The following is a 121,896-nucleotide window of genomic DNA, read 5'->3' as shown; positions in this document are numbered from 1 at the left end:
TGAGGTAAAGTATGTTTAATCTCATACCAGTAATTTCCTATTCCTTAGACCACATTCCCACTGAGGTTAAGGCTTTGGCAGCAGCAAAATGTAATAACCATAAAGTGACCATATGGCTTTAAATAAAGCACAGTAGGAAAAAGAAAGTCCTAGTTGTGGCTTAACATTATGGAAGCAGGAAAGGTAAAAAAAAATGAAAATTGCACATATTTGTAAAAGTTAATTTATCTAACCACTTGTCTTAATATGAGTTCTCACAAAAGCAAATATTGTGTCAAGGACCTACTTATGGGTGATTTACCTGGGGGATGACCAGAGGATGCACAAGTCAGAGCAACAGAAGACAAGGGGTGGAGGCAATGAGAAATGTGTTAATGAACAGGTTACTGAGTGGACAACTAAGTTTATTTCCACTAAAGACCCATTTGAATAAATTATAGAATTAGCTTTATAACATCCCATTGAGAAATTGTCAATTTCAATTAATTGTCAATTAATTTATATCCTCTTAGCAGCATACTGGGAACATTAAAACTGAAGCACATCTAAACTGTCCAGTAAGTAGGCTGATCAATCTTCAACAGTGCTACAGCAAGTCCTTAGCTGAAAATAAGAAAATATAGTTCATGAGGTAGGAACTGGCAGTGTGCCATAATTGTCCATTGCAGCTGTAAACAAACTCAAGGGGAACAAGGACAGATGGAATAGAGTGTCTCTTACAGTCCAGGTCCTGATCAGAATTATTAGTAACCTGTAGGAAAACCATTCTGAGACTCTTGCACTTCATGGTGTCAAGAGAACCACCCTTCTGGTCTATATTCCCTTCATCCTGACCAGTCCTTCAACTGACTGTGTGGCTTGCCTGGTGAAGTGACCCAGACTTGCATTGCCCAAAGGTCTGAGCACTTTTATTGTATCCTAGGGTTAATGAGTATATTAGTAACTCATTTACTTATCACCAAGCATGAAAACTTAAAATATGCAGAGGGAATTCTCTGAGCTCCAAACTCTTAGTTTCCCAGCTTATGGAGCAGCAACTCTATCTCGTTATGAAAATCAGGGAAATTACTCCCATCTTTGCTTATCTACTGCTATAAAGAACCCAAAATGACCAGGGAATGGATATACCTTATTGGTCTGTTGTACATCTACATCATCCAATGACTTGAAAATAGTGATAGTACCTAGTCATTATAGCCAATTCTGATTGCATATCCACAGGTCAGTGTTTATTCTCTCCTATATTCTAGAACTTGTTTTTGAAATGGTGTAAAGACCTCTCCTTGCTCCAAATCCCTAAGGGAATATACTTGGACTCTCCGAATGAAATGTGCTAGAGGACCCACACAGAAATCTTATCTATTACAAAGTATCTCTGCACCATTTAATTGTTAGATGATGGCCGATGCTTTAGCGTAACATGTATCACAGCCTAGATCTGTTGCAAAACCCTCTAATGTTATGAGTCCCACTTTAAACTCTCAGCCTTCTAAGCTATCCAACATATTAGTTGCAGCAGTATTCTCAAGGGATCAGCTCCAAAATCTGGAGGCATTTACCAAGTGCTGTATCTCTTTTTTAATGAGATAATTACTATTGCATTATTAATGGGTTCAATCTATTGTCCTTTACCTCACAAGGGATATCCTAGAGTACTCTAGATTAATATTTATCAGAAGGTTGCCTATGGACTCTTGGAAGTCTTTGATATCCCTTTAGGGGACACTGAGATAAAAATGATGTCATAATGTTACTAGGATATTATTTTTAATAAGAAATTAATTTTTATTGGTGTTCAATTTGCCAACATACAGAATAACACCCAGTGCTCATCCCATCAAGTGCCCCCCTCAGTGCCCATCACCCATTCACCCCTACCCCCCACCCTTCACCCCTTCCACCACGCCTAGTTCATTTCCCAGAGTTAGGAGTCTTCCATGTTCTGTCTCCCTTTCTTATATTTCCTACCCATTTCTTCTCCCTTCCCTTCTATTCCCTTTCACTACTATTTATATTCCCCAAATGAATGAGACCATATAATGTTTGTCTTTCTCCGATTGACTTATTTCATTCAGCATAATACTCTCCAGTTGCATCCACGTTGAAGCAAATGGTGGGTATTTGTCATTTCTAATGCCTGAGTAATATTCCATTGTATACATAGACCACATCTTCTTTATAGGATATTATTTTTAACTGTTTGACATTAGTAATAACAAAAAAACAATGGTAAACCTGCCTTAACATGAATTAACACTGTGTCATCAAAATGTAGCAGTACAATGTATTTTTCACCATCATGTATTTACAAGAAAAAATACAAACTCACTTTAAAATGCCATTGATAAAACAACAAAAACATTACTTTTATTATTTCTGGTCCTTCCGAGAGAGGACCAGAAAGCATATTTGAACAAATCATAGCTGAGAACTTCCCTAATTTGGGGAGGGAAACAGGTATTCAGATCCAGGTGATACCGAGGTCCCCCCATAAAATCAATATAAACCATTCAACACCTTGACATTTAATAGTGAAACTTGCAAATCCCAAGATAAGATAAAAATTTTAAAGCAGCAAGAGAAAAGAGATCCCTAACTTATATGGGGAGAAATATTAGATTAACAGCAGATCTCTCCACAGAGACCTGGCAGGCCAGAAGGGGCTGGCAGGTTATATTCAGGGTCCTAAATGAGAAGAACATGCAGCCAACAATACTCTATCCAGCAAGGCTGTCATTAAGAATAGAAGGAGAGATAAAGAGCTTCCAAGATAGGCAGAAACCGAAAGAATATGTGACCACCAAGCCAGCTCTGCAAGAAATATTAAGGGGAACTCTGTAAAAGAAAGATGACAGCCAAAGATACAATCCACAAAAGCAGGGACGGAATAGGTATTATGATGACACTAAATTCATATCTTTCAATAGTAACTCTGAACGTGAATGGGCTTAATGATCCAATCAAGAGGCGCAGGGTACAGACTGGATAAAAAACAAACAAACAAACAAACAAACAAACAAACAAAAAAAACACCCATCTATTTGCTGTCTACAAAAGACCCGTTTTATTTATTTATTTATTTTAAGAGACTCATTTTAGATGTAAGGACACTTCCAGCCTCAAAATGAAAGGTTAGAGAACCATTACCATTCAAATGTTCCTCAAAGGAATGCAAGGTAGCAATACTCATATCAGATAAATTAAAGTTTATCCCAAAAATTGTAGTAAGAGATGAAGAGGGAACTATATCACACTTAAAGGATCTATCCAACAAGAGGACCTAACAATCATGAATATTTATGCCCCTAATGTGGGAGCTGCCAAGTATATCAATTAATCAATTAATAACCAAAGTTAAGACATAGATAATAATACTCTAATACTGGGAGACTTCAACACGGCTCTTTCTGCTAATGACAGGTATTCTAAGCATAACAGAACCAAAGAAACAAGCTTTAAAGGATACACTGGACCACATGGATTTCCAGATATTTACATAACTTTACATCCAAACACAATTAAATACACATTCTTCTCAAGGACACATGAAACTTTCTCCAGAATAAACCACATACTGGGTAAAAAATCAGGTGTCAACTGATACCAAAATATGGGGATAGTTCCCTGCATATTTTCAGACCAGAAAACTTTGAAACTAGAACTAAATCACAAGAATAAATTTGCAAGAAATTCAAACACATGAAGATTAAAGAGCATCATAGTAAAAAGATGAAAGGGTCAACCGGATTATTAGAGAAGAATTAAAAATATTCATGGAAACTAATGAGAATGAAGACACAACCATTCAAAATCTTTGGGAAAGATTTGAGGGAAATACAACTCAATACAAGCTTCCCTAAAAAAAGCCTGGAAAAAAACTCAAATAGACAAGCTAACCTTACACCTAAAAGAACTGGAGAAAGAACAGCAAAAAAACCTACACCAAGCAGAGGAAGAGAGTTAATAGAGATTTGAGCAGAACTGAATGAAATAGAGACAAGAAGAACTGTGGAACAGATCAACAAAACCAAGAATTAGTCCTTTGAAAGAATTAATAAGATAGATAAACCATTAGCCAGTCTTATTAAAAACAAAAGAGAAAAATTCTAATTAATAAAATCATGAATGTAAGAGGAAAGATCATAACAAATACCAAGGATATACAAGTGATTTAAAAAATGTATTATGAGCAGATATAGGCCAATAAATTTGGCAATCTAGAAGAAACGGACGCGTTTCTGGAAAACCACAAACTACCAAAACTGAAAAAGGAAGAAATAGAAAAGCAGAGCAGGCCAAGAACCAGCGAGGAAATTGAAGCATTCATCAACAAAACTTCTAAGACTCAAAATTCCAGGGCCAGATGGCTTCCCAGGGCAATTATATCAAACGTTTAAAGAGGAAATCATACCTCTTCTACCAAAGCTCTTCAGAAAGATAGAAAGGGACAGAATACTTCCAAACTCATTTTATGAGGCCAGCATCACCTTAATTCCAAAAGCAAACAAAGACCCCACCAAAAAGGAGAATTATAGATCAATATCCGTGATGAACACAGATGCAAAAATTCTCAACAAGATACTAGCCAATAGGATTCAACAATACATTAGGAAGATTATTCACCATGACCAAGTGGGATTTATCCCCAGAATGCAAGGCTGGTTCAGGACTCGTAAAGCAATCAATGTGATAAATCATATCAACAAGAGAAAAAACAAGAACGATATGAACCTCTTAATAGATGCAGAGAAAGCATTTGACAAAATACAGCATCCATTACTGATCAAAACTCTTCAGAGTGTAGGGATACAAGGAATATTCCTCAGCATCTTAAAGACATTTATGAAAAGCCCACAACAAATATCATTGTCAATGGGGAAACACTGGGAGCCTTTCCCCTAAGATGAGGAACACACCAGGGATGTCCACTCTCACCACTGCTATTCAACATAGTCCTAGAAGTCCTATCCACAGCAATCAGGCAACAAAAAGAAATAAAAGGCTTTTATATTGGCAAAGAAGAAGTCAAACTCTCCCTCTTTGCAAATGACATGATACTGTACGTAGAAAACCCAAAAGACTCCACCCCAAGATTGCTAGAACGCATACAGCAATTCAAGTGTTGCAGAATACAAAATCAATGCCCAGAAATCAGTGGCATTTCTTTTTTTTTTTTTTTTTTTTTTTTATCAGTGGCGTTTCTATATACTAACAATGAGACGGAAGAAAGAGAAATTAAGGAGTCAATCCCATTTACAATGGCACCCAAAAGCATAAGATATCTAGGAATAAACCTAACCAAAGAGGTAAAGGATCTATACTCTAAAAACTACAGAACACTTCTGAAAGAAATTGAGGAAGACACAAATAGATGGAAAAATATTCCTTGCTCATGGATTGGAAGAATTAATATTGTGAAAATGTGAATGCTGCCCAGGGCAATTGACACGTTTAATGCAAGCTCTATCGAAATACCATGGACTTTCTTCAGAGAGTTGGAACAAATTATCTGAAGATTTGTGTGGAATGAGAAAAGACCCCGAATAGCCAGGGGAATATTAAAAAAGAAAACCATAGCTGGGGACATCACAATGCCAGATTTCACGTTGTACTACAAAGCTGTGGTCATCAAGACAGTGTGGTACTGGCACAAAAACAGACACATAGATCAATGGAACAGAATAGAGAATCCAGAAGTGGACCCTCAACTTTATGGTCAATTAATATTTGACAAAGGAGGAAAGAATATCCACTGGTAAAGAGAAAGTCTATCCATTAAATGGTGTCCGGAAAATTGGACATCCACATGCAGAAGAATGAAACTGAATCATTCTCTTACACCTTACTCAAAGATAAACTCAAAATGAATGAAAGATCTAAATGTGAGACAAGAATCCATCAAAATCCTAGAGGAGAACACAGGCAACACCCTTTTTGAACTTGGCTACAATAACTTCTTGCAAGATACAGCCATGAAGGCAAAAGAAACAAAAGCAAAAATGAACTATTGGGACTTCATCAAGATAAAAAGCTTCTGCACAGCAAAAGAAACAATCAACAAACCTAAAAGACAACCTACAGAATGGAAGAAGATATTTACAAATGACATATCAGATAAAGGACTAGTATCCAAGATATCTAAAGAACTTATTAAACTCAACAGCAAAGAAACAAACAATCCAATCATGACATGGACAAAAGACATGAAGAGAAATCTCACAGAGGAAGACATAGACATGGCCAACAAGCACATGAGAAAATGCTCCGCATCACTTTCCATCAGGAAAATAGAAATCAAAACCACGATGAGATACCACCTCACACCAGTGAGAATGGGAAAATTAACAAGGCAGGAAACAACAAATGTTGGAGAGGATGTGGAGAAAGGGGAACCCTCTTGCACTGGTGGTGGGAATGTGACCTGGTGCAGCCACTCTGGAAAACTGTGTGGAGGTTCCTCAAAGAGTTAAAAATAGATCTGGCCTACAACCCAGCAATTTCACTGCGGGGGATTTATCCCAAAGATGCAGATGCAATGAAACGCTGGGACACCTGCACCCCGTTGTTTAGAGCAGCAATGTCCACAATAGCCAAACTGTGGAAGGAACCTCGGTGTCCATTGAAAGATGAATGGATAAAGAAGATGTGGTCTATGTATACAATGGAATATTACTCAGCCATTAGAAACAACAAATACCCACCATTTGCTTTGACATGGATGGAACATGGTATTATGCTGAGTGAAATAAGTCAATCAGAGAAGGACAAACATTATATTGTCTCATTCATTTGGGGAATATAAAAAATAGTGAAAGGGAATAAAGGGGAAAGGAGAAAAATGAGTGGGAAATATCAGAGAGGGAGACAGAACATGAGAGACTCCTAACTCTGGGAAACAAACAAGGGATGGTGGAAGGGGAGGTGGGTGGGGGTTGGGGGTGACTGGGTGATGGGCACTGATTGGGCACTTGATGGGATGAGCACTGGGTGTTATGCTACATGTTGGCAAATTGAACTACAATAAAAAATAAATAACAAAATAAAATAAGTCAAACTCTTCTGCTTCACAGATGACATGATACTGAATATAGAAAACCCAATAGAAAACCCAAAAGACTCTACCCCAAGATTGCTAGAACTCATACAGCAATTTGACATTGTGGCAGGATACAAAATCAATGCCCAGAAATCAGTGGCATTTCTATACACTAGCAATGAGACTGAAGAAAGAGAAATTAAGGAATCAATCCCATTTACAATTACACCCAAAATCAAAAGATACCTACTAATAAACCTAACCAAAGAGGTAAAGGATCTATACTCTAAAAACTACAGAACACTTCTGAAAGAAATTGAGGAAGACACAAAGAGATGGAAAAATATTCCATGCTCATGGGTTGGAAGAATTAATATTGTGAAAATGTCAATGTTACCCAGGGCAATTTACATTTCCATGCAATCCCTATCAAAATACCATGGACTTTCTTCAGAGAGTTGGAACAAATCATCTTAAGATTTGTATGGAATCAGAAAAGACCCAAATAACTAGAAGAATATTGAAAAGAAAACCAATGTCGGGAACATCACAATGCCAGATTTTAAGCTATATTACAAAGCTGTGATCATCAAGAAAGTGTGCTACTGGTACAAAAACTGATATATGGATCACTGGATCAGAATAGAGAACCCACAAATGGGCCCTAAACTCTATGGTCAACTAATATTTGACAAGACTATCCACTGGAAAAAGGACAGTCTCTTCAATAAGTGCTGCTGGGAAAATATATCAGCCACGTGCAAAAGAATGAAACTAGACCATTCTATTACACCAGATACAAAGATAAACTCAAAATGGATGAAATATCTACATGTGAGACAAGAATCCATCAAAAACCTAGAGGAGAACACAGGCAACACCCTTTTTTTAACTTGGTCACAGCAACTTCTTACAAGATACATCTATGAAGTCAAGGAATACAAAAGCAAGAATGAACTATTGATACTCCATCTGGATAAAAAGCTTTTGCACAGCAAAAGAAACAGTCAACAAAACTAAAGCCAACCTACAGTCAGGAGAAGATATTTGCAAATGATGTATCAGATAAAGGGCTAGTATCCAAGATCTATAAAGAACGTATCAACCTGAACAGCCAAGAAACAAACAATCTAATCATGAAATGGCCAAAAGATATGAACAGAAATTTCTCCAAAGGAAACATACACATGGCCAACAAGCACATCAGAAAAATGCTCTGCATCACTTGCCATCAGGGAAATACAAATAAAAACCACAATGAGATACAACCTCATACCAGTGAGAATGGCCAAAATTAATAAGACAGGAAAAAACAAATGTTGGAGAGGATGTGGAGAAAGGGGAACCTTCTTTCAGTGTTGGTGGGAATGCAAACTGGAACAGCTACTCTGGAAAACAGTGTGGAGGTTCCTCAAGAAGTTAAAATAGAGCTACCCTACGACCCAGCATTTGCACTACTGGGGATTTACCCCAAAGATACTGATATAGTGAAATGTTGGGACACCTGCACCCCAATGTTCATAGCAGCAATGTCCACAATAGCGAAACTGTGGAAGGAGCCTTGGTGTCCATCAACAGAGGAATGGATAAAGAAGATGTGGTATATATATGCAATGAGATATTACTCAATTATCAGGATGAATATCTACCATTTATATCCTCCACGTGGATGGGAGTGGAGAGTATTCTTCTGAGTGAAATAAGTCAATCGAGGAAGGACAATCATCAAATGGTTTCACTCATATGTGGAATATAAGAAATAGTGAAAGGAATTATAAGGGAAAGGAGGGGACTGAGTGGAAAAATTAAAGAGGAAGACAAACTATGAGAGACTCCTAACTCTGGGAAACATACAAAGGTTTTCAGAAGGGGAGGTGGGTGGGAGGATGGGGTAACTGGGTAACTGGCACTGAGGAGGGTACTTGATGGGATGAGCACTGGGTGTTATACTATATGTTTGCAAATTAAATTTAAATTTTATAAAATGTACAAAAAAGAATAGGATATGAATCAAGATAGGAAAATAAAAAGAAAGATAGATGGAAGAAATGGGCAGAAGACAGAAAGGGACATTTTTCCAAAGAAACCATACAGATGGCCAACAGACATATGAAAAGATGCTCAACATCGCTCATCATCAGGGAAATACAATTCAAAATTACAGGAAGATATCACCTCATAATAACTAAAGTCAGCAGCAGAAGAAACAACAACAGGTATTGGTGAGAATGTGGGGAAAAGGGAACACTCCTACACTGTGGGAATGCAACTTTGTGCAGCCTCTATGGAAAACATTATAGAGGTTCCTCAAAATAGAGAAAAATATAACTACCCTATGGTCCAGCAATTGCACTACTAGGTATTTACCCAAAGGATACAAGATATTAATTTGAAGGGATACATATACCCAATGTTTGTAGCAGCACCATCTACAACAACGTCCATTTACTGATGAATAAATAAAGATGTGGTACACACACACACACACACACACACACACACACTGAAATATCTGAAATATTACTCAGGCATAAAAAAATGAAATCTTGCCATTTTCAAAAATGAGGGTGGAGCTAGACAGTATTGTGCTAAGTGAAATAAGTCAGTCAGAGAAAGACAAATGCCATATGATTCCACTTATATGTGGAACTTAAGAAACAAAGTAAATGAACAAAAGGGGAAAAAAGAGAGAGAGGCAAGCCAAAAAACAGACTCTTAACTATAGAGAACAAATGGATGGTTACAGAGAGGAGGTGGGTAGGTGATGGGTTAAATATGTGATGGAGATTATGGAGTACACTTGTAATGAGAACCCGGTAGTGTATGGAAATGTCAAATCACTAAATTGTACACCTGAAACTCATGTTATACTATATGAACTACAACTTAGATGAAATTTTAAAAAAATTAATGTTCATAGAGGAAGGTTAAATTTTGCTCTAATACTATCTAATGTCTATTTTTCCTGAGATTCATTGTGTTCAGTATTAAAATAATAGCTAATATATGGATTTGTGGTTTGGAAAAGGTAGATGTTTGTGGACAAAAAGCACATCTAAATAAAAATAACTTCAAAGAACAGAAATTATTTACTAATTTCTTCCAGTTAATTACTTCAAAATAGCTTCTAATGGCCCTCTGTGATAACAGGCCCATATTCTAGGGAAATACAGGAGACATACAGTCCTACTTTTAGATCTTTTTTACAAATACCATCTATGTAAATTATTATGCAAAATATCTTCAGTCGAGAAGGCAATAAAAGGCCCTGAATCTCCTGAACTTAGCTCATAGCTCAAGCATTGGATATTGTGAAGTGTGCACTCCATTTGGTGGTGACATAAGAAAAGTACAAGTATGCATCTAGGAACAGAGATTCCACAAGTTGTATGCACCCAGTGATGCAACTTTAGAGACAGGAGGATGATTACATCTTTAATATATGCATGTATGTGTGTTCATTGGGTTATTTTTCTCCCTCTTTATCTTTAGAAGTATGTGTTTTATGCTTGTAACAGATCTTAACCACTGCAATTTTTCCTAATACAACTTATTTGCAGAAAGTTGACAAATCCAAGGATTTTTGTGTCCAGCATATGTCTCAGTCATACATACCCTCTTGGATCCACCACTATGATATAAAACTCAATACTTATAAAGTCAAATCTCATCTTCACTATAAACTTGCTTCCTCAGCCCCTACATTCTCCCACTTACTTAACATTTGGGGGACATACATACAAAACATTGTTTTCGTTCTTTCTTTTTCTACCAGTAAATCTTGTCTTCATCTAGAACTTGGCTCTTTGTTATTATGAAGATATATTGATTGATTTCCTTGCCTTCATAATATCCTGTAGCTACAATCCCATTCAGTGAACAGTCAAGTTATTCTTTCTAAAACACCACTCTTATCCACATATTCTCCCCAAATTTCAATGATAATTTAGCCCATTATAAATACTTGTTCTCTACCAGCACTGTGATCATTGTTTTAGTTACTCATTGATTCTAATCCTAACAAATCAGCAGAAGGGTATGCTTAATTTGCAGGAGGTAAGAATGAAGTTCATGTAATCAGAGCCATTTGTCTAACTACACAGGACATGAGTAATAGAATAAAAATTAAAAGGCCCAGCTTGAGTTTAATAGCAACCTCTGGTTCTATAAATTGCAGCATAGTATTACTGTCTCAACAGAGTAAATTCATATTCTATTAATTTAGCATTCAAAGAGTTCCATGATATTACTCCGCCCTTGCTTAAAAGCCTGAACTTATGTCATCTCTAGTGGAAACCATCTGTTTCATTCTCTGTAGTCTATTATCATTTATATATATGCCATCCATGTGCATTCTCATCTTTGTTCCTTCCATATTCTGCTTCAACTTGGGGTCATACTACCTATATTTCAGTTTATACCTTTAGACTAGTGCTAGGACTCCAGTTCCCCTCCCAGAAGAGGGGAATGTTTAGACCATAAAGGGATAGTGTATAGAGAGGAGGATTCTGGATCAATGCTTATATGAAACAAGACACCCAGTACTGCCCAGAGTAAAGCAAGAGAGCAAGTGTCTACAAATAATACAATCCAGAATCAAGTCAGATGCATCATTACTGTTCCCAGTGGTCCAACTGGGTTAGTGTAAGATCCAAGCTATTGGAAGGCAGGACTATGATCTTGGGGAACCAGGAATGATGGCATAGATCTATGAACCCAACAGTGTTCAAGATGGTATAGGTAAATTGACATGCAAATCAGTACATGAGATGAAAGTGATGGGAAGGATAAAAGACACCATTTTTATGGGGATCTGTTTGAACCCAACTCAACTTCCTCTCAGAATACACTAGGAACCAGACAAAAACAAAAATAAATCTATATGGCATTGCTGCTGGGCCTGAATCTACAGATACATATCTACCAGTGTTGGTTCACTGAGCCAGCCATTTCTTATAAATTAGAAGATCTAGGTGAAGATGGCATTTGATATCATCTTTCCTTTCAGTTCATATCTCTTATTAATCCCTCAAACCTAGCTGAAGATTAAACCCCCTTATAAAATAGCTCCTTACATGTTGTTTCAGAAACTTCTCTACCAACTTACATATCTAAGGCATGGCAAGTACAGACTGGGCTTTTGGTACTTACAGATGGCTCCCACTGTAGACATTTATACTTCAACTTTCATTGCTGATGAACTTTATGCATCTCTATGGCATGGGATTCAAAAATAAATAAGATCTGGACCATGCCTTAAAGATTCTAGCATGAAGATCAGGCACAGTAATGCAGAGTGATAGAATAATTCAGTATGAACTATGGCAGATCAATGTTCATGTTGTTTTGGGAGATGAAAGGAAATACCTTTTGTCATTTGGAGAGATTGTTTTGTTTTTTCAGAATAATTTTACAACTCTCCAAGAATAGAATTACTAAGTCAAATAACATCCTCAGTACTTTCCAAATTATTGCAAATACAATGACAGCATTTGATACCATGGAAGGCACTTCTAGTGTTTGGCTTTCCTCTCCCTCCTGGGGACAGGGAAGACCACAATTTCCAGCCACTTTGTGCTTAGGCAGGGACGCAGAACTAGTTTCAACCAGTGGACAGGGATCCGAAGAACCACACTTACTGGCTGAGGCAGTGAAAAGCTTACTCAACCTTTAGTGTCTTCCTTCCCTATTGTGCCTGTGTACTGAGATGGTAGAGCTACAAAATACATGAGCAAAAATAATATATGTGCTAAGTCTCTAATATTTATATGTTACATTACCATGTCATAAATTTTGTATGTCCTAATATAGGGGTTATGCTCAGAATTGTTTGTTCATTTATCCTACAGCATGTCTTTTTAATTCATACTTAATGGTAAATGATAAAGAATATATCTATAAAATTTTGCTAAAGGAGTGTCCAAAAAGAATAATAGATGTAATTCACCTTGCCTCCTTCTTCTTATAAATGAGAGACTAACAGGAATGTGGCAGATGATGATTAAGGGGGTGGTAGTCTTTCTGAAAGATGGAGACTTTAATAAGCAAAGACAGCCAAGTAAACAGTTATTCTTTATTTATTTTTATTTTTATTTATTTTTTAAAAGATTTTATTTATTTATTCATTAAGTCACAGAGAGGCAGAAACACAGGCAGAGGGAGGAGAAGCAGGCTCCATGCAAGAAGCCTGATGTGGGACTCATCCCAGAAATCCGGGATCAGGCCTTGAGCCAAAGGCAGACGCTCAACTGCTGAGCCACCCAGGCATCCCTAACCACTTATTTTTTTAAAGATTTATTTATTTATTTATCTGTTTGTTTGTTTATTTGAGCAGGGTGGGGGAGGAGTGGCAGAGGGGCAGAGGGAGAAAGAGAATTTCCAGCAGAATCCGCACTAAATGAGGATCCTGATACAGGGATCAATTTACAACCTTGAGATCATGACCTGAACCAAAATCAAAAGTGAGATGCTTAACTGACTGAGCCACCCAGGTAACTCAACAGTTATTTTTAGTGCACTGAATCCAACTGACAGTGATAGCCAGGATATGTGGAGAAATTAGAGGGAATAAGCAGCATCTGATATCTGGAAGGATAGATTGTGGCATGAATGCCATATAATTGCAATTCATTTCCTTGAAATTATATCTCAATACTTATCAAATATCTGAAAACAACAAAAAAACAAACAAGAAATATTGACAGCAGCTGGAATCAACAGAAATCGGGCTTATTTGAATGTCTGTAATTTTATACATTTCTGTAGGTTACTAACCTTTTAAGCAGCAAGACATTTCCCTTGAAATGAATCACTAAACAGAACCAAAGTTCTGTGCCTGTATAAAGCAAATTAAAAGTGGAGATGCTTTGATTGAAGTAAAAGAGGAAAAGCAGACCTCTGCTTGTTCCATACCCCTGTTGATCCCATCCTTGGATGATCTCTCTAGTAGCTATAAGAGTCAGTATCTCTCTGTACAACCTTGACAAGATTTACAAACATACATCTCTATCCTTAGCACATAATTTATTTGCTACCAGAGGATCTTCATCTGACTTCAAATTTCTCTAACTTATTTTTATACCACTTGGTGGTGTGTCATATGGGCTTATAAACAAGTATAGTTTTTGTTGGTCACCCTTTGTGGAAGACTGAGTTTTCCAAAGATGGCTGTCACAATATATTTTATCCATATTCTCATAAAACATAGCATTGGTATACCTTCCATCAAGTAATGAGAGCTATGACCCCTCTCCTTCAACCTGGGTGCAACTTCATAATAGAAACAACACAACTGGAACTAGAACTAGACTTCCAAAACTAGTTCTTGGGGGTGCCTGGTGGCTCTGTCAGAAGATCATGTAACTCTTGATCTTGGGGTCCTAAGTTTGAGTCCCATGTCGAATGTAGAGATTACCAAAAAATAAATGAGTAAATAAATAAACTTCAGAACTAGTTTATAAAGATACACATACTCCTCTTTGTTTCCTTAAGAAGTTAGCTCTTGGAACCTAGCTGCCATGCTATGGGGAAGTATAAAGTCCAAGGCACATAGATGAGCCTACTGTACCTGTTTTGGCTGACAGCACCACCATTCTGCTGACAGCCAGCATCAATTTCCATACATATTAGTGAGAATGTCTTCAATGTGACTTCATCTACAGCCACCATTCACTGCAAACACATGCCAGACCTTGAATGAGAACCACTCCTATAACAGAACCCATCCAACTTCTAGAACTACCTGAAATAATAATAGAATGTTTTATCTTAAGTCACTATGTTTTGGGGTGATTTTTTTAATGCAGCAATGGGTAACACCCATTCATTCCAAAAGTGTTTACTTAAATACTTCAAAGTACAAGACACAGGAGTTTCAGCAAAGAATAAAGAAAATATTTTCATAGAGATAACATTCTAGTGCAAGGAGACAGATGATAAATACATAAATTGTCACTTGTTTTTTCCCCACCAATTTTAGGATAAGAATCTATCTTAAAATCATCTGTTTCTTTCCTGATTTAAGGTTAGAAGTCCATTTTGTGGCGCCATCTACAACTACACTGGTATATTCCTAGAATTTGTTATTCTTAAGTCTCATTGACTGAGACTGGTAATATTAGTTTCTTTGGGGGAAGACAATACAGAAGAATTTTAATGGGTAATTATTATCTGGAAGAAAATCTATTATAACATAAGATATTTTATTAGGTTAAATAGAAAAAAATTTAAAAAATAAATAGAAAAAAATTATAATAAGACTTCTAAGGTATTATATTTTATAAAGATCACATGTGCTTGAATATGCTTTGTTAAATAAATCTTCCCAGTAGAAATCATTGTGCTAATTAGTAAAGAGATACATATGACCTAGTCAGCAAAACGGATATAGGTTAACAAGATAGTTGGAAACAGGCATGGAAAAAGAGAAAGTAGAGCAGCCCCCCGGTGGTGCAGCGGTTTAGCCCTGCCTGTAACCCAGGGCATGATCCTGGAGACCCGGGTCCTGCATCGGGCTCTCTGCATAGAGCCTGCTTCTCCCTCTGCCTGTGTCTCTGCCTCTCTCTCTCTCTGCATCTCTCTGAATAATAAATAAATAAAAATTTTTAAAAAAAGAGAAAGTAATTCTTTTTTAGATTTTTAAAATTTATTTATTCATTAGAGACACAAAGAGAAGCAGAGACATAAAGGGAGAAGCAGGCTCCATGCAGAGAGCCTGATGTGGGACTGGATCCCAGGACCCCGGGATCACACCCTGAGCTGAAGATACCCAGGCATCCCAGAAAGGAATTATTTAGCTTTTATATTCTTGCTGATGAGAGAGGACATGAAGTAGAATTTGTGCAGTGGGTAATGACAGAGATAGTGTTGGGAAAGCCTTTTCATAATGCTAAAAATTATTTAGTATTACTATACTAATTTCATTGGTGTATTTCATGACTTTTTATTGGTTCAGTTATCTTTGAAACCCACTCTGCCTTCCTTGTCTCTTATATAAGAAAACCTGCCTGGGTAAAAGGCAGAGTTTTTTTTACAGAATTACACTGAGGTTTCCAGCAACTATGACACCCTTCGTTCAGTTAGACCACTGAACAAATACAAGAATTAAGTTAGGTGAATTTTAAATTAGATGAATTTGCCAGTGGTCTTTTTCCAACAAGATAAAGAAAGATAATTAGAAACCATAAAGAAAACAAAAAACTGCATGAAACAAATACTAAATAATTTTGTAAAATGTAAAAGAAAACATAATTGAACCTAAACTTGGACGATTTCACCTCAAGCAATATGGGATTAATAAAATAAGATTAAGTTTCTTTCTTTTCAATTGAAAGGGTTCAATTAAATAGATTCTCATTATTCCCAGATTCTGTATTTGCGTATTTATTTACTTGCTAAATTTGATTTTATAACTCCAAAATTATTTGTAACTCTCAAATTATTATTTTTTTATAAATTTATTTTTTATTGGTGTTCAATTTGCCAACATATAGAATAACACCCAATGCTCATCCCATCAAATGCCCCCCTCAGTGCCCGTCTCCGAGTCACCCCCACCCCTCGCCCACCTCCCCTTCTACCACCCCTAGTTCGTTTCCCAGAGTCTCTCATGTTCTGTCTCCCTTTCTGATATTTCCCACTCATTTTTCTCCTTTCCCCTTTATTCCCTTTCACTATTTTTTATATTCCCCAAATGAATGAGACCATATAATGTTTGTCCTTCTCCGATTGACTTATTTCACTCAGCATAATACCCCCCAGTTCCAACCACGTCGAAGCAAATGGTGGGTATTTGTTGTTTCTAATGGCTGTGTAATTCTCAAATTAGTACTCATGGTACTCTCCAATCTTTTGCAGATATGTGCAGAGCAGCAAAAAAATTTGAGTCACCCGAAGGGTAGGTTCCCAATTGAGGTTAAACAAGGAGAGACTCTTCCTTATTGTTTCAGTATTTGTATTATAAAATGAGTGTCTTTTGTGCAGTCTCTACCTAGTGCCGTGTGTTTTGCGTGTTTGTGCTTCTTATAGGTGATTTCACTATTCAAAATGCTCCCCAAGGGTAGTGCTGCCATGCTGTATACTGTACTTAACTAAAAAGTTGTGGTGTGTCTTATGGAAAAAAATATGCATGTCAGATAAGTTTCATTCAGGCATGAGTTATGGCACTGTTGGCCATTAATTCAATGTTGATGAATCAAAAATATACTAAATAAGAGGTCTTTAAACAGAAAGTGGCATAAAATGAGATTATGTATTGATTGATGCAAATGTTGTCACCAGGGGCTTGTGTGAACCTAATTCTATGTTTCCTTTGGTAGTAATCATTTGGTATTTGCTGATTCAGTGATTGTGATGACTTCATTTAATGTAACTACCACAAATAATGATAATTGACTACAGATGATTTTGTAGGATATGAGGGAGAAGTACAAGTGTGATAAGTAATGATCTTTCAGATTAAGGAGTTAAATATTCATTAAAAATAAAAGTGTATGCTTTATATTTTAAATTGTTAGTTGCATATAATACCTGTTGCAATACCTGTTGATTTGCTTATTATTATCCCTCTCCTCTTCTGTTACAGCATCTTTTTTTCCCTTTTCAAAAACCGTATATCTATCCTGCATATGTACCATAAAAGTACAGTAGTCACATAATTCAGACATGGCTAACAGTACATTTCATCTCACAGGAGAAAGAGATGGTCAAAGACAGTGATAAATATAAGAAACTAATTTGAAACCTGGATCCAGATAAATGCAGTTTTTCATTTTATTAGAAACCCTACATTTCCCCCCTTTTTACAAGCCAGTTTGAACTCCTTTTAGTAAAGAAACACAGAAACAGAGCTTTCACATGTGAAAATAACTAAAAAGTTAAAGGTTAGTGATACAGACTGGGATAGGAGGAAGGATGAAACACTTTTTATCACTTTGCACTTAAAATTTTTTCTATGTGCATATATTTCTTTTACCATAAAGGAATAGCAATAAAGTAGAATCAGTGTAGGTCATTACTACATGGGACACACGGGTCACCAGGATAATCTAACTTACCCTCAGCCGTTAATGTTAGTCTCTGTTAAATCCTAGTTACCCAGCTATAAGAGAAGAGAAAAGTTGAGATGATTTAATTTCTAACTGCTAAGTTAAAATTAAATTAAGAGCCTGGAAACTAAGACATCTGTAGCCGAATGAATGGTATCCTTCTAAAAATTCATATGCTGAAGCCCTAAATCCCAATGTGAATGTATTTGGAGTTGATGCCTTTGAGGAGATAATTAAGTATAAACATGATCATGAGTGAGACTAATTCAATAAGTCTGATGTCCCAATATAAGAAGAAATATTTAAGGGATGTGTGTACACAGAAAAGGGCCATGTGCAGATTCAGCTATGTGGCTGCAGGACAAAGAGAGAGACCTCAGGAGTAAACCAAACCAGTACATTCAGGTTGACTTCTGAGACATAAATTTTTGCAATATACTTATAAATAGTAGATATTTTTATTTTATTCCATTGTATTTCTTTTCCAGAGACTCCAATCATATGGATGCTGTCTTTGCTGAATTTCCCTTTCTACCAGTCATTTCTGACCTTTTTTAAATCCCATTTTTTGTATATAAAATTTTATTGGAGTTCGATATGCCACCATATAGCATAACACCCAGTCCTCATCCAGTCAAGTACCCCCCTCAGTGCCCATCACCCAGAAACACCAACCTCCCGCCTACCTCCCTTCCCACTACCTCTTGTTCATTTCCCAGTTAGGTGTCTTTCATGTTCTGTCACCCTCACTGATATTTCCCAAACCTTTTCTATCCTTTCCTCTTTATTCCCTTTCACTATTTTTTATATTCCCAAAATGACCATATAATGAAGAAAGACCATATAATGTTTGTCCTTCTCCAATGCTATAAACATCAGGGTGCAGGTGTCCGGAAATTTAACTGTATCTGTATCTGTATCTGTGGGGTAAATACCCAGCAGTGCAATTGCTGGGTTGTACGGTAGCTCTATTTTTAACTCTTTGAGGAATCTCCACACAGTTTTCCAGAGTAGCTGCACCAGTTCACATTCCTACCAAAAGTGCAAAAGGGTTCTGCTTTCTCCACATCCTCTCCAACATTTGTTTCCTGTCTTGTTCATTTTCACCATTCTTATTGGTGTGAAGGGGTATCTCATTGTGGTTTTGATTTGTATTTCCCTGATGGAAAGTGATGCGGAGCATTTTCTCATGTGCTTGTTGGCCATGTCTATGTCTTCTTTGAAATTTATGTTCATGTCTCCTGCCCATTTCATGATTGGATTGTTTGTTCTTTTGCTGTTGAGTTAAATAAGTTCTTTAGAGAGCTAGGATACAAGCCTTTTATCTGATAGGTCATTTGCAAATACCTTCTCCCATTCTGTAGGTTGTCTTTCAGTTTTGTTGACTGTTTCTTTTGCTGTGCTGAAGCTTTTTATCTTGATGAAGTCCCAATAATTCATTTTTGATTTTGTTTCCCTTGCCTTCATGGATGTATCTTGCAAGAAGTTGCTGTGGCCAAGTTCAAAAAGGGTGTTGCCTGTGTTCTGCCCTAGGATTTTGATGGATTCTTGTCTCACATGTAGATATTTCATCCAGTTTGAGTTTATCTTTGTGTATGGTGTAATAGAACGGTCTAGATTCATTCTTCTACACCTGCTGTCCAAATTTCCCGACACCATTTATTGAAGAGATTGTCCTTTTTCCAGGGTATAGTCTTTCCGGCTTTGTCAAATATTAGTTGACCATAGAGTTGAGGGCCCATTTCTGGGTTCTCTAAATCGCCCTGTGGAGCATTGACATTTTCACAATGTTAATTCTTCCAATCCATGAGCATGGAATATTTTTCCATCTCTTTGTGTCTTCCTCAATTTCTTTCAGAAGTTTTCTGTAGTTTTGAGGGTATAGATCCTTTACCTCTTTGGTTAGGTTTATTCCTAGGTATCTTATGCTTTTGGGTGCAATTGTAAATGGGATTGACTCCTTAATTTCTCTTTCTTCAGTCTCATTGTTAGTGTATAGAAATGCCACTGACTTCTGGGCATTGATTTTGTATCCTGCCACATTGCCGAATTGCTGTATGAGTTCTGGCAATCTTGGGGTGGAGTCTTTTGGGTTTTATATGTACAGTATCATGTCATCTGGGAAGAGGGAGAGTTTGACTTCTTTGCCAATTTCAAAGCCTTTTATTTTGTTGCCTGATTGCTGAGGCTAGGACTTCTAGTACTGTGTTGAATAGCAGTGGTGAGAGTGGACATCCCTTTCTTGTTCCTGATTTTAGGGGAAAGGCTCCCAGTATTTCCCCATTGAGAATTATATTTGCTGTGGGCTTTTTGTAGATGTCTTTTAAGATGCTGAGGAATGTTCCCTGTATTCCTACACTCTGAAGAGTTTTTTTTTTTACTATAAATTTGTCTTTTATTTTATTCATTCAGCATAATACCCTCCAGTTTGACACGTTGAAGCAAATGGTGGGTATTTGTCGTTTCTAATGGCTGAGTAATATTCCATTATATGCATAAACAGATACAGATGGAATGAAACGCCGGGACACCTGCACCCTGATGTTTATAGCAGCAATGTCCACAATATCCAAACTGTGGAAGGAGCCTTTGTGTCCATTGAAAGATGAATACACTCTGAAGAGTTTTGATCAGGAATGGATGTTGTATTTTGTCAAATGCTTTCTCTGCATCTATTGAGAGGATCATATCATTCTTGTTTTTTTCTGTTGCTGATAAGATCAATCACATTGATTGCTTTGCGAGTGTTGAACCAGCCTTGCATCCTGGGGATAAATGCCACTTGGTCATGGTGAATAATCTTCTTAATGTATTGTTGGACTATTGGCTAGTATCTTGTTGAGAATTTTTGCCTCTGTGCTCATCAGGGATATTGGTCTATACTTCTCCTTTTTGGTGGAGACTTTGTCTGGTTTTGGAATTAAGGTTATGCTGGCCTCATAGAACGAGTTTGGAAGTACTCCATCTCTTTCTATCTTTCTAAACAGCTTTAGTAGAAAAGGTATGTTTTTTTCTTTAAACGTTTGATAGAATTGCCTGGGAAGCCATCTGGCCTTGGACTTTTGTGTCTTGGGAGGTTTTTGATGACTGCTTCAATTTCTTCCCAGGTTATCGGCCTGTTGAGGTTTTCTATTTCTTCCTGTTCCAGTTTTGGTAGTTTGTGGTTTTCCAGAAATGCGTCCATTTCTTCTAGATTGCCTAATTTATTGGTGTATAGCTGTTCATAATAAGTTTTTAAAATCATTTGTATTTCCTTCGTATTGGTGGTAATCTCTCTTTTCTTATTCATGATTTTATTAATTTGAGTCTTTTCTCTCTTCTTTTTAATAAGGCTGGCTAATGGTTTATCTATCTTATTAATTCTTTCAAAGAACCAACTCCTGGATTTTTTGATTTGTTCCACAGTTCTTCTGGTTTCTATTTCATTGAGTTCTGCTCGAATCTTTATTATTTCTCTTCTTCTCCTGGATGAAGGTTTTATTTGCTCTTCCTTCTCCAGCTCCTTTAGGTGCAAGGTTAGCTTTTGTATTTTAGTTCTTTCCAGTTTTGGATGGATGCTTGTATTGCAATGTATTTCCCCCTTAGGGCTGCTTTTTCTGTATCCCAGAGATTTTGAATGGTGCTATCTTCATTCTCATTAGTTTCCATGAATCTTTTTAATTCTTCCTTAATTTCCTGGTTGATCCTATCATCTTTTAGCCGGATGGTCCTTAACCTCCACGTGTTTGAAATCTTTCCAGACTTCTTGTAATTTTTTTCTCTAGTTTCAAAGCATTATGGTCTGAAAATATGCAGGGGACGATCCCAATCTTTTGGTATCGGTTAAGACCTGATTTGTGACCCAATATGTGGTCTATTCTGGAGAAAGTTTCATGTGTGCTTGAGAAGAATGTGTATTCAGTTGCGTTTGGATGTAAAATTCTGTAGATATCTGTGAAATCCATCTGGTCCAGTGTATCATTTAAAGCTCTCATTTCTTTGGAGATGTTGTGTTTAGAAGACCTATCGAGTGTAGGAAGCGCTAGATTGAAGTCACCAAGTATAAGTGTATTATTATCTAAGTATGTTTTAACTTTGGTTATTAATTGATTGATATACTTGGCAGCTCCCACATTCGGGGCATATATATTGAGGATTGTTAAGTCCTCTTGCTGGATAGATCCTTTAAGTATGATATAGTGTCCCTCTTCATCTCTTACTACATTCTTTGCCATAAACTTTAATTTATCTGATATAAGGATGGCTACCCTTGCTTTCTTTTGAGGACCATTCGAATGGTAAATGGTTCTCCAACCTTTTATTTTCAGGCTGTAGTTGTTCTTAGTTCTAAAATGAATCTCTTGTAGACAGCAAATAGATGGGTCTAGCTTTTTTATCCAGTCTGAAACCCTGGGCCTTTTGATGGGATCATTTAGCCCATTCACGTTTAGAGTTACTATGGAAAGATATGAATTTAGTTTCATCATGATACCTATTAAGTCCCTGTTTTTGTGGACTGTTTCCTTGGACTTCCTCTCTCTTTTACAGGGTCCCCTTTAATATTTCTTGCATAGCTGGTTTGGTGTTTACATATTCTTTCAGTTTCTGTCTCTTGGAAGCTCTTTATCTCTCCTATTCTGAATGAGAGTCTTGCTGGATAGAGTATTCTTGGCTGCATGTTCTTCTCATTTAGGACCCTGAATATATGCTGCCAGCCCTTTCTGGTCTGCCAGGTCTCTATGGAGAGGTCTGTTGTTGATCTAATATTTTTCCCATATAAGTTGGGGATCTCTTGTCTCTTGCTGCTCTAAGGATTTTCTCTTTATCTTTGGAGTTTGCAAGTTTCACTATTAAATATCGAGGTGTTGAACGGTTTTTTATTGATTTTTGGTGGGGGGCTCACTCTATCTCCTGGATCTGAACGCCTGTTTCCCTCCCAAAGTTAGGGAGGTTCTCAGCTATTATTTGTTCAAATACACTTTCTGGTCCTCTGTCCCTTTTGGCACCCTCTGGAACCCCAGTTAAACATAGATTTTTCCTTCTGAGGCTGTCATTTATTTCCCTTAACCTTTCCTCATGATCTTTTGTTTTTCTCTTTTTTCCTCAGCTTCCTTCCTTGACATTAACTTGTCTTCTCTGTCACTCACTCGTTCTACCTCATTAACCCTCATTGTTAGGACCTCCAGTTTGGATTGTATCTCTTTTAATTCATTAATTTCAGCCTGATTAGATCTAAATTCTGTAGTCATAAAGTCTCTGAATTATTTATGCTTTTTTCCAGAGCCACTAGTAGCTTTATAATTCTGTTTCTGAATTGGCTTTCTGGCATTGAATTTTAATCCAAATTCTGTAACTCTTGGAAGAGAGTACTGTTTCTGATTCTTTCTTTTGTGCTGTTTTCTTTTTTTTTTTGAGTCATTTTACTAGTGCAGTGTGGCTAAAAAACGAGTTGTACTGGAAAAAAGAAGAAAAGAAGAAAAAGAAGAAAGAAGAAAGAAAAAACAACAAACAAACAAACAAAAAACAAGGGGGGGTTCTTCTGGTTCTATATACTGCAAATCCCTCGACCTCCCCTGGAGCTTTCCAATGCTGCTGGGCCAAAAACTTCCTCTTCCCATATCCTTCCAGCTGGTGTTCTGGAGAAGTGCCTGTTGTGCTGATTCTCAGGTGTGTGCAGGGCTCAGTGGGAACTGTTTATCCTGTAAGGCCCCTGTTCCCTGGTGGCCCTGCTCCATCCCAGGCACAGGGTGACACCATGAGGAACAACAACATTGGTGGTGGCAGCCTTCCAACTCTGGAGTCAGTTAAGTACTGCAGTGTCCCAGTCCGCACTAGCCTGGATGCTCTGCGGGTGGGGGTCGCTGATCTGTACAGCTTGGGGTGGCCCGGAAGCAGGAGAGTCCTCGCTGTCCTGTGCCCTTCCCGCTGTGCCTGTCCCGGGGAGCGCAGGATCCTGGGCTGTGTCCCCCTGCACCCTGGAATCTGGGGCCCGGGCTGCTGGAATTGCGCTCCCTGGGCCATAGCTCTGGAAGGCAGCAGGGCACAGCCCCCTTGCCCGGGGCCCTCATCTGAGCTTCTCATGAGGCTCTGCCAGGTGTATGCTCCAGCCCTTTACCGAGCTCGGCCCACAGTCTGTGGTGCTGCACTCTTCCCGGGATGCACTTCCTCTATTAGTGATCCCGGGAACCTGGAGGCACCACTGCCCCTCCTGTGGTTCTGCTGGGTTTCCCTGCTAAGCGCCTTCCCTTCTGGGAAGAATCTGGTGTGGATTTTTAAAGTTCCTGATTCTCCAGGACTGGGCTTTCCTGTCGTGCAGTCTTTCACTGCTCAGTCTTAGACCGGCTCCTCGTGGGGCTCCTCCCCCACTGGATTCTTTTTTATATTTTTTTTTCCTCCTTCCTACCTGTTAGAAGTGCAAACCCTTCTCTCTGTAGCATTCCAGCTGTTCTCTCTTTAAATCTCAGGTCAAATTCATAGGTTTTCAGGATGATTTGAAAGTTATCTAGGTAAGTTGGTGCAGACAGGTGACTTGGGGACCCTAAACCTCTACCATCTTGCCTTGCCCCCCATCTCATTTTTATTCTCTAAGTTTTCTTTGTCTTTTTTCAAAGCCTGCCATTATATTTTTGAGTCTGTTACTTTTGTCTCCTTGCAGTTTACTTTTCATTCATGAGATAATTTCATACTTTTTCTTCTTGTTCTTTTTATATTGTTTCTTTTCTTAGTGTAATTAATTATATTTTCATTTCTTCACATTTCTGTCCATTTTTCTTTTTTTCAATGTCTAATTTGAGGTGGTTGTTCATACTCCAAAATACTTGTTTGAATATATTTTATCCCAATTGCAGTGTTGATTTACAGTTTTACTCTGATTAAATTACTTTAATTACTTTATAATTACTTTATTGTGAGGGATTTTCAATTAACTGAATGTTATATTTAATTTTTATAGTAACTGTAAGACACTGAAACTCCTTCGTTTTGTTGGAGTTGCTGGTTTACAATAGTTCAATGGCACCCTCTGCTGTCAGTACAGCAAATTTCACTTACAAAGTGTTTTTGTTATGTTGGTTTATGGTTGATGCTGGTGTGTCCTCCACTTTTCTTTTGTCTCTTAATGAAAATGTCCCTATTTTATGTGCCCCTCAATTTATAATTTCCCCCCTGAAAGGATACCTCATAATTTCTTTCAGCTTTTTGCTTCTCAGGATTGTCCTTTCATAGACTGACATTTCAAATTGGGTGTACTTTAAATTGTTTCCTTGTATTCCACATTCTAATCTGCTTGGATCTCTTCAGTACACTCAAAATTATAGTATTTACTATTTCTGGTAGTGATCCTAGATTAACTTTGGGCCTATTGATCTTTTTTTTTCTCTTTCACTACAAAATAATTTATTGCTTTTTTAAAAAACATTTTATTTTAAAAAATGTATTTGAGAGAGAGAAAGAGCACAAGTGGTGGGGAGTGGGTGGATGTGGGTGGATGTGGGAAGGAGAGGAAGAGGTACAAGCAGATTCCCCACTGAGCAGGGAGCCCTTTGCAGGGTTCAGTCCCAGGACCCAGAGATCACAACCTCAGCTGAAGGCAGACTTAACTGACTGAGCCACTCAGGTACCTGTCATAGCTAGTTCTTATCTGTCTTTCCCTTTATATGTTTTAAAGTTCATGTAGCTGTTTGTCATATATCAGACATGACATTTGCCTATCTCATTATTATTCACAATTTTCCCTAACATATGCAGAGTTACACTGATATATTTTCTTTTGATTATGACAAGTCTTAATGTGCAGCATTGCTCAACTTAAAATACCTTCAAGTATCCTCTTGGTTTCCTCTTTGACTCAGGGAAACATTGAAATGTTACTTTATTTCAATTTTTATTATTTATTTCAATTTTATGTAACTGATCTCTCTGTTCTTAGAGAGCATGTTCTCTTGTGCTTTTATAAATTATTCACATGTTATTTATGGCCAAGGACATAGTCATATTTTCTAAATATGTGCTTGATAAGTGTATTCTAGAGTTCATGGTGCAATGTTTCCTGTATTTGTATTAAATCAATTTTGGTAATAAAGATTTTCACTTGCTTATTATCTTTACTGATATCTTGTCTCTTTTTTATTTTAATATTGCATTTTTAAGTAATCACTACACCCAAGGTGGGGCTCAAACTTACAACCCCGAGATCAAGAGTCGCATGCTCTACTGAATGAGTCAGCTAGGCACCCCAGTCTACTAAATTTTTTGTTTGTTTTATCAGTTAAAGTGGACAGGTCCCATACACCCCACTATTATTTAGGATTTTCTATTTTTCCTTACATTTCTACTAGATAGACTATATTATTAGGCATAAACATACTTACATATTTTGGGTAAATTTAATATATTTTATCATAATGAAACAAACTTTTTCTGGTGCTCTTTGTCTTCAAATTTATTATTTTTTTGTAATTAGCTTTTGCCTTAAAGTCTATTTATTAAAGTCTCTTCTCAATACCATTTTCCATTTGCCTATCATTTGGATATCTTTAACATCCTCTTACAATTCATTTTTCTGAGATTTTATATTTGGTGTGTGTTATGGACAGTTTACGTTTTTTAAAATATAATGTGACAATGTTTTTTTAAAACAGAGACTTAGTCAACTTACAGGTAATTACTAATATTTTCATTTTACATCTACCATGTTGCCTATTATTTCCTTTCTTTAGGTCATCATTTTTTCTTCTTCTGATTTGAATATTATATGCCGTTAATTGTTGTCTTTAATGATTATGCAAAGAATGCCAAATTTTTCAAAATTTAATCAAAGTAATGTTTAATTTTTCATAGATAAACAAAATACTTTAAAAATTAACCTATTACACCCTCATTCTTATGTGTCATTATTGGTTTTTTGTTTGTTTTTTTAAAGATTTATTTGAAAGAGAGAGAGCAGGAGGAGGGGCAGAGGGAGAGGGATAGGCAGACTGAAAGCTGAACAGGAAGCCAGAAGTGATCCGTAGCTTTGATCCCAGGACCCTGAGATCATGACCTGACCCCAAGGCAGACATTTAACCAAATGAGATACCCAGGTGCCCCCATTGTTTAAAAATTTTAGTTGTCTGTTTTCTAAAGTTCTTTTTCTTTAACTTTATCACATAATTTTATTGTTGTTCTTTAAAATTACAGCTCATTTATATTTACTCGCACCCTATCCTTTCTCTCTTTTGTATTTCTCCTTTACTACACTTCTGCCTAAAATGCACATCTTTTAGAATTTCCTTTGGTCAATGTCTGCTGGTGATGCACTGTAATAAAGACTGACTTCAATTTTTCACTTTATATTTATCTGTACAGCTGTCCTCTGTCTTACTTCTGAGCATGCTGATAAGAAAGCCCAAATGATTTGTCAAAGGTAGGATATTCAAACAATGAACAGGAACTTTTACCCCAGCCCTATACCCTGACCATCACAAAAACTTCAAGCCAGTCTTCTTTCCTTGCTCTCTCAAGATGTGTTCAAGCTTTGAAAGCTTACCCTGCTCTCCTCAGAAAGCCTCATTTAATTTTTAACACTGTTTATAATCTATTGGAGTGTGTATGTCATCATTAGTCTTGATATCTAAACCAAATTTTAGGTGACAGTCCATTTGCTCTGCAAATGGCTACAACTGGACTTGCTCAGTTTTTTGTTTTGCTAATCTAAGTATGTATTTTGCCCACATTCCTTTATAATTGTCGAACATAGCATTTTTGCAGGGTTTTTTTTTTTCCCACAGTGATTTCAGATTTGTTATTTCCTAATACCATTTGTTTGGCTGTTCCCTAAATAACATCTTAAAATCCTTCCTGGCTGAGGAGACTGCCCTTCCGAGGGCTAACTAGTTCTTAGAGATAGCAAAGGGCCCAGCCAAGAGCATGTCTTTGATATGCAAACTAACCAGTCCAGAGCCATACTTCCTCTATGCGGCCTATACCTCCCGGGAGACATTATTTCTCTGTCTTTTTAAGATATAAAGCCTACTGATATTATTCAAACTAACCAGTCCTAAACTGTTTACCCTGCCATACCCAGCCTTTTCCCCAGAAACACCAATAAAAGCCACAACCTAGATTCTCCCCTTGCTTCTGCCCCTTCTGCCTCCTGGCCAGTCCTGGTGCTTCCTCTTGTAGTCCTACATGTGTTATGTCTCCTGTTTCTAGGATCTGACAGTATATTTTGTTTTTCTGAGATTTTCCTGTGTCTCCTATAGCCATATCTGACTGATCATCATGTAAAAGAAAACAGAAGACCATTTAATAATGTTAAATCAGAAAACCAAAAACAAAGAGCAGAATGTTAAAAGATATTCTAAGGAAGTGGTGGTCAGATTGTCAGTTGGTTTCTTAATAGCAAATGAAGCCAGAAAACAGTAGCTGAGAGTGCTAAAATAGCTGCCAATCTAGACTTCTACACCCTATGTGCTTTTAGTCTTTTGGAATTTCAATATAATATGTAGTAATTCTCCTATTAAACTTTTTATCTCTGGGTGTTCCCTGGATTTTGATTTCAAACCCTATTGCCTCAGTAGCTTCAAGTACTCTGTTTACTTCTCTGAGATCTTGATTTGGCAATTATTATTATTTGCCAATTCTTGATTGCTTTTATGCTTTTTATACAATACAGAAACACACACACACACAGTATTCTTAGTTGAGAGTAGTTAAGTAGAAGTAACCACTGGGTTGAGAAGAAACTTTTATTGTGTACGTGTTACAGTTTTGAAATAACGAATACTCAGTTCCTTAATTTCTCGGTAGGGCATCCCACAATACTCTCTGTAACTAGAAGACAAATAGTGCAGTGATTTAGAATCCTCAGATCAGTAACCAAGGGTAGGGAACCATCAGAGGAGAAATAAAACTGGGAAGAGATGACAAAAAGACATGTGAATATTCCAATTGATGATGAATTTTAATTAGTTTTTAAAAATATCCTAATATTTTTCTGTAACCTTATGTTACCAGCATATATTATATAAAGGTATACAGAAAATAAAGGCACAGAAGTCATGAGAACAAATATTTAAAACATACTTGCTAATATTTTTTTTTATTTTTTATCTTTTAAAAATTCAACTTAAAGAATTTATTTTGTGAGTACTTACATTTAAATTTGAATCACTAAATGAATTATAGACCCTTGATACTATGAAATGTGGTACATTCTTTTTGTTTTCTTTTTTGTTTGTTTTTTTTTTTATAATATGTTTTTTATTGGTGTTCAATTTGTCAACATACAGAACAACACTCAGTGCTCATCCTGTCAAATACCCCCCTCAGTGCTCGTCACACATTCACCCCCAACCCCCACCCACCTCCCCTCCCACAACCCCTAGTTTGTTTCCCAGAGTTAGGAGTCTTTATGTTCTGTCTCCCTTTCTGATATTTCCTACCCATTTCTTCTCCCTTCCCTTCTATTCACTTTCACTATTTTTTATATTCCCCATATGAATGAGAACATATAACGTTTGTCCTTCTCCGATTGACTTACTTCACTCAGCATAATACCCTCCAGTTCATCCACGTTGAAGCAAATGGTGGGTATTTGTCATTTCTAATGGCTGAGTAATATTCCATTGTATACATAAACCAAATCTTCTTTATCCATTCATCTTTTGACAGACACCGAGGCTCCTTCCACAGTTTGGCTATTGTGGACATTGCTGCTATAAACATCGGGGTGCAGGTGTCCCCGCGATTCATTGCATCTGTATCTTTGGGGTAAATCCCCAACAGTGCAATTGCTGGTTCGTAGGGCAGGTCTATTTTTAACTCTTTGAGGAACCTCCACACACTTTTCCAGAGTGGCTGCACCAGTTCACATTCCCACCAAGAGTGTAAGAGGGTTCCCTTTTCTCCCCATCCTCTCCAACATTTGTGGTTTCCTGCCTTGTTAATTTTCCCTATTCTCACTGGTGTGAGGTGGGATCTCATTGTGGTTTTGATTTGTATTTCCCTGATGGCAAGTGATGCAGAGCATTTTCTAATGTGTTGGCCATGTCTATGTCTTCCTCTGTGAGATTTCTCTTCATGTCTTTTGCCCATTTCATGATTGGATTGTTTCTATGGTGTTGAGTTTAATAAGTTCTTTCTAGATCTTGGAAACTAGCCCTTTATCTGATACGTCATTTTAAATATCTTCTCCCATTCTGTAGGTTGTCTTTTAGTTTTGTTGACTGTATACTTTGCCGTGCAAAAGCTTCTTTTCTTGATGAAGTTCCAATAGTTCATTTTTGCTTTTGTTTCTTTGGCCTTGGTGGATGTATCTTGCAAGAAGTTACTGTGGCTGAGTTCAAAAAGGGTGTTGCCTGTGTACTCCTCTAGGATTTTGATGGAATCTTGTCTCACATTTAGATCTTTCATCCATTTTGAGTTTATCTTTGTGTATGGTGAAAGAGAGTGATCTAGTTTCATTCTTCTGCATATGGATGTCCAGTTTTCCCAGCACCGTTTATTGAAGAGACTGTCTTTCTTCCAGTGGATAGTCTTTCTTTCTTTATCGAATATTAGTTGACCATAAAGTTGAGGGTCCACTTCTGGGTTCTCTATTCTGTTCCATTGATCTATGTGTCTGTTTTTGTGCCAGTACCACACTGTCTTGATGACCACAGCTTTGTAGTGCAAACTGAAATCTGGCATTGTGATGCCCCCAGGTATGGTTTTCTTTTTTAAACTTCCCCGGGCTATTTGGGGTCTTTTCTGATTCCAAACAAAATTAAAATAATTTGTTCTACCTTTCTGAAGAAAGTCCATGGTATTTTGATAGGGATTGCATTAAACGTGTCGATTACCCTGGGTAATATTGACATTTTCACAATATTAATTATGCCAATCCATGAGCATGGAATATTTTTCCATCTCTTTGTGTCTTCCTCAATTTCTTTCAGAAGTGTTCTATAGTTTTTAGGGTATAGATCCTTTACCTATTTGGTTAGGTTTATTCCTAGGTATCTTATGCTTTTTGGTGCAATTGTAAATGGGATTGACTCCTTAATTTCTCTTTCTTCAGTCTCATTGTTAGTGTATAGAAATGCCATTGATTTCTGGGCATTGATTTTTGTATCCCGCCACGCTACCAAATTGTTGTACGAGTTTTAACAATCTTGGGGTGGAGGCTTTTGGGTTTTCTAAGTAGAGTATCATGTCATCTGTGAAGAGGGAGAGTTTGACTTCTTCTTTGCCAATTTGAATGCCTTTAATGTCTTTTTGTCGTCTTATTGCTGAGGCTATGACTTCCAGTACTATGTTGAATAGCAGTGGTGAGAGTGGACATCCCTGTCTGGTTCCTGATCTTAGGGGAAAGGCTCCCAGTGCTTCCCCATTGAGAATGATATTTGCTGTGGGCTTTTCATAGATGGCTTTTAAGATGTCGAGGAATGTTCCCTCTATCCCTACACTCTGAAGAGTTTTGATCAGAAATGAATGCTGTATTTTGTCAAATGCTTTCTCTGCATCTAATGAGAGGATCATATGGTTCTTGGATTTTCTCTTCCTGATATGATGAATCACATTGATTGTTTTACGAGTGTTAAACCAGCCTTGTGTCCCAGGGATAAATCCTACTTGGTCATGGTGAATAATTTTCTTAATGTACTGTCAGATCCTATTGGCTAGAATCTTGGTGAAAATTTTTGCATTCATGTTCATCAGGGATATTGGTCTGTAATTCTCCTTTTTGGTGGAGTCTTTGTCTGGTTTTGGAATTAAGGTGATGCTGGCCTCATAGAACGAATTTGGAAGTACTCCATCTCTTTCCATTTTTCCAAACAGCTTTAGTAGAATAGATATGGTTTCTTCTTTAAATGTTTGATAGAATTCCCCTGGGAAGCCATCTGGCCCTGGACTTTTGTGTCTTGGGAGGTTTTTGATGACTGCTTCAATTTCCTCCCTGGTTATTGGCCTGTTCAGGTTTTCTATATCTTCCTGTTCCAGTTTTGGTAGTTTGTGGCTTTCCAGGAATGCATCCATTTCTTCTAGATTGCCTAATTTATTGGCATATAGCTGTCCATAATATGTTTTTAAAATCGTTTGTATTTCCTTGGTGTTGGTAGTGATCTTTCCTTTCTTATTCATGATTTTATTAATTTGAGTCTTCTCTCTCTTCTTTTTAATAAGGCTGGCTAATGGTTTATCTATCTTATTAAGTCTTTCAAAGAACCAACTCCTGGTTTTGTTGATCTGTTCCACAGTTCTTCTGGTCTCAATTTCGTTGAGTTCTGCTCGAATTTTAATTAACTCTCTTCTGCTGGGTTAGGATCTATCTGCTGTTTTTTCTCTAGATCCTTTATGTGTAAGGTTAGCTTTTGTATTTGACTTCTTTCCAGTTTTTGAATGGATGCTTGTATTGCTATGTATTTCCCCCTTAGGACTGCTTTTGCTGCGTCCCAAAGATTTTGAACAGTTGTATCTTCATTCTCATTAGTTTCCATGAATCTTTTTAATTCTTCCTTAATTTCCTGGTTGACCCTTTCATCTTTTAGCAGGATGGTCCTTAACCTCCACGTGTTTGAGGTCCTTCCAAACTTCTTGTTGTGATTTAGTTCTAATTTCAAGGCATTATGGTCTGAGAATATGCAGGGGACGATCCCAATCTTTTGGTATTGGTTCAGACCTGATTTGTGATCCAGTATGTGGTCTATTCTGGAGAAAGTTCCATGTGCACTTGAGAAGAATGTGTATTCAGTTGAGTTTGGATGTAAAGTTCTGTAGATATCTGTGAAATCCATCTGGTCCAGTGTATCATTTAAAGCTCTCATTTCTTTGGATATGTTGTGCTTAGAAGACCTATCCAGTATAGAAAGAGCTAGATTGAAGTCACCAAGTATAAGTGTATTATTATCTAAGTATTTCTTCTCTTTGTTTATTAATTGATTTAAATTTTTGGCAGCTCCCACATTCGGGGCATATATATTGAGGATTGTTAAGTCCTCTTGTTGGATAGATCCTTTAAGTATGATATAGTGTCCCTCTTCATCTCTCACTACAGTCTTCGGGGTAAATTTTAGTTTATCTGATATGAGGATGGCTACCCCTGCTTTCTTTTGAGTACCATTTGAATGGTAAATGGTTCTCCAACCTTTTATTTTCAGGCTGTAGGTGTTCTTCTGTCTAAAATGAGTCTCTTGTAGACAGCAAATAGATGGGTCCTGCTTTTTTATCCAGTCTGAAACCCTGCGCCTTTTGATGGGGTCATTAAGCCCATTCACGTTCAGAGTTACTATTGAAAGATATGAGTTTAGTGTCATCATGATATCAATTCAGTCCTTGTTTTTTTGTGAATTGTTCCACTGAACTTCTTCTTAAAGGGGAATTTTAAGAGTCCCCCTTAAAATTTCTTGCAGAGCTGGTTCTGAGGTCACATATTTTTCAGTTCCTGCCAGTCTTGGAAGGTCTTTATCCCTCCTTCCATTCTGAATGAGAGCCTTGCTGGATAAAGTATTCTTGGTTGCATATTCTTCTCATTTAGGACCCTGAATATATCCTTCCAGCCCTTTCTGGCCTGCCAGGTCTCTGTGGAGAGGTCTGCTGTTACCCTAATACTCCTCCCCATAAAAGTCAGGGATTTCTTGTCTCTTGCTGCTTTAAGGATCTTCTCTTTATCTTTGGAATTTGCAAGCTTAACTATTGGATGTCGAGGTGTTGAACGGTTTTTATTGATTTTAGGGGGGATCTCTCTATTTCCTGGATCTGAATGCCTGTTTCCCTTCCCAGATTAGGAAAGTTTTCAGCTATCATTTGTTCAAATACATATTCTGGCCCTCTGTCCCTTTCGGCGCCCTCAGGAAACCCAATTAAACATAGGTTTTTCTTCCTCAGGCTGTCGTTTATTTCCCTTAATCTGTCTTCATGGTCTTTTAATTGTTTGTCTCTTTTTTCCTCAGTTTCCCTCTTTGCCATCAACTTGTCTTCTATGTCACTCACTCGTTCTTCCACCTCGTTAACCCTCGTCGTTAGGACTTCTAGTTTGGATTGCATCTCATTCAATTGATTTTTAATTTCTGCCTGATTGGATCTAAATTCTGCAGTTATGAAGTCTCTTGAGTCCTTTATGCTTTTTTCTAGAGCCACCAGTAGCTGTATAATAGTGCTTCTGAATTGGCTTTCTGACATTGAATTGTAATCCAGATTTTGTAACTCTGTGGAAGAGAGGACTGTTTCTGATTCTTTCTTTTGAGGTGAGATTTTCCTTCTAGTCATTTTGCTCAGTGCGGAGTGGCCAAAAACAAGTTGTATTGGGAAAAGGAGAAAAAGAGAGGAGAGAAAGAAGGAAAGAAAAGAGAAAAAGAAAAAAGGGAGAAAAAAAGAAAAAAAGAGAAATAAAAAGAAAGGGGAAAAAAGGGTGGGGGAAGCAAACAGAAATCACAAAGCAAGAAAAAAACACACAAAACAAACAAACAAACAAACAAACCACAGGGATGTATCTTCTGATTCTGTATACTTTAAGTCCCTTGACTTCCCCTGGAACTTGTCCGTCTAGCTGGTCTTCTGGGGGAGGGGCCTGTTGTGCTGATTTTCAGGTGTTAGCAGTTGGGGGAGCTGCTCTGCCCCCGCCTGATGCAGGGCTCTGTGGGGGTTGTTTACTCCGTGAGGCCCCAGGTGGAACAACCGCAGTGGCGGGGCCAGCTTTGGAGCCTGGGAGTCAGCTCCCACAGTAACTACGGAGCTCTCCGTCTGCAGGGCCTGGAGGCTCCGGGGCGGGGCCGCTGATCTGCTCAGCTCGGGGCAGGAACGTCCTTGGGGTCCTGGGCCCTCCCGGCCTCTGCCTGTCCCAGGGGAGGCCGGATCCTGGGCTGTGTCCCGGCGCCCTGTGCTCCGGGGACTGCGCTGTTGGATTCGCGCCCCCTGCCGCGTAGCCCCCTCCGCGGAGCAGCCGCCCGAGCCCCTCCGAGCTGCTCCGGGTCCCGCCGTGCGCGCTGCAGCCCTTTGGGAGCTCGGTGCTCTCTCCTGGGCACGCAGTTGCTCTGTTACTGTCCCAGGGAACCCGAGGGCATCCCCGCCCTCCTGGGTCCTGCTCTAACTCCCTGCGAGCGCCTTTCCGCCCGGGAAGGTTGGTGCAGCTCCTGCTCCTCCGGGACGGGGCTCTCCTGTCCTGGGGACACTTGCCCCAGCCTTAGCCTGGCTCCTCGCGGGCCCCTCCCCCTTGGAGGCCTTTTGTTTCTTTATTTCTTTTCCCCCGTCTTCCTACCTTGATAGAAGCGCGAACTCTTCTCACTGTAGCCTTCCAGCTGGTCTCTCTTTAAATCTCAGGCCGAATTCATAGATTTTCAGGATGATTTGAAGGTTATCTAGGTAATTTGGTGGGGACAGGTGATTTGGGGACCCTACTCTTCTGCCATCTTGCCCCTCCCACCAACTAATCTGTTCTTAATTACAATTATTATTTTGACACTTTAGAATTTCCATTTTACTCCTTTTTGTTTCTATTCTGTGCTAAAAATTTTAACCTTCCAATCTTTTCCTCTACTTGTTATTATTTTAAAATATATTTATAATAATATTTTATTTATTTGAGAGACAGGAGAGAGAGAGAGAGAGAGAGACCCCACAAGCAGGGAGAGGGGCAGAGGAAGCAGGAGTAGGAGTCTCCCTGCTCCATCCTGGGATCCTGAGATCATAACCTGACCCTAAGGCCAACACTGAATGCACTGAGCCACTCAGCTGCCCCTTAATAGCTATTTATTATTATTCTCTTATCTGGTTTTCCTATGGTTCTTTTTTTAACTTTGTTTTTCACTCTCTTGGGTTTTCTTTTTTTTTTTTTTTTGTATGTATGGAAATTTTTAGTTGAATTCTGGCTTAGTATAACATGTGTAAAATTTTATTCTGCATAATATTGTCTTCCTTTATCTATTGCTTTTTTGAGCCAGTTATGTTTGGCAGATTGCTTTAATCAATTTAAAGTGATTCAAATTTGAGTCTTTAGGCAGTATAGTATACACAAAAAAGAAATGAAAAGAATCCAGATTAGAAAAGAAGAGGCAAAATTGGCCTGTTTTTCACTTAGCATAATGTTTGCAGGTTCGTGTTTGTTGTAGCATGTGTACTGGGTACTGTATTTTTTATTACCAAGCATTGTTCTATTTATGGTCATATCAAATTTTGTTTACCCTTCATTCATCAATTAATGAACATTTGAGTTATTTCCACTTTTTGCCATGAACATTGACATACAAGTTTCTGTGTGGACATAACATTTTCATTTATCTTGGCTATATACCTAGGAATGTAATTGCTAAGTGATAACTTTATTAGCTTTTTGAAGAATTACCAAACTGTTTTGCAACTCAGTCACGCCATTTTGCATACCACTCAAGATCTGTGAGGGTTCCAACTTCTCTACATCCTTACCAACACTTAATATTGACCATACTTTTTAATATGGCCATCTTATTAAATGTAAAGTGGTATCTTATCGTGGGTTTGATTTGTATTTCCCTTATGACTAATGATGTTGAGCATCTTTTCATTGTCATATTGGTCACTTGTGTATTTTCTTTGGATAAATTTCTATTCAAATTGCCCAATTTTCAGTTGGATTATTTGTCTTTTATTGTTGTTATGGAGTCTTTTTATTTTTATTTATTTATTTTTTTTTTTGTTATGGAGTCTTTTTAAATATGTTCTGGACACACATCCCTTATCAGATATATAATCTGCAAATATTTTCTCCCATTGGGTAAATTTTTCTGTTCACCTTCTTGATGGTGTTCATTTTCCATGGTTTTGTTGCAAGTGTATAGAAAGGCAATTGATTTTTATATGTTTATCTTGTATTACTGATTATTCATAAGCACACTCATCAGTTGAATAACTTTGAGGATCCCTTCAGATTTTCTCTATAGTCTATCATGTCATTTCCAAATAAGGGCACTTTTCATCCTTTATTATTTCCTTTTTCCCCCTTGACTTATACTTTCTAGAAATTCCAGTATTTTATTGAATAATGGTAGCAAGAAGTAGACATAATTTTTCCCCTGATCTTAGAGAGAATGCATTCAATTTTTCATCATTAAATATCATACTACCTTATGGGCTTGGAGATAGATGTTCTTCATCAAGTTGTGAAAGCTTCCCTCCACACCTAATTTTCTAAGTTTATATCATAAATAGATGTCCAATTTTTTCAAATGCTTTTTATGTTTGACTATGACCATGTGATTTTTTCTTTGATATGTTGATGTTAGACTACATTGATTTTTGATCATTGAACTAGCTTTGCATCTATGGAATAAATCCCATTTGGTCATACCACAATATTTTTAATATATTCTTGAATTCTATATGATCATATTTTTGCAAAGAATTTGCATCTATAATATAGAGAGGTACTTTGTAGATTTCATTTTGGTATTGTCTTTGTCTAATTTTATCAGGATTATTGGCCTCATAAAATAAAGAAGCATTTTCTTTTTCTTTTCCCTGAAAGATGTGTGGAATTGGTGTTAAATCTTAAAGCATCTTGTGGAATTTGACAGCATATTCACCCAAGTTTGGACATTACTTTACAGTAGTAAAGGAAATGTTTCTCTTTACATTTCTATTTTTTTTCTATTCCACATATTGAATTATCTATTTCAGGGATACCGGTTAACTCTATTGTGTAGATCTCTTCCTTATCTGTATTAACTATGATTATTTTTAGAGCTTTCCTCAATTCTAATATTTTCCAGCCATTGCTAGTTTATTCTGTATCTTTTCCAATAAATTTAAGTCCATAGTAGATTTTAGGTCTCACAATTTTCATAGCCTTTTCCTCTCATTTTTTTATAATCTTGGATTTCTTCTATGTGTGTATGTTATTTTTTTACGATTTTTAAAATTTATTTACTCATGAGAGACAGAGAGAGAGAGAAAGAAAGAAAGAAAGAAAGAAAGAAAGAAAGAAAGAAAGAAAGAGAGGCAGAGACACAGGCAGAGGGAGAAGCAGGCTCCACACAGGGAGCCCAACCCAGGACTCGATCCTAGCTCTCCAGGATCACACCTTGGGCTGAAGGCGGCCCCAAACCCCTGAGCCACCCAGGCTGCCCTGTGTATACATATATACATATGTATTTATGTCATAGGGTAGCTCTATTTTTAACTTGAGGAATCTCCATGCTGTTTTCTAGAGTGGCTATTACAGTTTGCATTCCCATCAACAGTGCAAGAGGGTTCCCTTTTCTCCATATCCTTTCCAACATTTGTTGTTTCCTGTTTTGTTCATTTTCACCATTTTCACTGAAGTGAGATGGTATCTCATTGTGGTTTTCATTTGTATTTCCCTGATGGCAAATGATGAGGAGCATTTTCTCATGTGCTTTTGGCCATGTGTATGTCTTCTTTGGTGAAACTTCTGTTCATGTCTTTTGCCCATTTCATGGTTGTGCTTTTTGTTTCTTGGGTGTTGAGTTCTTTATAGATCTTAGATACTAGCCCTTTATCTGGTAGGTCATTTGCAAATATCTTCTCCCATTTGGTAGATTGTCTCTTAGTTTTGTTGACTGTTTCTTTTGCTGTGCAAAAGCTTTTTATCCTTATAAATTCCCAATAGTTCATTTCTGCTTTTGTTTCCCTTGCCTTCATAGATTTATCTTGCAGGAAGTTACTGTGGCCAAGTTCAAAAAGTTGTTGCCTGTGTTCTCCTCTAGGATTTTGATGGGTTATTGTCTCACATTTAGATCTTTCAGCCAGTTTGAGTTTGTCTTTGTGTATAGTATAAGAGAATGGCCAGTTTCATTCTACTGCATATAGCTGTCCTATTTTCCCAGCACCATTTATTGAAGAGACTGTCCTTTTTCCAGTGGATATTCTTTCCTGCTTTGTCAAATATTAGTTCACCATAAAGTTGAGGGTCCACTTCTGGGTTCCCTATTCTGTTCTGATCTATGTGTCTGTTTTTGTGCCAATACCATACCAATATCCCTGATAGACATGGATGCAAAAATTCTCGCCATGATACTAGCCAATAGAAGCCAACAGTGTGTTAAGAGTATTATTCACCATGACCAAGTGCGATTTATCCCCAGGATACAAGGGTGGTTCAACACTTGTAAAACAATCAACGTGATAGATCACATCAATAAGAGATAAAAACAGAACCATATGATCCTCTCAATAGATGCAGAGAAGACATTTGACAAAATGTAGTATCCATTCCTGATCAAAACCCTTCAAAGTGTAGATGGAACATTCCTCAATATCTTAAAAGCCATTTACGAAAAGCTCACAGTGAACATCATTCTCAATGGGGAAAATAGGAGAGCCTTTCCCCTAAGATTAGGAATATGACAAGGATGTCCACTCTCACCACTGTTATTCAACATTGTACTAGAAGTTCTAGCTTCAGCAATCACAACAAAAGGAAATAAAAGACATTCAAATTGGCAGAGACATGAAACTGTATATATAAAACCCAGAAGACTCCACCTTAAGATTGCTAGAACTCATACAGCAATTCAGCAATGTAGCAGGATACAAAACCAATGGCCAGAAATCAGTGGCATTTCTATACACTAACAATGAAACTGAAGAAAGAGAAATTAAGGAATCAATCCCATTTATAATTTCACCCAAAAGCATAGGATACCTAGGAATAAACCTAGCCAAAGAGGTAAAGGATCTATAACCTAAAAACTACAGAACGCTTCTGAAAGTAGTTGAGAAAGACATGAGATGGATAAACACTCCATGCTCATGGATAGGAAGAATAAATATTGTGAAAATGTCTATGCTACCCAAGGAAATTTATACATTTAATGCAATCCTTATCAAAATACCATGGACTTTCTTCACAGAGTTGGAACAGATAATCTTAAGATTTGTGTGGAATCAGAAAAGACCGGAATCACAAGAGGAATATTTCAAAAGAAAACCAGTGCCGGGGACATCACAATGCTGGATTTCAAGCTGCATTACAAAGCTGTGATCATCATTTTTCACTTTTTGCTGTCCTGTATATGCATAATGACCAAATCCTTGCTTTTAAAAAAGTCTCACTTATCTTAAAGTTTGTGGTTGTATTTAAAGCTCCTATCTGCTGCAGTTAGTACAGATGGATTCTGGTAGACATTACTCCAAAATTGTTTGAGATATTTGTCTTTCCTTTCAAGCTGCAGTTAAGCATTTCAATTTACATTCTCTGTACACTTTTTAAATAGCTTAGACCCTGGCCTGGGGATGAGGAAAATCTTTGTAAAACAACCTTGAGCTCTTGGTTAAAGGCCTGAGGTCTGCCCTTCCCTCTCACCCTGGGAAAAATACTTCTGAGGACTATGCTTCATTCTCCCAACTCCATATTTTGCCTCAAAATTTGGCATATTTCTGACAGCCCTTCCTGCTTCTGCAGAAAAATAGTGTATAAGGGCTTCATGATTTCTCCCCCTCAATCTCCTTACTCACTATTTATTCACATATCCATTTTTTTAAGGTGCCTATTAAGTGATGGCCCATCAGTATTGTTCATGTCATTATAATCCTAAATTGTTTTCCATGGGACCCTGTTTTTTTTTTCTTTCCTAACAACAAAATGCAAACCATTTAGGAAGAGAAAGAGTTGAACATTTTCATTTATAAGCTGAAGAATCATTTTCAAAGAAAGATAGTTTGAAGATTGGCCCCTAAAATGATAATAATTGTGAGGAAAAATGCCTAGAGAATAGAGGCGAAAACTCTAGAACATAGGATTTGAGGTTGAAAGGAAATACAGATTTTTCTTTAGGACAAGTTGAACATGGGGTGTCTGGGTGGCTCAGTCAGTTAAGTGTCTGACTCTTGATATCATTTCAAGTCATGATCTCAGGATCACAATCTCAGGGTCATGAGATTGTGTTGAGCTCCATTTTGGGCATGGAACCTGCTTGAGATTCTCTCTTTCACTCTTCCTCTGCCCCCTCTCCTGCCTCTCTCACTTTCTTTCTGTCTCTCAAACAGAAACAAAAAACAAAGTCAAAACAGACAGGAATAACATTAGTGACATTAGTATAAAGAGTTGGAATTTCAACTTGCAACTTATGTTTTGGATAAATCCAAAGTCTGAGCACTATCAAAAATACTTTCTGTACATCTCCATGTTTACTGTAACTATCATCTTTACCCTTTATCCTATGAACACTTTCAGATACCTAATAAAGTATAAATATGCTTGTATTTTAGAGGCCTTTGACATTCAAAGATGTTTATGTGGACTTTACCAAGAGAGACTGAAGCCAGCTGTCTGAACCCTCCACGGAGGACTCTGTATAGAGAAATGATGTTGGAGAACTATAAGAGTCTGGTCTCAACTGGTAAGGAAAACTTTCTTTTTATTACTGGACCTCCTACTAAAGGATCATTATTTCCTTAGTTGTTAGAAGTCGTGAGTTATCAGGGGTTTCCCTCAGCTGGGATTTAGTCTCAAAGACCAATGGGTTCAATATCCAAAAGTCCAGTTGGTCACCAAGACAAGATGATATTTCTAATTTAATTGGCCTCAGATAAATTGTCTTTATTTTTAAGAGTTGATTTGAAGAAATTCTCTATCTTGCCTCTCTCTGACACCTTCCTATAGCCATTTTCAGAGGGCAGAAATATTAAGTGGCATTGATTGAATTTTCAAATATTTTTTTGTATCTTTATTTCCTCATGAGTAGGATGTTAGCCCTTCAAAGACAATGTTATCTCTCAACTGGAGCTAGAAGAGAAGACATGGATGATGAAGAGAGAACCCCTGCGAAGAAGTTTTCTAGGTGAGAATAGGGAGCATGAAGTTCTTGCAACTGGTGAATAAAGAAGGCATTTCTTTAAATATTGGCTGAGTAATTTATCTCAAAGGCATCTGTATTTTCACTTATTCTTTATCCCTCTATTGTATTGGTTTCTCTTTAATATTTTTCAGGGAAAGGTGTTTTCTTCCTTAATTTAAAAGTTTACATCTTCTTTTATCAAGATCCTTATCTCTCTTTTGTCTTACCCATCTCTTTCTCTCTGTGACTTTACTCTCTTCTGGAAGGATCTCACAGTACACCAAACAGAAAGAAAAATACCACAAACGTTTTTTTAAAAAGGTATTTTGCATTCAAACTTATGAAATCTAAAGTTAAATAGAAAATCTTGAAGGCATCAGAGAGTGAGAACAGGGAATAAATATAAATTTCTACCAAGGAACTAGCATAATAATTACAACAGACTTCTCAACTAAAACCAGGTACACATGAAGACAATGAATTAACAATGTTGAAAGAAAGAAAAAAAGGTCAATCAAGATTTCTTTATCTTTATCCACTGCATATATCTTCCAAAGGAAAAATAAGACAGTCTCAGACAAACACTGAGGAATTTATTGCCAGGTAACCTAATCAGCTATAAATACTTAACAATTCTTCAGGCAGAGGAATAGGATATAGCTCGAAACTTTTCTCTACACAAAAAGGTGAAGATCATCAAAAATCGAGCGAATAAAGATAAAATTTTCTTACTTTTAATTACTCTAAAATGTTATTTAAAGCAATAACAGTGACAATGTATTGGATGTTTTAACATATGTAAAAGCAAACTGTAAGACAACAGTGTGCAATGGAAGAAAGGAATAATTATAAAGTTCTAATATGAATAACATGAATTACATGAAGTAGTATAATATTATTTGATGACAGATTTGAATTACTTAAAATGCATATTTTAAATCCTAGGCAACGGGACGCATGGGTAGCTCAGCAGTTGAGCATCTGCCTTTGGCTCAGGGCATGATCCTGGAGTCCCAGGATCAAGCCCCACATCTGGCTTCCTGCATGGAGTCTGTTTCTCCCTCTGCCTATGTCTCTGCCTTTCTCTCTCTCTCTCTCTGTGTGTCTCTCATGAATAAATCAATAAAATCTTTAAAAAATAAATCCTAGACAACAATTACAGTTTTTAAAAAGAAGAATAAATAATGAATAGAAGAGATAACATGGACTTATAAAAAAATGCTCAATTGAAACCAGAAAAAAAGAAAAGAGGAAAACAAGAAACAATAAACAAGTAGGAAAAAGAGAAAAAAATAAGGAAAAAAGACAACAGCAAGGGAGATTGTGGATTTTAATTTACTACATCAGTAATCACTTTATTTTTTTTTAAGAGAGTTTTTTTTAATTTTTATTTTTATTTATTTATGATAGTCACAGAGAGAGAGAGAGAGGCAGAGACACAGGCAGAGGGAGAAGCAGGCTCCATGCACTGGGAGCCTGACGTGGGATTCGATCCCGGGTCTCCAGGATCACGCCCTGGGCCAAAGGCAGGCGCCAAACCGCTGCGCCACCCAGGGATCCCAGTAATCACTTTAAATGTGAGTGATATAAATACACCTGTTAAGAAACAGACATTGGAGAAGGAAAAGGCCAATTATACACAAATTCATATTTATAAAACAAAAAAAAGATTTATATAGCTTGAAAACTAAATAAGGAAAATACTAAAAAATATGGAGTAGCTATAGAAATTTCAATCAAACTAGGTTTCAGAATAAAAATGCTAATCATAAGGGTGCCTGCATAGCTCAATCAGTTGGGCATCTGCCTTCAGCTCAGGTCATGATCCTGGGGTTCAGAATCAAGTTCCACATCAGGCTCCCTGCTCAGTGAGGAGTCTACTTCTCCCTCTCTCTGTCTCTCCCTTCCACTTGTGCACTCTCTCTTCCTCTCAACTAACTAAATAAAATCTTTTAAAATAAATAAATATCACAAAGGGGTGCCTGGGTACCTCAGTCAGTTAAGCATCAGACTCAATTTCACTCGTCCTGATCATAGTGTTGTGAGATAAAGCCCTGTGTTGGGCTGTATGCTGGGCATGGAGCCTACTTAAGATTATCTTTATCTCTCTCCCCCTATCTCTCTTTCTCCCTCCCCCCCCAGAAAAAAAAGAGATTACCACAGAAACATAGGGATATTACGTAATTTTAAGGAACCAAATCTCCAAGAACACATAACAATCTTAAACCTGTATGCATTTAATAACAGACCTTCTATTATATATGAAGTAAAATCTCATGAATCTGAAAGGAAAAATAGATAAATTCACAAATTGGCAATTATAGTTGGAGACTTAGCACTTCTCTCTCAGAACAAACTGGAAAATCAATAAGAATATAAATAACCTGAATAGTGCCATTGATCAATTTGGCTTATTAAAATTTATATTCTGTATAAATTTTAATTGTATAAATTAAGTGTATAAATTTAAAATGTATAAATTTAAAATGTATAAATTTAAAATGTATTTAATGTATAAATTCCATGTATATTCTCAAGTATACATGGAACATTCACAAGATATATCACATTCTTGGACATAATACATAACAAATTTAAAATAAAAATTAACTGCAAAAAGTCCATTTTTCTTTCAATAACTATTTGAAAATAGAATGACTTAAGGAGTATATCTAGATTATGGTGACCTGAATATAATACCATATTGGAGAAACTACTTAAGAAAAATAACAATAGGGATCCCTGGGTGGCGCATCGGTTTGGCGCCTGCCTTTGGCCCAGGGCGCGATCCTGGAGACCCGGGATCGAATCCTACGTCGGGCTCCCGGTGCATGGAGCCTGCTTCTCCCTCTGCCTGTGTCTCTGCCTCTCTCTCTCTCTCTCTCTCTCTCTGTGACTATCATAAAATAAAAATAAAAATTAAAAATTAAAAAAAAAGAAAAATAACAATATTTAATATAAAATTAGCTACCAAGTTGATATGTAAATAGGTGAATTGGAGAGATGTTGGTCCTGAGGTAAATTTACAACTAGATGATATATAAATTCTGAATACCTAATGCACAGATTAGTTATTATGATCAACTTTACTGTATTATATACTTCAACATTTCCAGAAGACTAGATCATAAATGTTATTGACACAAAAATAAATGACAATTATGAAAAAGGTAGTGGTTTTAGCTAAAGCTACAGTGCTGATCATATTGCAATATAAGTGCATCAAATCAACAAGTGAACCTTATATTTACATAATGTTATACATCAATTAATCTCAATAAAATATATAAATGATAAAGAAAATAGTGTGATAAATTACAACTTATAAAATTGTATGCTCTATGTATACTTTCTAACAATAGAGAACTTCTGATTTAATTAATCCTTTAAGAAAAGTGAATCTTCTATTTATAGTGACACATAGTTGATGATTAAAGGATTTGTTTTCATTACAGGCTAGCTTCTGCCTCTGTGCACTGTAAGTCTTCCTTCTCCTATGCCATCGTGTACCAGGCACTGGAGGACATGTAAAATGAAATTCAGCCTCATAATGAAATATATCCTATAATTTTTTTATCATGTGACTGAGGGAGTTGGTAAGGATGAGTAGAAGTATTTTGAGAAACTATTTCAACCCTGAGATGACTAGTGATAATCTAACTGTATGTTTAGTGAAAGTGAACAACATAATACATTACAAACTAAACATGTGTGATTAACTTTTTTCTTACCTAGATTTGATACTATTCGATGTAAGAATTGTACAGGGAAGAAGTTAGAGCAGAAAGGCACAGAAGTGGCAGGGGAGCTAAGATGGCAGTGTAGTAGGAAGACCTTAGGCTTGCCTCATTCCAATTAGATAACCATCAAATCATTTTTGAATATCCAAGAAATTGACCTGAGGACTGACATACAAACTATACAACTAGAGGGAGAAAAGAGACCACATCAAGGATGGTAGGGAGTGTGGAGAACTAGTTTGGGGGAGGAAAAGATTATATATTCTGTGGAGGGGAGAGAGCCCTGGTTGTGAAGAGAGAGAGAGAGATTGGAGCATACAGAGGAATGCACAAGGAGACCACTTCTCCAAAGCCATTGTCTGGGAAAACGAGGCTGATTTTTTGTGTTTTTGCAACCTTTCAGCAGGCTTGGCTGGGAGAGAGGCTTGTGGGTGCTGTCCTATACCTGGAGAGAAGGAACACAAGAAACCCTGGGGCATATGACGCAGTCTGAGTATCTCTTGAGGTACATGGGGAGAGATGGTTCATTTTTCTTGATGTGAGGTAAAACATCTTCACACATCTGTGAGAGGTGGCATTCTCAGAGTCACCTCTCTAGGGACAAAAGATCTGTCTGGCACCATTTCCCTTCCCTGCCATTCAGCATAGGTACAGAGACACCTGCTGAGGGCAGCTAACCTGGACACTGGCTGTTTAGCCTGCTTTGCTCCAAATCACATGTTCCTGCACTCTGGCATAACTTCTCTTCTCACTCAAACTTACATCTATCTCAACATGGCAGGACTCTCCCCAGATGCCCAGCTCAGGCCCCTGCCACATCAGATCCCTAATGTTTGGAGTTTTATAGTCAGGGGGCATCTGGGTGACTCAGTCAGTTAAGTGTCTGACTCTTGGTCTCAGCTCAGGTTCTGACCTCATCATCATGAGATTGAGCCCCACAACAGGCTCCAAGCTCATCATGGACTCTACTTGTTTCTCTATCTCTCTCTTTCAAAAATACATATATATTTTTTAAAAGTCTGCATGCTTGGCTGGGATAGAGCCCAAAGTACACTGCACTGCTCCAGGCAGGCAAGCAGTGGAGAGACAGTGTGAAAATAGCAATCTGAAAAATGCCTGGGTCTCACAAGGAGAAATGATTCACTTTTCTGGGGGTGCTTCCCTGAGAGCAGCAAGCACGGAGATCCTTCTCTGGGGACAAGGGAGCTAGCTGGTGCCATTACCCACTGCCACCTCTTATTGTAAACCAACATCAACAAACAGCACAGTGCCAAAACTACTTACCCTACTTATACCAAGTCCCCCTGTTGCTCCCCCAGCCACACATACTCTGCTGCTACAGCTTTTCTCTGGAAAGTGTGCTTAAGGACAAGTTCAGTGATTCCTTTCCCAAAAGACAAGCAGAAATTCCCACATGCACCACATTTACAGACAAGAATTATGCAAGTATTCAGTGCTAGTGGAAGTAACATCAGATCACATATAACAAGCATAGAGAGTACACTTATTTAAAACTCACCACACTCTGGCCACGGTACAAAAAGTGCCCATTGCAGGCAAGGAGAAGCTCTGAAGGCAAGGAGAGCCTCTGCAGATTGCTGGCCTGGGGGGCAGAGCAGCCAGAGCATAGCAGCACAGTGCATGCAGCACACACTAGAAACTCTTCCTGAAGTGCCAGGCCCTGGATACTATATGAACTCTTCTTCATAAAGCCATTACTTTCAGAACAGAAAACATAACAGGTTTTCTATCACACAGAAGAAGCCAGACACTTAGATAAAATGCCAAGACAGAGGAATTTATCCCAAAAGAAAAAGAAAAGAAAAGAAAAGAAAAGGTCAAGCCAGAGATCTAATTGAATCAGTAATATTACTGATGTGGAATTGAAAGCATAAGGATACTCACTGGGCTTGAGAAAAGCATGGAAAACATCAGGGAAATTCTTACCACAAAGATAAAAGTAAAAAAAAAGGCAGAAATGAAAAATACCTGAGTTTTCAAAACTGATTGGTGTAAAGACAACAAGGATGAAAGAAGAGGAATGAATAAGTGATATAGTAGAACAAATAATGGAAAATAAGGAGGCTGAATGAAAGGAGAATTATCTAAAAGAGTAGACAGGGAACTCAATAATTTCATCAAATATGATAACATTCATATCATAGAGCTCCCAGAAGAAGAGAGAGAAAAGCAGGCAGAAGGTATATTTGAGGAAATATTCCAACTTACCTAATCTTGGGGAAAAAAAGAAATATTCAAGTAAGGGAGGCACAGAGACTTTTCATTAAAGTCAGCAAAAGCAAGACAACACTAAGACATATTGTAACTAAATTTGCAAAATAAGGATAATAATAATAAGGAAAACACCCTAAGAGAAGCAAGACAAAAGAATTCTCTAACTTACAAGGGATATGTAAGGCTAGCTGGAGCTCTCTCTTAGAAATATGACAAGCCAGGGGGAGTGGCATGATATATTCAAGTTGCTAAAAGGGGAAAAAACGCAGCTAGGAATATTCTATCCAGCAAGACTATCATTCAGAAGAGGAGAGATAGAGCTTCCCAGACAAATAAATATAAAGGTGTTCATGACCACTAAACCAGACCTGCAAGAAATATTACAGGGGACTCTTTGAATGGGAAAGAAAGACCAAAAGTGAGAAAGATAAGAAAGGAACAGAGAAAATATCCAGAAACAATGAAAAAACAAGTGATAAAATGGCACTAAATACAAAAATATCACAAATTACTTTGAGTTAATTGGACTAAATGCTCCAATCAAAACACATGGGGCGTCAGAATGGATTTAAAAAAGACCCATCAAAATTTTGTAGAGGACTCATTTTATACCTAAAGGACTCATTTTATACCTAAAGACACCAGGAGATTGAAAGCGAGGGGATGGAGAAATATTTATCATGCAATAGACATCAAATGAAAGCCAGAGTAGCAATACTTCTATCAGAAAAACTGCAACCTAAACCAAAGTCTGTAACAAAAGATGAAGAAGGGTACTGTGTCATAAAAAGGGGACTATCCAATATGAAGATCTAACAATTGTAAATATATATGCACCAACATGAGAGCAACCAAATATATAAAAACAACTAATAACAAATGTAAAGGACCTCACTGATAACAAAACAATAATAGTAAGGGACTCTAACACCTTACTTATATCAATAGACATTAAGAAGAAAATCAACTAGAAAACAATGGCTTTGAATGACACACTGAACCAGATGGGCTTAACAAGCATACTCAGAATATCTCATCCTAAAGCAATAGAATACACATTCTTATCAAGTGTACATTGGACATTCTCCAGAATAAATATATTAGGTCACAAATCAAGCATCAACAAGTACAAAAAGATTGAATTCCTAGAAACATGTAAATCACCAAAACTGAAACAGGAAGAAATAGAAGATTCGAACAGACTGATAACTAGCAGATAAATCAATAATCAAAAATCTCCCAACAAACAAAAGTTGAGGGCACATAGATTCCTAGGGAATGTCTACCAATCATCTAAATAAGAGTTAATATGGCTAGAGTTATGATAGTGGAAGAGCAGGGGGACCCTGTTTGTCTCCTCCCTGGAATACAACTAGTTATTAGGTTCTGAACACCTGATAAATCAATGGGAGAACTGGTAAAACAAATACTTCAGGTTTAAAAGTAGAAAAGGGAATGGTTTGGGGGAAGGCATGAGGTATGGAGACCCAAATTCTGTGTGATATAGCTGAGGAAATGGTGGTGGGGAGGGAGCCTGCTTAAGGAGGCTACCACAAAGTATTATTAACAGTGGAGCATGAAATCAGAACATTTAGAATTCTGCTATGGTGAGGAATGTGCTTGGCTTAAAGGTGCTCAGATGGCGAAGCAGGGCAGAATGCCAGGTATGACAGCAAGGTCTGAGGATCTCCTGTGTCACAAGAAGAATGGGTGGCACCTAAGTGTAGTACCATCCCCAGGCATAGGAGCATGGAAGCCAGCTAAGGATAGCAAGGCTAGGTGCCAGCTTTCTGTTGTGTTGCCATGAACTATGAACCACTGTGCAGTCATGCAGCTGCTTTCCTGGGAGGGTTCTAGCAAAAGGCAGACGTGTGGTAATACCCTCCCTAGGAGGATCAGCCCAGGACCACACATGGGTATCCCTAAAATTTGGAGTTCTGAAATTTAATGGCATGCCTGAGATACAAAAGCTCAAACAGAGCTAGGGTGAACACAGAGTTCTGAAACGCGGAGATAATAGTTATTGATTGCTCCTCTGTGAGGGCTCACTGAAGAGTGGGGGATGCTCTGGGGCTGGAGAGAGGAGCATAACCATATTATTCCCACCCATCAGTGCTGAAAGCCTTCAGAGGGTGAAACAGAGCCAACTAGCATAGTCTGGAGCTGTTTACAGCAAGCCTTACAGCCCTTAGCCCTGGAGACACATTTCCACTAAGGCAAATCCACCTAAGAATCAGGACAAAAGGCCCTCCGACCAAAAGACCAGCACAAACAACTCACACAAAATTTACTAATCATAGAGAGATGCAAAGCGTCAGTTCTAGGGGAAAATAGTATCTAGCATCCTTTGTACTTTTAGTCTTTACTTTTTTTCCAGTTATTTTCTTTTTTTTAATTCTTTTTAATTCTTTTCTGTTTTAATTTTATATATACTTTATATATTTTAAGTTTTTGTTTCTTTTCATTGTATTTTATTTTATATATACATAAGATATATATTTTTCTTCCTTTCTTATTTTGGGATCTAGTTTCTTTTAACAAATGAACCAAAACACACAGAATCTATGTTTTTTTATGTGGTGTTTATTTTGTTTTGCTGTGAGTATGGTTGTTTTTGTTGTTTTATCTTTTTTTTTTCTTTTCTGGACAAAATGTCAAGACAGAGAAATTCACCCTAAAAGAAAGGAGGTAGTACTCTAACAGCCAGCAATTTAATCAATATAGATCAAAGTAAAACGTCTGGACTAGAATTTAAAACAATGATTATACACAATGGAATATTATTTAGCCATTAGAAATGATGAATACTCACCATTTGCTTCAACGTGGATAGAACTGGAGGGTATTATGCTGAGTGAAGTAAGTTAATCAGAGAAGGACAAACATATGGTTTCACTCATATGGGGAATATAAAAAGTAGTGAAAGGGATTATAGGGAAAAGGAGAGAAAATGAGTGGGAAAAATCAGAGAGGGTGACAAACCATGAGAGACTCCTGACTCTGGGAAATGAACAAGGGGTAGGGAAGGGGAGGTGAGCGGGAGGATGGGGGACTGGATGATGGGAACTGAGGGGGGCACTTGACGGGATGAGCACTGGGTGTTATATTATATACTGCCAAATCAAACTCCAATAAAAAATATAGAAAAAAATGAATATAACAATGATGATAAGGATACTAGATGGGCTTGAAAAGAACACAGAAGACACTAAAAAATCTCTTACTATACACTTAAAAGAACTAAACCCTAGTCAGGCCGAAATAAAAAATGCCATACTCAAGATGCAGTCCTAAATGGAGACCATAAAAAACAAGGATGAATGAAGCAGGGAGAATGAATTAGTAATATAGAAGATAAAATTATGGAAAATAATTAAGCTGGAAAGAAGAGGGAAAGAAAAACTGTAAGATCACAAAGACAGACTTAGGGAACTCAACGATTTCATAAAGGAAATAAAAATATCCATATCATAGGAGTCCCAGAAGAAAACAGTGGGAAAAAGAGGTGGAAAGTTTATTGAACAAATTAAAGCTAAAAACTTCCCTAATCTGGGGAAGGAAATAAGCATTCAAGTCCAAGGCGCACAGAGAACCCTTCTCAAAGTCAACAAAAATAGGTCGACACCATGACTTACTATACTAAAACTTGCAAATTACAAAGATAAAGAGAAAAGCCTGAAAGAAGCTCAGGACAAGAGGTTTTTAACTTATAATGATAGACACATAAGGCAGGCAACAGACCTGTCCACAGAGATCTGGTAAGACAAAAAGGACTGTCATGATATATTCAATGTGCTAAATGGGAAATATATGCAGCCAAGAATGATTTATTCAGTAAGGCTGTCATTCAGTCAGAAAGAGAAATAGAGTTTCAAAGATACACAAAAAATAAAAGAATTTGTGAACACTAAACCAGCCCTGGACTTTGAGTGTACAGAAAGACCAAAAGTAACAAAGACTAGAACAGAACAGAGACAATCTACAGGAACAAAGAATTTACGGGTAACACAATGGCACTAAATTAATATCTTTCAATAATTACTCTGAATGTAAATGGGTTAAATGTTCCAATCAAAACATAGATAGTATCAGATAAATAAGAAACAAAATCTATTGTGATGCCTCAGTATCTCAGTCAGTGAAGCATCTGACTTCTGCTCTGGTCACACTCCCAGCTTCCTCGGATGAGTTCTGCATCTGACTCCCTGCTCAGAAGGGAGTCTGCTTCTCCCTCTGCCACTCCCCTCTCTCACACCCCTCATTCGTGTTCTCTCCCTCTCTCTCTCTCTCTGCTCAGAGGGGAGTCTGCTTCTCCCTCTGCCTCTCCCCTCTCCCACCCCTCACTCATGTTCTCTCTCTCTCTCTCTCTCTCTCACACACACACAAATAAAATAAAAAAATAAAAATAAATAAATAAACAAATAAATAAACAAACAAAATATTTTAAAAAAGACCCTGAATGAAGTAAGTCAATTGGAGAAGGAAATCATCATATGGTTTCACCCATATGGGGAATATTAAAAAAATAGTGAAAGGGATTATGGGGGAAAGGAGAGAAAATGAGCGGGAAAAATCAGAGAGGGTTACAAACCATGAGAGACTCCTAACTCTGGGAAAAAAACAAGGGGTGGTAGAAGGGGAGGTGGGCAGGGGGATGGGGTGACTGGGTGACAGGCACTGAGGGGGCACTTGATGGGATGAGTACTGGTTGTTATACTCTTATGTTGGCAAATCAAACTCCAATAAAAAAATATACATATAAAAAAGTAAAAACAAAAAGGACCCATCAATATGCTGCTTACAAGAGACTCTTAAGACCCAAAAGCACCTCAAGATTTAAAATGAGAGGGTGGAGAACCATTTGTCATGCTAATGGACATCAAAAGAAAGCCAGAATAGCCTTATATCAGGTGGATTATATATTATGTTATTATATATATTATATATTAAACATGCTATAACAATATTAAATATTTGGAGTATGATAATTATGTTTGCTTTGTTGTTATTAAGTGAAAATTCTTATACTTGGGAAACGTGCTAAATTATTTCAGGGTGAACAATTAGGAGATCTCCAACCAACTTCCAAATAATGGAGTTAAAATATATACATTGAAACTTTTAAATTTTATTTATTTATTTATTTATTTATTTATTTATTTATTTATTTATTTATGAAAGACACAGAGAGAGGCAGAGACAGGCAGAGAAAGAAGCAGACTCTGTGCAGGGAGCCCAATGTGGGACTCGATCCCAGGACCCCAAGGTCATTACCTGAGCCAAAGGCAGATGCTTAACTGACTGAGCCACCCAGATATGCTAAAAATTTTTAACTTTTTATTTAAATTAATTATAATTAATATACTATATTATTAGTTTCAGAGGTAGAATTCAGTGATTCATCAGTTGCACACAACACCCAGTGCTCATTACTTCAAGTGTCCTCCTTAATGCCAATCACCTAATTACCCCATCGTGCCACCCACCTCCCCTCCAAAAACCCTGTTTGTTCTCTATTTTTAAAAGTCTCTATGGTACATAACCCTCTGTGGTTTTATCCTATTTTATTTTTCCTTCCCTTCCCATATATTCATCTGTTTTGTTTCTTAAATTCCACAGATGAGTAAAATCATGTGGTTTTTGCTTTTCTCTGACTGGCTTATTTTCACATAACATATACCATCGAGTTCCATCTATGCCATTACTGATGTTAAAATTTCATTGTTTTTGATAACTGAGTAATATTTCATTGTGTGTTTGTGTATGCATATGGAAAAAATATGTACATATATGTATATATGCACAATGGAATATGCACAGTGGAATATTACATATATACTTTTATATATATATGTGTATGGAATATATATTATATATATGCATGTGGAATATGTATATATTCCTATATGTGTGTGTATGCATGTGTTTGTGTGTGTGTGTGTATATATATATACACATTCACATATATACCACATCTTCTTTATCCATTCATCTTTCAATGGACATATAGTCACTTTCCATATTTTGGCTAGTGTGGATATTGCTGCTATAAACTTTGGGGTGCAGGTAACCCTTTGGATCATTACATTTGTATCTTTTGAATAAATGCCTAGTAGTAAAATTGCTGGGTCATAGGGTAGCTCTATTTTTACCTTTTGGAGGAATCTTCATACTGGTTTCCAGAGTAGCTACACCAGTTTGCATTCCCACCAACAGCATGAGTGTTCCCCTTTCTCCACATCCTCACCAATATCTGTTGCTTCCTGAGTTATTAATTTTAGCCATTCTGACAGATGTGAGGTGGTATCTCATTGTGGTTTTGATTTGGATTTCCCTGATGCCAAGTAATGCTGAGCATTTTTTTCTGTGTCTGTGGGACATTTTTATATCTTCTTTGGAGAAATATCTGTTCAGGTCTTCTATCCATTGCTTGATTGTATTATTTGTTTTTGGGGTTGGGTTTGATAAGTTCTTTATAGATTTTGGATACTAACCCTTTATCAGATATGTCATTTGGAAATATCTTCTGCAATTCCATAAGCTGCCTTTTAGTTTAATTGATTACTTCCTCCACTATACAAAAGTTTTCCATCTTGTTGAAGTTCCAGTAGTTCATTTTTGCTTTTGATTCCCTTGCCTCCCTATATAATATGTCTACTAAGAAGTTGCTAAGGTTGAGGTCAAAGGGGGTTTCTGCCTGTTTTATTCTCTAGGATTTTGATGGTTTCCTGTTTCACATTTAGTCTTTCACTCATTTTGAGTTTATTTTTGTGTATGGTGGAAGAAAGGGGTCCAATTTTATTCTTCTGCATGCAGCCATCCAATATTCCCAAAACTATTTGTTGAGGAGACTTTCTTCTTTCTCTTGGATATTCTTTCCTGCTTTGTTGAATATTAATTGACCGTAGAGTTTGGGGTCCATTTCTGGGTTCTCTATTCTGTTCCCTTGATCTATATGACTTTTTTGTGCCAGTACCTTACTCTCTGGTTTATTACAGCTTGAAGTCTGGAACTGTGTTGCCTCTAACTTTAGTTTTCCTTTTCAACATTACTTTGACTATTTAGGGGTCTTTTTAAAATAAATTTATTTTTTATTGGTGTTCAATTTGCCAACATACAGAATAACACCCAGTGCTCATCCCATCAAGTGCCCCCCTCAGTGCCCGTCACCCATTCACCCCACCCCCCACCCTCCTCCCCTTCCACTACCCCTAGTTTGTTTCCCAGAGTTAGGAGTCTTAATTACACCTGCATCTTAAGGGTTGATGTCAGCATAGGATATAGACATCATTACTAGCAGTAGTGGCAGTTGGTCACACTTCACGAAAGCCAGTGACTGCATTCATTGGTTATCCTCTGAGGGCAGTTGCTATTTGGTAGATAAAACCCTCCACTTGATTAACAATCTTGATAAAAGAGACTTAGTAAGGTTCTTCAAATTAGCTGTCCTTGCTGGTAGGACAGTGTCTATGACAGATTACAATGGATGGTGTTTTCCTTGTAAATTGTGAGCCCACTGGTAAGGATTACTGATGCAAATAGTTGATGGTATTGTTTCTGTGTATTTATTTTTATGTTCAGGATTTTGTTTAAAAAAAATAAGGAACTGGATAATAGGCTTAAACCTCTGTATGCACATCAGGCAGCTTCCTTCCTGGCGCTAAACTTATCAGAACACAGAGACTGGAGCAGATTGCTGATAACATCGCTGCCACTTTTCACTGTCTGCCATAATAGATTCAAACCTGTGTGATGAGTTTCCTGGGACAATGGGGAGTAAGGGGCTGGAGTCAAGAGTAGATGGCTAATAACCTGTTTCTAGCTTTTTGCAGAGTGGCTCTGTGTACATGCTGTTTGATGGCTTTTTGTCAACAGGACAGTGCTGGGCATGCCCCAAGCCTCCTCACTAGGGGACAAGAGTGGGGACAGGACACCTTACTAGTTCCTTTACTAACTTGGAGTTTTGAATTCCAGCCACTGGCCAGAGGTTAAATGCAGGAGATCTGTGGCCCTGTGTGTGCCAAATACATGAGCATATAGACGGGTTAGAGCAGGGAACTGATGAGGACCCAGGTCACAAAAGATTGCTTGCTTTTATAAGAGGGACTCCTGAGCAGGGGCTTCTGGGACTTCCACTCCACAGGGTCAAGAGGGCTAGATGATGCCATATTCTACCTTACATCACCTTCACCACTCATCCCTCCTTCTGCTCACCAGAACAGTTGGACTGCAGAGAGAAACTGTGCCTCCAGTGGAGACTGGAGTCCCCTACACTAAATCCAGCCCCACTGACTAGGCAGAAGCATCTTTACAAAGACAAGTCAGCTTGAGCCAGCACAGCAGGCCTCTCTGTCAGAAGACAAAAATAAGCCCCCACATCTGCCAAGTCTACTGATTAAAGAAAGATCTAAAACACCATCTTCCAGCTTAATTTCACAAACAAATCAAAGCACATCGACTTAAGGACTAAATATTTCCCATTACAAAGAAGGAGGAACTCTGTATAGGAAAGACCAATGAGAAATGGCAGCCAAAACACAACAGCAGAGTCCAAGTGGGTGGAGGAGTAGGAGATCTGAATTTTATCTGGTCCCAGGAATTCAGCCATATAGCTATTAAATAATTTTTAACACCTGTGAACTCAACCAGAGATCTAAGAAAAGAATAGCTGCAACTCTACAAATAGAGAAACAACTGCTTTCCGCAAGGTAGGTATGGAGAAGTGAACCTGAGGATACATGGGAAGATAAACTTTGGGGGAGCGAGCCTCTGGCAGCCAGTTATCAGAAAGTGATAGAGCAGCAGAGCAGCAAAGCACAAAATCAGAACTTTTAGAAGCCTACTCTGGTGAGGGATATCCCTGCCTGACAGGTTCTCAGGTGGCAAAGTAGGGGCACAATCCTAGGTGGGACAGTGTGTTCTCAGGATCCTCGGGGTCACAGGAAGACCAGGGATGCATGAGTATGGCAGAGTTCCCAGGCATCAAAGCAGAGAAATTGGCTGCAATCAGTGAGCCTAGGAGTGGGCTCTCAGCTCAGGCTTGCCAAAAACCATGAACCAGGTGGGGCACAATTGCTTCAACCTCTCTCTGAGCAGGTGCCCAGCAAGTGTCAGAAGGAATGATCTCTTCTTCCCCCCTGGAGGACTAGCAGCCAAATGCACACTGCAGGAGTCTGCAGGGTTTGTGGACATGAAACAGGGTGCCATGCCTGAGATAGAAATGTTTAGTCATAGGTGGTGTGAGCAAAGATTTCAGACAGAGACCAGGAAGACAGGAAGGATTGGCTACTTTTTCCTGAATGCACACTGGGGAGTGAGGCCCAAGCTTTCAGCTCCATAGCTGAAGATTGGGAGGCCACCATCTTCACTCTTATCCTCTAAAGTGGTGTGGAAAGCCTTCAGGAAACAAAATCCGTATAAACATTCTAGAGCAGATTACGTAGCCTGGCCCCCTGACAAGGGCAGTGCAATTCTGACCAGGCAGAGACACTTGAGAATAAATGTGGGCAGCCCAGGTGGCTCAGCGGTTTAGTGCTGCCTTCAGTCCAGGGCCTGATCCTGGAGACCTGGGATAGAGTTCCACATCAGGCTCCCTGCATGGAGTCTGCTTCTCCCTCTGCCGGTGTCTCTGCCCGCCCCCTTCTCTCTGTCTCTCTCATGAGTAAATAAATAAAATCTTTTTAAAAAAAGAATAAGTTCAACAGGCCCCTCCCCCAGGAGGTCAGCAGGAACATCCAGCTAAGACCAAGTTTACCAAACACTGAGAACTGCAAAACTCCAGCACTAGGGGACTATAGCACATAGAATTCATGTTTTTTCCCCATGATTCTTTAGTCTTTCAGTTTTAATTTGTCCTCTTTCCTTTTTCAACCAATATCTTATTTATCAACTCTTTTTTAATCTTTTTTAAAATTTCATATTTACAGTTACATTACATCTTTTCATTTGTTTAATTTTACCTTGTTTATATACATACGTTTTTGTTTCTTTACAATTTGGGGATGCAGTTTGCTCTAACAGACAAAAATACACTCAGAATCTAGTGTATAGCTCTGTTCTCCTCACCTGTCTGATCATATTCACTTTTTGGTTTGTTTTTTTCTTTGTTTTTTTTTTTGAGGATTTTATTTATTTATTAATGAGACACACAGAGAGAAGTAGAGACATACGCAGAGGGAGAAGCAGGCTCCCTGAGGGATGCCTGATACAGGACTCCATCCCAAGACCCCAGGATCATGACCTGAAGCAAAGACAGATGCTCAACTGCTGAGCTACCCAGGCATCCCTGCTTTTTCTGTTTTGTTAAATTCTTTTTTTAAAATTTACATATTTACAGTTACATTATATCCTTTCAATATATTTAGTTTTATTTTTGTATATATATTTTCTTTCTTTACAATTTTGGGATGTTGTTTCTTCTAACAAACAGAGTCAAATACACTCAGGATATTGTGTATTACTCAGTTCTGTTCACCTTTCTATTTATTCCTTCATTTTTTGTCTTTTAATTTTCATTTTTATAGTTACATTCTATCCTTTCATTGTATTTCATTTTTTTGCACATATAAGTTTTTCTTCATTACAGTTTTGGGACCTAGTTTTATAGTACAGGGACAAGAGCACACACAGGATCCAGTGGATCCAGTCTGCTCTGTGCACCTGTTTGATTTTTTTCTCTCTCTCTTCATATTTTTTTTCTTACTATGAGTCTCTTCTTATTTATTATTTTTTCTCCTTCTTATTTCTTTAGTTTATATTTCACTGGGGTTCTTGTTTCCATTTTAGTATTTTGTTCCCTCATCCATCTATTTCTTTCTGATTAGAATGACAAGACAGAAAAATTCACATCAAAAGAGAGAACAAAAGGTGGTACTGACTGCCGGAGACCTAATCAAGATGGACATAAGTAAGATGTTGGAATGACAGTTCAGAATAATGATTATAAATATATTAGCAGAGCTTGAGAAAAGGCATAAAATACACTAGAGGATCTCTTTATGGAGAAATAAAAGAACTAAAATCTAATCAAGTTGAAATAAAAAACGGGATTAATGAGAGGCTCTAACTTACAGGATAAATGAGGCAGAAGAGAGAATTAGTGATCTTGAAGGCAGAATTATGGGGAATAAAGAAATTGAGAAACAACCACTGGATAACAAGGGGATAATTTGAGAGATAAATGATACCACAAAGTGAAACAATATTAGAATAATTGGGATCTCAGAAGAAGAGGAAAAGAGGGGCAGAAGGTATTTTGGAGCCAATGGTAGCAGAGAACCTCCCTAATCTGGGGAAAGAAACAGGCGTCCAAGTCCAGGAGGCACAGAGAATCCCTCTAAAAATCAATAAAAATAGGTCAACATCCCCATATAGAATAATGAAACATGCAAATCTCAGAGACAAAGAGAAAATCCTGAAAGCATTCCAGGACAAGATATCTGTAATCTATATAAGTAGAAATATTAGACTGGCAGAAAACCTACCCACAGAGACCTGGCAGACCAGAAAAGACTGGCATGATATAATTAGGGTGCAAAATGAGAAAAATATGTAGCCAAGAATACTTTATCTAACTAAGTTGTCATTCAAAATAGGAAAGATAATAAGCTTCCAGAACCAACAGAAACTAAAAGAATTTGTGGTCACCAAACCAGCTCTGCAAGAAATATTAAAAGAGATCATTAAAGCAAACAGAGAGCTGAAAGTAACACAGACCAGAAAGACAATCTGAGACAATATAGAGACAATCTACAGAAACAGGAACTTCATAAGTAGTACAATGGCACTAAATTCATATATTTCAGTACTTACTCTGAATGTAAATGGGATAAATGCCTCAATCAAAAGACACAGGCTATGAGGTTGGCTTAAAAAAAGTAAGACCTATCAATATGCTGTCTGCAAGAGATTTATTTTATATCTGAAGACACCTCCAGATTTTATGTGAGGGGCTGGAGAACCATTTATCATGATAATGGACATCAAAAGAAAGCTGGTGTGGCAACCCCTATATTAGACAATTTAAAAAAATGCTGTAATAAAAATTGAGGAAGGACACTATATCATAACTAAAGAGTTTATCCAACAAGAAGGTCCAACAGTTGTAAATATTTATGCCACTAATATGGGAGCAGCCTGTGATATAAGCCATTAATAACAAAATTAAAGAAACACATTGACAATAACAGTAGGGGTCTTTAACTCTACAGAATGGACAGATCATTTAAGCAGAGATCAACAAGAAAAGAGGAACATTGAATGACACACTAAACCGGATGGATTTCACAGATACATTCAGAACATTCCATCCTAAAGCAATAGAATATGCACTCTTCTTGAGTGCACATGGAACATTTTCCAGTATAGATCACATACTGGATCATAAATAAGATCTCAGCAGGTACCAAAAGATTGGGATCATTTCCTATATATTTTCAGAACACAATGCTTTGAAATTGGAACTCAGTCACAAGAGGAAATTTGAAAAGACCATAAATACATGAAGGCTAAAGAGTATCCTAATAAAGAATAAATGAGTCAACAAGTATTAAAGAAGAATTTTTAAAAATCCATGGAAACATGAAAATGGGAGAACAACTGTTAAAAACATTTGATGTAGTAAAGGTGGTCCTAAGAGGGAACTATACAGTAAGCCTTTCTCAAAAGACAAGAAAGGACTCAACTATACAAACTAACCATACACCCAGAAGAACTGGAGAAAGTACAGCAAATAATGCCTAAACCCAGCAAGAGAAGATAAATAAAGATTAAAGCAGAAATTAATGAAATAGAAACCAAAAGAACAGTAAAGCAAATCAATGAAACTAGGAACTCGTTCTTTGAAAGAATCATGATTAATAAACCCATGGCCGAGCTTATCAAAAGAAAAGAGGAACGACCCAAGTTAATGAAATCATGAATGAAATAGGAGAGATCATAACCAACACTAAAGAAATACAAACAATTATAAGAACATATTATGAGCAATTATATGCCAACATATTAGGCAGTCTGGAAGAAATGGATGCATTCCTAGAGATGTATAAACCACCAAAACTGAAATAGTAAGAAATAGAAAACATGAACAGAACAATAACCAGCAAGGAAATTGAAACAGTAATCAAAAATCACCCAAAAAAGTAGAGCCCAGAGCCAGATGGATTCTTATAAGAATTCTACCAAACATTTACAGGAGAATTAATATCTATTCTTCTGAAGCTGTTTCAAAAAATAGAAATGGAAGGAAAACTTCCAAACTTATTCTATAAAGCTAGCATTACCTTGATCCTAAAACCAGAAAAAGACTCCACCAAAAAGGAGAATTACAGTCCAACATTTCAGATGAACATGGATACCAAAATTCTCACCAAGATATTAACCAATAGAAACCAAAAAATAAATGGATGTTAGTTGCTGGACTGTGCAGAGGTTCAAGGTTTATGGCAATCCTGAGCTGATAGCCTACTCTTGGGTTCACTGATTGCAGCTGGCTTCCCTACTAAAATGCCTGGTAACTCTGCCACACTCAGGCACCCTTGGTCTTCCTTCTACCCCAAAGATCCTGAGACCACACTGTCCCACCTACATTTCAGTACCCCTTCACCTTCTGAGTGCCTTTAAGTTAGGCACATCCCTCACTGGAGGAGACTTCTAAAAGTTAGTTTGTGTTCCACTCCTATTTCACTTTCTAGTGCCAGTTTATATATGCTCCCTCTCCACATGGTTTATCTTCCTATATTGCCTAGAATTTATGTCTCTGAACTTGCTACCTTGCACAAAGTGGTTGCTTTTCTATTTGTGTTGCAGCCATTTTTTTTAGCTTTCTGTTTGAGTTTGCAGGTGCTCAGGATGATTTTATAGCTATCGAGCTGAATTCTTAGGACTAGATGAATCTAGGGTCTCCTATTGTTTTGCCATCTGGGACTCAAAAACTCCATATAAAATTTTGGGAGACAGGGCAAGATGGCAGAGTATTAGGGGTCCTCAACACACCTGGCCCCACCAACTTACCTAGATAACTTTCAAATCATTCTGAATGCACACTAATTCAACCTGAGAAGGAGAACAGCCAGGATGCTACAGAAAGAAAGGTTTCACTTCTAGGAAGAATCATCTAGGGTGAAACTTACTTAGGTAGTTGATATTCTTGATTCATCCCACTCATACAGCCACTCTGTACTGAGCAAAATGACAAGAGAAAGAACTTACTACAAAGAATCAGAAACAGTACTCTCTGCCACAGACTTTCAGAATTTGAATTACAATTCGATGTCAGAAAGGCAATTCAGAAGCAAAATTATAAAGCTACTGAGGGCTCTGGAAAAAAAAAGAATAATGGATTCAAGAGACTTCATGACTGCAGAATTTAGATCTAATCAGGCTGAAATTAAAAATCAATTAAATGAGATGCAAACCAGACTGGATGTCCTAACAATGAGAGTTAATGAGATGGGAGAGTGAGTTACATAGAAGACAAGTTGATGGCAAGGAAGGAAGCCGAGGAAAAAAAGAGAAAAGCAATGAAAAGACCGTGAGGAAAGGTTAAGGGAAATAAATGATGCCCTCAGAAGGAAGAATCTACGTAAAATTGAAGTTCCAGAGAGCGCCTAGAGGGAAAGATGGCCAGAAAGCATATTTGAACAAATCATAGCTGAGAACTCACTTAATTTGGGGATGGAAACAGGCATTCAGATAAAGAAGATAGGCTCCCCTAACCCAAAATCAATAAAATCCATCCAATACCTCGACATTTAATAGTGAAACTTTCTAATTCCAAAGATAAAAAGATCCTTAAAGCAGCTTGAGAGAAGATATTCTTATATGGGGAGAAATATCAGATTCACAGCAGACCACTCCACAGAGACCTGGTAGGCCAATAAGGGCTAGCAGGATATATTCAGGGTACTAAATGACATGAACACGCAGCCAAGAATACTATATCCAGCAAGGCTCTCATTAAGAATAGAAGGAGAGATAAGAGCTTCCAGAATAAGCAGAAACTGAAAAAATATGTGACCACAAAACCAGCTCTGCTAGAAATATTAAGGGGGACTCTGTAAAAGAAAGAGGAAGTCTAAAGAAATAATATCCCAAAACAGGACTGAATACTTAATAGGATGACACTAAATTCATATTTTTGAAGGGTTACTCTGAACATGAATGAGCTAAATGATCCCATCAAAAGACACAGGGTTTCAGACTGTATTAAAAAAGCAAGACCCATCTATTTGCTGTCTATAAGAGATTCATTTTAGATATAAGGACACCTCCACCCTGAAAATAAAGGTTGGAGAACCATTTACCATTCAAATGGTCCTCAAAAGAAAGCCAGGGTAGCAATCCTCATATCAGATAAATTAAAGTTTATCCCAAAGACTGTAGTAAGAGGTGAAGAGGGACACTATATCATACTTAAAGGGTCTATCTCACAAGAAGACCTAACAATCATGAATATTTATGCCCCTAATGTGGGAACTGCTAAGGATATAAATCAATTACTAACCAAAGTAAATAGATACTTAGACAATAATACACTAATACTGAGAGATTTCAACACAGCTCTTTCTGCAAATGACAGATCTTCCAAGCACAACAGCACCAAAGAAAAGAGGGCTTTAAATGATGCAGTAGACCAGATAAATTTCATAGATATGTACATAACTTTACATCTAAACACAACTGAACACACATCTTTCTCAAGTGCACATGGAACTTTCTCCAGAATAGACAACATATTGGGTCACAAATCAGGTCTCAACTGATACCAAAAGAATGGGATTGTCCCCTGCATATTTTCAGAAGAAAATGCTTTGAAACTAGAACTCAATCACAAGAAGAAATTCGGGAGAAACACAAACACGTGGAGGTCAAAGAGGATCCTGCTAAACGATGAATGAGTCAACTGGGAGATTAGAGAAGGTTTAAAAAGATTCATGGAAAGTAATGAGAATGAAGATACAACCATTCAAAATCTTTGGGATACAGCAAAAGCAGTCCTGAGAGGGAAATGCATCGCAATACAAGCATCCCTCAAAAAATTGGAAAAACTCAAATACACCAGCTAACTTTGCACCTAAAGAAACTGGAGAAGGAACAGCAAATAAAACCTACACCCAGCAGAAGAAGAGAGTTAAAAAATATTAGAGCAGAACTCAATGATATAGAGACCAGAAGAACTGTGGGACAGATCAACAAAACCAGGAGTTGGTTCTTTGAAAGAATTAATAAGATAGGAAAAACATTAGCCAGTCTTATTAAAAAGAAGAGAGAAAAGATTCAAATTAATAAAATCATGAATGCAAAAGGAGAGATTGCAATCAATACCAAGGAAATACAAACGATTTTTAAAACATATTATGGGGATCCCTGGGTGGCGCAGTGGTTTGGCGCCTGCCTTTGGCCCAGGGCGCGATCCTGGAGACCCGGGATGGAATCCCACATTGGGCTCCCAGTGCATGGAGCCTGCTTCTCCCTCTGCCTGTGTCTCTGCCTCTCTCTCTCTCTCTCTCTCTCTCTCTCTCTGTGACTATCATAAATAAAACATATTATGAACAGCTGTATGCCAAGGCAATCTAGAGGAAATGGATGCATATCTGGAAAACCACAAATTGCCAAAACGGGAACAGGAAGAAATAAAAAATACGAATAGGCCAATAACTGGGGAGGAAATTGAAGCAGTCATCAAAAAACCTCCCAAGACACAAAAGTCCAGGGCCAGATGGCTTCCCAGGGCAATTCTATCAAATGTTTAAAGAAGAAATAATACCTATTCTACTAAAGCTGTTCTGAAGGATAAAAAGGGATGGAATACTTCCAAACTCATTTTATGACCAGCAACCCCTTAATTCCAAAACCAGACACCCCACCAAAAAGGAGAATTTAGACCAATATCCCTAATGAACACAGATGCAAAAATTCTCAAAAAGATACTAGTCAATGGAATCCAACAATACATTAAGAAGTTTATTCACCATGACCAAGTGGGATTTATCCCCAGAATGCAAGGTTAGTTCAACACTCATAAAACAATCAACGTGATAGATCACATCAAAAAGAGTGAAAACAAGAACCATATGATCCTTTCAATAGATGCAGAGAAAGCATTTGACAAAATACAGCATCCATTCCTGATCAAACTCTTCAGAATGTAGAGATAGAGGGAACATTCCTCAGCAGCTTTTTTTAAAGATTTTATTTATTTATTCATGAGAATACAGAGACAGAGAGAGAGGCAGAGGCACAGACAGGGAGAAGCAGGCTCCATGCAGGGAGCCCAACGTGGGACTCGATCCCGGGTCTTCAGGACCATGCCCTAGGCTAAAGGCGGTGCTAAACGGCTGAGCCACCTGGGGTGCCCCATTCCTCAGCATCTTAAAAGCCATCTATGAAAAGGCCACAGCGAATATCATTCTCAATGGGGAAAAAAACGGAGAGACTTTCCCCTAAGATCAGGAACACAACAGGGATGTCCACTCTCACCACTGCTAAACATAGTACTAGAAGTCCTAGCCTCAGCAATCAGACAACAAAAAGAAATAAAAGACATTCAAATTGGCATAGAAGAAGTCAAACTCTCCCTCTTCAAAGATGACATGATACTGTAGATGGAGAGCCCATAGGACCCTATCCCAAGATTGCTAGATCTCATACAGCAATTCAGCAATGTGACAGGATACAAAATCAATGCCCAGAAATCAGTGGCATTTCTGTATACTAACAATGAGACTGAAGAAAGAGAAATTAAGGAATCAATCCCATTTACAATTGCACCCAAAAGCGTAAGATACCTAGGAAATAAACCCAACCAAAGAGGTAAAGGATCTATACTCTAAAAACTACAGAAAGCTTCTGAAAGAAATTGAGGAAGACACAAAGAGATAGAAAAATATTTCATGCTCATGGATTGGAAGAATTAATATTGTAAAAATGTCAGTACTACCCAGGGCAATTTACACATTTAATGGAATCCCTATCAAAATATCATGGATTTTCTTCAGAGAGTTGGAACAAATAATCTTAAGATTTGTGTGGAATCAGAAAAACCCAAAAAAGCCAAGTGAATATTGAAAAAGAAAACCAGAGCTGGGGACATCAGAATGCCTGATGGATTTCAAGCTGTATTACAAAGTTATGATCTTCAAGACAGTGTGGTACTGACACAAAAACTGACACATGGATCAATAGAACAGAATAGAGAACCCAGAAATGGGCCCTCAACTCTACGGTCAACTAATACTTGACAAAGCAGGAAAGACTGTCCACTGGAAAAAGGACAGTCTCTTCAATAGATGGTGTTGGGAAAATTGGACAGCCACGTGCAAAAGAGTGAAACTAGACCATTCTCTTATACCATATACAAAGATAAACCCAAAATGGATTAAAGATCTACATGTGAGACAAGAATCCATCAAAATCCTAGAGGAGACCACAGGCAGTACCATTTTTGAACATGGCCACAGTAACTTCTTGCACGATACACCTATGAAGACAAGGGAAACAAAAGCAAAAATGAATTATTGGGACTTTATCAGGATGAAAAGTTCTGCACAGCAAAAGAGACAGTCAACAAAACTCAAAGACAAGGTACAGAATGGGAGAAGATATTTGCAAATGACATATTAGAGAAAGGGCTAGTATCTAAGATCTATAAATAAATTAAACTCAACGGCAAAGAAACAAACAATCCAATCATGAAATGAGAAAGAGACGTGAACAGAAATTTCACCAAAGAAGACATACACATGGCCATCAAGCACATGAGAAAGTGCTCCGCATCACTTGCCATCAGGAAAATACAAATCAAAACCACAATGAGATACCACCTCACACCAGTGAGAATGGTGAAAATTAAAAAGACAGGAAACAACAAATGTTGGAGAGGATGTGGAGAAAAGGGAACCCTCTTGCACTGTTGGTGGGAATGTGAACTGGTACAGACACTCTGGAAAACTGTGTGGAGGTTCCCCAAAGAGTTAAAAATAGAGCTACCCTATGACTCAGCAATTACACTGCTGGGGATTTACCCCAAAGATACAGATGAAGTAAAAGACCGAGACACCTGCACCCCAACATTCATAGCAGGAATGTCCACAATAGCCAAATTGTGGAAGGAGTCTTGGTGTCCATCAACAGATGAATGTATAAAGAAAATGTGGTCTATATATACAATGGAATATTACTCAGCCATTAGAAATGACGGATACCCAGCATTTGCTTCAACTTGAATGGAACTGGAGGGTATTATGCTGAGTGAAGTAAGTCAACCAGAGAAGGACAATCATTATATGGTTTCACTCTTACAAGGAATATATAAAATAGTGAAAGGGATTATAGGGGAAAGAAGAGAAAATGAGTAGGAAAAATCAGAGAGGGTGACAGAACATGAGAGACTCCTAACTCTGGGAAACCAACAAGGGGTAATGGAAGGTGAAGTGGGCCAGGGATGGGGTGACTGGGTGACAGGCACTGAATGGGGCATTTGACCAGATGAGCACTGGGTGTTATACTATATGTTGGCAAATCGAACTCCAATAAAAAATATACAAAAAATAAATAATTTTTGGTTGTTTCAGTTCTGTGAAAAATATTGATCATATTTCGATAGGGATTGCTTTGAATATTTATGTTACTTTGGTTAAGTATAGACATTTTAATAATACCTGTTCTTCCAATTCATGAGCAGGGAATCTTTTTCCATTTCTTTGTATCTTCCTCAATTTCTTTCCTAAGTGTTCTATAGATTTCAGAGTACAGGTACTATACTTCCTTGGTTAGGTTTCTTCTGATGTATCTTATGGTTTTTGGTGCAATTACCTATGGGATTAATTCCTTGATTTCTTCTTCTCCTGCTTCATTGGTAGTGTATAGAAATGCAACTGAATTCTGTGCATTGATTTTGTATCCTGCCACACTGCCGAATTGCTGTATGAGTTCTAGCAATCTTGGGGTGCAGTCTTTTGGGTTTTCTACATAGAGTATCATGTCATTTGCAAAGAGTGACTTTGTTGCCAATATGGATCCCTTTTTTTTCTACTTCTTGTCTGATTGCTGAGTTTAGGAATGCTAGTACTATGTTGAACAACAGCGGTAGTAGTGGACATCCCTGTCATGTTCCTTACTTTAGCAGGAAAGCTCTTTTTTTCCCCATTAAGGGTGAAATTCACTGTGGGTTTTCCATAATGGCTTATGATATTGATGTATGTTCCTCTCCCCCCTACATTGTGAAGAGTTTTAAGAAAAAATGCTATATTTTGTCATATGTTTTTTTCTGAATTTATTGAGAGGATAATATGGCTCTTGTCCTTTCTTTTATTACTGTGATGAATCACTTTGATTGATTTATGGATGTTGACCCACCCTTGCAGCCCACGAATAAATCCCAATTGGTCATGGTGAATAATCTTTTTAACATACTGTTGGAATGTATTAGCTAATATCTTGGTGAGAAATTTTACATTCATATTCATCAAGAATATCCATATGTAAGTGTTTTTATAGATGTCTTTGGTTTTAGGATCAAGGTAATGCTGGCCTCATAGAATGAGTTTGGAAGACTTATTTTCATTTCTGTTTTTTGAAACAGCTTCATAATAAAATGTATTAATTATTTTTTAAATATTTAGTAGAATTCTACCTGTGAAGCTATCCGGCCCTGCACTCTTGTTTGTTTGATGGTTTTTGATTATTACTTCAATTTCCTTGCTCATTATAGGTCTGTTCACCTTTTCCACTTATTCCTGTTTCAGTACTGTTAGTTTATATGCTCTAAGAATTTATATATTTCTTCCAGATTGCCAAATTTTTTGACATTATTTCTCATAATATTGTTATAATTATTTGTATTTCTTCACTGTTGGTCATGATTTCTCTTCTTTCATTCATGATTTCATTAATTTGGGTCCTTCCTCTTTTCTTTTTGGTAAGTCTGGCGAGGGGGTTATTGATTTTATTTATTCTTTCAAAGAACCAGTTCCTAGGGATGCCTGGGTGGCTCAATGGTTGAGCATCTGCCTTCAGCTCAGGGAGTGATCTGGGTCTGGGAATTGAGTCCCATATCCAGCTCATTGCAAGGATCCTGCTTCTTCCTCTGTTTATGTCTCTGCTTCTCTCTGTGTGTCTCTCATGAATACATAAATAAAATCTTTTTTATTAAAAGAGCCAGTTCCTAGTTTATTTGATCTGTTTTTTTTTAATTTCTATATCATTTATAAAAATCTATATCATTGCTTTCTCCTCTAATCTTTTTTCCCCCTTGTGCTACTGGATTTAGGCTTTATCTGATGTTCTTTCTCTAGATCCTTTAGGGGTAAGGTTAACTTGTATATTTGAAACCTTTTGTATCTCTTGAGAAAAACTTGTACTGCTATATACTTCCCTCTTAGGACCATCTTTGCTGCATCCCAAAGGTTTTGAACACTTGTGCTTTCATTTTCATTTGTTTCCATGAATTTTTAAAATTCTTCTTTAATTTTTCTGGTTGAGTCATTCATTCTTTAGTAGAATGATCTTTAGCCTCCATGTATTTATGGTCTTTCTAAATATCATCTTTCATTGAGTTCCAATTTTAAATCATTGTGGTCTGAAAATATGCAAGGAATGATCCAATCTTTTGGTACCCACTGAGGCCTGATTTTTGACTCAGTATGTGATCTATTCTGGGGAATGCTACATGTGCACTGGAGAAGAATATGTATTCTGCTCCTTTAGGTTGGATTGCTCTGAATATATCTGTGAAGTCCATCTGGTCCAGTGTGTCACTCAAAGCCCCTGTTTCCTCATTCTTCTGCTTAGATGGTGGATCCATTGCTGTGAGTGCACTGTTAAAATCCCCTACTATTATTGTACTATTGTCAATGAATTTCTTTAATTTTGTTATTCATTGGTTATATATATTTGGCTGCTTCCAAATTAAGGGGATAAATATTTATAATTGTTAGATCTTCTTGTTTCTTAGTCCCTCTTATTATGATTTGGTGTCATTCTTCAACTCTTATTACAGTCTTTGGTTAAAAATCTAGTTCATTTGATATAAGGATGGCTACTCCAGCTTTCCTTTGATGTCCATTAGCATTATAAATGATTCTCCACCTCCATACTTTCAACCTGGAGGTGTCTTTATGTCTAAAATGAGTCACTTGTAAAGCAGTATATCAATGGGTCTTGTTGTTGTTGTTGTTTTATCTATTCTGATATCCTGAATCTTTTGATTGGATAATTTAGTCCATTAGATTTAGAGTAATTATTGAAACATGAATTTAGTGCCATTGTATTACCTGTAATGTTGCCATTCCTGTAGATTGTCTCTGTTACCTTCAGGTCTTTGTTACTTTTGGACTCTCTCTCCACTCAAAGGATCCTCTTAATATTTCTTGCAGGGCTGGTTGAGTGTTTACAAATTCTTTTGGTTTAGGTGTGTCTTGGAAACTCTATGTTTCCTTCTATTCTGAATGACAGCCTTGATATATAAAGTATTCCTGGATGCATATTTTCCCATTTTGCACATTGAATATATCATGCCCATCCTTTCTGGTTAGGTGAGAATAGAGATAGTGGCCATCTAATGAGCTCAGGCAAGGAGGGAATCTGTGCCTCTAAATGCTCTTTAAGTAGATATTCAATTGTTCCTTTTTCCCCCTCTACATTCATACTGCAAGAAATATTAAGAGGATTAAGGAGTGCACTTGTGATTCCCAGTGGGTGTTGTATGGAATTGTTGAATCACTATTTTGTACATTTGAAAACACTGTATGTTAACTGGAATTCAAATAAAAACTTAAAAAAAAAACCTTTAGCGTTGAACTTTTATCTATCTATCTATCTATCTATCTATCTATCTATCTATTTATTTATTTATTTATTTGAGAGAGACAGAGTGAGCAAAGGGAGACAAGCAGATTGCCCACGGAGTGGGAAGCCCAGTGCAGGGCTCACCCCAGGACCCTGAGGTCATGGCCTGAGCTGAAATCAAGAGTAAGCAACCCAGGTGCCTCAGTCTTGAACTTCTTTACATTCTGTTGTAAATAATGTCCATTCCTTTGAAAATAGATAAAGATCTTTCTGCTTTAAATCCATAATTAATCTCTAAATAAAGACAATTAAAATGTCATAACTTGGGATGCCTGGGCAACTCAGTTAGTTAAGCATCTGCCTCCAGCTCAGGTCCTGATCCCAGGGTCCTGGGATCCAGTCCCACATCAGGGCTCCCTGCTCAGTAGGGAACCTGTTTCTCCCTCTCCCTCTGACTGCAGCTCCCCCTCTTTGTGATCTCTCTCTGTCAAATAAATAAATAAAATATTAGTAAAATAAAATAAAATGTAATAATTCTCCCTATCATATTACAACTATCCTGTATATAACCAAAAATGCAATAACCCTTCCCTAGAAGAGGATTTAATGTTTGCAGGTGATGTTTACTATTTTCCCCGATATTGTATATCTTAAAACTATGATATGAAGTTAACATAATGTATTCAAGACATCTCATTTTATATTATAAAGGGATAAGAGAGACAAGAAAACAAAGAGATTTTCTACATGCACACAATATATTCATAACAAAACAAGGAACAACTGTTTATAACAATTACAGATCTTATTTATGTAAATGGTCATGAGTTTATAGCTGATATTATAACTCTCACTCTTTCTTTATACATGTATATTCTTTATAAGCCTCAGGTAAAGAGTCATAAAGACTATATATGTATAAAGAATATATATATTCTTTACTTGATGGAGTGACCCAAACTTCCATTCCTGAAGAGTATGGACCATTAACAGTCCTGCTTGAATTGAATTTTAGTTTTCCATTGACTTTAATCACAGGGTATGGTAGTACTAAGAGACACACAAAGTATATCTTTCACTTCTTACATGCTCTTCCTTACCTCCATGGTGGAATAGCAATCCAATTACACTTTAGTAATTGGGATTAAGAACATCAGCCAGTACAATAATTCCTTCATACGCCTGTTGATTCATAGGCATGAGGAATTCAAAGTAACCTAGAGTCAGTTTTAACTTCCAGTTCAAAAGAATGTTTGTCTCACTTGGGTGGAAGCATTCTTCCCTTTGAAAGTAAGACCTCTAGAACAATAAAGCATAATGTCACAAGGATAGTAAGCCAAAATCTTACTGGTGGATATTTAGAGGCAATATTGAGTGGTGCCACTCTCACTTCTACACCTGGCTTCTTGGACCCATGAAACTTGGCTGTGGGAAAAACAGCAATATATTGAATGATGACTTAGAGTATATACATTTTTTGTATGACATTGCCTTAATCTCACAAAGTACTATCACCTGACACTGTAACTAAGTCTTCATAAAACCATTCCACTGTTCTATCATAGCAACTTATTCAAGATGGTGGAAAACATTGTAAGATTGTGAATTTCGTGAACATGGAATCATTGATACATTTCATTTGATATGACATGAATTCCTTGATCAAAAACAACGCTATTGTAATAGCACAATAGTGAGTAAGGTGCTCATTAAGTCCCCAGTAGTTAATCTTGGCAAAAGCATCACATATAGAGAATGCAAATCCATATCTAGAATATGTGTCTATTTCAGTAAGAATGAAACACTACCTCTTCCATGATGGAAGGAGTCTAATGGAAACAAGTTGCCACCAGCTTGCTGGCTGAGTTTCCTGGGGAATGGTGCATATAAGGGAATCAGTGTTGGCCTCTACTGCTGGTAGATGCTCACTCAGCAGTGTTCATAAGCAGATTGGCCTTTGTGAGTAACAATCCATGTTACTGGCCCCATGTATATCTTCCATCCCTTCAATGATAACCTCTTTGTTCATGAGCCCACTGAGTCATTACAGAGTGGCTGGGGATAAACACTGACTGCTATCCACAGAATGGGACATCCTATCCACTAGATTATTAGAATCCTCCTCCTCTGCTAAGGTAACCCTTTGTTGAACATTTGCAAAGGCTCAAATATTTCCATATTTTTGCCCATTTAAAAATTCCTTCCTGGTTCTAGGTGCTTCTTCTTTCCCCACTGTCAATCTCAGAGGATCATTTATAATATAGTATAGACAAAGTAATTGGTCATGAGAAGAATGACATTGAAATAGATTTCCATCAACAAGTGCTTTGGTGGATTTCAGGAAGTTTTTGAACATGACAGTTTGAAGGGGGCTGCAAAGTAGAAGCTAAAGAGAGGATGAGAGCTGGGACTCTGGCATCAGTGCTGGGTTTTATGTGGATGCAACTGGAGGTCCTTGGAAAACTAACTACAGAATGTACTCTTATGTAACTGAGGAGCTTCCCCAACTCATAAATGCCAATTTTCCTGTGGACCCCCAAAGGATATCTATTTTTGGCCACTCTATGAGAGGATGTAGAGCTGATTTGCGCTTTGAAGAATCCTGGAAAGTACAAATCTGTGCCAGGATTTGTTCTGGTTTCCAACCTAGGGTTCTGTCCTTGGAACAAAAAAAAATCCTTTAGTGAATATTTGGAAACAGATCAAAGTAAATGGAAGATGCTACCTATCTTGTGAATTCTGATCCAGGTTCTCAGCTTGATATACTAATTGATCAAGGAAAAAATAACCAGTTCCTTTCAGATAGACAGTTATTACCTGATAACTTCATAGCTGCATGTACAGTTAAGAAAATCCCTGTTATTTTTAGATTACAAGAGAGTTATGATCATAGCTACTACCTCATTGCAACCTTTATTACTGATCACATTGGACATCCTGCAAAATACCTGAATACATAAAAACTTCACATAAAATAATTTCTTCAGGATTATAAAATTGCAACAAACATAATTACAGGGAAAAGAGATTTCAAAACATTGGAGATCATAGCACTAAAAATGCATCATTCTATAGTTGAATCACTTTCCGAATAAATACAGAAAACCTGGGGTGGGGGGGAGTCTACCCACATACCTCTTCCCTAGATTTCCTTAGCATCATTTTTCTAGTCCTATTTCCTCCAATCTCTGACCAACCACCCAAATAATTGGCCACATCTCAAGAATTGGTATATAATCTCAAGTCTGGAAATCTGTTCTTCCAAGCAGAGTAAACAATTAACTACACTTACAAAGTTCTGCCCACTGGGAGTTTTCTCTTTACTATTGTCCTGCAAGGATGTCACAGAAAGGGGCTGTATTCCTGCAGTTCTCTATTTTCACATGGTGTCTGCCTAACATGCAAACCATCTATAAACTGAGCTTGAATTTTCTCTTCCTCTGTCAGCTGATTGTAGAGAGCTCCCTATGAGACCATAGGTGCCTTATCTCAAGCAGACTGTCAAGCAATAGTGTTTATACTACTTCTATTTGAGGATGGAATGCACACCAAACTATATAGATAGGTGAGTCAAACTATTTCCAGCTCATGTTGAATAACTCAGATAACTTCGTTCTTTACTGAAGTCCTGTAACCAACTAAAAATTATTTCTCAGAAGGAAAGTAGTTATCAACAAAGGATGGCAGAAGTTTTCTTGAAAATCTTGGGTGCTGTGATGTTTCTATAAGGACCTGCAAAAGGCATCTTTACATACCACTGACAGACACTGTAATTACTGTTAGATCTGCTCTGTTACACAGTCTAAATTCCAGAAAGCTTTAATGGCAACTTGGATCTGTTGAGGAGCCTTCTCTTATCATGAGCCTCATTCAAAACTAGCAGCTGTTTGGGTAAGTTGGTAAATAGGCTACAGTAATGCATGCAAATGCAAATGAGTTGCCTCTAAAATTCAAGAAGGCCCATTGAATGTTGTGTCTTAACTTTGGTTATAGCAGGAGTCAATGCAACTACTTACCCTTCATCTTGGAAGGGATATCTTGACATGTCCCACACCACTTGTCCTAAGTAGAAGGACCTTGAATTTTAGTTGGATTTATTTACCACACTGTGACTTGCAAATGCGTTGCCAACAACTCTGGAGTAGCTGCTACTTCTTGCTCACATAATGTCATCAAAATAATGGATTGATGCAATATCTTACAGAAGGAAAAGATTAGCAAAATCCTGAATAGTAAATTATGAGGTAGGCTAAGTTGATATACTCCTAAGGTAGGATAGTGAAGGTATATTGTTGCCATGCCAGATGAAAGAAACTGCTTCTTGTGGTGTTTACTAGCAGGTAGAAGGAAAGGGCACTTGCAAGATCAATAGCTGCATACCATGTACTAAAGTATGTGTTAATCAGCGTAAGCAATGAAACCATATCTGATAGATACAATTGGAATCACTATCTGGGTAAACTTATAATAATTTACCATCATTCTCTATGGTACATCTGTTTCCTGCACAGGTCAAATAAGTAAGTTGTGTGAAAATTAATAAAAGGAAGCACCATTTATTTAGAATGGAGTTGGGGGCCAAAAGAGGGAGCTCTCACACCCTACCACTAGTCTTCAATTGCAAACCCAACAGGAAGAGCTTGACCTCCCCAGGCCATACCACTTTCCTCTCCCAGCAGGAGGAAGAAAGATTTCCTCCTCCCTTTCTCACTCTTTACCAGCCAGTGAGAAGACTGTTACAATTCAGCCAATAAAAAGCCACTACAGGGATCCCTGGGTGGCGCAGCGGTTTAGCGCCTGCCTTTGGCCCAGGGCGCGATCCTGAAGACCCAGGATCAAATCCCACGTCAGGCTCCCGGTGCATGGAGCCTGCTTCTCCCTCTGCCTGTGTCTCTGCCTCTCTCTCTCTCTCACTGTGTGCCTATCATAAATAAATAAAAATAAAAAAAAAGCCACTACACTTTGAACTCCTAGTTTACTCCAGAAGACTTCTTTATTAGAGCCTTCCCAACGTCCCCATTTACTTTGTAAAATAACATTCCCCTCCTTTGTTCTCTGGACTTGCCTATGGTTTTGCTGTAGCTTGTCCCAGATTGCAATTCTCTGCTAATCTTGAATAAACCAACTTTTGCTGGCAAAATAACTGGCAGTTTTATTTTTAAAGTTTACAGTTGAATAGGGCTGTGGTGGGAATCACCAACCTTGTATCCTTCAACCTCTTTATGGTGGCACTATTATTTACAATCACTTCAGGAATGTGTATTGATTGGTTTAGTATTTTCTTAGTAGAGACTGTTGAGTTTTAAAATGTAAGTTTTATTATTATTCAGGTATGGTGAGTCAACAAGTCAGGAGATATTTGCCATTGAAATGGTAGTTCATTACTCATAGTTACTACAAGGAAGGGACATGCCATGAAACACAGGGAAGCACTGTAATCACTCATGAGAGAAAAGGAATTTGGGAAGGGATGGCTTCCGCAGAAATGAAGGAATGAAATAGAGTAAGCTTAGGCTTGGCTAGTTGAATAATTTTAGCAGACTCTGAGGCATAGGAGCTGTCCCAAGTGGATGAGTACATGGCCTTAGTTTGATAAAGACAAGTAATGGTGGCCTATGAGTGAAAGCCTTTTAAGAACTCAATAAAAAAGCTGATTGAGGTATGGGCTCTGGGTTGATTGGCTTGCTCCCAGGTGAATTTTTTGTTATCCCTACAAATTAACTAATCCGGGTAGGAACAGTCTCTTTCAGCATCAGCAAGGCTCCAAGATTTTGAAGCATCATCAAAAAAGAAAAGAAAAGACATGCTTACTTTTAGTGACTCCATTAGGACTTTCCCACTATAATAGCCCTCTCTTCACAGGACAAGAACCAGTGAAGAGAATCTGGCAAGCTGCTGAGAATGTCTAACCCAATTACACATTCCAGATTGGGTTAATAACCATAGGATGAATTTAAAGACCAACTGGACCCACTGTGAGATGGACTTGAGCTCCAGCTCCATTGATCACATGACCTCCTCTGACTGTTGGGCCACTGTGACATTATGGCTCTCTTGGAATTAGTTTCAATTTAGAGACAGTGTCCAGTCATCCTCTGAAGGTCTTATTATTTCCTATTATTCAATAAATAATCACCTTAGTGAAGATCATAGTTCCATAGTTGAAAGGCTGGGAGAAAGATTAACAGTACCATTCTGGCAGTGTAGTGGGGTTCTTCGAGGAGACCTGGCCTCCTCTTCATTCAGATGGTTTTGGATCTGTAAACTGGCTGAAGTATGGAAATACTTGAGAGATCAAGATTCTACATTTTTATGATTTAAGTTAGACTTTTGCTCACATGACCTAGAAATTTGCCATTTCTTCAGATCACATAAGAATTTAGTATACTGATCATCTATTTCACTTTTAAGAACACTCTGATTAACTAGCCAACAGCATAGGTCTCTGCAAGTCAGACTTCTAATTGCTGCTTTGAATATGCATTATGATAATCAAGTGCATTTGCCCTTGGATACTAAGGGCCACCAGTGGGCTTCTGCCATCACAAAATCTAATTATCCCATTGCATTTAGGCTTCCCAGTTTGGTGGCAGCAGTTCTCATTCTAATTTCTAACCTACAGAGTAGAATCAGAAGATTCGCCACAGAGCTCTTCAAGGATGATGAAGATTCCTTCACAAATGTATTTCTTATAATTGTGGTGAAGGTATGTTCTCTGGATTCCCAGGGTGGTGAGCAGGTCTTATGTAATAAATCCCTTCTAACATCCCAATCACCCAAAGCCTTTGGATCCTTTCCTGTATGGTGTATCAAAACAGTACTGGCATCTAAATTTATTATGTTTCATCCAACCAGCCAAACAAACTTTTAGAGTCCTTTGCAACCCTTAGAGTTACAACATTATATCCAGGATATCTGCTTTAATTAGACTATACCAATAAAGTCAGCTTCATCCAGGTTTATGTTCCTTCCACCATTCCATTATTTCATGCCTTACTGTCCATTTCTATGTATATTCCCCATGTTTCTGTGCGCATAAATTGGAAAAAATATCATGTAGCTTTTTATAATGTAGCACACTTGTCTGTGGGTCATACTTACCTTTTTGAAGCCTTTGGGGACTAATTAATAGAACTCATCCTTGTTATTCTGTTCCTAAATTACTCTTGAAACCAAAATATATACATTTCAGGGTTCTTAAAAAAAACGGTGTCCATCGAAAGATGAATGGATAAAGAAGATGTGGTTTATGTGTACAATGGAATATTACTCAGCCATTTGAAATGACAAATACCCACCATTTGCTTCAACGTGGATGGAACTGGAGGGTATTATGCTGAGTGAAGTAAGTCAATTGGAGAAGGACAAACATTATATGTTCTCATTCATTTGGGGAATATAAATAATAGTGAAAGGGAATAGAAGGGAAGGGAGAAGAAATGTGTAGGAAATATCAGAAAGGGAGACAGAACATGAAAGACTCCTAACTCTGAGAAACAAACTAAGGGTGGTGGAAGGGGAGGAGGGCGGGGGGGTGGGGGTGAATGGGTGATGGGCAGTGAGGGAGGCACTTGATGGGATGAGCACTGGGTGTTATTCTGTATGTTGATAAATTGAACAACAATAAAAAAATTTATTATAATAAAAAAAACAAATAATAAAGTTGTGTGTGTGTGTGTGTGTGTGTGTGTGTGTAGAGAGAGAGAGAGAGAGAGAATGACAGAGTCAGAGAGCATTTGATTTACTTTTTACTTTTAGGAACTGGCTCATGCGAGTGAGGGGGTTGGTATTTCAGAAATATATAGGGCAGGCTGGTAAGCTAGAGACCACAGAAAGAATTAGTGCTGCAGCACAAGTTGGAAGGCAATCCGGAGGCAGAATTCCTATTTCTCTGTGGATCTTAGTCCTTATTCTCATGTCCTTCAACTGACTATATAAAGACTACCCACATTATAAAGGATAACATAATTTGCTCAAAGTCTACTGACTTGATATTAATCACATCTAAAAAATGCCTTCACAGTATTATCTAGACTGTTTGACCAGAAACTAGATAACATGGCCCAGCCAAATTGACCCACAAAATTAACCATAAAATTCTCCCACTCTAGATGTGAGCATTAAGTGGAGGTAGAGAGGCCATAGCTTGAGATTTTATTGGCTGGTTTCTCCCAGGTGAAACCAACACCTTACAGTAAGTGCTGTATAAACACCAGCAGACATGAATTTCAATTGCTATGTATTATGAGAGCTTGGAGCATCAGTTTTCACACATAAGATGGAAAGAACATGATACTTACATCATGGGTTAATTGTGAGTATTAAATGAGATAATATATGTAAAATAACTAACACAGACTCTGCCACATCATAGGAGCTCAATAATAAAGGGAAAGCAATTATGTTGTTGGTGATGATGAAAAGATGATAATAATGGTAATAATTGTCATGATATACTTATGTATAATTGAGATGTAAAACTGGATGCCAAGGTTACATTCAATATAAAGGCACGTATTATATTTTTTTCTGCACAAAAATTAGAGACAAATTAGATCAGCTTCCAACTTTTAAAAATGTGAGATTTCACATAAAAAGTGCATCTTTCTTTTTAAAGATTTTATTTATTTATTCATGACAGACACACACACACACACATAGACAGAGAAGGGGGAGGGAGACACAGGCAGAGGCAAAAGCAGGCTCCATGCAGGGAGCCTGACGTGGGACTCTGTCCCGAGTCTCCAGGGTCAGGCCCTGAGCTGAAGGCAGCGCTAAACCACTGAGCCACCTGGGCTGCCCCATAAAAAGTACTTCTTTTAGCTCTTGTGAAATTTCCAAAATTCCACCTCTAACCCAAATTCTCATACAGCAACTGGCAAGGACTGAGTAGCAGATGCCCCCTTTTAACTGGGACATGTCCTCTCTAGTCTTCACTAGTCAATTAATTCACTTACTTTCCTGGATCTTATTGGCATTCTAGTACTTTGAAGTTGTATTAAGCATGTAATTTATTCTGATATTTTGACATTTTGGGTTTTCCTGACCCTAAGGAGAGCATTCCTCCCATGACAAGCCAAATTCTGGAGATGATATACAATTTATTTTCATATATAAACTGACCAATCTTGTACATTATCCTTTTTTTTTCTTTCTAGAGTCCTATCCTTTCTATCCTCTCTTTCACCTCTCCCTCCTAACTGACCCTCTTGCTTCCTCATGTGGCTCTGTGTGGTGTGTTTCAACCTCTTGGAAACTAAGAGTAACAGAATATTTTTTCTTTTTTTCAAATGTTTATTTGAAATATTTAAAAATAGTTTTAAATATATATTTAAATTCTAGTTAGTTAACAAAAAACATATAACACCCAGTGCTCATCACAAATGCCCTCCTTAATATGCATCACACATTTAGCCCCCACACACCTCCCTCAATCAAACCTCGGTTTGTTTTCTATCATTAAGAGTCACTTATGGGGGGAATCTGGGTGGTTCAGTCAGTTAAGTATCTGCCTTCAGCTCAGGTCATGATCCCAATGTCCTGGGATCGAGTCCCACACCAGGATCCATGGTCAGCTTGGAGTCTGCTTCTCCCTCTCCCCACTGCCTTTCCACTAGTTCTTTCTCTCTCTCTTGTTCTCTCTCTCTCTCTCTCTCTCTCTCTCTCAAATAAAAAGATAAAACTTATTTTTAAAGAGTCTTTTATGGTTTATTTCCCTCGCTGTTTTTCTCCTTTCCCATATGTTCATCTGCTTTTTTCCTAAATTCCACATATGAGTGAAATTAAATGGCACTTGTTTTTCTTTAACTGAATTATTTCACTTAGTATAATAACCTCTAGCTCCATCCACATCATTGCAAATAACAAGATTTCATTTTTTGATGGCTGAGTAATATTCAATTCTATACACAGATACCACATCTTCTTTATCCATTCATCAGTTTTTTTTTTCAGTCATTCATCAGTTGATGGACACTTGAGCTCTTTCCTTTTTTTGTAAATTTTTTTAATTGGAGTTCAATTTGCCAACATATAGTATATTCTGGCTATTACTGACAATGCTTCTATAAACGTCAGGGTTCATGTACCCATTCAAATCCATATTTTTAAATTCTTTGGGTGAATACTTAGTAGTGTAATTGCTGGATCATAGAATAGATCTATTTTTAACTTTTTGAGGAACCTCCATGCTGGTTTCCAGAGTGATTGCATCAGTTTGCATTCCCACCAGTAGTGTAAGAAAATCCCCCTTTCTCTGCATCCTTTCCAATATCTGTTGTCTAATGAGTTGTTAATTTTAGTCATTCTGTCAGATATGGGGTGATATCTTATTGTGGTTTTGATTTGTATTTCCCTGATGATGAGTGATGTTTCACATTGTTTCATGTATTTGTATGTCCATTTGTATGTCTTCTTTGGAGAAATCTCTGTTCATGTCTTCTTCCCCTTTCTTTACTGGTATTTTGGTGTATGGGGTTGTTGATTTTGATAAGTTCTTTATAGATTTTAAATATTAGCCCTTTATATGATATGTCATTTGAAAATATCTTCTCCCATCCTATAGGTTGCCTTTTAGTTTTGTTGACTGTTTCCTTTGTCATGCAAAGGAAAGGACTCCTGATGGAGTACTAATAGTTCATTTTGCTTTTGTTTCTGTTGCTTCTGGAGATGTGTCTAACAAAAAGTCACTGCAGCCGAAGTTAAAGAAGTTGCTGCTTGTGTTCTCCTCTAGGGTTTTGATGGAGTACAGTCTCACGTTTAGGTCTTTCATCTATTTCAAATTTATTTTTGTGTATGATGTGAGAAAGTGATCTGGTTGATCAAGTCACCTGTCCCCACCAACTTACCTAGATAACTTTCAAATCATCCTGAAAACCTATGAATTCAGCCTGAGATTTAAAGAGAGAATGGCTGGACTGCTACAGAGAGAAGATTTTGTGCTTCTAACAAGGTAGGAAGATGGCAAAAAATAAATAAATAAAAAAGAATCCAGGGGCGGGGGGCACGAGGACCCGGGCTAAGGCCCGGAGGTGAGAGCCTCCAGGACAGAAAAGCCCAGTCCCAGAGAAGCGAGAACTTTATCAATCTTCCCAGATGGAAAGGCGCTCACAGAGAACTTGGGTAGGATCCCAGGAGGGGCAGTGGAGCCTCCAGGTTCCCAGGGTCCTCCAGGTTCTCCAGGCCAACAGAGGAAGGGTGCCTGGGGGGAGAGCACGCCACACACTGCGCCGAGCTCAGGAAAGGGTTGGAGCGTGGGCCTGGTGGGGACTTGGGAACAGCTCAGGCAGCGGCACCATGAAGACGGGGCTGCGCGGCCCCGGGAGTTCGATTCCATTGGCCCAGGCCTGGATATGAGGGTGCTCGTGGAGAAAGCCCAGGATTCTGCGCTCCCTGAGGGACAGGTGGAGGCTGGGAGGGCACAGGACAGCGAGTATGCTCCTGCCGCTGGGCAACCCGAAGCTGTGCAGATCAGCACCCCGCCCCGGAGCATCCGGGCCAGTGCGGACCGAGAGACTGCGATAGTTACTGTGGGAACTGACCCAGGGCTGGAGAGCTGGCTGTCACCACTGTGGTTGTTCCTCTTTGTGTCACACTGTGCCTGGGAGGGTCGGGGCCACCAGGGAACAGGGGACTCACAGGATAAACATCTCCCACTGAGTTGTGTACCTGGCACGGGGTGGGAAAGCTCCCCCCAGGTGCACATACCTGAGAATCAGCACAGCAGGCTTCTCCCCAGAAGACCAGCTGGAAAGACAGGGGAAGAGCAAGTTCTTGACCAAGCAGCACTAGAAAGCTCCAGGGGAAGTCGAAAGGGATTTACAGTATATAGAACCAGAGGATACCACTCCTTGTTTTTTTATGTTGTAGTTGTTCTTTTTTTTTCACTTTTTTTCCCTTTTTCCAGTACAACTTGTTTAGGCTACTCTGCACTAAGCAAAATGACTAGAAAGAATAACTCACAACAAAGGAAAGAATCAGAAATAGTACTCCCTCCCATAGAGTTATTACAATTCGATTGTCAGAAAGCCAATTCAGAAGCACAATTATAAAGCTATTGGTGGCTCTGGAAAAAAAAAGTATAAAGGGTTCAAGAAACTTCATGAGGCAGAATTTAGATCTAATCAGGCCTAAATAAAAATCAATTAAATGAGATGCAATCCAAACTGGAGGTCCTAATGACAAGGGTTAATTTGGTAGAAGAATGAGTGAGTGACATAGAAGACAAGTTGATGGCAAGGAAGAAAGCTGAGGAAAAAAGAGAAAAACAATTAAAGATCATGAGGAAAGGTTAAGGGAAATAAATGACAGCCTCCTAAGGAAAAAAAATCTACGTTTAATTGGGGTTTCAGAACGGATGGAGGACCAGAAAGTGTATTTGAAGAAATGATAGCTGAGAACTTCCCTAACTTGGAGAGGGAAACAGGCATTCAGATCAAGGAGATAGAGATATCCCCCCCCTAAAATCAACAGAAACTGTTGAACACCCCGAAATTTAAGAGTGAAACTTTCAAATTCCAAGGATAAAGAGAAGACCCTAAAAGCAGCAAGAGACAAGAGATCCCTAACTTATATGGGGAGAAATATTAGATTAACAGCAGACCTCTTCACAGAGACCTGGCAGGCCAGAAAGGGCTGGCAGAATATATTCAGGGTCCTAAATGAGAAGAGCATGCAGCCAACAATACTGTATCTAGCAGGGCTCTCATTCAGAATAGGAGAGATAAAGAGCTTCCAATATAGGCAGAAACTGAAAGAATATGTGATGACCAAAACAGTTCTGCAAGAAATATTAAGGGGGACTCTGTAAAAGAAAGATGATGGCCAAAGAAATAACCCACAAAAACAGGGACTGAATAGGTATTATGATGACACAAATTCATATCTTTCAATAGTAACTCTGAACATGAATGAATTTAATAATCTCAACAAAAGGCTCAGGGTTTCAGACTGCATAAAAAAGCAAGACCCACTTATTTGCTGTCTACAAGAGACTCATTTATTATTTTAATTAATTTAATTTATTTTATTTCTTTTTTTGACATATTTTTTTAATTGGAGTTCAATTTGCCAACATATAGCTTAACACCCATATGCAGTGAAACAACAGGACACCTGCACCCCAATGTTTATAGCAGCAATGTCCACAATAGCCAAGCTGTGAAAGGAGCCTCGGTGTCCATCGAAAGATGAATGGATAAAGAATATGTGGTTTATGTATCCAATGGAATATGATTCAGCTTTTAGAAACGACAAATACCCACCATTTGCTTCAACATGGATGGACCTGGAAGGTATAATGCTGAGTGAAAGAAGTCAATTGGAAAAGGACAAACATTATTTGGTCTCATTCTTTTGAGGAATATAAAAAATTGTGAAAGGGAATAAAAGGAAAGGAGAAAAAAAGAGTGGGAAATATCAGAAAGGTAGAGCATGAGAAACTCCTAACTCTGGGAAATGAACAAGGCAGGGTGGAAAGAGAGGTGGGCAGGGGGTGGGGGTGACTGGGAGACTCATTTTATTTTATTTTATTTTTTTAATAATTAATTTATTTTTTATTGGTGTTGAATTTGCCAACATACAGAATAACACCCAGTACTCATCCCGTCAAGTGCCCCCCTCACTGCCCATCACCCATTCACCCCCACCCCCGCCCTCCTCCCCTTCCATCACCCCTAGTTCGTTTCCAAGAGTTAGGAGTCTTTATATTCTGTCTCCCTTTCTGATATTTCCCACACATTTCTTCTCCCTTCCCCTATATTCCCTTTCACTATTATTTATATTCCCCAAATGAATGAGAACATACAATGTTTGTCCTTCTCCGATTGACTTACTTCACTCCAAATAATACCCTTCAGTTCCATCCACGTTGAAGCAAATGGTGGGTATTTGTCATTTCAAATGGCTGAGTAATATTCCATTGTACACATAAACCACATCTTCTTTATCCATTCATCTTTTGATGGACACTGAGGCTCCTTCCACAGTTTGGCTATTGTGGACATTGCTGCTAGAAACATCGGGGTGCAGGTGTACCAGCGTTTCATTGCATCTGAATCTTTGGGGTAAATCCCCAACAGTGCAATTGCTGGGTCGTAGGGCAGGTCTATTTCTAACTCTTTGAGGAACCTCCACACAGTTTTCCAGAGTGGTTGCACCAGTTCACATTCCCACCAACATTTGTGGTTTCCTGCCTTGTTAATGTTCCCCATTCTCACTGGAGTGAGGTGCTGTCTCATTGTGGTTTTGATTTGTATTTCCCTGATGGCAAGTGATGCAGAGCATTTCCTCATGTGCGTGTTGGCCATGTCTATGTCTTCCTCTGTGAGATTTCTCTTCATGTCTTTTGCCCATTTCATGATTGGATTGTTTGTTTCTTTGCTGTTGAGTTTAAGAAGTTCTTTCTAGATCTTGGAAACTAGCCCTTTATCTGATACGTCATTTGCAAATATCTTCTCCCATTCTGTAGGTTGTCTTTTAGTTTTGTTGACTGTATCCTTTGCTGTGCAAAAGCTTCTTATCTTGATGAAGTCCCAATAGTTCATTTTTGCTTTTGTTTCTTTTGCCTTCGTGGATGTATCTTGCAAGAAGTTACTGTAGCCGAGTTCAAAAAGGGTGTTGCCTGTGTTCTCCTCTAGGATTTTGATGGAATCTTGTCTCACATTTAGATCTTTCGTCCATTTGGAGTTTATCTTTGTGTATGGTGAAAGAGAATGGTCTAGTTTCATTCTTCTGCATGTGAATGTCCAATTTTCCCAGCACCATTTATTTTAGAGACTGTCTTTCTTCCAGTGGATAGTCTTTCCTCCTTTATTGAATATTAGCTGACCATAAAGTTCAGGGTCTACTTCTCGGTTCTCTATTCTGTTCCATTGATCTATGGGTCTGTTTTTGTGCCAGTACCACACTGTCTTGATGACCACAACTTTGTAGTACAACCTGAAATCTGGCATTGTGATGCCCCCAGATATGGTTTTCTTTTTTAAAATTCCCCTGGCTACTCGGGGTCTTTTCTGATTGCACACAAATCTTAAAATAATTTGTTCTAACTCTCTGAAGAAAGTCCATGGTATTTTGATAGGGATTGCATTAAACGTGTAAATTGCCCTGGGTAACATTGACATTTTCACAATATTAATTCTGCCAATCAATGAGCATTGAATATTTTTGCATCTCTTTGTGTCTTCCTCAATTTCTTTCAAGAAGTGTTCTATAGTTTTAGGGTAGTTTTATAGTTTTACGTCTTTGGTTAGGTTTATTCCTAGGTATCTTATGCTTTTGGGTGCTATTGTAAATGGGATTGACTCCTTAATTTCTCTTTCTTCAGTCTCATTGTTAGTGTATAGAAATGCTATTGATTTCTGCACATTGATTTTGTATCCTGCCAGGCTGGCAAATTGCTGTATGAGTTCTAGCAATCTTGGCGTGGAGGCTTTTGGGTTTTCTATGTAGAGTATCATGTCACCAGCGAAGAGGGAAAGTTTGACTTCTTCTTTGCCAATTTGAATGCCTTTAATGTTTTTTTGTTGTCTGATTGCTGAGGCTACGACTTCCAGTACTATGTTGAATAGCAGTGGTGAGAGTGGACATCCCTGTCTTGTCCCTCATCTTAAGGGAAAGGCTCCCAGTGTTTCCCCACTGAGAATGATATTTGCTGTGGGCTTTTCGTAGATGGCATTTAAGATGTCGAGGAATGTTCCCTCTATCCCTACACTCTGAAGAGTTTTGATCAGGAACGGATGCTTTATTTTGTCCAATGCTTTCTCTGCATCTAATGAGAGGATCTTACGGTTCTTGGATTTTCTCTTTCTGATATGATGAATCACATTGATTGTTTTACGAGTGTTGAACCAGCCTTGTGTCCCAGGGATAAGTCCTACTTGGTCATGGTGAATCGTTTTATTAATATACTGTTGGATCCTATTGGCTAGTATCTTGTTGAGAATTTTTGCATCCATGTTCATCAGGGATATTGGTCTGTAATTCTCCTTTTTGGTGGAGTCTTTGTCTGGTTTTGGAATTAAGGTGATGCTGGCCTCATAGAACGAATTTGGAAGTAGTCCATCTCTTTCTATCTTTCCAAACAGCTTTAGTAGAATAGATATGGTTTCTTCTTTAAATGTTTGATAGAATTCCCCTGGGAAGCCATCTGGCCCTGGACTTTTTTGTCTTGGGAGGTTTTTGATGACTGCTTCAATTTCCTCCCTGGTTATTGGCCTGTTCAGGTTTTCTATATCTTCCTGTTCCAGTTTTGGTAGTTTGTGGCTTTCCAGGAATGCGTCCATTTCTTCTAGATTGCCTAATTTATTGGCATATAGCTGTCCATAATATGTTTTTAAAATCGTTTGTATTTCCTTGGTGTTGGTAGTGATCTCTCCTTTCTCATTCATGATTTTATTAATTTGAGTCTTCTCTCTCTTCTTTTTAATAAGGCTGGCTAATGGTTTATCTATCTTATTAAGTCTTTCAAAGAACCAACTCCTGGTTTTGTTGATCTGTTCCACAGTTATTCTGGTCTCGATTTCGTTGAGTTCTGCTCGAATTTTAATTAACTCTCTTCTTCTGCTGGGTTAGGATCTATCTGCTGTTTTTTCTGTAGATCCTTTATGTGTAAGGTTAGCTTTTGTATTTGAGTTCTTTCCAGTTTTTGAATGGATGCTTGTATTGTGATGTATTTCCCCCTTAGGACTGCTTTTGCTGTGTCCCAAAGATTTTGAATGGTTGTATCTTCATTCTCATTAGTTTCCATGAATCTTTGTAATTCTTCCTTAATTTTCTGGTTGACCCTTTCATTTTTTAGCAGGATGGTCCTTAACCTCCACATGTTTGAGGTCCTTCCAAACTTCTTGTTGTGATTTAGTTCTAATTTCAAGGCATTAGGGTCTGAGAATATTCAGGGGACGATCCCAATCTTTTGGTATTGTTTCAACAGCAGAATTTTTGGCAGAAATAACAGTTATATTGTTTCCTGTGGCCTCCAGAGAGTTGAGTATGGAATGCCCAGAAAACTTAATAATTGTGAGAGCTGTCAGAAAAAATATGACATCCAATACATTTTGGGCATAGAAGCCATTTTTAATTTTATTTTTATTGGAGCAAGGAAATCATGTTGTTTTCACAATGTTCCAAATTTATGGAGCTATGCCAAAGGCATACTGACTATTGGTATAAATTTTGTCAGTGTAATCCATGGCTAAGATGCAAGTTACTAAATGTAATTAAGGACTTATGACTCAGCCAGTTGTGCCAAAGCAGCCAAAGATAAATATCATGTTTTGAAGATGTCATAAAAATTACAATAACATATTCAATACAATGCTTACCATTTTCCTATTTTAAATAAGAATTATTATCAATGCATGAAAAATCAGCATTGGTTAGAGGAATTCTGTCAGCATTAAGCAGTTGTGAAGGGTTTTGTCTGAATCTAAATATGTATTATTTATTCTGAGATCAGATGTTCTAAGTATTAAACCTCAGTTTGAACAAACTGCAATTTTTCTTCAAAGATTTTAAGTTTATTTAAAGCCAAAATACCTAACAGGTGGATGTTTCTTTCCTGTGAAGAGGTTTTGGAAGGGGAACTGAGAAGCAAATCATCCATATATTGTAACAAAGTGCAGCCCACAAAAAAATTTATAGCATTTGAATCAGCTTTTAAGATTTGTGAAAACAAGAATGTCTGTTAAACCTTGGGACATTCCTGTCTACAATGTATTGCTGTTCTTCCCAATTAAAAGCAAAAGAATATTGGCTATGTTTAACAACTTTAATACTAAAAAGTTGCATTGATCAATTACAGTAAAACGTTTTCAGTGGGAATGGATGTCAGTATTTAATGGGGATTAGGAACAATAGGGTGCCAAGTAATAATAAATGTTCTTCATTTCTCAGAGTTCTTAGACCTCCATTTTCAATTTTTAGTAATGGAGTTTTCTCATAGATAAAACAGAGGTATTACAGGGATTAGTGCCAGGGATAATGAGGCCCTGAGCCTTGTCATTTTCTATTTGTTATGAATTTGATAACTTGAAGGACACAATATAGGGTATTGATTAATTCTGAGGAGAGGTTTGGAAAGATCTATTTGAATCTTTATGGGAGGTGCACTATGAATTTTGCCAGTCAGTTAAAAGTTTCAATCATAAAGAGGGTAGTAGCTGATCAAATAGGGTCAAATAATCAGTGTCCCCAGTCTCAGCTATAGTACTGTCAGACATGGAACAAATAAAAGATCTTCAAGTACCATTTAATTGTTTGGCTAATTTGATCACTACTGTCAAATTCTAGTATTATGCCCCCCTTTCGGGAGAAAGAAATTCCAGTATGATACTTTTATAAAAATTTGTGCTCAATAAATGAATAGGGGTGGAAGGATTAAGGAAAAAAAGTTTTGGTAATTTCAAAGGGCCAAAACAAAAGGAAAATAGATTCAGAGACAGAAACATGTCAAGTTTTATTTAATACCCCCACTATTTGAACTGTTTAATTTTTTATATTTATTTATTTATTTTGTATATTTTTTACTGGAGTTCAATTTGCCAACATATAGTATAATACCAAGTACTCATCCCATCAAGTGCCCCCCTCAGTGCCCATCACCAAGTCACCCCATACCCCACCCTCCATTTCCACTATCCCCTGTTCACTTCCCAGAGCCAGGAGTCTCCCATGTTCCATCACCCTCTTCCATACCTCCCACTCATTCTCTCACCTTTCCCCTAAATCCCTTTCACTATTTTTCATATTCCTCATATGAATGAAACCCTATAATGTTTGTCCTTCTCCAATTGACTTACTTCAAACAGCATAATACCCTCCAATTCCATCCACGTTGAAGCAAATGGTGGATATTCGTCATTTCTAATGGCTAAGTAATATTCCATTGTATACATATACCACATCTTCTTACCCCAAAGAAGATGAATCAGTGAAAGACCGAGATACCTGCACCCCAATGTTCATAGCGGCAATGTCCGCAATAGCCAAACTGTGGAAGCAGCCTCAGTGTCCATCAAAAGATGAATGGATAAAGATGAACTGTTTTAGTATTCTGCAACAGGAGCTTCTTTATAGCAGTGGCGTTGAGCACCAAGAGTGTACCCCCCATGTCAATAAGGAGATATTATCCATCTAGAGAATAGTTTCTTTCTCTGATCTGGTTAAGAGAGAGAATTTGGAAGAGCATCTGTAGTTCCTCAAAGCCACATCAGTGGGAATTAGGAGGACATTGGAAAGGCTGGCTAGGAGCCTGAAGCACCCAAAATTCTTAAGTTGCTAATAACTTGTCCTAATGTTCTGGCTCTTTGTAGTAATATGAGAAACTGAATTATTTTGTTTTGTTTAGGGACCTTTATTTTCCAGAATTGAAAATTAAAAATTGTAGAAATCTTCCTTTCAGTGACTCATCTAGAGTACAAGTGAGCTGATTTGTCAAATTCACAAAATCTGAACTGGACATAGTTTTCTATTATATTTCCATCTTTTTAACTAAAAGAGAAAGATTCTGATCACCCATTAACAGAGTTAAATGCTACCTGATGTTTCATTGCATCTGTATCTTTGGGGTAAATCCCCAGTAGTGCAATTGCTGAGAGGCAGGGCAGATTTATTTTTAACTCTTTGAGGAACCTCCACACAGTTTTCCAGAATGGCTGCACCAGTTCACATTTCCACCAACAGTGAAGGAGGGTTCCCCTTTCTCCACATCCTCTCCAAAATTTGTGGTTTCCTGCCTTGTGAATTTTCCCCATTCTCACTGGTGTGAGGTGGTATCGCATTGTGGTTTTGATTTGTATTTCCCTGATGGCCGGTGATGCGGAACATCTTTTCATGTGCTTGTTGGCCATGTCTCTCTGTGAGATTTCTGTTCATGTCTTTTGCCCATTTCATGAATGAAATGCCAGGACATCTGCACCCCGATGTTTATAGCAGCAATGTCCACAATAGCCAAACTGTGGAAGGAGCCTCGGTGTCCATCGAAAGATGAATGGATAAAGAAGATGTGGTTTATGTATACAATGGAATATTACTCAGCCATTAAAACGACAAATACCCACCATTTGCTCCGACGTGGATGGAATTGGAGGGTATTATGCTGAGTGAAATAAGTCAATCAGAGAAGGACAAACATTATATGGTCTCATTCATTTGGTGAATATAAAAAATAGTGAAAGAGAATAAGGGGGAAAGGAGAAAAAATGAGTGGGAAATATCAGAAAGGGAGACAGAACATGAAAGACTCCTAACTCTGGGAAACAAACTAGGGGTGGTGGAAAGGGAGGTGGGCGGGGGGTGGGGGTGACTGGGTGATGGGTACTGAGGTGGGCACTTGATGGGATGAGCCTGGGTGTTATTCTATATGCTGGCAAATTGAACACCAATAAAAAATAAATTTATAAAAAAATAAATTCTACCTGAGTGGATACAACATCTAAAGGAAGATCAGAATTTTCTTTAAAGATGATTTAGAGGGGCTCCTGGGTGGTTTGGTTGGTTGTGTTTTTGCCTTTAGTTCAGGTCATGATACCAGGGTCCTGGGATCAAGCCCCACATTGGGCTCCCTGCTCAGTGGGAAGCCTGCTTCTCTCTCTCCCTCTGCCTCCCCCTGACTCATGTTCTCTCTCCCACCCCTCTGCCCTGCTCTCTCTCTCTCATAAATAAATAAATAAATAAATAAATAAATAAATAAATAAATAAATTTTTTAAGAAGACAACTTAGATTCCATTGTAATAGTCATGAATAGGTTCATCAGATTTTTGCGTGAAAACCTGAATTTTTTTTCAATTAACAGGCTTAAGAAAAGCTACTGTAATCACTTATTGGAGATATCCAGGAGTATTCTGGCATCTTGCCAAAATACAGAGGTCAGTGTTTTCCTAAACAGTACCATTTAGAGCAGTACCATTGACTTAGTTTCCTCCAATATTTTTTCTAGCCCTCACCAACAAGCATGTGGACTAATTGATATCAGTAGACACCATATTGGTAAGCTTGAACAACTATGTTAAATGCTTCAGCAAACCGATGAAGGCTCCAGTCACTTGAAGAAACTCTTTAACTATGGCTCACCATGTGGCCTTAGTCCAGGAAATATAAGAAGTTTGGGATTCATCTAGATCCTCAGAAGACTTAATTGTAAGATATAGGTTTTAATGAGTTCAGGGAAAGAGTGTATGAGGATAATTTTAAAGGAAAAGAGAAGTTCAGTAAAGGCATTAGAATGAAGGAGAAGGAGGTATACAGGATGTGGGGATGGCACAAAGGAAATATAGAGAAATGGTGCCAGAGGTAGGGCCTGAGCAAAAAGCTGCTGCTGTGTATCTGGAATCCAAGAAGATGGAGTTCAAAACTGTGTTTACCTCTTTCAGGTAAATTTGTTTGCCTCAGTTAACTTAGAAATAGTATTTTGCAGAGTCTAATTTAGAATCCTGACAGTGTTTGGAAGCCTCAATATACCAATTAAAATAGGCATCCCATCCAATTAAAACAAAATTGAGGAGAACTTGTGGCTTTTTAATTTAATATTGAGAAAAACAAGACTAGTCAGGGTTCTAGAAGGGGATGGCACCCTCAAGCATTTTTATGATTGGAAGCCCATTTCTTGGAGGTTTATCTCTAAAAAAAAAAAAAGACAAAATTTCTAAACAGAACAATTCCAGTAAGAACAGCCCACTCCAAGAGGAATTTGACCAAAGGCCAAATCAGTTCCAAAAGGCATAGTTCCAATGAAACAGTCTGATTCCAAAAAGGAGTCAGAAGAAAAACCAAATGAGTACTCTTAGAAGAGACAAAACCTTAAAACAAATTCTAAATAAAACTTAGCTGAGGATACCTGAGAGTTTCAGTCAGTTAAGTGTCCAACTTTTGATTACTGCTCATGTTGTGATCTCAGGGTTGTGAGATCAAGCCCCACATCAGGCTCTGCACTCAGTACAGTCTGCTTGAGATTCTTTCCCCCTTCTTCTCCTTCCCTCTATTGATCCTTCCTCTTCTCCTGCCTCTCTTTCACTCTCTCTCTCTCAATAAATAAATTTAAAATAAAGCCTAGAAAGCTCAAAACACAAAGAGAGTGGAAATAGAAATCCAGGAAAGACACTCTCAGACTCTAGGGGCAGAAAGAAAGCAATGTGTTCAGTGGGCTATGTGGGGACCAGCACCTGTTTGCTCAGATACCAACCTCAGAATTTTTAAATCTCTTCTGTCAATCCCACTTCTATGTCACCATAACCTTAAAAATAAAACTGTCATTTATTTTACTAGCAAAGATGGATTTATTTGGGATAATTGCAGATAATTGCAGATAATTGCAATTTGGGACATGCAAGATACAACACAACCATAGGCAATTTGGGACATGCAAGATACAACACAACCATAGGCAAGCCCAGAGAACAAAGGAGAGGTATGCTTTTTAAAGAGGAAAGGAAAGAGTTGAGAGGGCTGTCAAAAACCAAAGTCCATTGAAATAAACTGGGAGTTTAAAGCATAATGATTTCTCATTGACTGAGTCGTGATGGTCTCTAATTGGTTAGACTGTTGCCAAAGAAAGGGAAATTATTTTCATCTAGTAAATTATAGGCTTCTTCCTGTTTGGTTTGCAGAGGGCTGATAAACAATGGTATGGTATGAGATCTCCCCCTCTGGTTGTTCAACTCCATTTTAGTGAGGTTTCCTTTTATTAATTTTCACAATAGTGAACTTGGTGAAAACCCCCAATGAGAATGAAGACTGTCTTGAAACAATTGATTAAAATATACTAATGTAAATATATATATATATATATATATATAATATGTACTAATGTAAAATATATAGTGTACCAGTTGAACTTTTTTTTTCTTTCTCATTTTACCTTGTCCTTGCCTACTGATCTTAAACTATACCACAAAGCCAGTGAGACTGTGAATACATCTCCTGCTGAATGCAGGGAAGCATTATATCTTATATCTCCATCCTGGCAGGCCAAAATATGCATTCTGAAGCAGACAACTCCTTGCCTACAAATACTACCAATTTAGATTGTTTGCCCATACCTGCAAGACAGCAGGAACTACACTCAGGTCTCCTAAATACTGATTTTGAAATTCATCATTCCTTGAGTGCTAAAACTCAATGCTCCATTGAGTACCATATCTTGCAGAAGTGTGAAGGGGGATACTTACCAAAAGAGGATTCAAATGTGAAGACTGATGAAGATCAGATCAAACCAGTCTGCTACACCAAGGTGGGCCCCAGTGCTGATTTTTCACTAACTTCCTCACTCATTATAATACTAAACATCACACTCAGGATGGAGATTTGACATTCTAATAAGACATATGATGAATGACAAAGAATGGTCTATCTAATGCACCTGTGCACCCAACTTTCTGTGTTTCTCTTTATCTATGTATGCTTAACATCATTCTTTTCCTATCTTAGCCTCTGTAAACACTTTCTCCAGGCCTCATTTTGGAGTCAGCCTAAAGGACCCTTTCCTCTGTGCTATCTTCCTTGTGCTCAAACATAGCCCCAGCAAAAATCTTACCTGAAGTTCCTGCTTGGCTCCAGTCAGTTTCTATTTCTTGGAGAGTCCAAAGACCTAATTCCACAACACTGGCTACCCTTGAACTCCCACTTTCATGTGCTTACATGGGAATTCCTGTCCATTACTTCTGCCCACTGTAACTTCTCACCATGATTACTTCCAACATTATCATCATCTTTTCCACCAAACCTCCTCATGTATCTTCCACAATACTGTAAGACTTTACAAATTTCACTGACAATTTTATCCAATAGGCTGAGAAGATTACCCACACATTTGGAATCAGAATTTTCTGTCCTGTTCATTTGGTTTCCAGTGGCTTGCACTCCACTGGAAATATCAGCCAGATACAACTAATATTATCTTTGTTTTTGCCCCAGGATTCCCTTCACTTAGATGCCCAACCCATTTTCCAGCCTGATGACTTCTCAAGGTATCTTTTGGGAGTAGAGTAGCCTTAGAGGCTACCCTGGTGATTCTTTGTTCAGGTACAAATAGCTTTTGACTTACAGATACAATTAACTGGACTATCAGGACTTACATAGCAGAGATAGTCAGTGAATGGCTACTAATTCTCAGGTTTTTCACCAGATATTCAAAAGAATACTTTGCACTGAGAATGTCTTCCATTGACATTTATTGCAGGTTCACATCCTGGGGCTTCACCCACTACATCATTCTCTCTACTGGCTTCCTGAGGGCCACATACTACAATGCACCACTGTTTCTCTTAGCCTAAATCTAGATATTTGTTCCTCAGGTTACAAAACTCCTGCATTTGTTACTCTGGCTGACACCAAAAACCCCAAAGATACATTTTCATTCCCTTAGTTTTGGATATTTCAGTTCTACTTGGACTCACTGACTGGGCAACGGTGCAATGGCCCTTACCAAAAAAAATGAGTGATTGAGACTAACCCCCAATTATAAGCCACCCTAATCCAACATGTACAATGACACCATAAAATCCTTCCACATGTGCAACAGTCCCATGAGTCTCTTGCTCAGATAGTTTCAGACAACCACTTGGCCCTAGATTATCTACTGGATAAGGAAGGTTTGTACCTTCTCTGGTGCCACTTGCTATGTGTACATAAACAACTTAGAGCAGGTCCAATCCTACTTATACCAGGCAGGTCAAGATATTAAGATATTCCACAGTGTTGCCTAAAATGTTGAACAGATTCCCAGAGACCCTAGGCTCACTTATCCATTTGTGCCTAGGCCCCCAAATTTGGGAAAGACTGGATTTCAGACTATATTTTTTACAATTATTATCTAATTTGTTGCTAGAACCCTAATTAGATGTTTACTCTCTTGGCTATGAGGTATTCTACTCCTGGCTTTTAATATATCTGCTACTCATGCTGTTTATGCCCTTACAATTCACTCTGATGCCTTATCATTGCAGGGTGGATTGTAGTGTAAGCACCTGACAATAAGCTTTTTGATTATGTGGTGCCTGACATTAAGGTTTTGATATCAAAGTCATCCATCTGAAAGACATTCATCTTTGACGTAATGATACAATAATAGTTGGAGACTTTAACACCATGCTTACAGCAATGGACAGATAATCTGAACATAGAATCAACAAGGAAACAATGTATTTGAAAGACACACTGGATCAGATGAACTTAAGAGATATATTCAGAATATTTCATCCTGAAGCCGCAAAATACAGATTCTTTTCAAGTGTACAATGGACATTGTCTAGAAGAGATCACATACTAGGTCACAAATCAGGCCTCAACAAGTACAAAAATCCTGAAATTATACCATGTACCTGTTCTGACCACATCACTATAAAACTGAAGTCAACCACAAGAAAAAAATTGGAAAGACCACAGATACATGGAAGTTAAAGAACATGCTACTAAATAATGAATGATTCAACTAGAAAATTAATGAAAAAATAAAAAAATACATGGAAACAAATTAAAAAGAAAACATCATGGTCCAAAACATTTGGGATGCAGCAAAAGTAGACATAAGAGGGAAGTGTAGGGATACCTGGGTGGCTCAGCAGTTTGGCACATGCCTTCAGCCAAGGGCTGAAGTGATCCTGGAGTCCTGGGATCGATTCCCACATCAGGCTCCCTGCATGAAGCCTGCTTCTCCCTCTGCCTGTGTCTCTGCCTGTGTCTCTGCCTCTCTCTCTCTCTCTCTCTGTCTCTCATGAATAAATAAATAAAATCTTAAAAAAATAAGGCAGTGTATATCAATACAAGCTTACTTCAAGAAGCAAGAAAAGTCTCAATTAAAAAAGAAAACCTATCCTAAAGGAGCTAGAAAAAATAATGATAGATGTAGGTTAAGGTCAGCAGAAGGAGAGAAATAATAAAGATTAGATCAGAAATAAATATATTTAAAAATAACAATAGAGAAGAAGACAAACCATGAGAGACTATTAACACTGAGAAACGAACAAGGGTTGTGGAAAGAGAGTGGGTGGGGGATGGGGTAGCTGGGTGAAGGGCTCTAAGGAAGGTACTTGATGGGATGAGTACTGGGTGTTATACTATATGTTGGCAAATTGAATTTAAATTAAAAAATAACAATAGAACAAATCAATGAAATCAGAAGCTGGTTCTTTTGAAAAAAATTAATAAAGTTGGCAAACCCCTAGCCAGACTTATCAAAAATAAAAGAAAAAAGACCCAAATAAATAAAATCATGTATAAGAGAAGAGAAATAACAACTAGCACTACAGAAATACACACAATTATAAGGGAATATTATGAAAACTTATATGCCAACAAATTGAACAATCTGGAAGAAATCAGTAAGTTCCTAGAAACAAAAACTCCCAAAATTTGGGTTTATTCCTGGGTCACAAGGATCATTCAATATTCACAAATCAATCAATGAACCACATTAATTTTTTAAAAAAGGATTAGAAACATATGATCCTCTCAATAGATACAGAGAAAAAAATTGGATAAATTACAACATCCATTCATGGTAACAACCCTCAGCAAGGTAGGCATGGAGGGAATACAGCATCATAAAGGCCATTTAGGAAGGAACCACAGCTAATATCCTCTTCAATGGGGGGAAAACTGAGAGTTTTCCCTCTATGATTAGGAATAAGACAGGATGTCCAATTCAACCATTGTTATTTAATAAAGTACCAGAAACCTCTAGCTCAGCAACCAGACAACAAAAAGAAATAAAAGGCATTCTAATCAGCAAGGAAGAAGTCAAACTTTTACTATTTGCAGATGACATGGTACTCTATATAAAAAAAAAACAAAACAAAATTTGCCTGAACTTATTTTTAAACAAATTCGGTAAAGACATGGGATACAAAAATCAACATACAGAGATCTGCTGCCGTTCTACACACCAATAATGAAACAGCAGAAAGAAAAAAATAAGGAATTGATCCCATTTGCAATTGCACCAAAAAAGCATAAAATCGTCTAGGAATAAACTTAACCAAAGAAGTACAACATCTATACTCTGAAAACTACAGAATACTTATGAAAAATATTGATGAGGACACAAAGAAATGGAAAGACACTTCATGCTCATGGATTGGAAGAACAAACATTGAAAAGAAAAGAAAAAGTACTGAAATAAATAAAATCATGAATGAGAGAGGATAAATAAAGAAATACAATTATAAGATATTATTATGAAAACTTATATGCCAACTAATTGGAAAATCTGGAAGAAGTGGATAAATTGCTAGAAACATAAAAACCTCCAAAGCTGAAACAAGAAGAAATAGGAATTGAAGAGGACTATCGTACCCAAAGCAATCTACACGTTTAATGCAATCCTTATGAAAATACCTCCAGCATTTTTCACAAAGCTAAAATAAACAATCCTGAAATTTGTATTGAAACTCAAAAGACTCTGAATAGACAAAGCAATCTTTAAAAGAAAAAAAATAAAAGCTGTAGGCATCACAATTCCAGACTTCAAGTTATATTACAAAACTATAGTGATCAAGACCGTATTGTACTGACAGAAAAACAGACACATAGATCAATGGAACAGAATAGAAAACCAAGAAATGAACCCACAACTATATGATAAATTAATCTTGACAAACCAGTACAGAATATCCAATGGGGAAAAAAAACAATCTGTCCAAGAAATGATGCTAGGAAAACTGGACAGCTACATGCAAAAGAATGAAATTTGACCACTTTCTTATACTATATAGAAAAATAAATTCAAAATGGATGAAAGGCATAAATGTGAAACCACCAAAATCCCAAAGAGAACACAGGCAGCAACATTTTGACATTGGCCATATCAGCTTCTTTCTAGATTTGTCTCTTGTGACAAAGGAGACAATAGTAAAAATATACTATTGGAACTATATAAAAATAAAAAGCTTCTGCACAACAAAGTGAACAATAAACAAAACTAAAAGACAACCTTCAGAAGGAGAGAAAATATTTCCAAATGACATATCTGATAAAAGGTTAACATTCAAATATATAAAGAACTTAGACTCAAAAACCAAACCCCCTCCCAAAACTCAGTTAAAAAATGTTCAGTATATATGAATAGACTATTTTCTAAGGAATACATACAGATGGCTAACAGGCACATGAAAAGATGCTCAAAATTACTCATGATCAAGGAAAAACATATCAAAACCATAATGAGATATTACCTCACACTGGTCAGGATGGCTAAAATTAACAATACAGGAAACAGCAGGTGTTGACAAGTATGCAGAGGAAGGGGAACCCTCTTAAACTTTTGCTGGGAATGCAAACTTGTGCAGCCACTCTGGTAAGCAATATGGAAGTTCTCCAAAAAGATAAAAATAGCAGTACCCTATGATCCAGCAATTGCACTCAAATTATTTATCCAAAGGACACAAGCATGTAATTCAAAGGGATACATGGTCCCCAATGTTTATAGCAACATCATTAACAATAGCCAAATTATAGAAAGAGACAAGATGAGTAGTGATGAATGGATAAAAAAGAAGTGGTATACAAATGCAATGGAATATTACTTAGCCATAAAAATTATGAAATTTTACTACTTGCAGGAATTGGGATGGAGGTAGAGAGTACTATAGTCAGTGAAATAAATCAGTCAGAGAAAGACAAATATCATATTTAAGAAACCAAAGAAATTAACATGGTGAGGAAAAAGAGAGGCAAACCATAAAACAGACTCTTAACTATAGAGAACAAACTGAGGGTTGTTGGAATTGAGGTAGGCCAGGGGATGGGTTAAGTGGGTGATTTGTGTTGAGGAGGGCCTTTTTGTGGTGAACATTGGGTGTTGTACTTAGGTGATAAATCACTAATTTCTGTACCAGAAACTTTAAAATATATATATATATATTTTTTTAATTTATTTATTTATGATAGTGACAGAGAGAGAGGGAGAGAGAGAGAGGCAGAGACACAGGCAGAGGGAGAAGCAGGCTCCATGCACGGGAGCCCGATTTGGGATTCGATCCCGGGGTCTCCAGGATCACGCCCTGGGCCAAAGCCAGGCGCCAAACCGCTGCGCCACCCAGGGATTCCCTCTGTACCAGAAACTTACCAGAATCTAATACTACACTGTGTATTAACTGTGTACTAACTAGTTTAAAATATATAAAACTACATTATTTATTTACCTTTTACATTTCCTTTTTTTCTCTTTTATATTTTTAGTCTTCTGAATCTTCATGTTTTAGTTTCTCTCTCTTTATGGTAAGAGGAAAAGAGGGGAGGAGAAGGTCCCAGTGGCCTGTCTCTAGGCAGTGGGCTCTCTCTGGGACCATTCCTAACCAGAACTGAAATATTTTCCTTCCTTCCTTCCTTCCTTCCTTCCTTCCTTCCTTCCTTCCTTCCTTCCTTCCTTCCTTCCTTCCTTCCTTTGTCTTTCTTTCTCTTTCTCATTTTCTCTCTCTCTTTCTTTCTTAACAAAATTTTCTAGAATGCCTTGTGTCTCAAGTCAAGTAAATATTTTTTCCCTTTTAAAAATCTCCTGTTTCTGATAATCTCCCTTTTTTTCTTTAGGTGTGTAATAGCACTCCAGCCAGACTTAAGTGTTAACTTCCTTTCACATAATGTACTCCTTAGTTGCTGACCTAAGGTCCTTGATTCATAACATAATAATTTCCTTTCTTTGAGACTTGCATCCCACTATCCTGGAGGAGTAAGTCCCAGAACTTTCCCAGGCCACAGAGGCCAGCAAATCTGTCTAAAGCCTCTTTAGCTCTCTGATTAGCCCAGCAGTTTTTTTTTTTTTTAGCAAAAGAGTTTTCATTTTTAGGGCACACATATGATTTTAATAACCTCCTTTTGTGCATTTGTAGATCTTTCCCTCCCTTGAAGAAAGAAGAAATACTCCTGCACCTCACTAAATAAGAACCAGACCACCATCACTCAACCCACAAGCACTGAAATAATGTGTATAGATGACATCATATAACCTGCATGAAATCAAGAAATGTTGTAGGTCACTAATTCTCTTTGCTGATTAACAACCCTAAACTCATTAAAAACTGTGGGACAGGCAGAAACCTCAAAGTTGGCTTTTGGACATGAGTCTCCCTTCTCCCTAGGTTGCCAGATTCCCAAATAAACCTCAAGTTCTCTTCCAATAAAAATTCATCTCTTGAGTTTTGATCTTTCAGGTGATGGGCTGCCAAACTTGAGTTCAGTAACAGATGCTTGTCTGATAAACCTCTGGTTGTCCCTTGTGACTTCTGCTGTGAAGCAGAGCTGGTCTTTATGTGGTTATCCAAAAAAACCTTTGGGGACCTAGGGTCTATATACAGGAGAGTAATAGTGCTCTCAATTTCCTTTAAAATTATTTTGTGTGTGTGCATGAGACCCCTTGCATGCTGATAAACAGTAGCATCTTAGATAGCTCATGTGCATTGATTAGTTGTTGTACAATCTTTTATTAATTGGGATACCATTTCATGAGTATTGAAGGAGACAAGAATAAAAGGTTCATTTCCTTTCCATTAGAAGGTGAAAGTGGGTCAGTAATGTACCCTTCAGACTGAGAAGACATTTATTTATTTATTTATTTATTGATTGATTGATGTTTAAAGATTTTATTTATTTATTCATGAAAGACACATAAAAGAGAGAGAGGCAGAGACACAGCCAGAGGAAGAAGCGGGCTCCATGCAGGGAGCCTGATGTGGGACTTGATCGCTGGACTCCAGGATCACACCCTGGGCCAAAGGCAGGCACTAAACCACTGAGCCACCCAGGAATTCCCTACTTTATTTATTTTTTAGAAAGAGTTTATTTATTTGAGAGACAGAATGTGAGAGAGAAAGCATGAATTGAGGGGGTGGGTTTTGGGGACAGAGGGAGAGGGAGAGGGAGAAGCAGACTCCTTGCTGAGAAGGGAGCCTGATCAAGGACTTGATCCCAGGACTCTGAGATCATGACCTGAGCTGAAGGCAGGTGTTCAACTAACTGAGCCACCTAAGCACCCCAAGAGAAGGCATTCTACCAAAAACAAGGCAAGCCACTTGATAATGTTGACACAGTTTTATTCAAGGTAGCTTACTGAAAGGGGAGATTGGGCATATAGATGAAACAGGTAGTATGCAGCTCTTCTCCACCAAGTCTGGACCTTAATCCCCAGCTTTTATAGAGCAAAGAGCATGGTAGTGAGGGCACAAGGTAGTTATATAGAGTGGGGTCTTCTGTGCACCAGTTTAGGGAATACCAAAACAAGCCTCTGTGAATTCTGATCATGGCATACATTAATCTCCACTGGGCCTGGAACATGAATGGTGCCAAGCGAAATCATTATGTGGGCATTAAAAAAATGGAGGGGCAAAGATGGAGTCTGTGTTGTCTGCACTCCTTTACTTTCCCCCTTTATAAAATTAGGCATATAACCAAGGCACCTGGGTGGCTCCAAGCATCTGACCCTTGGTTTCAACTCAGGTCATGATCTTTTGGTGGTAGGACTGAGCCCTACATTGGGCTCCTCACTCATTGTGGAATCTGCTTCTGATTCCCTCTCCCTCTTTCTCTTCTCTCTCTCTATAATAAATGAATGAGTGAATAAATGAATGAATGAATTTTTAAAAGAATAAATCAACTAAACATTGAACAACTGGTCTTCCAGATGAAACTTCTTATGTCACAGTTATTTAGGGCAAAGTTTGCAACAACAAGGAAAAAAATGGCACAAGGGTTTAAATTCAGAATAACACCTTTTGTGGAGAGCCATGGTCCATGATATGGATGATCTCATGGTGACCCAATGTGTAACTCACAACTTAAGAGCATAGCTGAAGCACACACTCTACTCAATGGGTAGGCTTAAATGTGTGAGAAAACAACAACTTGGTTTGCTTCACCTCTTATCATAGTGCTGCCTGCTCGGTGGATGACAATCATTGCATGCTAGTGAAAGAGAACTCACAATTGGCTTCCTCTAGAGGAACCTTGGCAAATTTCACTAATCCATTAAGAAAACAGGTGTCCCTACAAGTATTCCAGGTGTCCCTAGGGTTCCAGACGCTAAGCAAATAACACATCTCAGACTAATGAGAGGTTTAGCTTTCAAGTTCCAAAATCAGGTTGAGGCTTGATGACCACCTGGAAAATGTACAGACAGCAGTGGTACCAAGTGCAAGCAAGGAAGCACTTTCCCAGGTTGATGTAGGTTTTGGTGTTATTTAGGTACAGTAAGGCCCACAGATCAAGAGATAACTGTCATTGAGAAGATAGTTTGTTGAAGTGGGAGTTAATATGGCAGAGAAGTAGGGGGTCCCTAAGCTTGTCTCATCCCTCAAACATAGCTAAATACCAAATAATTCTGAACACTCAAGAAATTGATTTGAGAACTGAGAAGATATCTGCACAACTAGAAATAGAAAAATGACCACATGTGGAAGGTAGAAGCCATAGAAAATTGATTTGGGGGAGAAAAGAACTTCAGGTGCTGCAGAGGATAGGGGAGCCCTCATTACAGAGAGAGAGAGAGAGAATCCAGGAGATTCCACAAGAGAAATAGTTTCTCCAAGAGAGACCGGCTACCACAAGTTTTTATAAGCAGCAGGTTGCAAAGTCTGAAGTTTTTGGAGAGGAGGGCAGAGACCCAGGAGTGGACAGCATTGTCTGAAAATCCCCTGGGTTGCACAAGGAGAAACAGCTCATGTTCTTGGAGTGCATTTGGGAGTGGTGGCTTGGCCTCTTTGGGTAAGAAAGAACTGGTAGCACTAATGTGCTGCAATGTTCCCTATCATAGGAATAGATACACTAGCTGAGGGAAGCAACCCTTGGTGCTGTCTTTTTGCTGCAATTTGTCATAAACTCTGAATTGCTGCGTGGTTGTCTGATCAATTTCTGGAATAAATTGGCAATGGCCAGTGTTGTGAGACCCTCCCACAGAGAACCAGCATCGGTCACATGTATGAGTCTCTAAAACTTGGAATTTTGAAACCCAGCACACCTCAGATAGAACATGAGACTACTGTGCTGCCTGGCAGGCAGACAGCTTGGACACAGACAGAATGAAGGCAGGGATCTTACCAAAGCTGGGGACACAAAAGGGGTGATTGTTTGCTCTTTGGTTTTCTGAAGAGGGGCAGGTGTAAACTCCCCTCTCTGGATGAGAGAGCAGAGCAACATCATGGACACTGGCCCCCATGCACCCATCAGCACTGATCAAATTTAATGAGCAAAACAGTGCTAGATCCATTCCCCTTCATCCAGCAGGTGCAACTCCACTAGGGGAGGTCTGCCTAAGAATCAGCACAGCAGGCCCCACCCCCAGAAGACCAGCACAAACACCTCACACACACCAAGTCTACTGATCATTGAGGGCCGCCAACCTTCAATTATAGGGGAAATAGGATCTAGTGTCCTTTTTTTGAATCCAGTTTCTTTTACTAAGTAGAGAAAAACACACACACCTAGGATCTAGCTTCTTTGTTGTTGTTGTTGTTTTGATCTATCTTCTTTTTTCAAAAGAAGACTGGTTTATTTATTTTAGAGATAGAGTGTGTATATGTGAGCAAGCAGAGGGAGGGACAAAGAGAGAGTAAGAGAATCTCAAGCAGGCTCCACAATGAGCACAGAGCCTGATGTGGGACTCTGTCTCACAGCCCTTAGACCATGACCTAAGACAAAAATAGAGTAGGATGCCTAATTGACTGAGCCACCACGGTGCCCCCTGTATCTAGCTTCTTTTAATAAGGAGAACAAAACATATCGAGGACCTAGCTTCCCCCTTAATTGTTATTTGAACCTCTGCATAATATAATATATCCATTACTCTCAGGAGCAGGAATACAATAGGCTTTCAAAACAATCACACAAGAAAACAGCGACCTAGACAAAATGATAGGACAGAGTAATTCACCCAAAAAGAAAGAGAAAGATGAAGTCACAGCTAGGAATTTATTTATTTTTATTAATTTATTTTTATTGGAGTTTGATTTGCCAACATACAGCTATCACCCAGTGCTCATCCCATCAAATTTCCCCCTCATTGCCTGTCACCCAGTCACCCCAACCCTCCCACCCACCTCCCTTTCCACTACCCCTTGTTCATTTCCCAGAGTTAGGTGTTTCTCATGTTTTGTCACCCTAACTGATATATCCCACTCATTTACTTTCCTTTCACTTTATTTCTTTCAACTATATTTTTATATTCCCCAAATAAATGAAACTAAATAATGTTTGTCCTTCTCTGATTGACTTATTTCACTCAGCATAAATACCCTCCAGGTCAATCCACGTCGAAGCAAATGGTGGGTATTTGTCATTTCTAATGGCTGAGTAATATTCCATTGTATACATAGACCACATCTTCTTTATCCATTCATCTTTCAGTGAGCACCGAGGCTCCTTCCACAGTTTGGCTATTGTGGACATTACTGCTATAAACATCGGGGTGCAAGTGTCCTGACGTTTCAGTGCATCTGTATCTTTGGGGTAAATCCTGAACAGTGCAATTGGTGGGTCATAGGGAAGTTCTATTTTTAACTCTTTGAGGAACCTCCAACAAAGTTTTCCAGAGTGTCTGTACCAGTTCACATTCCCACTAACAGTGCGAGAGGGTTCCCCTTTATCCACATCCTCTCCAACATTTGTTGTTTCCTGTCTTGTTACTTTTCACCATTCTCACTGGTGTGCAGTGGTATCTCATTGTGGTTTCTATTAGTATTCCCATGATGACAAGTGATGAGGAGCATTTTCGCAGGTGCTTGTTGGCCATGTGTATGTCTTCTTTGGTGAAATTTCTTTTGCCCATTTCATGATTGGATTGTTTGTTTCTTTGTTGATGAGTTTAATAAGCTCTTTAGATACCATGGATACTAGCCCTTTATCTGATATGTCATTTGCAAATATCTTCTCCCATTCTGTAGGTTGTCTTTTAGTTTTGTTGACTGTTTCTTTTGCTGTGCAGAACCTATTTAACTTGATGAAGTCCCAATAGTTCATTTTTGCTTTTGTTTCCCTTGCCTTCATAGAGGTATCTTCCAAGAAGTTGCTGTGGCCAAGTTCAAACAGGGTGTTGCCTGTGTTCTCCTCTAGGATTTTGATGGATTCTTATCTCACAGTTACATCTTTAATCCATTTTGAGTTTATCTTTGTGTATGGTGTAAGAGAATAGTCTAGTTTCATTTTTCTGCACTTGGCTGTCCAAATTTCCCAGCACCATTTATTGAAGAGACCGTCCTTTTTCTAGTGGATAGTCTTTTCTGCTTTGTTGAATATTAATTGACCATAGAGTTTAGGGCCCATTTCTGGGGTCTCTATTCTGTTCCATTGATCTATGTGTCTTTTTTTTGTGCCAGTTCCACACCGTCTTGATGATCACAGCTTTGTAGTACAACATGAAATCTGGCATTGTGATGCCCCAGGCTCTGGTTTTCTTTTTCAATATTCCCCTGGCTATTCGGGGTCTTTTCTGATTCCACACAAATCTTAAGATGCTTTGTTCCAATTATCTGAAGGAAGTCCATGATATTTTGATAGGGATTGAATTAAATGTGTAAATTGCCCTGGTAACAAGGACATCTTCACAATATTAATTCTTCAAATCAATAAGAATGGAATATTTTCCCATTGCTTTGTGTCTTCCCTAATTTCTTTCAGATGTGTTCTGTAGTTTTTAGGGTATAGATCCTTTACGTCTTTGGTTAGGTTTATTCCTAGGTATCTTATGCTTTTGGGTGCAATTGTAAATGAGATTGATTCCTTAATTTCTCTTTCTTCAGTCTTACTGTTAGTGTATAGAAATGCCATTGATTTCTGGGCATTGATTTTGTATCCTGCCACACTGCCAAATTGCTGTATGAGTTCTAGCAATCTTGGGGTGGAGTCTTTTGGCTTTTCTATGTGCAGTGTCATGTCATCTTTGAAGAGGGAGAGTTTGACTTGTTCTTTGCCAATTCAAATGACTTTTATCTCTTTTTTTGCCTGATTGCTGAGGCTAGGACTTCTAGTACTATGTTGAATAGCAGTGGTGAGAGTGGACATTACTGTCGTGTTCCTGATCTTAAAGGAAAGGCTACCACTGTTTCCCATTGAGAATGATATTTGCCGTGGGATTTTTGTAGATGAACTCAAAATGTATGAAAGATCTAAATGTGAGACAAGATTCCATCAAAATCCTAGAGAAGAACACAGGCAACACCCTTTTTGAACTCGGCCACAGTAACTTCTTGCAAGATACACCCACGAAGGCAAAAGAAACAAAAGCAAAAATGAACTATTGGGACTTCATCAAGATAAGAAACTTTTGCACAGCGAAGGATACAGTCAACAAAACTAAAAGACAACCTACAGAATGAGAGAACATATTTGCAAATGACGTATCAGAGCTAGTTTCCAATATCTATAAAGAACTTATTAAACTCAACAGCAAAGAAACAAACAATCCAATCATGAAATGGACAAAAGACATGAACAGAAATCTCACAGAGGAAGAAATAGACATGGCCAACAAGCACATGAGAAAATGCTCTGCATCACTTGCCATCAGGAAAATACAAATTAAAACCACAATGAGATAGCACCTCACAATGAGAATGGGGAAAATTAACAAGGCCAGAAACCACAAATGTTGGAGAGGATGTGGAGAAAAGTGAACCCTCTTGCACTGTTGGTGAGAATGTGAACTGGTGCAACCACTCTGGAAAACTGTGTGGGGGTTCCTCAAAGAGTTAAAAATAGACCGGCCCTATGACCCAGCAATTGCACTGTTGGGGCTTTACCCCAAAGATACAGATGCAATGAAACACCTGCACCCAGATGTTTCTAGCAGCAACGTCCACAATACCCAAACTGTGGAAGGTGCCTCGGTGTCCATCGAAAGATGAATGGATAAAGAAGATGTGGTTTATGTATACAATGGAATATTACTCAGCCATTAGAAATTACTCAGCCACGCTTCAACATGGATAGAACTGAAGGGTATTATGCTGAGTGAAATGAGTCAATCGGAGAAGGACAAACATTATATGTTCTCATTCATTTGGGGAATATAAATTATAGTGAAAGGGAATAGAAGGGAAGGGAGAGGAAAAGGGTGGGAAATGTCAGAAATGGAGACAGAACATAAAGACTCCTAACTCTGGGAAACAAACTACGGGTGGTGGAAGGGGAGGAGGGCGGGGGTGGGGGTGAGTGGGTGACAGGCACTGAGAGGGGTACTTGACGAGATGAGCACTGGGTGTTGTTCTGTATATTGGCAAATTGAACACCAATAAAAAATAAATTTATTATTAAAAAAATAAAAGATAAAAAAATTAAAAAAAAAGATGCTGAGAATATTTCCCTCTATCCACTCTGAAGAATTTTGATCAGGAATCGATGTATTTTGTCAAATGCTGTCTCTGCTTCTATTGAGAAGATCCTATGGTTCTTGTTTTTTCTCTTGTTGATAGGAACTTTCACATTGATTGCTTTTGAGTGTTGAACCAGCCTTGCATCCCGGGGATAAATCCCACTTGGTCATGGTGAATAATCTTAATGTATTGTTGGATCCTTGGCTAGTAGCTTATTGAGAATTTTTGCATCTGTGTTCATCAGGGATATTGGTCTATAATTCTCATTTTTTATGGGCTCTTTGTCTGGCTTTGGAATTAAGGTGATGCTGGCCTCATAGAACGAGTTTGGATGTATTCCATCCCTTTCTCTTTCAGAACAGCTTTAATAGAATAGTTATTGATTCTTTTTTAAATATTTGATAGAATTTCACTGGGAAGCCAACTGGCCCTGGACTTTTGTGTCTTGGGAGGTTATTGATATCTGCATCAATATCCTCCCTGGTTATTGTCCTGTTAAGATTTTCTTTTTCACCCTGTTCCAGTTTTGGTAGTTTGTGGTTTTCCAGAAATGCGTCCATTTCTTCTAGATTGCCTAATTTATTGGTGCATAGCTGCTCATAATGTTTTTAAAATCGTTTGTATTTCCTTGATATTGGTGGTGGTCTCTCCTTTATCATTCACGATTTTATGAATTTGAGCCTTTTCTCTTTGGTTTTTAAAAAGGCTGGCTAATGGTTTATCTATCTTATTAATTCTTTTAAAGAACCAACTCCTGGTTTTGTTGATCAGTTCCACTGTTCATCTGGTCTCTATTTCATTGAGTTGTGCTCAAATGCTTATTAACTCTCTTCTTCTGCTTGGTGTAGGTTTTATTTGCTGTTCTTTCTCCAGTTCCTTTTGGTGCAAGATTAGCTTGTCTATTTGAGTTTTTTTCCAGTTTTTTGAGGGATGTTTGTATTGCAATGTAATTCCTCTCAGTACTGCGTTTGCTGTATCCCAGGATTTTGAATGGTTGTATCTTCATTCTCACTAGTTTCCATGAATCTTTTTAATTCTTCTCTAATTTCCTGGTTGAAACTTGCATCTTTTAGCAGGATGGTCTTTAACCTCCAAGTGTTTGAATTTCTTTTGAATTTCTTTGTGTGATTGAGTTCTAGTTTCAAAGCATTCTGGTCTGATAGTATGCAGGAAACAGTCTGAATCTTTTGGTATTGTTTGAGACCTGATTTTTGACCCAGTATGTGGTCTATTCTGGAGAAAGTCCATGTGCACCTGAGAAGAATGTGTATTTAGTTGCATTTGGATGTAAAGTTCTGTAAATATCTGTGAAGTCTATCTGGTCCATTGTATCATTTAAAGCTCTTGTTTCTTTAGAGATGTTTGTTGTGCTTAGAAGATCTGTAATTTACAGAAAGTGCCGTGTTGAAGTCTCCCAGGATAAGTGTATTATTATCTAAGTATATCTTACATTTGGCTATTAATTGATTGATATACTTGGCAACTCCCACATGGAGGCATAAATATTAATGATTTTTAGGTCTTCTTGTTGGATAGATCCTTTAAGTATGATATAGTGTCCCTCTTCATCTCTTACTACAGTTTTTGGGATAAACTTTAATTTATCTGATATGAAGATAGCCACCCCTGCTTTCTTTTGAACACCATTTGAATGATAAATGGTTCTCCAATCTTTCATTTTCAAGCTGGAGGTGTCCTTATGTCTAAAATGAGTCTCGAGGGAGGGGCAAGATGGCGGAAGTGTAGGGTCCCCAAATCACCTGTCCCCACCAAATTACTTAGATAAACTTCAAATCACCCTGAAAATCTATGAATTTGGCCTGAGATTTAAAGAGAGACCAGCTGGAATGCTGCAGGGAGAAGAGTTCCTGCTTATATCAAGGTAGGAAGACGGGAAAAAGAAATAAAGAAACAAAAGGCCTCCAAGGGGGGAGGGGCCCCGTGAGGAGCCGGGCTAAGTCCGGGACGAGTGTCCCCAGGATAGGAGAGCCCCGTCCTGGAGAAGCAGGAGCTTCACCAATGTTCCCGGGCAGAAAGGCGCCCGCAGGGAGTTAGAGCAGGACCCAGGAGGGCGGGGATGCCCTCGGGCTCCCTGGGACACTAACAGACACCTGCGCACCCAGGAGAGTGCGCCATCCCCGCCGCCGAGCTCCCTAAAAGACTGCAGGGCACGGCTGGACCCGGAGCAGCTCGGAGGGGCTCGGGCGGTGGCTCCGCAGAGGGGGCTGTGCGCTGGGAGCACGAATCAAACAGTGCAGGCCCGGGAGCAGAGGACACCGGGGACACAGCCCAGGATCCGGCCTCCCCCAGAGACAGGCAGAGACCGGGAGGGCCCAGGACAGCAAGGACGCTCCTGCCCGGAGCTGAGCAGATCAGCGGCCCCGCCCCGGAGCCTCCAGGCCCTGCAGATGGAGAGCTCCGGAGTTACTGCAGGGGCTGAAGCCAGGGCTCCAGAGCTGGCCCCGGCACTGTGGTTGTTCTTCGTGGGGCCTCACGGGGTAAACAACCCCCACTGAGCCCTGCACCAGGCAGGAGGCAGAGCAGCTCCCCCAAGTGCTAACACCTGATAATCAGCACAACAGGCCCCTCCCCCAGGAGACCAGCTAGAGAAACAAGTTCCAGGGGAAGTCAAGGGACTTAAAGTATACAGGAACAGAAATACTCCCCCGTGGTTTTTTTCTTTTTTTTTTTTTCTTTTTGATTTCTGTTTGATTCCACCACCCCTTTTTTTCCCTTTCTTTCTTTTTCTTTCTCTTTTCTTCTCTTTTTCTCTATTTTTTTCTTCCTTTTCTCTTTTTTCTTTTTCTCTTTTTTTCCATCTTTCTCTCTCTTTTTCTCCTTTTCCCAATGCAACTTGTTTTTGGCCACTCTGCACTGAGCAAAATAACTAGAAGGAAAAACTCATCTCAAAAGAAAGAATCAGAAACAGTCCTCTCTCCCACAGAGATACAAAATCTGGATTACAATTCAATGTCACAAAGCCAATTCAGAAGCACTATTATACAGCTACTGGTGGCTCTAGAAAAAAGTATAAAGGACTCAAGAGACTTCATAACTGCAGAATTTAGATCCAATCAGGCAGAAATTAAAAATCAATTGAATGAGATGCAATCCAAACTAGAAGTCCTAACGACGAGGGTTAACGAGGTGGAAGAACGAGTGAGTGACATAGAAGACAAGTTGATGGCAAAGAGGGAAACTGAGGAAAAAAGAGACAAACAATTAAAAGACCATGAGGATAGATTAAGGGAAATAAACGACAGCCTGAGGAAGAAAAACCTACGTTTAATTGGGGTTCCCGAGGGCGCCGAAAGGGACAGAGGGCCAGAATATGTATTTGAACAAATCATAGCTGAAAACTTTCCTAATCTGGGAAGGGAAACAGGCATTCAGATCCAGGAAATAGAGAGATCCCCGCCAAAAATCAATAAAAACCATTCAACACCTCGACATCTAATAGTGAAGCTTGCTAATTCCAAAGATAAAGAGAAGATCCTTAAAGCAGCAAGAGACAAGAAATCCCTGACTTTTATGGGGAGAAATATTAGAGTGATAGCAGACCTCTCCACAGAGACCTGGCAGGCCAGAAAGGGCTGGCAGGATATATTCAGGGTCCTAAATGAGAAGAACATGCAACCAAAAATACTTTATCCAGCAAGGCTCTCATTCAAAATGGAAGGAGAGATAAAGAGCTTCCCAGACAGGCAGGAACTGAAAGAATATGTGACCTCCAAACCAGCTCTGCAAGAAATTTTAAGGGGGACTCTTAAAATTCCTCTTTAAGAAGTTCAGTGGAACAATCCACAAAAACAAGGACTGAATAGATATCATGACGACACTAAACTCTTATCTGTCAATAGTAACTCTGAACGTGAATGAGCTTAATGACCCCATAAAAAGGCGCAGGGTGTCAGACTGGATAAAAAAGCAGAGCCCATCTATTTGCTGTCTACAAGAGACTCATTTTAGACAGAAGGACACCTACAGCCTGAAAATAAAAGTTGGAAGAAGCATTTATCATTCAAATGGTCCTCAAAAGAAAGCAGGGGTAGCCATCCTCATATCAGATAAACTAAAATTTACCCCGAAGACTGTAGTGAGAGATGAAGAGGGACACTATATCATACTTAAAGGATCTATCCAACAAGAGGACTTAACAATCATCAATATATATGCCCTATAGTGGGAGCAGCAAATCTATCAATCAATTAATAACCAAAATTAAGACATACTTTGATAATAATACACTTATACTTGGTGACTTCAATCTAGCACTTTCTACACTCGATAGATATTTTAAACACAACATCTCCAAAGAAACAAGAGCTTTAAATGATACACTAGACCAGATGGATTTCACAAATATCTACAGAACTTTATATCCAAACTCAAATGAATACACATTCTTCTCAAGTACACATGGAACTTTCTCCACAATACACCATATACTGTGTCACAAATCGGGTCAGAACTGATACCAAAAGATTGGGATTGTCCCCTGCGTATTCTCAGACCATAATGCCTTGAAATTAGAACTAAATCACAGCAAGAAGTTTGGAAGGACCTCAAACACTTGGAGGTTAAGGACCAATCTGCTAAAAGATGAAAGGGTCAACCAGGAAATTAAGGAAGAATTAAAAAGATTCATGGAAACTAATGAGAATGAAGATACAACTGTTCAAAATCTTTGGGATGCAGCAAAAGCAGTCCTAAGGGGGAAATACATCGCAATACAAGCATCCATTCACAAACTGGAAAGAACTCAAATACAAAAGCTAACCTTACATCTAAAGGAGCTAGCCAAAAAACAGCAAATAGATCCTCCACCCAGAAGAAGAAGAGAATTAATAAATATTCGAGCAGAACTCAACGAAATCGAGACCAGAATAACTGTGGAACAGATCAACAAAACCAGGAGTTGGTTCTTTGAAAGAATGAATAAGATAGAGAAACCATTAGCTAGCCTTATTAAAAAGAAAAGAGAGAAGACTCAAATTAATAAAATCATGAATGCGAAAGGAGAGATCACTACCAACACCAAGGAAATACAAACGATTTTAAAAACATATTATGAACAGATATACGCCAATAAATTAGGCAATCTAGAAGAAATGGACGCATTCCTGGAATGCTACAAATTACCAAAACTGCATCAGGAAGATTGAAAACCTGAACAGGCCAATAACCAGGGAGGAAATTGAAGCAGTCATCAAAAACCTCCCAAGACACAAAAGTCCAGGGCCAGATGGCTTCCCAGGGGAATTCTATCAAACGTTTAAAGAAGAAATCATACCTATTCTACTAAAGCTGTTTGGAAAGATAGAAAGAGATGGAGTACTTCCAAACTCGTTCAATGAGGCCAGCATCACCTTAATTCCAAACCAGACAAAGACCCCACCAAAAAGAATTATAGACCAATAACGCTGACGATCATGGATGCAAAAATTCTGAACAAGATACTAGCCAATAGGATCCAACAGTACATTAAGAGTAGGATTTATTCCCGGGACACAAGGCTGGTCCAACACTCATAAAATAATCAATGTGATTCATAATATCAGCAAGAGAAACACCAAGAACCATATGATCCTCTCAATAGACGCAGAGAAAGCATTTGACAAAATACAGCATCCATTCCTGATGAAAACTCTTCAGAGTGTAGGGATAGAGGGAACATTCCTCAACATCTTAAAAGCCATCTACAAAAACCCACAGTAAATATCATTCTCAATGGGGAAACACTGGGAGCCTTTCCCCTAAGGTCAGGAACAAGACAGGGATGTCCACTCTCACCACGCTATTCAACATAGTACTGGAAGCCCTAGCCTCAGCAATCAGACAACAAAAAGACATTAAAGGCATTCAAATTGGCAAAGAAGAAGTCAAACTCTCCCTCTCCGCTGATGACATGATAATCTACATAGAAAACCCAAAAGCCTCCACCCCACGTTTGCTAGAACTCATACAGCAATTTGGTAGCGTGGCAGGATACAAAATCAATGCCCAGAAATCAGTGGCATTTCTATACACTAACAATGAGTCTGAAGAAAGAGAAATTAAGGAGTCAATCCCATTTACAATTGCACCCAAAATATAAGATACCTAGGAATAAACCTAACCAAAGAGGTAAAGGATCTATACCCTAAAAACAATAGAACACTTCTGAAAGAAATTGAGGAAGACACAAAGAGATGGAAAAATATTCCATGCTCATGGATTGGCAGAATTAATATTGTGAAAATGTCAATGTTACCCAGGGAAGTTTACACTTTTAATGCAATCCCTATAAAAATACCATGGACTTTCTTCAGAGAGGTAGAACAAATTATTTTAAGATTTGTGTGGAATCAGAAAAGACCCCGAGTAGCCAGGGGAATTTTAAAAAGAAAACCATATCTGGGGGCATCACAATGCCAGATTTCAGATTGTACTACAAAGCTGTGGTCATCAAGACAGTGTGGTACTGGAACAAAAACAGACACATAGACCAATGGAACAGAATACAGATCCCAGAAGTGGACTCACAACTTCATGGTCAACTAATATTCGATAAAAGAGGAAAGACTATCCATTGGAAGAAAGACAGTCTCTTCAATAAATGGTGCTGGGAAAATTGGACATCCACATGCAGAAGAATGACACTAGACCACTCTCTTTCACCATACACAAAGATAAACTCAAAATCGATGAAAGATCTAAATGTGAGACAAGATTCCATCAAAATCCTAGAGAAGAACACAGGCAACACCCTTTTTGAACTCGGCCACAGTAACTTCTTGCAAGATACATCCACGAAGGCAAAAGAAACAAAAGCAAAAATGAACTATTGGGACTTCATCAAGATAAGAAGCTATTGCACAGCAAAGGATACAGTCAACAAAACTAAAAGACAACCTACAAATGGGAGAACATATTTGCAAATGACATATCAGATAACGGGTTAGTTTCCAAGATTTATAAAGAACTTATTAAACTCAACAGCAAAGAAACAAACAATGCAATCATGAAATGGGCAAAAGATATGAAGAGAAATCTCACAGAGGAAGACATAGACATGGCCAACACACACATGAGAAAATGCTCTGCATCACTTGCCATCAGTGAAATACAAATCAAAACCACAATGAGATACCACGTCACACCACTGAGAATGGGGAAAATTAACAAGGCAGGAAACAACAAATGTTGGAGAGGATGCAGAAAAAAGGGAACCCTCTTACACTGTTGGTGGGAATGTGTACTGGTGCAGCCACTCTGGAAAACTGTGTGGAGGTTCCTCAAAGAGTTAAAAATAGACCTGCCCTATGACCCAGCAATTGCACTGTTGGGGATTTACCCTAAAGATACAGATGCAATGAAATGCAGGACACCTGCACCCCGATGTTTATAGCAGCAATTTCCACAATAGCCAAACTGTGGAAGGATTCTCAGTCTCCATCAAAAGATGAATGGATAAAGAAGATGTGGTTTATGTATACAATGGAATATCACTCAGCCATTAGAAATGACAAATACCCACCATTTGCTTCAACGTGGATGGAACTGGAGGGTATTATGCTGAGTGAAATAATTCAATTGGAGAAGGAGAAACTTTATATGGTCTTGTTCATTTGGGAATATAAATAATAGTGAAAGGGAATAGAAGGGAAGAAAGAAGAAATGGGTAGGAAATATCAGAAAGGGAGACGGAACATGAAGACTCCTATCTCTGGGAAAGGAACTAGGGGTGGTTGAAGGGGAGGAAGGCAGGGGGTGGGGGTGAATGGGTGACGGACACTGAGTGGGGCACTTGACGGGATGAGCACTGGGTGTTGTTCTGTATGTTGGCAAATTGAACACCAATACAAAGTAAATTTATTATTTAAAAAAAAAGAAAAAATAAAGGTTGTTTCCTGTGGTCTTCTCTAGGATTTTGATGGAATCCTGTATCACATATAGGTCTTTCATCCATTTTGATTCTGTTTTTTATGGTGTAAAGAAATGTTCCTGTTTCTTTCTTCTGCATGTGACTGTCCAACAACACCATTTTTGAAGAGATGGCCTTTTTTCAATTGGATATTCTGTCCTGCTTTGTTGAAAATTAGTTGACCATAGAATTGATGGTTTATTTCTGTGTTCTCTATTCTGTTCCATTGATCTAGGTGTTTCTTTTCATGCCAGGGACATATGTCTTGATGATTACAGTTTTTAATACAACTTGAAGTTTGGAACTTCAGCTCTGGTTTTCTTTTTCAACATTCCTTTGGGTAGTTGAGGCCTTTTCTGGTTCCATAAAAAATTGAGGATTATTGGTTCCAAATCTATGAAATAAGTTGATGGTATTTTGATAGGGATTGCATTGAATGTACAGATTTCTCTAGGTAGCATAGATATTTTAATAATATTTGTTCTTCTAATCCATGAGCATGCAATGTTTTACCATCTCTTTGTGTCTTCCTCAATTTCTTCCAGAAGTGTTCTATAGTTTTTAGGGTATAGATCTTTGACTTCTTTGGTTAAGTTTTCCTAGCTATCTTATGATTTTGGGTGCAGTTGTAAATGGGATTGATTCCTTAATTTTTCTTTCTTTAGTCTCATTGTTAGTATCTAGAAATGCCACTGATTTCTGTGCATTGATTTTGTATCCTGCCATATTGATGAATTATTGTATGAGTTCTAGCAATCTTGGGATGGAGTCTTCTGGGTTCTCTATATACAGTCTCATGTCTCTGCCAATTTGAATGCCTTTTATTTCCTTTTGTTGTCTGATTGCTGAGACTAGAACTTCTAGTATTATGTTGAACAGCAGTGGTGAGAGTGGACATCCCTGTCATGTTCCTGATCTTAGGAGAAAAGCTACCTATTTTTTCTCCAAAAGAATAGGTACTTGCTTTGGGTTTTTTTATATGGCTTTTATGAAATTGATGTATGTTTCCTCTATCACTATCCTTTGAATAGTTTGAATCAACAAAGATTGCTGTACTTTGTCAAGTGCTTTCTCTGCATCTGTTAGAGGACCATTTGATTCTTGCCCTTTCTTTTTATTAAAGTACTGTATCACATTGATTTGAAAATGTTGGACCTCTCTTGCAGGCCAGGAATTAATCCCACTTGGTCTTGGTGAATAATCATTTTCATGTTCTGTTAGATCCTGTTTGATACTATCTTGATGAGAGTTTTGGCATCCATATTCATCAGGGATATTGGCCTATAATTCTCCTTTTTGGTGGGGTGTTTGTCTGGTTTAAGGATCAAGGTAATGCTGGCATAATAGAGTTTGGAAGTTCCTTTACTTCTATTTTTTGAAGCAGCTTCAGAAGGATAGGTATTACTTCTTTAAATGTTTTGTAGAATTGACCTTGTGAAGTCATCCAGCCCTGGACTCTTGTTTCTTAGGAGATTTTTTTTTTGTCACTACTCAATTTCCGGTTTGTTCAGGTTTTCTGTTTCTTCTTGTTTCAGTTTTGGCAGTTTACACATCTCTAGGAATGTATCTGTTCTTCCATATTGCCTAATTTGTTGGCATATAGTTGTTCACAATATGTTCTTATAATTATTTGTATTTATTCAGTGTTGGTTGTGATCTCTCTTCTTTCATTTATGATTTTATTTTTTGAGTCATTTATTTTTTTCTTTTTGCTAAGTCTGGCCAGGAGTTTATGAATCTTATTAATTCTTTTTTTTAAAATTTTTATTTATTTATGATAGAGAGAGAGAGAGGCAGAGACATAGGCAGAGGGAGAAGCAGGCTCCATGCACCGGGAGCCCGATGTGGGATTCGATCCCGGGTCTCCAGGATCACGCCCTGGTCCAAAGGCAGGCGCCAAACCGCTGTGCCACCCAGGGATCCCTTATTAATTCTTTTAAAGAACTAGCTCAGTTTCAATGATCTGTTATGCTGTTCCTTTGGTTTCTATTTCAATGTTTTCTGCTCTACTCTTTATTATTCCTCTTCTCCTCTTAGTTTAGGCATTATTTGCTGTTCTGTTTCCAGCTTCTTTAGGTGTAATTTTAGGTCATGTATTTGAGAACTTTCTTATTTCCTGAGAAAGGTTCGCATTGCTATATACTTCCTTCTGATGACCACTTTTGTTGCATCTCAAAGGTTTTGCATAGTTGTGATTTCATTTTCAATTGTTTCCATGAATTTTTAAAATTCTTCTTTAATTTCCTGGTTGACCCATTTATTCATGGACCAAAAATATACAGGGGATGATTCCAATCTTTTGGTATGCATGTAAATGTGATTTGTGACCCAGTACGTGATCTCTTCTGGAGAAAGTTCCATGTGCATTTAAGAAGAATGTGTATTCTTCTGCTTTTGGATAGAATGCTCTGAATATATGTGTGAAATCCATCTGGTTCTGTGTGTCCTTCAAAGTCCTTGTTTCCTTCTTGATCTTCTGCTTAGATGACCTGTCCATTGCACTGAGTGTTTTTTTAAAGATTTTATTTATTTATTCATTAAAGACACACAGAGAGAGGCAGAGACACAGGCAGAGGGAGAAGCAGGCTCCATGCAGGAAGCCCAATGTGGGACTTAATCTCAGTACCCAGGGATCACGCCCTGAGTCAAGGCAGATGCTCACCCACTGGGCCACCCAGGCGTCCCAGTGAGTGCGGTTTTAAAGTCTTCTACTATTGTTGTATTATTATTTATGTGTTTCTTTAATCTTGTTATTAGTTGGTTTATATAATTAGATGCTTCCATGTTATAAGTATACATATTTATAATTATTATATCTCTTGTTGGATAGACTCTATAATTATGATATAGTGTCCTTCCTCATCTCTTATTAAAAGAGATTTTTGGTTTAAAATCCAATTTTTTATGATATAAGGATTGTCACCCAACTTTCTTTTGATGTCCAAGGGTATCATAAATGGTTTTCCACTCAATCAGTTTAAATCTGGAGGTGTGTTTCAGTCTAAAATGAATCTCTTGCAGACAGCATATCCATGGTTCTTGCTTTTTTGTCCAGTCTGATATCCCGTGTCTTTTGATTGGGACATTTATGCCATTTACATTCAGAGTAAGTACTGAAACATATGAATTTAGTGCCATTGTATCACCTCAAAGTCATTGTTTCTATATATTGTTTTTTGTTTCTTTCAGGCATATATTACTTTTTGGCTCTCTCTTCAGTCAAAGGATTCCTTTTAATATTTCTTGTAGGGCTGGTTTGGTGATCACATTATTCTTTCAGTTTATGTTTGTCCTGGAAACTATTTTATCTGTCCTTCTATTCTGAATGCCAGCCTTGATGGATAAAGTATTTTGAGATGCTTATTTTTCCCATTTAGCCATTTGAATATATCATGCCAGTACTTTTTGGCCTGCTAGGTCTGTGGATAGGTTTTCTGCTAGTCTAATGATTCTACTCTTGTATGTTACAAACCTCTTGTCCTGAGCTGCTTTCAGGATTTTCTCTTTGTCACTGAGATTTGCATGTTTCACTATTAAACAGGCCAAGGTGTTAACCTATTTTTATTGATTTTGAGAAGGGTTGTCTGTTTATCCTGGACTTGGATGCCTGTTTGTTTCCCCAGATTAGAGAAGTTCTCTGCTATCACTTGCTCCAGTATATCTTCTGCCTCTCCTCTCTCTCCTCTTCTTCTGGGATCCCAATTATTCTAACACTGTTTCACTTTATGGTATCACTTACCTCTCACATTTTCCTCTCCTAATTCAGTAGTTGTTTATCTCTCTTTTTCTCAGCTTCTTTATTCTCCATATTTCATCTTCTAGATCACTAATTTTCTTTTCTGCCGCATTTGTCATATCAGTTAGAGCCTCTCATTAATCACCTTTTTTTTTAATTTCGACTTGATTAGATTTTAGTTCTTTTATTTCTCCAGAAAGGAATTCTCTAATGTATTCTATGCTTTTTTCAATCCCAGTTAGTGTCTTAATAATCATTATTCTGAACTCTAGTTTCAGCATCTTATTTATGTCCATACTGATTAGGACCCTGGCAGTCAGTACTGCCTCTTGTTCACTTTTTTTGAGGTGAGTTTTTCCCATCTTGTCATTCTGTCCAGAAAATGAATGAGAGAACAGAATACTAAAATGCAACGGCTCCAGAGAAATATACACTAAACAATCAGAAGAGACCTGAAATGAAAAAAAAAAAACTTAAGAGAATATAATCAGACAGGTGAATAGAAGAGAGCAATACACTGAATCCAGTGTATTTTTTGGTAAGTTTGCTAGAAAACAAGATCCCAAACTGAGACTCTTTGAAAAGCTTATATGTGTACAAAAAATTAAATACAATGAAATGTCAGAGTGTAACTGTAAAAATAAAAATTAATAGACAAAAAAGAAAAAGGAGTATAAATAAGTGGGTGAACAGAACAGTGCAATACAGTACATCCTGAGTGTATTTTCACCAGTTTATTAGAAGAAACTGCATCCCATAACTATACAGGAAGAAAAAAATATATATGGAAAGATAAAATCAAATATAAAGAATGGATAGAATGTAACTGTAAGATGAAAATTTTAAAAGATTGCAAAAAAAAAACAGAAAAAAAAGAAAAAAGTGAATATGATCAGAAGATGAAGAGAACAATGCCATTCACTAGATTCTGGGTGTATTTGGTCTGTTAGAAGAAACCATATCCCAAAACTGTAAAGAAAAAAATTGTACTTTTAATGAAAATTGTAAAAGATTAAGAAATTAGTTGATAAAATAAGAAATTTGTTAAAAAAGGAATGAGAAAAAAATTAAATCGAAAGACTAAAGAATCATGGGAAAAACAAAACCATGAATTCTATGTGCTGTATTCCCTTTTCACTGTGGTTTTACAGTTCTCAATGATTAGTAAATTTGGTCTTAGTTGGATGTTCTTGCTGATATTTGGGGGGAGTGGCCTGTTGCACTGATTCTTAAGTGTCTTTGCCTCAGGTCAGAATTGCACCATTCTTGCCAGGGGGCCAGTCTATATAATCTGCTCCAGATTGCTCTATGTGGCTCGTCCTTCCTGAAGACTTTCTGAGCAGCTTTAGAGTATGAGAATGAAAATGGAGGCCTCCCAAACTCCAGTCCTAGAGCCAAAAGCTTGGGGCCCCACTCCTCAGTGCACCCTCAGGGAAAAGTAGTCAATCACTCCTGTCTCCCTGGTCTCTGCAGTCCATGCTCTAACACCCTGTGATTCAGTGTTTCTATCTTAGGCACGTGACCCTGATTGAAGTCTCCAAACCCTGCAGACTTCTACAGTGTGCTCCTGTACCACTCCTTCTGGGAAAGAAAGGGAAGTTTCACTGATTCTGCTATTTGTTGAGCCCATAGAACAGTCACGCCAACTGTGCTGCAGTTTGCAGTTTATGGCAACCTGGAGCTGAGAGCCCACTCTTGGGCTTGCTGATTACATCAGGTTTCCTTGTTCCAATGCCTTTGAGCTCTGCCACACTCAGGCACCCCCAGTGTTCCTGTGACCCTGAAGATCCTGAGACCACAGAGTCCCACATAGGATTCTGCCCTCACTTCACTACCTGACCACCTTGCAAGCAGAATCCATCACCAGAGAAGACTTCTAGAATTTTTGGGTTTATGGTCTTCTGCTATATCACTTTCTGGTACCTGACTTATGGAGGCTCCCTCCCGCCATGGTTTATTTTCCCATATATCACCTTGGGTTCACTTCCCAGTACCTCCTACTTTGCAGAAAGTGGTCACGTTTCTTTTTTTTCTTTTTTTTTACGTTTCTATGTGTAGTATTGCAGCTATTCTTTTTCTAGATATCCAGTTGAGTTCACATGTGTTTGGAATGATTTAGTAGCTATCTAGCTGAATTCCTGGGACCAGATGAAATAGGGTCCCCTGCTCTTCCACAGTCTCCCTTTAGCTAGTGCTTATGATGTGCCAGTCACCTTAGAGCAACTCTATGATATATGAAACCTCCCCAAGTAGTGGCTAGTTCAACAACCAATTCAATGCCAGCCAGAATTAGTCCTAGGGCTTTTTTTATTTTTAATTTTTTCCCAATGAAAAGACTAGTATGATTACATATGGTAATTCCCCTGAGATTCATTAGGCCCAAAGTACATTGTCCAAGAAACTGGACATTATCAATGCACA

At 38.1% G+C, this 121,896-nt stretch overlaps 1 pseudogene; it reads left to right on the top strand.

The window, feature by feature from the left end:
- Positions 1-23,815: 23,815 nt before the first annotated feature.
- Positions 23,816-73,509, top strand: LOC140609317 (S-formylglutathione hydrolase pseudogene; annotated as a pseudogene).
- The last annotated feature ends 48,387 nt before the right edge of the window (positions 73,510-121,896 follow it).

Source organism: Canis lupus, chromosome 2 (assembly GCF_048164855.1).
Source record: "Canis lupus baileyi chromosome 2, mCanLup2.hap1, whole genome shotgun sequence".
NCBI lineage: Eukaryota > Metazoa > Chordata > Mammalia > Carnivora > Canidae > Canis > Canis lupus.
The sequence above is the reverse complement of the archived record's forward strand: the minus strand, read 5'-3'. Positions and strand labels throughout refer to the sequence as shown.